Source organism: Crinia signifera, chromosome 2, assembly GCF_055691185.1.
Source record: "Crinia signifera chromosome 2, ASM5569118v1, whole genome shotgun sequence".
Classification (NCBI taxonomy): Eukaryota; Metazoa; Chordata; class Amphibia; order Anura; family Myobatrachidae; genus Crinia; species Crinia signifera.
The window spans coordinates 114,279,762-114,423,940 of NC_139218.1; the positions used below are offsets into that span (position 1 = coordinate 114,279,762).

The 144,179-nt window shown below is 44.4% G+C and overlaps 2 long non-coding RNA genes across 3 annotated transcripts; both read right to left on the reverse strand.

Annotated features, from left to right (window-relative positions):
* Nucleotides 1-57,912: 57,912 nt before the first annotated feature.
* LOC146058825 (uncharacterized) lies at nt 57,913-78,553 on the reverse strand. 2 transcript variants are annotated; one of them, XR_014469978.1, is made up of 3 exons: nt 78,522-78,553; nt 63,745-63,835; nt 57,913-58,081 (listed from the first exon to the last, which is right to left on the reverse strand). It is a non-coding gene; the product is annotated as an uncharacterized LOC146058825 (long non-coding RNA). The 2 variants fall into 2 exon arrangements; XR_014469979.1 differs by lacking the exon at nt 78,522-78,553 and adding an exon at nt 63,993-64,127.
* A 34,666-nt stretch (nt 78,554-113,219) lies between these two features.
* Nucleotides 113,220-115,001, reverse strand: LOC146058826 (uncharacterized). Its single transcript, XR_014469980.1, has 3 exons — nt 114,949-115,001; nt 114,134-114,242; nt 113,220-113,996 (listed from the first exon to the last, which is right to left on the reverse strand). It is a non-coding gene; the product is annotated as an uncharacterized LOC146058826 (long non-coding RNA).
* Between the last annotated feature and the right edge of the window lie 29,178 nt (nt 115,002-144,179).

Sequence of the window (144,179 nt, forward strand, 5' to 3'; positions counted from 1 at the left end):
TAGGATAGTATGGCCGCCATTTTGGTTCGCAGAGTTGCGCAAATAAAGTTTCCATACCCGAGTCTGTGTGACAAAGTGGACCAGAAGCGTAGCCATACTATTACACATAAATTCATAAGAACATACTGACACTAAATAAAATATAGTTAAAGGTTTAGAACGCCACACATAGCTTAGTTAGCATTGCATACATCCGTCTGTATCATGTTTAGTATCGTTACGTTCCGTTTCTTATGCGCAGTATTCCGGTCATTGCGAATATTTCGCAATACATACGGTCCGATAGTTATGGACAAAATCCATAACTCCAAGACAGTTTCTGTTTAAAAGTATATAACAAAAGAATCTAGTTGTAACCGGTTTCTACTGCTATTTACAACCCCTGACGACGATACCAACAAACAAAGGACCCCAAAGTTCACTCCCCTGCACCTATTCAAACCAGGTGCATCATTTTACCCCCAATCACAGAGAACCTGACATACGACCTCCGACCAATAGGAAGGGCCTTTGACCTCCCCCTTCTGACCCTATAAGATAGGTGACCCAGGGCGGCCTTGGGCACTTCGGCACATTTTCCTTTCCCTGACCTTCGACCGGGCTATAGTTCAACCCTGAACGATAGCGAGCTCCGACTGGACTGCGCTGCGCATATTTGATGGGACGGTAAACGGTTGCATTCACGGTACTTATTCTCATTGTATTGTTGGCTGATTGTATCCTGTATCTGTATTTTCTTCCCCTAGTAGAGCCTGTTTATTATACTCATTGTTAGACTATTGTATCACTTGTTATACCTGTATTCCTGTAACCCCCTTTTGTCCGTTAGGGACTTAAATACATCTTTTTACCGAGTTCCTATCTCCTTACTTCTATACTGTGGTTGTGTCTGTTTATTCGCATATAGCGATAAGGTATATTACGGACACTGTCCTTAAAGGCATATTCGCAGATTAGAGTCAGAGTACTGCGAAAGGATCTCTTATTAAGGTATTGGTTCTTTGGTGTGCAATACACAATAAAGGTACGCTACGCTGCGCTACGTTTTGTTCGCACGTAGCTAGGTATAAAGGGTACGCTGGTTACGGACAAAATACGTAACCTGCGCTTTTCACTTATTGTTTCTTTGGTCATATTTAATCGCCATTAACAACTGTGCTGCTGTTTAAGATGATAAAGGTTCTGACAGATCGAGCAGAGAACCAATGTGAGGAGGTTAATCCCCAGGTTCAGATAACAGGCTGTTCCATTCACCTTTATACTTGTAAAAAAAAAAAAAAAATTTTCTTTCTATTTTTTTGCGTTTTTTTTTTTTTTCTGTGCTAGACCCTTCACCAGGGAAACAATTATGTTAGAGGGAGTATCCACATGCTATAGATAGAGGTGGGAAATTATTTCCTGCATCTCCCAAAAGGGTTAGACAGGTAGACTATTTTATCTAGGGAGTTAGGTATTCCTTGGGGAGAGGTTATACAGGGTGGGTTAGGGTGGGCACAAGGGATGATGTACGGGATGTTGTCTATATGTATATGTCTGTTTCATTATTGTTGAGAGAATGAATGGTACTATTAAGAACAAATTGGGTAAAGTTATGGCTGAAACAGGGTTGTTATGGCCAGAGGCACTGCCTATTGTGCTGTATAGCATTAGGACCACTCCCAGGGCTCCGCTCAACTTGTCCCCCTTCGAGATATTGTTTGGTCGGCAGCCACACGTCATGATAGACCCACAGGATGATCTCAAGTGTAACAATGAGCTAACTGTACAGTATATCCTAAAGCTAAACAAACAGCTACGGAAACAACAAAAGGAGCTGAATTTATTAACACCTGATATGCCTATCGAAAATTGTCATAATCTTAAACCAGGAGACTTTGTTATGATCCGAAATTTTTTACGCTCAGGTTGTTTAATAGACCGTTGGGAAGGACCGTACCAAGTTTTGTTGACCAGCACTACATCAATTAAAGTCGCAGAGAGAGAGACTTGGATACATTCGTCCCACTGCAAGAAAGCCAGTAACCCAGAGTTCCAGTGTGCAGAGAGCGAAAGAGAAGAAGTGTCGCTAGAAGCATTGTTCCGGGAAGACTGAAAGGCAGCCAAGGTCAAGCAACCTGAGCGAGCAAAGGTCCAAGAGCAGAGCAAATAAAAGTCCCCTGGTAGAGATGATGGAAGGACTCCAAGCAACAGGTTCACAGTTATATAACTATTTCCTTGTTTTCTTCCTGTTTCCTCTTCCTTATCCAAGGATACTCGTGGCTGCCACATTCTAGAGCGATCGGAGCGGAGTTCTGACAGTGTAATAATGGACCCAGATATGGGTGAAGTAGAATCCCTAAATCAGCTTGATACTTTACCCATAACAGGAGAAGGTAAAAGGTATGAGGAAAACGTAGTTCAAGGGCTATGTGATGGGTTATTGTCTGGTGAGTACTGTGTCTGTAGATATTGTCAACCGAAAATGGAAGAAGAATGCATCCAGCGATGTCAGTCGACAAGTAAGGCAACTACAGGCCGACATCCCTTGAGTGATTACCACTCACTAGTGGGTAAGGTCTTAAACCAAACAGAATGCTGGGTGTGTTCACAAGTGCTACATAAAAGGAGTAGTGTAGGCCTAGTCCCATACCCGCTTAATATTTCAGAGATAAGCGTATTAAATAAAGGGAGGCCACTGGATAAGAGATACCTGTATACCAGGTCCCCTAGTCTTAGATTATACCCATACCAAGTGGATAAGTCCCTGGTTTGTATGAACTTCTCGAGTTCCAGAACGATTGGTACTTGGGAAGTGACATGGCACAACCAGACAATAACTTACTCCCAGCGTCCAGATGGAGAGCCTATTGATAAGGAATTATTGTTAAAGATCCGCACCAGTGGGAGACATTATAAATATGTCTACACGGTGAAGAAAAGTAAAATGATGGCCGGCAGAGTATCAGCCGGCTACTGTAATATGACTTTACAGCCAGAAACCTGTGAGGAACAAGTCAGGGAGCAGGGGACAGGAATGTTCTTATGGATAATGTGTGACAAAATCATGAAATACTCTGTCCCTTATTTCCTCCCTGACGACGTTTATTATATTTGTGGTAGAAGGGCGTACAAATGGCTCTCCATGAACTACGTTGGAATTTGTTATTTAGGTAGAGTGTTACCTGAAGTGATGACCCTCACACATGAGGAGATGGTAAGCATACACAGAGGTATACCTCCTCCTTACACTCATACCCATTATGATCAAATCCATAAAAGGGATTTAACAATCAAGAAAGAACCCCTAGCTTCGGAAATGATACACGAGTCGTTCGGTATCCAACTCCTCATTGCATTAGATATCACCCATACCACCAGAGGAGTCATAAATTTTAAGTATATTCAAGCATTAGCCAGCTTGGTAGATAACATCACTGAGATTTATGATGACACCTTTAGATACACTGGGAAAGAGTTACAAGCGTATAAAAGAGAGCTAGTCCAACATCGGATGGTGTTGAACTATCTGACAGCTATGACAGGAGGATATTGTGTCACCCTCTCTACACAGTTTGGGGTGAAATGTTGTACATACATCACCAACAATACTGAAGACCCAGAAGAAATCATCGATCATCGGATGGATGAGATTCTTCAGCTTAAATGGGAATTTAGAAGGGAACACAATATCAGCCTGGCAGAAATAGGTAACAAAGTCAGCGAATGGACCTCCTGGTTGAATCCAATGCACTGGTCCGGTTTAGGAGAATGGGCGCAACGAATCATAGCTAACATAGGAAAACTCCTTCTCTGTATCGGTGGTGCCATCATAGTCTTTGTGCTACTGTTCAAATGTTTAAAGGTGGTGACCCGGGGAAAGACAAAACGTACCGAAATCATGAGTGTAAGAACGAGAGATGCAGAGGAAGACCAGGGTTTGGTATATGACCCTAGAATCGAAACCACCTCCCTTTAAAGAAACCATATTTGTGAATGTGTATATGTTGTAACCTCCCTTGTTTTTATTTTTATCCCAAAAATTGTACATTATCCTTCGTCACCCTGAGTAGATTGTTCGATAAATGCGGCCCATCGTTTATCCATGATCCTGGATCGGCCAAAGAGCAGATGGTTTACTCCCCTTATATGTTCAATTCACGGATCCAAATTTCTCTGTTAGGATTATGAATTTCTGTATTGTTGTTTAAAATGTTTTGTATTGTAACAGTTTTATATTTACTGTTAAAGGGTGGACTGTTGAAGTCGAGTTGCATACACGCCATTTTAGGATAGTATGGCCGCCATTTTGGTTCGCAGAGTTGCGCAAATAAAGTTTCCATACCCGAGTCTGTGTGACAAAGTGGACCAGAAGCGTAGACATACTGACACTAAATAAAATATAGTTAAAGGTTTAGAACGCCACACATAGCTTAGTTAGCATTGCATACATCCGTCTGTATCATGTTTAGTATCGTTACGTTCCGTTTCTTATGCGCAGTATTCCGGTCATTGCGAATATTTCGCAATACATACGGTCCGATAGTTATGGACAAAATCCATAACTCCAAGACAGTTTCTGTTTAAAAGTATATAACAAAAGAATCTAGTTGTAACCGGTTTCTACTGCTATTTACAACCCCTGACGACGATACCAACAAACAAAGGACCCCAAAGTTCACTCCCCTGCACCTATTCAAACCAGGTGCATCATTTTACCCCCAATCACAGAGAACCTGACATACGACCTCCGACCAATAGGAAGGGCCTTTGACCTCCCCCTTCTGACCCTATAAGATAGGTGACCCAGGGCGGCCTTGGGCACTTCGGCACATTTTCCTTTCCCTGACCTTCGACCGGGCTATAGTTCAACCCTGAACGATAGCGAGCTCCGACCGGACTGCGCTGCGCATATTTGATGGGACGGTAAACGGTTGCATTAACGGTACTTATTCTCATTGTATTGTTGGCTGATTGTATCCTGTATCTGTATTTTCTTCCCCTAGTAGAGCCTGTTTATTATACTCATTGTTAGACTATTGTATCACTTGTTATACCTGTATTCCTGTAACCCCCTTTTGTTCGTTAGGGACTTAAATACATCTTTTTACGGAGTTCCTATCTCCTTACTTCTATACTGTGGTTGTGTCTGTTTATTCGCATATAGCGATAAGGTATATTACGGACACTGTCCTTAAAGGCATATTCGCAGATTAGAGTCAGAGTACTGCGAAAGGATCTCTTATTAAGGTATTGGTTCTTTGGTGTGCAATACACAATAAAGGTACGCTACGCTGCGCTACGTTTTGTTCGCACGTAGCTAGGTATAAAGGGTACGCTGGTTACGGACAAAATACGTAACCTGCGCTTTTCACTTATTGTTTCTTTGGTCATATTTAATCGCCATTAACAACTGTGCTGCTGTTTAAGATGATAAAGGTTCTGACAGATCGAGCAGAGAACCAATGTGAGGAGGTTAATCCCCAGGTTCAGATAACAGGCTGTTCCATTCACCTTTATACTTGTAAAAAAAAAAAAAAAAATTTCTTTCTATTTTTTTTGCGTTTTTTTTTTCTGTGCTAGACCCTTCACCAGGGAAACAATTATGTTAGAGGGAGTATCCACATGCTATAGATAGAGGTGGGAAATTATTTCCTGCATCTCCCAAAAGGGTTAGACAGGTAGACTATTTTATCTAGGGAGTTAGGTATTCCTTGGGGAGAGGTTATACAGGGTGGGTTAGGGTGGGCACAAGGGATGATGTACGGGATGTTGTCTATATGTATATGTCTGTTTCATTATTACTGCTTAGGGACGATGTATGGGATGTATGTATGTAATCTTGGGTCATTGAGAAAAACGTGGCACTTGAAGCACCATAAAGCTAAATGTATAAAAAGGTAGTACTAGGGCACCCGTGTCCAACATTATGCCAACCAACACTGTAATATGACTAAACGAGTACAAGGATTAAATATTATGAGTTGGAATGTTAGGGGCTTAAATAACAGGGTAAAAAGATCCCTAGTGATGTCCCAAATTTGCAAACATTCAGCAGATATAATCTGCCTATCTGAAACGCATCTATACGGTGACAAGGTTAGGGCATTAAAAAAAACCTGGATCGGTCCCACGTTTCATTCAACCTTTACTCAAAACGCAAGAGGTGTAACAGTTTTGGTTAAAAAAAATGTGAATTTTCGTGTTGAAAAGAGTTTGGTAGACACAAAAGGTAGATATGTATTTCTTAAAGCTATTGTAAATTACAAACCCCTATATATAATGGCGGTGTACATCCCGCCCCCATATAACAATGATGTCCTACATGAATTGTTAAAATTCATAGCAGAATACCCGGAAATCCCTCTCTTGTGCATGGGTGATTTTAATAATGTTATGAGTAAAAATGCCGATAGATGGAAGGAGAGTGGAGCAAGGATTCTCTTTCCGAGCAAGGTTGTCCCCACTCTTTTTTCAAAACTAATAGGAGAAATTGGGTTGATAGATATATGGAGACAAAGGAACCAAGAAACACTACAGTTCTCATGCTATTCACCCACGCACAACACCTATTCAAGAATAGATCTTGCCCTAATATCCCCTATATTAGCTCCAGCAATTATCGATGTAAAATATTTACCACAGGATCTCGGATCATTCTCCCGTCCTTCTGATCTAATGTTGGATCGTGGTGAAGTGACCTGGAAATTAAACCCTTTTTGGCTGGAACTAATGGGTACAGATAAAGGTCTGGTACAAGAATGGGAGGGGTACAATATTGATAATAAGCAATATTCGAATATTGATATTAAGCATGATGCTTTAAAAGCAGTGATGAGGAGGACATTTATTAAAAAGATTGCAGAGATAAAAAGAAAGGGTAAGAAAGAGTAAGACGAGATGATAATTAAATATCAACAACTTGAACGGGACTATATTAGCTCTGGGAATGGTAGCGTTAGAACACAGTTAATAGAAGCAAAACAGGAGTGGGTGGAATATTTATACGACAAATCAAAAAGACAGATGATGTTCTCCAGGCACAGGCAGTATTATGAATCAGACGCAGGGGGTAGTCAATTGGCATTTCTGGCCAAAGGTGATAATAGCAATAATATAATATCCAGCGTAAAAAAAAACCATGGGGAAATATGCTACACTGCAGGGGAAATGGTAGAGGTTTTCTCGGGGTACTACTCAGATCTATATGACTCAGCGCAGGTACTCGAGGGAAAACAAGTAGAGGAGTACCTCAGTTCAATAACAATGCCATCCCTCTCCGAGGTAGACGCGCACTCGTTAGAAGCCCCGTTCTCCAGGGAGGAAGCCGGGCAGGCTATATCATCGCTTCCAGCCTCTAAGGCTCCGGGAAGGGATGGAATTCCGGCCGAAGTTTACAAAAAATTCGCAGACTTCTTTGTCCCTTATCTTACAGAGCTGTTGGTACTTATGTAGTATCTGGGCGTCCGATTTAGAAATCGGATCGGATCGCATCGCATCGCATCGCATGCGACCAAATCGTATGCGATGCGATGGTCAAGATTTTTCCATAGGATTCAATGTTAAAATGGTCTGAGTCCAATTTAACATAGAATTCAATGGGAAAAAGGGGTCCTTTTCCTTTCCCCACTATCCAAGTGGGCATGGAGTTGGATATAAACCTGTGGCGAGCGTAGCGAGCCACCGAGCCCGAAGCGTGGCGAGCGTAGCGAGCCCCGCGAGGGCACACAGAATACTTGGTACTTATGTATTATCTGGACTCCCATGTTAAATGCACCCCATTTTTTCATACCCCTACTATCCAACTACGCATGGAGTTGATTTTATATAGTGTGGCGAGCGCAGCGAGCCACCGTGCCCGAAGCGTGGCGAGCGCAGCGAGCCCCGCGAGGGGACGCGGTCTCATAAGAAAAACGGAAGCCCAGATATTACATAAGTACCGAATACTTTTTAAGAAATATGCGTCCCCTCGCGGGGCTCGCTTCGCTCGCCACGCTTCGGGCTCGGTGGCTCGCTGCGCTCGCCACGCTATATAAAATCAACTCTATGCCCACTTGGATAGTGGGGAAATGAAAAGGACCTTCTTAACATTGAATCCTATGCAAAATCGCATCAAATCGCATCGCATCTGATTGTATGCCTTAAGGTAAGGCATACAATCACAAAATCGGCAGCCCAGATACTACATAAGTACCGAGCTGTTTAATAAACTACTAGAATGGGGCTCTCTTCTGGCTACCAAGTCAGAAGCATTGATTATACTAATAATAAAAAAAGATATGGATCCTTTACTCCCGGAATCTTACAGGCCAATATCCCTGTTAAATACGGACGTTAAAATACTGGCCAGAATGCTTGCTACATGGATTAATCGCGTAATAACTACCATTGTACATTCTGATCAATCGGGATTCATTCCTGAGAGAACTGCATCTCAAAATCTGCGGCGTTTATATTACCATTTGCAGAGAGGCCGGAGCCTAAAATCAGAAGCCTTGGTTGTGTCTTTGGACGCAGCCAAGGCTTTTAATACAGTGGATTGGAATTACATGTGGGCTGTGCTGCGGAAATTGGCCTTTGGCCCCCAATTCATTAAGTGGATCCAGCTACTTTACGCAGATCCAGTGGCAAGAGTCTCTGTAAATGGGTATATTTCAAAGTCCTTTTAACTGAAACGGGGTACACAACAGGGTTGTCCCTTGTCCCCGGCCTTATTCTCATTGGTTATAGAACCCCTTGCATGTCAAATACGGGTAGATCCAGAAATAAAGGGTATTAAAGTCGGGGAAATTGAAGTTATAGCGTTATATGCAGATGATGTGCTGCTGTTTCTCCAAGATTCGGGAAAATCCCTACAGCAAACTTTAGACGTAGTGAATAAATTTGGCGACTTTTCAGGTCTACGAATAAATTGGGAGAAATCGAACATAATGCCAATTTCCGGTCATATACCAGAAAATCAGCAGGTCGCATCTTCATTGAAGTGGACTGTGAAAATTAAATACCTAGGGGGGCGTGGCTTGGCAGCCATACGAGCAGGCAGCAACTTCAGCAAGCTCCCATACCGATTTAATATTAATACCCTCCTGGGGTCAATTGTCAGCACCACAAAAAGCCCCCCTTGCTCTACGGTCCCTCCTGCCCCCCCTGGTACCTGTCGCCGGAGGCCGCGGAGTCGGGAAGCCGTTCTGACGGCTTCTGCGGATTGCGGCCTTGAGTTGCTGGCTGAGCCGGGGCCTGGATTTTGAAGTCCCCCCGACCCCTGAGCTCCGTGGCGTCGGAAGACCTCCGTTTTCGCCCGGGGAAGCCTGCCGAAGACAAGAGCAGACCCCTCTCACCCCGCTGCACCGTCCAGCCGCTGGAGACCTGTGGTGAGTCCCCCTGTAGCGCTACACACGCGGCGGGACCCGGGATCGCTGGGGGAGATAGTGCGCCGGCGGCTCCTGAGCGCAGTGCGGTAGCCTCCAGGAGACCTCGGCGCTCGGCTGCCTGGTCTTAGGAGGCAGGGGGCTCTATAACAGTGCAGCAGCCAGAGTGGTATATAGCCCTCTGTGCTGCGGTAGCCTCCCTGCACCCTCTCCTTCTTAAAAAGTTGACGCTGGGCATCTGCCCCCCCTCACCACAAATAATAAAAAGGCTCCATAGACTGGGAGAAAACCACCACGCCGCAGGAGCGCAGCAGAGACTCCCCATCACAGTACCCCCAGAGTGTCAGCAGACCAGCGGCAGTGGGGCCCCGACTGCTGGGGGCGGCGGGGAGCACTGGGGAGCCGCTACAAACCGGGAGCCCTCCTGCACTATAGAAGCGGCGGCCATCTTGGATCGGGGCACTGCAGATCCCAGATGCACGCTGCAGCCCCAAGCACACAGCACCCCAGCTGGGCACACTAAACAGCGGTAGGTGAAGCTGTGGGACACCCTCTAAGTCCCCTGACCTGCACCCCCAGCTACCCCTTAAACCTCTGAGGTTTACTGCACCCCAGCGCTGACACCACCCTAACAACAATCAGTGGATCCCCTGCCCCATAGTGCAAGCCTTGAAGGCACCTAGGGATACAGGGTTAAATAAAACACCTGTACAGTGGGGGGCGTGGCTTGGAGGCCGAAGAGGGCAGACGCACAGGCAGGGGGCTCTCCCGCAGGAACACTAAAAAAAAAAGAGCCGACCCGCGCATATTCCTGACCCGCGCCTATTCCTGATCACCTACATACTATCCTCTATTGGATTCTACCATACTGCTGCCACCCGGTGGTCAGATGTGATACCACTGCTACAACCTGCCTGACAGACAGACATTACCTCCTTCTCCCTCTCCTGCCGTCTGCCTTTACTAACCATGTTCTAATATAGCTCACCCTGCCCGCCTGGAGATCTAATTGCTTTACTGACTTCACCACCCTTACCATCGCTTTTTACCATGAGCAAGACTGCGAATAAAGGGAAAAAAGGCGCCCAGCAGGGGATAATGCAACACTTGTCCCGCTCGGACTCCCGTCCATCTCCTGACTCATCTCCTTCCTCCCCGGCGGACCTCGCTAACACTGCTTCGGCCCCACGTGAATCATACGCTACGAAACACGACATTCAAGATATGATCGCAGAATTAAACCGATCTATAACCTCGAATTTCCAACAACTTTCCGCCGACCTGAGAAAAGAGCTTGCATCACTATCAAGCCGCACCGAAGCAGTGGAAAAGAAAGCGGAATCCAACTCTCGGGGACTACAAGAGGCCTCACATGATCTCAACTTCCTGTTCCGTGAAATCGAGTTCCTTAAAGACAAGAACGAAGATATGGAGAACAGGGAGAGAAGGAATAACCTCAGGATCAGAAATATTCCGGAATCCATCTCTCCACAAGGCCTAGAGGACTACCTAAAACGACTCTTCCTGATGTTAGTCCCAGGACTAGCCGACCACTCCCTCTCAATTGAAAGAGTCCACAGAGCCCTCAGACCGAAACCGAAGGAAGGTGAACCACCAAGAGATGTGATCCTGAGGTTCCTATCCTTCAAAATCAAGGATCGGATTGCTAACGCAAGTAGAATGACTTCTGACATCCTTTTTGAAGGCTCTCACCTCCAAATCTTTCAGGACTTGGCCCCATCCACTATCCTCAAACGCAGGGAAATGCGGGACACTACAAAGGTGTTACGGGACAATGGCTACAAATATAAATGGGGTTTCCCCTTTCGTCTAATAGTGGAGGTGAACGGGCGTCCAACATCTGTGAGGGACCCCAAGGAAGGGAAGGAACTTCTCCACAGGTTGAACCTGGAAGCGGCCGAGACGGGAGCATCCTTCCGAGCCCAAGACGAAACCTCAACCTGATCCAGAGGCGTATGCAGTTACCTATGTGTTATTACTTTGCTCACTACTGCTGTGCTGACACTGTTTTTGGGATATCTGTCCCTGCTCCCTGCCCCGGCATTGATAGGCATTTCGGCTTTTAGGTGGAGGTACTGTATGTAAGGCTATGACCCCCTTCAATGGGGTGGGACGCCTTGGGCGGGGAGCCGGGGCAGAACCTTTAATGTAGATGTCTGCGTTTTATAATATGGCAGTTTTTCATCGTTGAAGGGGTACTGCCTCTTTCTGGGCGCAGCCAACCCTCTTTTATTTTTATTTTTTTGTAGATGATGTTGTTGTTTTTGCACTGCTCTCAGTTCAGTTCTGCATCTATTTTATAGATATGTTATATATGTATACTCTTAATATTTCCAGGCGGACATGGTTACGTCCGCTTCAGTTCATATATTTCCCCCCCATCCTGTGGGACCAGTGGGACGCTTTTTTTTCCCCCCTTTTTTAAGAAGGGAAAGATCTAGCTCTCGCTATTCAATATAGCTTACTAAACTTGTTTCGTTCTCCCAAACATTTAGGGCCCTTTAGGTCTCTCTCCTGTTGGAATTGACCTGTCCCCTTCCCTCCCTACGGGCCCAACTGTAGTGGATTTTGATCTTCCTACCGCGAAGTGATACTATCCACTTCCCTAGTGTTTTATTTTTATTTCTTATTGTTCTTCCTTTCCTTACCCCCCCATTTGGTCCTTTTATATATTTTATTTCTGTTTGATTGTTTGACAACGTAGCTGAGAACAAGTATGCCGGTTAATGTACTCTCTCTGAATGTAAAGGGACTCAATACCCCCCAGAAAAGATCGCTCCTGTACAAAACACTTAATACACACCAGGGAGACATTGTTTTTCTACAAGAGACCCACTTTAAAAAGAGTGCACACCCCTCCCTGACATCTCGTAGATTCCCCACTGTTATCTACTCCTCCCACTCCACAAAAAAGAATGGGGTTGCTATACTGGTGCGGGCTTTGGTTCCCATACAGATCCTTTCCCAAAGAACTGACACAGAAGGGAGATATATTATATTAGTATGTCAATTGGGTCACCAAGTGATAACTTTAGTGAATTTATACGCCCCCAATACCGGCCAGGCTGCATTCTTTCAGAAAGTATTTGGAGAAATTCAAAATATGCGCAGGGGATTGTTACTTGTAGGGGGGGACTTCAACACCATTCTGTCCCAGGACTTAGATAAAAGTGGTCCACGCCATACTTCTTCCTCTCGCAGTCCACCGGGAAACCTCCGTAAGTACATGTCAGGAGCTGGTCTCTTTGACACATGGAGAGCACACAACCCAACATCCCGAGACTATACATTTTATTCAAACCCCCACGGCACATACTCTAGAATAGATATGATTTTGGGATGCAGCGGAGTTCTAAACACTCTGGTAAAAGTAGACATAATTTCAAATGTCTGGTCAGATCATTCTATAGTTCTAACCTCCTTTGACCCATTACAAGCTCACAAGGGCCGCCCTTCGTGGAGACTGAACGAAACGCTCTTACGTATACCTGAGTTTCGGAAGCTTATCAGCTCCCAGATAAAAGAATACTTTGAACTGAACGTTTCCGCAGACGTCCCTCTCCCCACAACATGGGAAGCCCACAAAGCGGTCATCAGGGGGGCGGTAATCAAATATGCATCTCATAGGAAAAAGGAACGAGAAAGGAGATCCATTAATCTCACGATACAGCTAGCACAGCTGGAAAAAGCCCACAAAATCACCCACTCCCTCTCACTTCTTAAACAAATTCAGGGGGTTAGAGGAGAGCTTCAATCCCTTTATGCGGAACAGACTGAAAAATCACTTAGGTGGTTAAACCAGCGGTTCTACGAAAAGGGGAATAGATGTGACTCTATATTAGCATCTAGGTTGAGTGCCAAGAAAACCTCACAGACTATAGTGGCCTTGCGAGACAAAACCAACACCTTAAGTTACGACCCAGTAGCCATTAATAAAACATTTTTTGAATACTACAGCTCTTTATACAATCTCCAAGAACCAGGATCAGTCCCTAATCCCCCCGCTTCAGTTATCCAATCATATCTAGACTCCTGTAAACTACCTAAACTGCCTAGCTCCGCTATCTCTAGGCTTAACTCCCCAATTTCAGCTGAAGAAGTAGACAAGGCTTTGAAATCGCAAAAATCATCAAAAGCACCAGGCCCCGATGGTTTTTCCACAGCTTATTATAAGACATTTGCTGGCCTACTGTCCCCTCATATGGTCTCTTTGTTTAATAGGATCATGCAGGGAGAACGATTCCACACAGATTCCCTGAAATCCGTTATAGTGGTGATCCCAAAACCTCAGAAAGACCCCACATGTAGCACAAATTATAGACCAATATCACTGCTCAATGCAGATATTAAATTATTTGCGAAGGTCCTAGCTAGCAGGCTGAATGTTTATTCATCACAACTTATTGACCCAGACCAGGTGGGCTTTGTCCCTACAAGACAAGCTTTGGATAATACCAGACGCACAGCCAACCTTATTTCTCACATCAACAGACTAAGGCTGCCATCTGTGCTCCTCTCATTGGACGCAGAAAAAGCCTTTGACCGGCTTTCATGGCCGTTCATGTTTCAGACTCTGCGTACCTATGGAATGGATGGAGACTTTTTGTCGGCTATACAAGCCTTGTATAATGGACCGACGACCTCAGTACTGACAAACGGCCTTCTTTCGCCAATATTTCACCTGAGCAATGGCACCCGACAGGGATGCCCCCTCTCGCCCTTGCTCTATGTCCTGAGCATCGAGCCACTGGCCGCCAAGATAAGGAATAACCCTGACATTAAGGGAATCTCAGTACAAGGCACACAGTATAAGTTGTCACTCTTTGCAGACGACGTACTGCTGACCTTGACCTCCCCCTCAACCTCACTCCCCCATCTGAAAGAGGAATTGCAGGCGTATGGCGGATGCTCTGGGCATAAGGTCAACGGAACGAAATCGGAGGCTCTGGCATTGCATCTACCCCCTGAAGTGCGGAGGTTCATAGAAATTAATTTTGACTATATGTGGAGACCACAAAGCATCAAATACTTAGGCATTCAAATTACTAAATCACTAGACCAACTGTACAAGGCCAACTACATCCCCCTTTTGCAAACCATAAAGAATGATCTAAATAGGTGGGCCCCTCTATATATATCCTGGATAGGACGTATTAACACTATTAAAATGAACATTCTGCCTAGGCTGCTCTATCTGTTTCAGACAATACCAATAGTGGTTCCCTACCCTTTCCTTCGCTCAGTTCAGTCTATATGCGGCGCTTTTGTGTGGGCAAATAAAAAACCTAGACTCCGCAGGACATGCTTGGCTAAGACGGCACTTAGCGGAGGCTTAGGCCTCCCTATTTTTGAGCATTATTATCACGCCTCCCAATTGAGCCACATTATGTCATGGCATGCAAAGGAGGGTTCCAAAAAATGGGTGACCCTTGAGAATGATCTGATCGGACTCCAAAAAGCTAGCTTTCTCCCATGGCTCCCCCCAGCTCTGAGACCAGCTACGATACACGATGTCCCATGCGTTAAAGCTATACTCACCACATGGGATAAGCTTAACAAAAAAAGGGGTCTGGCGCCCTATCCATCCCCGATGACTCCCCTTTGGCGACACCCCCACTTTCAACTGGGCTGTATGAGTAGCTATATGCACCCATGGGCCACACGTGGGATCACACGATTCCTACACATATTGGGTGATTTCGCCCCTCAGAATTTCTCAGATTTATGTGAGAAGTACAACTTAGAGACAACACACAGCTTTGAATATATACAACTGAAAAGTTTCATCCAAACTTCCTATAAGACACAAAAGCCGAGACCAATGACAACGTTTGAGCGAATCTGCAACTACAGCCCTGAGCGTGCAGGAGCCATTTCTGTTCTCTACTCTATATTAAACGCCCAACCTGACCAACACAAAGAACCTTTTGAAAGGGCTTGGGAAACTGATTTGGGGATCAATATAGAGGAAGAAGATTGGGCAGATATTAGACGACGGGTAGCTAAAACTTCTATTAACACAAATATCAAGGAAAACTCTTTTAAGATTTACTCGCGCTGGTACCTGGTCCCCGAGAAATTACATTCTATTTTCCCAACAACTCCAGACCTCTGCTGGCGGAACTGTGGAAATAGGGGCACCTTCATGCACATTTGGTGGGAATGCCCTCTGATCTCCACATATTGGGATGAGGTCCTATCTCTGGTCAGCAAAGTGATCAATTTCACGTACCCTAAAGAGCCGATACACATTTTACTGTGCAAGCCACTGAGCGGGCTACCTAAACCCCAGGATAAACTCTGTCTCCATATTTTTAACGCAGCTAAACTCCTCATTGCCACACAGTGGAAACAACCTTCTGCTCCCCCGATGCCAGCTTTAATAAATAAAATCTGGTCCTTAGCATCAATGGAATATATTACCGCTCTTCTCCACGATAGAGTGGCCAAATACCATGATATCTGGGGTCCCTGGTATTCTCATTTCCACAGACAACTCCCTGGTGTGGTATGAGTTCACCACTTCTTTAAGCGCATATCTGTAACCAATGCTATTCTGGTACTATTTCTTCTCTATTTTTCCTCAACTAAACTTGCGACTCAGTAGTTGTCAATCACAATCCCCCCCACCCCCCTTTATTCTTTTTGTATTGTTATTTTTACTGTTTAGACAAAAAAAAAAAAAAAATTGCACCAACGGACATGGTTTCAAATTTGATTTTTATTGTCACGACTATGCATACAGATATTCATCGGTTTTGTATTCTGTTATTGATACAATAACACACTTGCATACTGTACTGTAATGTCCTCAATGTCAACCTTTCCTACGGTGTTTATAAATAAAGAGATTTAAAAAAAAAAAATTAAATACCTAGGCATATGGATTACTCCCTGCCCAAAGAGTTATGTGGAGCTTAATGTTCAACCAGTAACAGATAGATTTAAAGACCGTATGCACACATGGAAAAAATTACCCATGACACTTACTGGGCGGATAAACATGTTCAAAATGGTAATACAGCCAAAATATTTATATATCTGGCAGAATTCATCCATTTATATTCCAAAAAAAGTGTTTAAAGCGATAGAAAAGTTAATAGTCTCCTTTATATGGAACGAAAAGACACCGCGTATTGCAATTAAAACATTATATAACTCCAAAAAACAAGGTGGACTGGCGCTTCCTAATTTAAGAAACTATTATATGGCAGCCCAAGCGGCACATCTCGTGGGCTGGGTCAAAAAGCTAAAGGACCCGTTATTGCAAGCATATCTCAAAGAACAGATAGGCCAATGGGCTTCCCCACTTGCACTACTGCTATCAGGAATCTCTGCATATAGACTCCCTCCCATTCTCCGCCAGGCGGTGCTAATATGGAGATCCCTTCACTCTCCAGCAGAATGGACGGGGATAGATACAGAAACTCCCCTGTGGTTTAATAAAAAATATCCAGAGTTAGAAAAAATGTCTTTCGACAATATATGGTACTTAAATGATATCACAGTTATTAGTCAAATATATATCAATGGGGTACTCAAGACCTTTGGACAACTACAAGGAGAATTTAATTTGCCAAAGGAATACTTTTTCAGATATCTGCAATTACGGCATGCAAATCAGGCCCAATTTGGGGGGCTTGAGCTGGCCATATCTGAATCCCCGATAAAAAAAAACGCTCCAAGGCTTGGGTAACAGAGGTCGGGTATCCTGTTTATATAATAACTTAAATAGATGTCAATCCGTATCCCCACTGGAGAAATTGAAAATGAAATGGGAGACGGACTTGGGCCCAATATTGTTGGAAGACTGGGAAAATGTACTGGGGTCTATTAAGTGGGCAACTTCCTCCGTCAGATACCAGCAAATACATTATTTCTCTCTTCATATAATCTATCGTACTCCAACGGGGATGTATAGGGCTGGATTTAGGGAGGATGATAGATGCCCAAGATGCATGATTACAGAGGCCGATTTTCTTCATATGATCTGGGCTTGCCCAGAAGTTCACTCCTTCTGGGAAAAAGTCTGGAACCTCATTAGAATGACAACAACCTTAACAACCCAACTAGATCCCAGAGCTTGTCTCTTGGGTCTAGGAATCGAGGGGGATTGCACACCAATGCTCTACTCCTATGCTATTAGTTTAATTACAATGGCGAAAGTTGTGATAGCTCGCATATGGTTTTCAACAAAAAGCCCAGCATTGGCAGGGTGGAGAGCACTGGTTACGGAAACTATGAAACATGAAAAACATATGTTCGATACGAGAAACACACAAAAAAAAATATCATGATAAATGGGACAGATGGCGGGAATACCACCTAACCTGGCAAGAGGAGGAGGAGATAATAGTTTGAGTGAAAACCTTGTCAACCACATAGGAATCTGTTTGACCAGTATAAAGTAAAGTATGTATATCACAGATCACTCTAAACACAAATGCCACAAGATGTATACCCATATAAAGGGGAAAGAGAAAGAAAGGGAAAAAATAAATTAATAATAATAATAATAATAATAATAATAATAATAATAAAAAAACACTAACATATTGCCTATTAAATAGTATTGTATTGTGTATTGTACTATGATCAACATAAGTAAAACACGCTGCACACATTAAAGATAGATACACCAAACACATAAATAAATGCACGGCTATAAGCCCTTAAAGGCACGGTAATTAATATATAATTGATTGACAGGTTATTACTTAAAATATTATTATTATACAAGTTGAGTATAGGAAGAGCACGGGGCAGGGAAAGAAAAAATGAAAGGGAAAGAAAAAGAAAAAAAAAGAAAACAAACACGTAAAAAGGGCTTAATCAACACTGAAGCAAGCAGTTGACTCAAAAACATATCTCCAGTGTATACATCTAGACGACGGGGGTGGGGGGGGGGGGGGATTAATGTGTATGGGGTTGTCTGTATTTGTTAAATGTTAGTAATGTATCGTATTGTATTTGTATGTTATAAATGTTATTAATGTATTGTTATTACATGAAAAAATACCAATAAAGAAAGTGAATAAAAAAAAATATATATTGTACACCATTCTTGCAAAAGTTTTAATTGTATGATTATTAGCTATTGGATCAAATGAGCTGCTGGGGTCAACTTTTTATTAATAGATGTCATGTGAGATTGTGGTGTCTCAATCTGGGACATGTCACCTTTACCAAAATGTTTATGTTATCTCAACTTGCATTGTAGTATATAATTATCTACTTTGTGTTGGAATTCTTTGTAATGTGCAGTCGGCACAAATGTCAAGCCTTTCGATAAAACTATGGCTTCTGTTTCTTAAGTGCTGTTAAATTAGGTGTAAAGCAGCCCATACACGCTGCTATGCGGACTGTCCCGATGTGAGCTTTGAGGTGCGCGCTCCCGCGGCACCTCATCGCACAGTACAAAAAGTATGTGCTTGCACATACTTTTTGTACTTTGTTCTCATCACATTGCATCGCATTGCATGCACAACGTGTGCACAGGCAATGCAATGCAATGTGATCCGTGCGAATTAAGCACGGAAAGCACACCCGTATCGGGGCGTGTATGGGCAGCATAAGTGCTGATAAAAATTAGACTCTGTGGATGTGTGATCACATGTGACACCTTGTTTCTTCCACTTTGACCACCGCTTCTGGTGGATTTTCTTTTTCTTTTGGGGTCCTGGGCCCCCTGGACTGGGTCTTGACCCCTAAAGGGAGATTCGCTTGTCTCCTTGATCTTAGGGTAGAAGGCATGGAGTCACTCACACTAAATGATGTACTTGCCAGACCAGTCTGGGCCATATCTCACCATCTGTATCTTTGGTATTTGCATGGACCCTTTTCCGTATTGCAAGTTTCGGTATGCAACCATCGATATATGTGGTGCTGGGTATAGTCTGCCTGGACTTTATGTAGTTTTTCTTTCTTCAATTTTATGAGGTCTTTCCTATAATTTACTATTTTCAATTTGTCTGTTCAGTTCAACAAACCTCCCAACTTTTTGAAAGGAAGAATAGAGACACTGCGCCCGAAAAGGGGGCATGGCATATTCAAATGAGGGTGCGGCATATGCAAATTAGGGCCACGCCCCATTTTCGGTCACTGCACAGCGTCTATTCTGTCAGATGGCGGGGGACTCCCAAATGCCCCCACCCCCCCTGCAGCGGCAGAGCCGGCCTTAGGCATAGGCAAACTAGGCAATTACCCAGGGCATTTGAAATGCCTAGGGGCTCCAGCAGCTTCTGCTGATTAAAATGATATGCAGCATGCCTATATTCTGTGTGTGAGTGAGGCTGTATCTGCATATGAAATAGTGTATTCATCGAAATCATTGTAACATAGCATTCTGTATGCAGGTACAGCCACAGTCGCACACAGAATATATTTATGCTACATATCATTTTAATCATTGGAAGCTCCTTGTGTGTCCTGGTCACATAACAATGCAAATAAGACAAATTTCCAGCAAAAAAGGCACCCAACGTTAGCAGAACTTGCCAGGAGCTGCATGGCCTAATGAGGCAAGATGTATGAGGAAACATCTGTATCCAAGCAGAGGCAGAGGTCACAGTGTTAGCGGCTGTGCAAATGCTGTCTGCGGGTGGGTTGGTTGTGCAATAGTGTTCGGCATATGTGTAAGGAGCATTATGTGTGTCATGTGTTTAAGGGCATTAATAATGTGCAACAAATGTGTAAGGGGCACATTTGTGTGTCATTATGTGTATGAAGGGCATTAATAAAGGTTGGCATAATGTGTAAGGGGCATTATGGTTATAAGGACATTAATAATGTGTGTCATGTGTAAGGGGCAATACTGTGTGGTATTATCAGGGGTGCCGAGAGAAAGGTGTAGGGGGTACAAATTACCCAGGCCAAAGTCTGATGAAAGGGCCCAGTGGGGGCCCCAGGCCCCCTTCCCTTAAGTGACAGCAGCAGCTGCAGCTCTTCTCCTCTGCACAGCACACACTGCTTTGTGCTGGGTTGCAGTGTGGCCATGGAGGGTGCTTAAAATACAATATTTGCTCAGGATTTTTTTATAAGGTTATATTGTGAATAATGTGAGGAGTACTGTACATAAGGTGAAGTGGTACTACTATGAGATGTAACGTGAATAAGGGACACCATCGCATGATATAATGTGAATAAAGTTGCACTACTGTGTGGCATAATTTGAATTGGGGGTACTATTGTCTGGCCATGCCCCTTCCCAGCAAGAACACACCCCTGTTTGGGCTGCGCACCGAATGTGTGCATGGTTTCTATTTAAAATATTGCGGGTAGGAGCACCACAATGATGACTGCTATGATGAGGGTTGATGGTGCTGGGAAAGGGGAGCAGAATCAGAGGCGGAACTAGTGGCGGTGCTAGGGGGCACCAGCCAAAATCTTACCTATGGCATCATTTACGCTAGGGCCGGCTTTGTGCAGCTGGACACCTCCGGCCGCGGGAGGGATGCGGGAATGTCCCCAAAAAACGGGACGTTCCAGTGTTTATCGGGACAGTTGGGAGGTATGGTTCAAGCTGGTATCCATGCTTAATATGGGTAAATGCTGTTTCAAAAGCCGTTTATTTTTTCTCTAAAAGCTGTAAGTTTCTGACCAAGTTAACGACCACCAAAATGAAGTCCATGGAGCATTTATTAAGTATGCTTATCCACTTGGAGCAAAATGCTGCATTATATCAGCCATTGGTGGAAACATTATGCACAATGAATCTCTGTGGTATTTGTTTGTTGCGGTGATACTCTGAAAGAGTAATGCCATGCAGTTAAGCCATTATAATTCTTCATACAATTCCTTTCCCGTGGCATGTGTACTAAGATCAAAAATGTGTTCAGTGTACAGGGTTTGACTTGCTATCAGAATAACTGAAACCCTCCTGATTATCACAGTTAAGCTTGTTAATGGCTCCATTGCTTGATGCTTCCTCCATGATGTATCTCAGCTGCTATGGGCCTGATTCTGGTTCATTCGCTCCCTCGTACATTCGCATGGGAGAGCAATATTTGGTAATGCGCATTGCTAATCACCGGATGTCAGCTGCCTGCCCTGTTCCCATACACTAAAGCACTAGAGTTCAACAGTGCCTACATACTTTACTGGGAGCCGTGCGTGAATGTGTTGCTGGCTGTTCCTGTCAGCTGGTGGGCTGAGTTTTGGGTTGAGTTTATATAAAAAATCCCCTTGTTGAAGGTGCCTTGGAAAACACTCCAGTGTCCGGGATGCGGGTGCTCTGGATTATTTGCAGTTGTGTAGCTAGGTGCCACGGTGCCCGGAGCAATGCCATATTTTTTTTTTTTTTTTTTTTTAAATAAATTTTATTAATGAGATGCCAAGGATACATGAATGAGAAACATATAAAGAATGTAAGATATAAAGACATATTAATGGTCCAAATGAGTACAATCAACGCAATATTGAAAGGTTCGATAACATGGACCAAATATAGAGGCATCTCTTTTGTTTTAAAGGATGATCTCATATAATGCTTATAAACAGATATAAATAGTACAAAATATATACACATACACATATATATGCATATATACATAAGTTACATACATATTCATATACACACACACATACGTCCATACATATGTATTTAAAATTACATACAAATATAAACAGGTATAAATAATACAAAATATATACACATACACACATACATACATGCATACATACATAAATTACATACACATACACATTCACATACACATACACATATATATACATATTTAAAATTACCTAAAAACACTGTTATAAGCTACAGAAACCATAATGAAAAACATTTTTAGAAAGTTAATAGGAAAGAAAAGGTGGGTGAAAAAGAGAAGGAAAGCCAGAAGAAGAAAAGAGGGAGGGGAAGGGGAGGGGGAGATTGGAAAGAAGGGTCTCCAACCCTACTGGTCTTGCCCAATTCATCAGGATTTCTAGCGGAAGGCTGGAGGTATCTTAAAATACGTGGTCCAAGGCTCCCAGATCTCGATAAATTTTGTGGAAGAACAATTCAAGATACTAGTCATGTACTCCATTGAATGAATATGCCAGATCTTAGCAGTCACCTCATCCAGAGATGGTGCAGCTGAAGATCTCCAGTGACTCGCAATACAAGTTCTGGCTGCTAGAACCATGTGGGTGAACAATTTGTTCTTAGCACGAGTTGTTTCTGGGATATCCATAGAGAGGAGGAAATAGCCAGGTTTAAATGGAACTCGCAAAAATAAAATAGAATTAGCTAAGGTTGCTAGTTTCCGCCAAAGAGGAGACAAAACCGGGCAGTCCCACCAGATATGTAAAAAGGTGCCATCCGATTTTTTACATCTCCAGCAAAGGGGGGATATATCTGCATTCATTTTATTAAGTCTAACTGGGACATAATACCATCTATATAGTAATTTATATGCATTTTCTTTCAGTTTTACACATATAGAACTAGAGGCAACGTTAGAATAAATGTCAGACCATTCTTCATCTCCTAGTGTTTCACCCAAATCAGATTCCCAAGCCTTCACATACGAATCATTAATATTAGAAGTCTGAGGTAATAGAGAAGGATATAAAGATGAAATTAGGCCTTTTGCAGGTGCCTTACAAAAAGCTAAATGTTCGATAGGAGAGAGTGGCCTAGCAGTGACTTGAGTATTAACTGCGGAGTGAAAATGTCTGATTTGAAGATATTGAAAGAAATATTTATGAGGGATAGGGTGTTTTGTTTGAATGTCTGCAAATGTGGGGAAGGAGGAAGTTTGAGAAATGTCATTAAGGAATCTAATCCCATTTTTCCACCAGTTTCTAAATGCACTTGGGGTGCAACCTGGGCGAAACTTCGGATTATTAAATAGAGGGATCAGTGGGCTAGGGGAGGGTGCAAGGTTAAATCTTTTATTGGCAGTGTCCCAGATTTCTATAGAGTGAGATATTGTCGGGTGGGTTTTTGTTTTTTTACTGCGGACCGATTTGGGTAACCATAAGAGGGAAGAAATCGAGTGGAGTCCAAGAACCTGAGACTCAATCCCCACCCAAACTCTCTCAGAGCTTGGTCTATTCCACAGAACGCACTGAGCCAATCCCGCTGCCAAGTAATATGAATTCAAATTTGGGACCCCAAGACCACCACAGGAAGAGCATCTTTGAATTATCAAGCGACTCACTCTTGGTTTTTTTTTGGCCCAAATAAAATCCATAATATTTTTTTGAAGAAGTTTAAAGATACATGGGGGAACGCGGATCGGTAGAGTTTGAAAATAATATAGTAGTCGCGGTAATACATTCATTTTAATAGCATTAATTCTACCAAACCAGGAAATATGATATGCTCTCCAATCAGCTAGATCTTTATGCAAACGAGCAATTAGTTTAGGGTAATTAGCCTGATAGAGTTGACGGTAATTTTTAGTAATCGCGATACCCAAATAAGAGAGCTGGCTTCTGTTCCAGCGGAAATCATATGTCGACGTTAGTGCCTCTTTAATGTTTTGTGGGACATAAAGGTCTAGGGCCTCAGTTTTTAATGAGTTGATTTTATATCCCGATAACTCCCCAAAGTCTTTTATCTCACGGAAAAGGTGAGGTAGGGAGTTAGCTGGGTCGGTGATTGTGAGCAGGACGTCGTCAGCATAAAGGGCGATTTTATGTTCCACATCACCTATTCTTATTCCTTTTATGTTGGGATTGGCTCTAATGCGTGCTGCGAGGGGCTCAATGGTTAGAGCAAAAATGAGAGGGGACAGGGGGCATCCCTGCCGAGTTCCATTAGTAATTAAAAACGGAGAAGAGGCTATCCCATTGGCTAAAACTGTCGCACGTGGTTTGTCATAAAGCGACGAGATTCCTTGTAAAAATCTACCAGAAATGCCTATTGTTTGAAGTGTGTGAAACATAAAGGGCCATTTAATTCGGTCAAAGGCCTTTTCAGCGTCCAAACTTAATACCAGGGCCGGAATTTTCTGTTCATGAATGACGTGAATCAGGTCAATTGTACGACGCGTGTTATCAAATGCCTGTCGACCAGATATAAAGCCCACCTGATCAGGGTGGATCAGGTCAGGGAGCAAGGGGCCTAGTCTATTGGCTAAAACCTTTGCATATATCTTGATGTCAACGTTAAGCAAAGATATGGGCCTATAACTTGAGACCAAGAGGGGATCCTTATCTGGTTTAGGAATTACCACTATGTTGGCCAAGGAGGTTAAAGCGTCAAAGGAATCACCTTCAAGTAGGCCATTAAAGAAGCTTTTCAAAAAAGGGATCAGAACTGAGGCAAATTTTTTATAATATTGAGGGGTAAACCCATCTGGGCCAGGTGCAGAGGAAGCTTTTAGACCCCCAATTGCTGAGTGAATTTCCATTTCAGATATTTCTGCATTTAGTTCAGTTATTTTTAGTTCGCTAAGGGAAGGAAGTAGGTCACTAGAAAGGAGGGCGGAAAGGGACAGGGGATCAGTAGTTTTATTTTGGGGACAGGGATTATTCAGATTATATAAATTTTTATAGAATTCATGGAATTCCTCTACTATTTGTGCTGGGTCATATGTGATTTTTCCCGAGTTATGGTTCTTAATCTTGGTTATCAAGCTAGACAATTTCTTCTGTCTAAGTTTATTGGCCAATACCGAATCAGCTTTATCTGCTTTATCATAGTATTTCTGTTGAAGTTTTTTTAGGAGATTGGCAGATCTACGGGATAAAATTGTATTTAGTCTCCCTCTAAGGGAGTGTTATGTTTGTTTGCCTTTTCATGTGTACTACCACTAGGGGGCACCAGGCACCTGTTGGACTTGTCTCTCTTTACTCTGAGGGATCAGGTGCCTGGTGTTGGTGACAATTGCTCATGTGAGACACCTGTTATTGGCCTATATATTCCATCTGAGACCAGCACTCAGGGCTGGTCATTCTCCATTTTTGCCTTGTATGGGAAGGAGCCTACAGCCGTGCCTCTTGTCCTGTGCCTCATGCTCTGTGCCTCGTATCCTGTGCCTCGTGTGTTGTGCCTCAGCCTCCTACAGCCGTTCCCTCGTATCCTGTGCCTCGTGTGTTGTGCCTCAGCCTCCTACAGCCGTTCCCTCGTATCCTGTGCCTCGTGTGTTGTGCCTCAGCCTCCTACAGCCGTTCCCTTGTATCCTGTGCCTCGTGTCCTGTGCCTCGTGCCTCAGCCTAAGCCTCAGCCAAACTGTCGGATCACCTGCATCTGCACCCGGTACCTCTGTTTTTGTTCTGCTCCCCAGCCACTTTGTATTTTTCATTAGCACTAAGTTTGTTCCAGTTTTTTGCATCTGTTCCCGTGTTCCTCTTTTTGTTCTGTTTCATTAAAACACTCCACATTCCCCTGCATCAGTTTGTTGGTTTTGTTTTTCCCTGGAGCACCAAGGGTTAACCTAACAGGGAGTTAATCTGAGTGAGTAACACTGTGGTAGGATTCTGTTTATGTTGTTCAAGAAGTAAAGAGATTTCTTGTTCTAAGTGTGAGATTTCTCTCTGAGCTTGCTTTCGTCGAAAAGCTGCTTTACTAATTAGATTACCTCTAATTGTCGCTTTGTGAGCTTCCCAGATTACTCCTTTTGCAACTTCGTCAGAAAGGTTATGTTCAAAATATTCAGATATAGCAGATTTTATAGCTTGCAGAATAGTGGGATCTAATAATAAATTGTCATCCAATCGCCAGGTTCGAGATTTATGTTGGAATGAGAGAGAGTCTAATAGAATATAGGGGCCTGCGTGGTCTGTCCATGAAAAAGGGGAAATACCCGCCGCCAAAACTGAAGAGGCAATAGAACGGGAAACAAATATCATGTCTATTCTAGAGTACATTTGATGGGGACCAGAAAAATGAGTGAAATCATTGGCCGTCGAGTTTTTGAGACGCCACGAGTCTAGGACCGACAGTTTGGCTAAACCCATGCTAAGATTATGTGATGTGCGCAGTACATCCGCGAAGTGTATAAGAGGGCGTGCAGCTTTTTTATCTATACTAGGATCTATCACGGAATTAAAATCACCGCCTATTATCAGGTGCCCTTGCGAGAGTTTTTCTATTTGTTTAAATAATTTAGAATAGAAAGGGCATTGTTTGGTGTTAGGGGCGTACATGTTGACTAAAGTGATCTGATTTGAGCCAATTAAACCCACCAAAATAAGAAATCTGCCATCTGTATCTGCTATTTTTTTCTCTAAAACAAAAGGGATATTTTTTGAAAATAAAATAGCTACTCCCCTTTTTTTACAGGGCGCCGATGCAAAATAAGTTTGGTGGAAATATCTATTCTTTAATTGGGAATGTTCACCCGTGAGGTGGGTCTCTTGCAATAGGATTATATCTGCCCTTTCACGTCTACAAGCGCTTAAGACCAGGGTACGGCGTCTGGGTGAATTTAGCCCATTAACATTTATAGAGATTAATTTTAACCCCATGGCTTAAAAATAAAGTCTGCTATGAAGATGAATCTGGGATAGCCCTTGAAGAGTAAGAAAGGAGACCAGTCGGGTCGGAGGGTGGGAAAAAGCTGGGAAGGGCGAAAAGGGAAGAGAGATATAGAAAAGGAGATAGTAGAGTAAAGTGAGAAATCGAGAGAAGACCTAAGTAGGTCAAAACCCTGACAAAAGTAGACCCTAATGAAGGGGCTACACATATTAATTTATAACTAAAATCTAAAACAGAAGTAGGGATAGTATATATATATAGTTAAATATATATATACTTTAATAGAGGACGGGTGAAGGTCAGAGAGCGAGGAGTTCCCTCCTAACTAAGCCAGGGACCCTCACATTTACAGTAACCTATTAAAGTAACCTATTATAAAATAAACACATCTATATTGAAGGTGAATTCAATTTACGTAAATACATAAAGAACCTGAAAACAATCAAAGTATTAGTATATAATATTAATTAATTAAAGATAAAGCTCTATATTGGAGAATGTCGATCGCATCAGGAGGGGACCAAATCATCTTTTCTGCTTCGGCGAGTAGACTATTGGGCCTCAGGAGGGCGGGGCTGTTGAGACCTTGGTAAACCTTGGGAGGAAGATGAAGCAGAGGGTTCTGGCAAGATATTCAATTCCTTCAAAACTTTTTGACCCTGTTCCAAGGTTTTAGCCGTTCTATTGACATTGTCTTTAAGCACTTGTAATTGAAACGGAAAGTTCCATCGGTACCGTATATTATGTTGACGTAACACTTTGGTAATGGGTTGAAGATCTCTTCTCTTTTGAATCGTGGATGGAGCAAGATCTTGGAAGATCAGAATGGAAAGATCTTTGAAAGAGATTGACATCAGATCTCTCGATGCTGCCATTAATCTTTCTTTAGTGCGGTAATAATGCAATCTTATAATTATGTCTCTGGGAGGTTGACCAGGGGATGGTTTAGCTCTTAGAGCCCGATGAGCCCTGTCCATGAGGAAGTCAGCAATAGGAAGATCTGGGAGAAGGTGTTTAAAGAGATCCTGAAGGAAAGATGGAATTTCAGATGGAAGGATGGTTTCAGGAACATTTCTAATTCTGAGATTATTCCTTCTCGATCTGTTTTCCATATCTTCCTGTTTTTCCTTGAGGTCATTAATTTCAGAGCGAAGGAGTGAAAGTTCTCTGTCCACAGTGCTCTGATATCTACAGAGATCATCAGTCTTCGACTCAAGGGCATCTGTTCGAGTGCCAAGAGAGGTCAATTCAGATTTAAAATCGTCTACAGCTTTTTTGAGCTCTTGCTGAAAGGTTGTTTTAATACCCTCGACTAGGGTGTGAAGGACAGCGTGAATAGTCGGATCAATGACTGTTTCATGTGAAGAATCCGTAGAAGGGGATCTATGTCTGTCTGACACCCGCAAAGAGTCTTTATTTTTAGGGGTGGACATGTCAGGGTTTGTTGCCAATGGAGTTTTTTTGATCTTATTGGGCATATTAGGATTAGCCCCAAAAGACATAGAATGGGGTATATGAATTCACACGGTACTGTATTATCTGCGAGGGCCCCTAGAAACAACTTCTAATCCATTATGATGTGATTTTTTAAATTATAGGACTTGCAAGTTTCTCTAGGGGTCTTTTTTTGAAGTTTTTATTAAGTACGAGTATTTGTCTCTTAACAGGAGAGGAGATCAAGCGAATTGCAGTCTCCTGAAGTGACAGAAACTATTTTAAGTCTGTCAGCACTTTTTCTTTAATAGAAAAGTTCCCAGTGGAGTAGCGATGTTAGACCACTAGATGGTGCTCTCAGCTTAAATAATCAGACAAAAGTATTGTTATGTTGTTATATTGTTGAGAGTTAAAAAAAACTTTATAAAATACACTGTTATTTTATTTCAGTGTTTGTTGCCACTAGAAGTCTTTTAGATTGATTTTGGGTCTTATTAAGAGTGTAATTAGAGATGTACTTTTGGACTTTGGAATGCGAACCTAAGATGGCCGCTGATAGTGATTTGTCCGTTTGCTTTTATTGAGCCATCTATTTTACATTGATATGTAACCCCGGAGTATATTTAACATTACGACTGGGAAGAGGTGATTCACTGCAGGTTCTCAGCTGATCAAGGATGGGCGGAGAGCAACCCAGATCTCTCTCCACCCACTTAGTGACGGACCTGTTTTATTAGTGACGCCTCCTGTTTGTCATCAAGATGGCGCCTGGAGCCCGCCCCGACAGGCGAGTGATGCCCGGAACACTCCTCCGTTGCCGGCGTCTGATCTCTCGGCGCTGACAACTCGCCGGAATCTGCGGACCGGGATCTAAGAAGCCCCTTGGAGTCCACACTTAGATGAGCCCTCCGTTCTCGGAGGAGGCCGCAGTCTGCGTCGAGGACAGGCCGCAACTCACGGTGATCGCCTGTCAGCTCCGGCACCTCAGCGCTTCCACTCAGCCCCCAGGCAATGGCTGACCGTCTCGACAGCAGGTTGATGTGTGTCTTAATTTTACACAAGTTGATTAGGGGTGAAATAGGAGCAAAATTAGGAGCTTTGGTTTGGGAGCAAAGGAGAGACACGTCCTTCTCCCGTGTAATGGCTGTTATGGGTGCTGGGCTGGTGTCTGCAATGCCATATTTCTTACGCGGCAAAATTTTACATATGGATCTGCACATAAATCTTCATTAATGATGAGGTACCCTTCACGAGGTAATTATTGTTTAGAACAGGGAGCAGGCTAAGTTTTATCATCTGTGCCGTACTGTGCCGGCTACTAGTTCCACTTGCCTAAAGTACGCATTGATCACTGCAATTGGTATTAGCAGCGTTAGATGATCATAAATCTATGGGGGTTCGTGTCATATAGAACACTTTACCCTCTTTTCCTGCTAGGTTATGAGATTTCAAAGTAATTGGCTTTGTAATCTGAAATATGCGCTGTTGCAGCAATTAGACAGGCTCCGGGCTGCGCAGTCAGTATTATCCTGGTTTCATCAAATATGCGCTGTTGCAGCAATTAGACAGGCTCCGGGCTGCGCAGTCAGTATTATCCTGGTTTCATCAAACACACTATATTTGCTGCTTATACACCCTTCAATATGCACTAATGTTTGTACATTTATTGTATTAAGTTCATGATTTCTCTTTCATACATATCATATACGTTTTAAACATAACAGTGTGCAAATGGGATTTCTTGTATATCAGAGCCGTACTGTGTCGGCTCCTTGCTCCGCCAATCTGGCGTGAACAGTGAGTGACTGCAGTAAGTGTTGGATAGTGTTAATAGATAATCCAGCAGACGAGGGGTTCGTGTGGTACACCTTTCCCCTATCGCTGCTAGGTTGCCATGTCTCTCAGGATTTAACTGCGCCGTCTGAGATACACGCTGCCGCTGCTATTCAGTGATAGCCGGGTTACACGGTCAGTGTTCCCCCTGGTTGAACTGCGTACTCGCTCCCTTTTCTTAAATGATCATAGGTAACAGTTCAGACACCATTAATTGTGTCAAATTGTAATTATTGAGGTTAAATAGTACAGAATAAGCATATAGACATTTTCCATGTAACATAATGTAGGCTATCTACACACACATTGTATCCTCTCTATCTACAGCAGTGATTTTCAACCTTTTTACCTTGCGACAAACTAAATAAGATTTTAAAATTGCCAAGGCACACCATGAGATCCCCACAGGGAAAAACACATTGGCCCCCACAGGGAAAAAAAACAAACCTATATAAAAAACATTCATACTGGTCCCCACAGGTAACAAAACTAAATACATTGGCCCTTTTACATGAAAAGAAGAGACCAGTAAATAACAATTGAACTGGTGGTGGCTGTAAACTGGCTTGGGCATCTCTGGGGGCACACTTGAGAGCAGCTCAAGGCACACTAGTGTGCCACGGCACAGTGGTTAAAAAACACTGATCTACAGCCTACGATCGTTTCACACAAGCTTTTTCAAGGCATCAACCCGTTCATTCTCCCAGGCAGGTTTAAATCCCCCGCCCTCCATCCTGATTGGACAGTCATCATCTAGTCACATGTAGCACCCTCCGCTTGTTGGTAATTATGCTGCATCGCTATGTCTTCCTTTGTTTCCAGTGCGTTTTCATCAGATACATCTTCTCATATTTTTATTTTTATTATTTACAAGGCTCTCAGAGATGAAGCTCTTTTCAGTTAACCGGAGAATTATCTAGCCCCATAAATTATATTTAGGTTATTGCTGTTTTATTATAATTTTTTAGATTTTTTAAAAACATTTTTTATTGGACATTATGTCCTACTTAATATTTCTGTGTTAGCCCATTTAAGTAATCCAATGGGCCCTGTGTTCTTGATTTCTTTGATAGTGCTGGATCATGAGGTTTTTGTACCTCAGTCCTGATGTTTCAGAGAGCTTAGATTTTGCCATCTAGAAGTGATACTCTGTCTCTTGAGGCAAATATCAGTACCATTTTTATCCCGGTCCCATCTTTATGTTTGGAGTTATCTTTTACCTCGATGGTTCTCCTATATGGTTGACCCGTGTGTACCCATTATCCTTTAACTTACATCTCTTATCTCTCTCTAGATTCTTTTTTAAGATGACATGTACAAAGCTACTATCTGTCCGAGTCACAGGGGCCCATGTTGGGCTTCAGATGTGTATGGGTATTACCATATGCTTCAATTTTTCTTATTTCATATTGATATTTGTTGTATCCTTGTTTTATTTGTAAAGATATGTGAAAAGGACTATGGAGCTTATTCTGATCGTAGCGGCCAAACGTGCGTACGTTCGCTATTAACGTACGCTAGCCGTACGCGGCCGTTGGGGTTAAGTCCACCCACAAATCAGCCGCTTACGTACGGGCAGTAACAACGTAGAAGGGGAGTGGCGTACAACTGAGCGTACGGCAACGTACGCGGCCGGCCCAGCCCTTACACTCCGACAACTGGCGTACAACTGAGCGTACGGCAACGTACGCGGACGTCTTTCGTCCGTCTTCCCACCGACTTCTTGCGGCTATCTGAGCGTACGCCAGCTTGCACGGACGGGTCCCTATTGTTTTCAATAGAAAAGTCAGCTTATGGCACCGCTCGTGAGAGTGAGCGTACGTCCGTGTACGCTGACATACCCTTCACATATATGGACCAGCATATCTTCCCTTTCAACTATAATTATGAAAATTAATTAATTGATTGAATTAATTAATGTGCAAAATAGTGGCCATGGGATTAAAACATTGCTGAAACATCCTTTGTAGGTGTTAGATGTGGTTTATGTTATTGTATCATAAATACAAAACCTATGTTTGTATTAGAGTGAACACGTTGACACATGTCGACTTGTGTCGATTGAGTGTGCTACTGTGTAAAGTCTATGAAAGCACGTAGTGAATGTGTATAACTGTTTAACAAATACCTACCTTAGCATATATAAGCAGGTCTTACAAAGATTCTTACCTTAAATTAAACAAACCTTTAAATGTAGAGAAGTATAGAAAGATAAGCTTCCAATGTGTTAGAGTGATGTGTGTGGCTTGCAGGTAGTGAAATCATGGTTTGGACTTAATAGACTGCAGCATTGCTTATTACATTCAGGTGTATGTGTTTGGTAGTAATCCGCGTAAATTAGCTAACCCAGGCGCACGCTGGCATGCGGTATCTGTAGGGGTGGTTTGAGATGGCGGTTGGCGGCCGCCTGTTTTGTGTCCGAAATGAACGGTGCTTTAGTCGATCGTGCGGTAGTAGCACCGCTCATTTTTGGTGCACACCCCCGTGTACGCCCATATTTACGCCCATTTTCCCTCATTATTTCGGCCGCTCCCCTCATCACGCCCCTATGCCGCCCCCAATGCCGTACACTCGCGTACAGGTTTTTTCGCACGTAGAGACCCGTCCGTAAGCGTTATGGAGTGTTCGCGCCTGCGCATTAGCGAATGTACGCATGCGCAGACCATAAAAAACCCCGGGACGTGCGCGTACGGCCCGGCCGCTCCAACCAGAATAAGGCCCTATAAACCGTGGGAAGGAAACGGCAGGGGAAGGGACACGAGAAGGAAGAGAGATAAGGATAGGCATAAAATTTAGAGGACAGAAAAAAAAACGAAAATTTTCTTTATAATACATATATACATATATTTATTTGAAGTTTATTGAAGCGAGTTCCCAAAGTGATCTGGGAATACTTGAGATTTTTTCTCACTTTTTTTATGGTTTTCAAAGAAAGCAAGTATATTGGTTCATCTCATTCAGGCCCCAAGGTTCGACACTATTCATGCGGAATATCCATTTTGACTCTTTTTTGAGTAGTTCTTTCATCGCATTCCCTCCTCTTATGCCCAAATGTAGCCTTTCTATTCCGAACATTTGTAGTTTGTCGGGGTTCCCTCCGTGTTGTTTTAGGAAATGTCTTGCGACACTGGTAAGTTTCTTACAGTTGTTCCGATCGCGTTCTGCATTTTTGATGTTTCTAATATGCTCCATCAGTCTGATTCTGAGTTGTCTGCTTGTTAGTCCTATATATTGTAATCCACACGGACAGTTAAGGCAGTAGACCACCCCAGTCGTTTTACAGTTTATGAAATCATAGATTTTAAACTCTTTGCCGTATCTGTCCTTGATTCCTGTTGTTGGTACAATATATTTACATGTATTGCAATCGCCACATTTAAAGGTGCCCATATATTTCTTCTTTTTATGTCTGTTTCTTTCAAAATGGCTATGCACTAGTTCATCTCTCAAATTGGGAGATTTCCTCCAGCTAGTTTGTATCCGGCTTCCCAGAGTGCCGGCCAAATCAGGGTCCGTAACAAGTATTCCCCAATGCTTTTGGAGGATTCCCTGTATCTGTTCCACTGTGTTTTGAGTTCTTTCCTTGGGGTATATGAGGGATTCACGTTTGCTGGTACTTGCCGCTCTATATCCTTTCTTGATAATCCTTTGGCTGTAGCCTGTAACATCCCAATGTTTATTAAGAATTTCTCTTATTTCGTTATCACACAAGTTAAACTTAGTGATAAATGGTAAACAGAATTTTTCGCTTTTTACAGATTCATTTTTATTTTTATTCTCCAATATATCTCGTCTATTCAAACTTCTAGCTTTTTCTTTACAATTACTAATAAGGGAAACAGGATATTTCTTTTCCTCAAATCTAGCATCGAAGATTTTTGATTGTTCATCGAATTTTTCAATAGAGCTACAGTTTTTTCTAATTCGCCTATATTGTGTATATGAGATATTTTGTATCCATTTATGATAATGGCAACTGTCAAAATGTACGTAGCTATTGCTATCAGCACTTTTAAGCCTAAAAATTCGGTACTTGTGTATTATCTCGGCGCCGCCGATATTAAGTCGCACGACTTTTAATCGCATCACATGCCATACACCCGATGCACACTGATGCGATGCGATTTAAAATTGTATAAGCCCCCTATACGATTTAAAATTGTATAAGCACCCTAATGGGTGCTTATAAGCACCCTAATGGGTGCTTACAATGTAAATGCAACCCAAGCCACCCACCAGTATGGCAACCCGAAGTGTGGCGAGCGCCGCGAGCCCGCGAGGGGCGGCGGTATGCGTCCTCCGACCTTTTCATACACCCACTATCCATGTCGGCGTGGAGTTCATTTTATATAGTGTGACGAGCGCAGCGAGCCACCGAGCCCGAAGCGTGGCGAGCGCAGCGAGCCCCGTGAGGGGACGCGTATTACTTTGCATGTATTCCGCGTCCCCTCGCGGGGCACGCTGCGCTCGCCATGCTTTGGGCTCGGTGGCTCGCTGCGCTCGCCACACTATATAAAATCAACTCCATGCCGACGTGGATAGTGGGGGTATGAAAAAGGACGGAGGACGCGTTTAACGTTGTAAGCCCCCATTAGGGTGCTTATACAATTTAAAATCGCATTGTATGGCATTGTATGCCATATACAATGCTATACAATTTTAAAATTGTATGACATCAGGGGAAATCTCATCGCATCGCATACCATCGCATGCCTTATGGTCTGCAATGCGATGGGCGCCGTGATAGTACACAAGTACCAAAAATTCAATTCTAGGCACTTGTTTCCTAGCACGGCCACAACGATATAGATCGGGTCCATCTTTAGCATCGCGTCGCATCGACCCTTGTGATACTCCCGATGGACTTTTTTCGGTCGGCCTTTACATCGGCATATTGTTAATCGCGTCGGGTACCTGTAAATATGTACACGCAATGGACCCGATGTGCCCGATGGTTACGTTTTTAGCTAAAGATTGGCTCAATCGCGTCGGTCGCGTCGCATGTTACTTTTAATGTCCCATTCCCCCTATGTTTTTCCCGCTTCATAGGCCCATCTGTAATAGGCCCAATTAACCCTTCTAGTCCTGCCTCCTATAAATTCTTCCTAATAACATATGTTTTACTGTGTGTTTCTATGTAAACATTAAATCTGCCCTCTGTAATCTGCACAGTTACAGCATAATATCACCTCATCACTGTCAATATTTACTCTAAAAATCCAGCCCCTTCCAAATCCGGCCCCTTCTGCTAGCTTCTCCCCAAGCTCCTTGTGGGTTTTGTCTTGGTTGGAGTGAGACGTGTATTTCTTTGCTGGTGATATTTTGGCTGATTGATCCTTTGCTGGTGATATCTTCCTGATTGATCCTGTGCTTTGAATACTATTTGCTGCTGATCCTGAGTCTTGTGCTGTGGATTGCTGCTGATCCTGAATCCTGTGGTGTGGATTGCTGTGCTGATCCTGAGCCCTGCTGATCCTGAGTCCTGTGCTGTGGATTGCTGTGCTGTGGATTGCTGTGCTGTGGATTTCCTCTCCTCTGATATGGCTGAGGTGAATTTCTTCTCGCTGCCTGCAAGTGAGGAGGAGGCAGTGCCGTTTCTCCAGCGCCATCATCCACTGCCAGCAGAGGCTACGTGTGGGAATGGCCATCCCATGAATCTTAAGGAGACTTTGTGGCCCTGCAATGTGAGGGACTGCCGCCTGAAGAGGAGTCTTCGAGCGGCGATGTTCTTCCCTGGCTGCTGCTTGCCGCTCGTGACGCTGGTCCGGTTCATCTTCTCCTGGGTCGAGGAAATGGCCAGTGTGGAGTATTGTGACAAGCACCTGGGCATCTCCAAGAAAACGGCCATACTGTACAACAAGTACATGCGGGAGGCCAGCCTGCTCGACCTCATGGCGCAGCGGCAGCGCCGGATTGGAGGTCCCGACAAGATAGTCGAGGTCGACGAGACTCTCTTCGTCAAGAGGCAGGCGAATGTGGGCCGCGTGTTACCCCAGCAATGGGTGTTTGGCGGAATATGCCGGGAAACCGGACAGTGCTTTGCCACTAAAGTGGACACTCGGGACGCCAACACCCTCATGGGGGCTATTTTGCAGTTTGTGGAGCCTGGGTCTACAGTTTATACAGACTGTTGGAGGGCCTACAGTATGGACCAGCTCCGAGCGGCAGGATATGACCATGCCCGGGTCAACCACAGATATAATTTCGTGGACCCTACAACAGGGGTTCACACTCAGAATATCGAATGCATGTGGGGGGCGTGTAAATGGAGAAACAAACGTCACCGGGGCACCGCCAGACATATGCTGCAAAGTTATCTCGAAGAGTTCATGTGGCGGAAGAGCCTCGCCCCTTTGGACGCATATTACATACACTAACTTTGTTGCCCAAAGACTGAACTCAGAACACTTCCCCCCTAATGTTCAAAATTGCCCCATTATTGTTGTTGTCATATGTTTATTTTGCAATAAAATGCCTTTATTCTTGCCTTTTTCATTTTTTAGTAAAATTTAAAAACTGCTTTAAAAAACTTGTCTTTCGTATCTCAGCTGAATGATTTTGGAAGGATGAATGGATTGTAGTCACACACCGCCACTATCCACGCCATTCTTGAAGCGTGGCGAGGGGCGGTGTTACTGTATGTGTCCTCCGACCTTTTCCTACCCCCACTATCCACGTCGGCGTGGAGTTGAGAATAGAAAGTGTGGCGAGCGCAGCGAGCCACCGAGCCCGTAGCGTGGCGAGTGCAGCGAGCCCCGCGAGGGGACGTGGATTACTTGCAAAATAATCCGCGTCCCCTCGCGGGGCTCGTGGCCCTCGCCGTGCTTTGGGCTCAGTGGGTTGCTGTGATCAGTACACTAAATATTATCAACTCCATGCTGACATGCATAGTCGACATGTCGACATGGTACACATGTCGACATGTGGAAAAATACGTTGCGTCGGACGCAATGTACTGTAAGCTTTACAGTGCAATGCGTCCGACCGACGCGATATTTCAATGTATAGGCAGTCCACGCTTGCATTGTGCTGTAAGCCTTACAGCTCAATGCGTCCGACCGACGCAATATTTCATTGTATAAGCACTATACAGTGCTTATCATGTCAGTCGCGTCGGGCCCATTGTACAAGGGCTGTGACCGACGCGATGTTTCATTTTAGAAGTACTCCGCCGCACTTATCAGGTAAATCGCGTCGGTCGGGTTTTACTGTGCGGTGTACAGTTTAACGCGACCGACGCGACGTACATGATAAGTGACGTACATGATAAGTGCTGCAGAGTACTTCTACAATGAAATATTTTGCTGAAATATTTTGCTGCCAGGCAAAGGCGCCAAAAGGACCCTGGGGAAGGACAACAGCAGCCATTTTAAAGCTAATTAATCTTGTGGCTGCAGCACCTGAGTCTGGCTCCCTGCCCCTGCTCAAAAAAGTAAGTGGAATTTAAGGATTACTCTGCATAGGTGTGGTCTGGGGTTTGGGAGGGGCATATACAGGGTTGTGGGGGGGTGGGGGGGGTCTGGGGGGGTGGGGGGGGCGCTTTGGGGGGCAATGATATGTATATATGCCTAGTTTTTATTATGTGCAGGGGCCCTGTTATGCAGGGTGGGGTTCATATATTAATGTTCAGGGGGTGGGGGGGCGCTTTGGGGGCAATGATATGTACATATGGCTAGTTTTTATTATGTGCAGGGGCCCTGTTATGCAGGGTGGGGTTCATATATTAATATTCAGGGGGTGGGGGGGGCGCTTTGGGGGCAATGATATGTACATATGGCTAGTTTTTATTATGTGCAGGGGCCCTGTTATGCAGGGTGGGGTACAAGTATTAATGTTCAGGGGGGTGGGGGGCACAGGGGGGAGTGGGGAGATCAAGTAAATATGTGGGGATTTTTGATTATGTAATAGAAGTGATGAGATGCAGGGTGGGGTACAGATACTATTGTGCGTGGATCATGTTTATGTGCAGGGGTACTGGTCATGTATAGGTCAGGGTTGCCGACTTGCATAAAATCCTCTCTGGGAGAAGCCCGGAGAGGAATCTTTCATGACGAGTTTGAGGGGGCGGGGCTTAACGGTGACGTCATTAAGCCCCGCCCCCATTACGACAAATAGCCGAAAAAAATGATCTCCATGGAGGGGGCGGGCCTAAAATGACATGATTGTGCCATTTTAGCTCCGCCCCCTCCTCTGAGACCCGCGGATTGCGGCATTTAAATGCCGCGATCGGGGGGCTCAGTGGGGGTCCCCCTGATTCCGGGAGGGTTGCCCACCCTTCCAGGGGCTGGGAGGGGGGACCCGATTTTCGGGAGACTCCCGCAAATTCCGGGAGGGTCGGCAACCCTGGTATAGGTCCAGAGAGTGATCATGTGAAGGGGGTGATGAGGTACAGGATTTAGGGTGATGTGAATAATGCACATGTGTGTAAAAAGTGTTTATGTGCAGAGGGGATCATGTGCACGGAAATTATGTACTGTGTGGTGTAATACATGCAGAATAGCCTGTCATTTGTGATAGTAATGCAGGGTGACTAGACTGTAATGTTATCTTGGTACAGATATATAGGTATAGCTGTTTGAGGTGTCATGTGGTTGTTATTGGAATGGTGCAGCAGGCAGCATGATGTGTCCTGTTAGTATTAATGTGCAAGTTGGTGTATTTTTTTGGGGGGATAAACTGTTGGAGTAGACTTTGTGTTACTTGAGTCCTATTACAGCGCCCATGGCATCTGAACTCGAAGCGTGGCGAGCGCAGCGATACGCGTCCTACGACCTTTACATACCCCCACTATCCACGTCGGCGTGGAGTTGTGAATAGAAAGTGTGGCGAGCGCAGCGAGCCACCGAGCCCGAAGCGTGGCGAGCGTAGCGCGCCCCGCGAGGGGACGCGGAGACCTTCACAGGTATCCGTGTCTCCTCGCGGGCTTCACAGATATCCGCGTCCATTCGCGGGGCTCGCTGCGCTCGCCACGCTTCGGGCTCAGTGGCTCGCTGCGCTCGCCACACTTTCTATTCTCAACTCCACGCCGACGTGGATAGTGGGGGTATGAAAAGGTCGTAGGACGCGTAACGCCGCCGCTCGCCACGCTTCGGGATGGCGTGGATAGTGGGTGACACATTTCTGTTTAATTTTCTAGCACATGTTACGCTGTGTTCTTGTAGAATGAAATATTGGATTACATTTGGTGGTACATAACCATTTGCTATATGTCCGTGCTTGTATTAGCATGTATTGAAATGTGGTGAATATTGCACTTATTATGTAATATTAAAGTAGCATGTAAGATTTATTTTTCGCTTTTTTTTTCCTTTTTATTCCAGTTGTTGATACAGTATTTGGGACATATTTACCTGTTTTTTGGGATAATCTGCCAAATATCTGAGGTAAATATTAGTGGTCTTAGATTGCATATTAATGAATAACACTACAGTGCATTGTGTTTTGCAGGGATTCTACATTTTTTTTAATTTTTTGTTAAATTTGTATCATGATGTGTCCTGTTAGTATTAATGTGCAAGTTGGTGTCTTTTTTTTTTTGATGAACTGTTGGAGTATAGTTTGTGTTACTTGTGTTCCATTACAGCGCCCATGGCATCGCATACCATTTGGCATGTGATGGTATGTAATGCGATATTGCGCAATGTTAACCAATGCCATACAATTTGATAAGATGTGATGTTAACTTGTACAATCTCCCTAATGACTGGTTATAATGTTAAATGCACCCCTCACGCCACCCCACACTATAAACGTGAACCCGAAGCGTGGTGAGCGGCGGCGGTACGCGTCCTACGACCTTTTTATACCCCCACTATCCACGTCGGCGTGGAGTCATGAATAGAAAGTGTGGCGAGCGTAGCGAGCCACCGAGCACGAAGCGTGGCGAGCGGACGCGGATATCTGTGAAGCCCACGAGGCGACACGGATACCTGTGAAGGTCTCCGCGTCCGCTCGCCACGCTTCGGGCTCGGTGGCTCGCTGCGCTCGCCACACTTTCTATTCTCAACTCCACGCCGACGTGGATAGTGGGGGTATGAAAAGGTCATAGGATGCGTACCGCCGCCGCTCGCCACGGTTCGGGATGGCGTGGATAGTGGGTGACACATTTTTTTAAAATTTTTGTAGCACATGTTACACTGTGTTCTTGTAGAATGAAATATTGGATTGCATTTGGTGGTACATAACCGTTTTCTATATGTCCGTGCTTGTGTTAGCATGTATTGAAATGTGGTGCATATTGCACTTATTATGTAATATTAAAGTAGCATGTAAGATTTATTTTTCCCTTTTTTTTCCCTTTGTATTCCAGTTGTTGATACACTGCAGTGGGCAGCATTCCCCCATTTTTAGATTCACAACTGCCAAATATCTGAGTAAATATTAGTGGACTTAGATTGCATATTAATGAATAACACTACAGTGCATTGTGTTTTGCAGGGGATTCTTCATTTTTTAAAATTTATGGGTTAATTTTTGTGTTTGATATTTTTCAGCATGGACCGTTGTGTGGATCGACCACTTATGGGGAAGTTGATCGACCTTTACAAGGAGAATAGATGCCTGTGGAAGCAGGACCACATGGACTTTCACAATCAAGCGAAGCGGAATGAGTCGTTTGGGAAGATATCGGCTTACTCTAGGAGACGTGTCCCTCATGCGGACGTCACATGGGTCCGGTAGAAGTTTACTAATATGCGGACAGTGTTGGTGAAGGAGCATAACATATCCATAGTTAGTATCGTTCCATGCATGTGAGTCCAATTCACACAAAAAAAGAAAACCAAACTCAAAAATATATATGTGAGCAGAGAAAACAGTCACCCAACCTTACTTATACACAATATGACCACAGAGCTATGATAAATTCAATATATATATATATATATATAAAAAATATAAAAAAAAGGCATATAAAATGTACATGGGTATATCAGGTGATGAACACAAAAATGGAAAGGGAGTGGGATGGGGGGACAGAGGATGAAAGTGGGATAATTTGATGCACAATTTGACATAAACTACCCTGCTCCCCTTGAAGAAGTCCACAGCTGGACAAAACACTTTGGGTCCCTCCACTAATTCTCTATGCTACTAAGCTTTGACTGATACTCTGCTCCCTAGTTCCCAACCGGGGAAAGGACTTTGAGGGAAAAAAACTGTCTTAGGGCCTTATTCTGGTCGATGCGTACTTTCCCGAACTTTTTCGGATGGCGTTTTTTAGCCGTCTGCGCATGCGTGGGCAACGCTATGCGCATGTGCCACGCATGGTCTCCGTACTTGTTTGCACTAATACCGTACAGAAATGTGCACCGCATTCACTCGTGAAATATGGGCGTATTATGGGCGTCATTCGGAACTACACAGGAGCGTATTTTCAAAGTGGGCTAAACTGGGCGTAAACATGGGCGTACACGAGGGAGTGCACTCATTCGGACAGCACACCGAATGCACACGAACAAAAAGGCAGGAAACATGCGGTCTTCAAAAGCAAGTATTGCTTTGCGGACACCACTCGGTCATGCGCTAGGCATTCGGAACGCCCAATCAGTACGGGCGCACCGCAACCAATGTCAGCTGAACACAATACAATCCACTCCTTTACTCATTAATCATTAATTACACTCTTGTCATTGCTTCAATTGGAACCATTGCAGCTTAAATGGACCATTACTAAACAAACAAATATATGCTGCATTTTTGACACACATTTACACTGCAAGCAATGGACAGAACTTCCTATCACTAATATAAATATACATGTCACTTGTACATTTACCAATAAAACCACACATTTGGGGATCAAAATATAAATTTATTACAATAACGTCAAACAGAAAATGGAAAAAGCATGTTTTTGGACACATGCAACAAATTAAAGGTACCATACCAGGAATGTCGAAAAATAAATAAAAATAAAACAATGTATTATTGACATACATAGTGTAGAGTTTGGGGTCTCTCTGATGTGTGTGTGTATATATATATATATTATATCATATCATATGATATAGATTATATTATATATTGATACAACACTTTATGTATTTAATATCTGCCTTTATATTATAATAGGCCTACAAGATAGGTTGATTTGTAACTAGAGGGGCAATATAATCACTAGTCAATCACACAGAGATGTACTTCACATAAACGTTTGGATACATATAAGTGTGATTGACCCACAGGGTAAATACTGCTATATCTACTGTCTGGGAGCTAAACCATTAAAATATACTTCACACATATATTTCATCCCAGCTCATTGACTATGTGAAAATTATGTTACAGAATACAATTGTCAACCAACCTTGCAGTCCCTATACAATATAGTGCAAGACAGAGCCAGATTAAGGTCTAAATGGGCCTGGAGCTGAAAATTATCAAGGGCCTATTATGCGCAATAATAGGGGTTGTGGCCAGCACTTAATAATGTGGGGGGCGTGACCAGTGTTCTGGTTAGGCGGTCTGCTCATGGGTCTCTATTTGTGTAAATACTTTCAACTAATTATATATGCCTGGAAAAAGCAGGAGGCTGGCATAGGAAAAATGCAGGGAGATATATTGGCAGGTGCCCTCCAAAAGGTGCACCCGCAGGATGCCGATGTCCTAAAATCCTAAGATACTTGCGGGGTGAGGCGGCACTCCAGTCATAAAAAGAATACTGAAAGACAAAACTTGATAGACAACATTTCAGCACCTTTAATGTGGTCATCTAAGTTTACCACACCATATACCGGGATGCGGTCAACATGCCGGTGGTCGGAATCCCAGCGGTCAAAATATCGATGCCAGAATCCTGACCACTGCAATGCACTTTGTCCCTTTATGGGTGTCCCCCGCAAGGAGGAGCGATCCACAGCCCCCCTTGTCGGCATTGCGGAGGTCGGGATTCCGGCGTTGGTATTTTGACCGCCGGGATTCCGACCACCAGCATATCATACCGGACCCCATATACCCCTTATACAAATCATGCAACAAAAGAGTAACCCCTTTATATTGTACTTGCCTCTTAGACATTATGCCACATGGAATGAGCAAAAATTCACACCGACTGAGCCAAAATTCACGTTATGCCACACAGATTAAGGCAAAATTTTGCCACATGGATTGAGCCAAAATACACACTATACCAAACAGATTAAGCAATAATGCACAATATGCTTCATAAACGGGCATTGCGCGCCAAAGGTGCGCATTAAAAATTACACCATAATGCCCATTACATGTTAAGACACACACCATAATGTACATTAAGTATTATGCCAAACACCATAATGCCTATTAAAAATTATGCTACATAAGTGCTGCTTACCTATATGCTCATTGCCAGGGGTTACATGCTCATTGCCATGTGGGATTGCATGCTCATTGCCAAGGGGGAATACATGCTTGCGGTAACTGGGGGACAGCCGCCGCTGGGCAGAAATGACAGCCATTGACAGCCAGGCAGAGAGCAGGGGGCTGCCCCACTGTATTCAGAGCAATGCAGGTCCCGGCTATTTGAAATAATACCCCTTTCACACCAGAAAATGCAGGGATTTACCCGGGCTGGCCCCTATTACACCAGCCTAGTTCCTGCATTTTCTGGTGTGAGGAGAGAAAACTACCCTCCCCTTTAAACTTTAGGGGTAGTTAAGCAGCATTATCTTCGGAACCAACTGACCCATTTACATGTGGGCTTCGAATGATTTTCAAATGATTTTGGTCCTGTGAAACTGGGCCATTTGGTTCCAGAGAAATCTGTCCTCAAACAACATGAACAGCCATGAAATGACATTTCAAACATGAAAAAATCGGTTTACCCGCAATATCTCTAGAACCAATGAACCCATATGGACCAACCTGGTATGAGATTGAGTTAGACTGAGATCAACCTCGAGCTTCTGTGATGCCGTTGGAACCAGGTGGGGGTCGGAATTAGCAGGTCTCATGTTATCCTATGGGGAAAACGTTCCAGCTTTGCCTGGCGGTATCTCCGGTTCCCGGGGGGCTAGCAATGCGGGGCCAGGCTTGTTGGAAAGCCCTGACCCTCAGCTATAAAATGGGCCTATTTAGAGAGTGGGCCTGGAGCTGTAGCTCCATAAGCCCCATTGTTAATCCGGCTCTGGTGCAAGATATACATATATAGATCTCTTATGAGATATTTAGAGATCCCCACAAGAGAGTTCGAGACACGGAATGTCAGCTCTATTAAAATGATACTTTATTCTAGATACACAAATAATACAAGATAAGAAACACAATGATAATAAGTCCTATAATATTATACGCTTCCTTATTTATGGTACCTACATAACAAACAAAACACTTATACTAACCTACACAATACACATACTATACACTTGAAAGAATATTTGAGGGTAAATATGAATAACTCACTGACGTCTCAGGGTCCTTCCTTCTCAGCCGTCCCTCTGATCTGAACTACCAAAACCTCTATATCTCCCTTTTAACCCAAAAACGCAGATTGATGTTCCCTGTTCTCATGACGTTATTGAATTTATAGATGCTAATGGTGACAGGGTCTCCTGCTTGTCTAGATGCTAGTGGTAATCTCCATTGCGAGATTTCCTGTTTCTGGGCTCTCCCTGTGCATCAATCTATTTTACACTCCTGTTGTCAAAATACAATTGTGTCCTGTCTGTCCTGCAATGTAACTTGGATGATGTACTAGCAGTCTACATTCTCCAGAAAGGAAACCAGATGGCTGGAGTCTGGCCCATAGTGTATACATTGCTTACTTCATTAATAAAACATGGGATTAATCCGTTTCATTTATACTGTATTAAGCATTTGGCCTTCTGTCTATATTGATTAGCCAATACACCGTCCTATACCCAATGATCCAAACTCTTGCCGCAAAGTACAATTAATCATGATTGAAAACACACATCATAAAACATAATTCAATTCAAAATATTTGTGCTGTTACTAGCATTTTCTGACTTATATCTGTTTGTGCAAAATTGTATATGGCAACAATAGCCACAGCAGAATCATTAGGAACACATCAGGTGGCTTCACAACAAAAGTATAGCACCAACACTTCAAGTACAGCAGACAGTAATGGTAGCCGAAAGAGGCCAACAGGGGAACCAAACAAGACATTTGAACCGAGGGCAAATGTGGGTACCCTCTGCACGGGATTGGACACAGGAAGCTGACACACACAGCTAAATGAAAGATTTGGGAAGACATAAGGGTGGAGATTAATGCGGACACAAGTTAATTTTCTGGCACGTTTGGCATTGGTAGGCTCCTTGCCATGAGCAGCAGCTCCTCGGCCACGGCCACGACCACGTTGGGATGGTGGCCCAGGTGGAGCAGATGCTGGTGAAGGGGGGGATGGTGTTCCCCCTCTGCCAGCAGGGAGTGCTGGTGTTGGAAATGCACCAGAAACAAATGACAATAGGGCCCTATTGGTGGTAACTAGCTCCACCATAAGCTCATTATGGTGGAGGAGGTAATTTTGGCGAAGGGCTTGATCTGCCAGCACCTGCAGGCTGGCAGCTATGGACTGCTGGGTGCCAGCCATGGCCTGCTGGGTGTCAGCAATAGCCTGCTGGCTCCCAGCTATTGCCTGCTGGGTGCTGACAATACCCTGCATGACCTCCTCGGTCCTACGCATCCGCTCTGATGCTAACTCTCCCTGCTGGTGAATCTGCCCAAGCATCTGCACCCACCTGTCATAATCTGTTGTGGCCGTTGGCTGCTGCTGCTGCACATGGCTGCCACTGGTGGCAGGTGGCACTGACTCCTCCACCTCCTCAAGAGATTCTCGACCAAACGGTGGGGATGCTTCTGAAAGAAAGAGAAACGTACAATTACAACACATTCCTGGAAAATTAGTACAAACCACTTATGCCATGCAAACAAATTACCTTCTAAAACAGAAACAAAAACATCCACTGGGGCCTCATTATCCATGGTGCTCACCCCCCGGACCTCCTCAATTGCAATACAGCACTCTGCCATCTCCTCCAGGGGGGTGAGCTTCAGGCGGCCTGGCATGGGGCCAGCCCCAGAGGTGTGGCTATGTTCCCACCGTTTGGTCAGTTTGTTCTTGAGGTTGGTTTTGAAGTCGTGCCACCTGCAATCAAAGGTTACATATTACTACATGTCACTCCTGATGTTTGCTGTAGCAGCCATTGCAATCTGCAACAGATTACAACATGTGCTTCATTACACATAACTTACATTATATTAAACTATAAAACCAACCCTTAGAAGATACATTCACACTCACCCTACAATAACTATCGACTAAGTGACATGGCAATCATGTCTGTTGCTCCTAGCAACGTGACCGACCATTTACCAACTCCATCTAACATCTAATAAAAACATTCCAGGTCTTGTTCTGCTCAAATGTAACACACTTGAACTTGCCTCTTCTTTACATGCTCCGCCTCACGAACTTGTGGAGCTACCGCATTAAACCTCCACAGTTATGTCCTCCCAAATCTTCCATCTCCTTGTGTGTGTCAACCTGTCCTGTGGACACTCTATCCAATCCCGTGCACGGGGTACCAGTATGGCAAGCTCTTGCAGTTCGAATGCCATGTTCCTGCTGCTTGGTTCCTCTGTTGGCCTCTTTCGGCCACGCCCACGGCCACGGCCACCTGTCGCTGTACTTGAAGTGCTGGCCAGGCTACTCTGTTGGGAAGCCACCTGCTGTGTTCCCAATTATTCTGCTGAGGCATAAGATGGCCCAGCTGCAGATTGGGCATCTGTACATTGGCCTGATGTTGCTGGGCCAGCTGCCTGCTCTTCTCCCACTGGCTGGTCTGTGGTGAGGGGCACATAGGAGGTGCTGGAGTCCAGGCGAGCAATGAGTTCCTGGTACTCTTGGTCTCCCTCAGATTGAGATCCAGCCATGTTAGCAACAACATTTTGTTTTTCTAGCACACCTTTATATACTATTTCTGTCATTGGCGTACATCAGCCACACCCTGCGTTCCGTACGGCAGCGTTCCGTACGTACACCGTGCGGCGCTTAGGCCACGCACATACCAGCGGACAAACAAAAGTACAAAACCAGGCATACTTTCTAAGTCAGATTTTGTACTTATTGGCAGATTTAAACACCAATAAACACCTACAACTGTGGTCAGACATGAAATCTATATGTGAATGTTCATTTGTACTGTGCACTTGTTTGGTATGTACAACAAATGACACTAACCCATTCCATATGTTAATCCACTCCACAACTCAGGCAATAGTAATCAGTGCTTGCATCCAAATCACATGTGATAGGTCTCTTAATACTGCCTTGATGCTAGGTACATTTGAATCCACATCTCTAGTGTGGGCCGGTATAAGGTAAGTGTTTACATGGCACCATGGCCTAATATTGGGAAAAGGTCTTGCACTATTTGCTATGTTTCTGGTGTATAGCTTTCACACTAATAAAGCTGTCTATTTTAGTACCTTGTAGAGTTATGTGTAACTGGATAGTGTTGCACACTATTTCACCTGTTGTTTTCAGCCATGTTTGGTGAGTATAATGGTTTCCCAACTTCTTTCACCCTGTCTGTTTTGTAGATACTAAGTAATGCCAAGGTCAGCTCAGCGATGCAAACCTACAGCAAGTGTTGTTTTGCGATGCAATGTTTTAGCCGTCTGTTGTGGCGCATACACGCTGTTAATGTAAAAATGAACAATAAAGTTAATACCAAATATCACTGTGAACAACCAATTACAGGACATGATTGCTTGTATTGCGCCATTGCTAAGATGGCGGCCTATGGGAGAGCAGCCCCATTCTCACCTGCGGAGCTCAGGGCACTGGTCTCCGTTATGGAGACTAGGCTTGGGCGTGCGGGCCCATTCATCAGTAATAGGCAGAAGCGCAGTGCCTATGCTGCGGCCCACCGCCGAATCTACGCCCGCACCCAGGTGCAGAGGACCATCGCTCAGCTGGAGCGGCGATGGTCAGACCTCAGGCGTCGACAGCCAGATTTGCTCCAGCAAATCAGGGCCAGGATTGCGCGATGTGAGTGTTTACACATTAAATAGGCATTTGTACATTATTGCTTACATGAACTTTTTTAAGCCAATAAGGTAAACTGGCTGATCATGAGTTAAACATGGCATACACTATATGTGTGCTACTTCCTGTTTGACATCCTGTAATGTGGATATAATATGTAATTGTCTAGGAGTATTGTTTGTGATGCATACAATGGGCCAAATGTCACATCATAACTGCCATGTTACAGGCTGTGTTTGATAAAAGCCAGTAAGGAGCTGATTGGCTGGACATTTATCTCTACTTATCACCTTTGCATTTATTGTTTTTTAAGGCTTAATACATCTGCCCCAATGACCCCTAATTGGCACTAATGTTTCTTTTCTCCAACACAGCACGGGATCGAGCACGACAGGCCCGGGAGGAGGCAGAGGCGGGGCAGGCCCAGGAGGAGGTGACGGAGGAGATGGCCGAGGAGGTGGTGCTGGAGGAAGGGGAGGCGGAGGAAGTGGAGGCGGAGGAGGTGCCGGAGGAAGGGGAGGAAGTGGAGGAGGAGGTGGTGGCAGTGGAAGAGGAGGTGGTGGCAGTGGAGGAGGCCAGGGAAGAAGAGGAGGAGGTGGAGCTGGAGGAGGAGGCCTGTGGGGTTGTAGGCGCCCAAAAGTGGTATGTATACATAAAGAATCATTATTCCTTTTTTCGTCTACTATTTGCTATGTAGCACTGGTGATTCAATTGTGTTTGAAAATACTATAAAGTCATAAAACAAACTGGGTACCAACAGACACACTTAGGGGTTAGATAGGGTGTCCAAACCATCCCTTTCATCCTGGACACATGTTAATTACACAGGTTGTGGGGATGGCTTTCAGGTCCATTTCAACTGCCTCTGAACCTGTGTAGTTAATCTGTATCCTGGAAGAAAGGGATGACGTGCTCATCTAAGGGTTACATGTCCCTGCTGCAAGCGTACAATCTGTAGCCTTATATAGGTGAATTGATATTTCTAAACTAGATTAAGTATGGCATAAATGGAGTATGGACAGGCGTGGCTTAGAATGGAGTCACAAGTGGTCAGTGCCCCTGGGCCCTCCTCTAGCTAACCACCCCCTGTGGTTTGCATGTATTTTTGCAAACATAATTTTTGGTTTATTTTGTCTTAATAATGATTTTGTGCATGGGAGTGGGTTAGTGCTGCAGCTTCACCTACCTGGCATTATGACAATGATTTGTGGAGCAGACCATCAGCAGCCAAGCCATGCATGATTGCACAAATGTAATGTGCATTCCTGAGAGTTGACTAAGTCCCATGCCACGTTGCATCAGAGAACAGACACTGAGCGCTTTTTGATGAGTTGTTATTGGTGGAGCTCATGACATGCTTCTCATAGCTTAGTCATGGGTGGGTTTGGATTCAGAAGGAGCACTATGACTGTGAGGTGTTCTACAGAGTAAAGGGTAGAGGGAAAAAAACAGGCTTTCCATTTAGTATGTATGCATGTATGTATAGATGTATGTGTCATATATATTTATATATGTCTCTATATACATATATATATATATATATATATATATATATATATATATATATATATATATATATATATATATATATATATATATACACACACACACACCTGTCACCTTGCATTTATTAAATTTATGTATGACTATGTTAAATGTATTCATGAATATCATTACTAATTTTACCCCCTTTAACATACCCACAGATGAGCCTACCCAAGCAGATGAGGGTGTACGTGGGGCCCTCCTGCGACTCAGGGAACACCTCCACCTGGTCCTGGCAGATCTGCAGGACCTAACTGACCTGCTGCTGTGATTTATTTTATTTTTTTACATTTTTACTTTTAAATATTTTGTTGTATAAATAAATAGTTGATTACAGTTAGAAGTTGTCTGTGTGTTTTTTTACATTAAACAGTATATGTGTAAATTGTTTAGAATATTTTTAAGTAGCAAAAGGTACATACTGTATATAGATGTATGTTATTGTAGTGTGCAGATCCTTGCAATACAGAAATGTACTATAATTTTAGAGCAATTAACATTATCCAAACAACAAAATACACACACACACTGTGTTTATAACTGTTGTTAAGTTTCCTTAACCCCTTCCTGACAGAGCTAGTTTTTGCGTTCCTGACAGAGCCATTTTTTTCAAATCTGACATGTCTCACTTAAGTGGGGATAACTTTTTTTTGCTTTTACTTATCCCAGTGATTTTGAGATTGTTTTCTCGTGACACATTGTACTTCAAGTTAGTGGTAAATTTTCGTCGATACAGTCTGTGTTTTTTTGTGAAAAATACCAAAATGTCGGAAAAAAATGGAAAATTTTGCGATTTGCAAAATGTTAAATTTTCTGCTTGTGAGACAAATAATCTTACCACTCAAAATAGTGAATAACTAACATAGACCATATGTCTACTTTATGTTGACATCATTATTTCAACTTCCTTTTAATTTTTTGGGACACTAGGAGGCTTACAATATGAATAGCAAATTCTCAAATTTTCAAGAAAATTTCAAACACTGATTTTTTTAGGGACCAGTTCAGTTCTGATGTGACTTTGAGGGACTTGTATGTGAGACACCCCCATAAATGATGCCATTTCAAAAACTGCACCCCTCACAGTATTCAAAACAGCATTTTGGAAGTTTGTTAACCCTTTAGGTGTTTCACAGGAATTAAAACAAAGTGTAGGTGAAATTTCAAAATTTCTTTTTTTTTGCAGAGTTTCAATTTTAATACATTTTTCTAACGAATACAGTAGATTTTACTAGAGAAATGTGACTAAAAATTGATTCCCCCAATTCTTTTGTTTTCATAAATATCCTATATGTGGCCCTAGTGTGCACGGTGACCAAACCACAGGCTTCATAATAGAAGGAGCACCTACTTGATTTTGGAGCCTCCTTTTTATGAGATTATTTTTTAGGCACCATGTAGGTTTCTAGGCACCATAAGATGCTAAAAGTTAGGAACCCCCCCACAAGTGACCCCATTTTGCAAACTACACCCCTCAGGGAATTCATCTAGGGGTATAGTGTACATTTCAAACCCCCAGGGGTTTCACCAATTTTGATACAACTGGGCTGTGAAAATGAAAAAAATTAATTTTTCATTTTCACAGCTCAGTTGTATCAAAATTGGTTAAACCCCTGGGGGTTTGAAATGTACACTATACCCCCTGATGAATTCCCTGAAGGGTGTAGTTTGCAAAATGGGGTCACTTGTGGGGGGGTTCCACTGTATAGGTGCTTCAGGGGTCATTCAACCAGAATCTGTGCTGCAAAATCCAAAAATCACTCCTTCCCTTCTGAGTCCTGCCATGCACCCAACTGGTATTTTTTGGTCACATGTGAGGCATTGCCGTACTCGGGAGAAATTGGGGCACAGATTTTGGGGTGCTTTTTCTCCTTCATTCCTTGTGAAAATGAAAAATTTTGAGCCAGATCTGCATTTTTGTGTAAAAAATGTAATTTTTAATTTGCACAGCCCAGTTGTATCAAAATTGGTGAAACCCCTGGGGGTTTGAAATGTACACTATACCCCTAGATAAATTCCCTGAGGGGTGTAGTTTGCAAAATGGGGTGACTTGTGGGGGGGTTCCACTGTATTGGTGCTTCGGGGGTCTTGCTAATGCGACATAGCACCCACCATTCATTCCACCAGAATCTGTGCTGCAAAATCCAAATATCGCTCCTTCCCTGCTGAGTCCTGCCATGCACCCAAATGGTATTTTTTGGTCACATGTGAGGCATTGCCGTACTCGGGAGAAATTGGGGCACAGATTTTGGGGTGCTTTGTCTCCTTCATTCCTTGTGAAAATGAAAAATTTTGAGCCAGAACTGCATTTTTGTGTAAAAAAATGTAATTTTTCATTTTCACAGCCCAGTTGTACCACAATTGGTGAAACCCCTGGGGGTTTTAAATGTACGCTATACCCCTAGATGAATTCCCTGAGGGGTGTAGTTTGCAAAATGGGGTCACTTGTGGGGGGGGTTCCACTGTATTGGTGCTTCGGGGGTCTTGCTAAAGCGACATAGCACCCACCAAAATTCCACCAGAATCTGAGCTGCAAAATCCAAATATCACTCCTTCCCTTCTGAGTCCTGCCATTTTTTGGTCACACATGAAGCATTGCCGTACTCGGGAGAAATTGGGGCACAGATTTTGGGGTGCTTTTTCTCCTTCGTACCTTATGAAAATGAAAAATTTGGAGCCAGAACTGCATTTTTGTGTAAAAAAATGTAATTTTTCATTTTCACTGCCCAGTTGTATCAAAGTTGGTGAAACCCCTGGGGGTTTGAAATGTACACTATACCCCCTGATGAATTCCCTGAAGGGTGTAGTTTGCAAAATGGGGTCCCTTGTGGGGGGGTTCCATTGTATAGGTGCTTCAGGGGTCATTCAACCAGAATCTGTGCTGCAAAATCCAAAAATCACTCCTTCCCTTCTGAGTCCTGCCATGCACCCAACTGGTATTTTTTGGTCACATGTGAGGCATTGCCGTACTCGGGAGAAATTGGGGCACAGATTTTGGGGTGCTTTGTCTCCTTCATTCCTTGTGAAAATGAAAAATTTTGAGCCAGATCTGCATTTTTGTGTAAAAAAATTTAATTTTTTACACAAAAATGCAGTTCTGGCTCAAAATTTTTAATTTTCACAAGGAATGAAGGAGACAAAGCACCCCAAAATCTGTGCCCCAATTTCTCCCGGGTACGGCAATGCCTCACATGTGACCAAAAAATACCAGTTGGGTGCATGGCAGGACTCAGAAGGGAAGGAGTGATTTTTGGTGGTGGAATGAATGGCGGGTGCTATGTCGCATTAGCAAGACCCCCGAAGCACCAATACAGTGGAACCCCCCCACAAGTGACCCCATTTTGGTCACCAGCTTTGGGAGGGGGGCTGGCGCTGCGGCTGGCGGGGGGGTGGGAGGGGTGCTGGCGCTGCGGCAGCCGGGTGGGTGGGAGGGAGGGGGGCTGCCGGGTGGGAGGGGGGGGGCTGGCGATCGTTGGTGATCGGTGCGGTATACGCACACACACACACACACACACACACATATATATATATATATATATATATATATATATATGTGTGTATATATATATATATATATATATATATATATATATACATATATATACATATATATACATATATATACACACACATATATATATATATATATATATATATATATGTGTGTGTATATATATATATATATATATATATACACATTTGCACATTATTTTTTATTTTATTTTATTTTTAACTTTTCCAGCAGCAGCATGATGCTGCTGCTGCTGCTGCTGCTGCTGCTGCGGGGGGGAGGGGGGAGGAGGGGAGCGCAGCGTGCGCTCCGGACGTAGCGGTGGAGCCGGGGGAGCTGCTGCTGCTGCCGGGTGAGTGCCCGGCGGGTGGGAGGGGGGTGCTGCCGCTCGGTGGTGATCGGTGCTGCACCGATCACCACCGTTTTCTGTGTTACCGAGCGGCTTAGCCGCCGGTAACACAGGAAACGCTGTGATTGACTGTTCAGATTTGAACAGCCAATCACAGCGATCGCCGACCGGGGGGGGCACCCCTGCCCCCCCTGGGCGGCGAGGGGGGATGTCTGCTGTCAGGGACAGCAGACATCTCTTAACTGTCACCGCGTCTATAGACGCAGTGACAGTTAGAAACCATGACGTACATTTATGCCATGTGTCGGGAAGTACTTCCCGACCATGACGTAAATGTACGTCAAATGTCGGGAAGGGGTTAAGTATGTGTTAGTAATAATTAGCACATTGTAGAATATTGCATTTCACGTGCAATTATGATATAATATGCATACATAAAACCGAGATAAAGGGGTGACAAAGAATAAATAGAACTTCACATGATGTAAGGGTTAATGTCTGTAATGAATGTAGTAGTAATGTGTTTAAGTATGTATTAGGATTTAATTGATTCCAATAGCAAACAAACACTTTTTAATGAGGTTACCTAATTGCATAAGTGTGTCATGTGACCGATTTCGGAGTTCAGATAAGAGTGGTGATTTTTGCGAAAATACACCGCATCGGTGCATACGGCCAGGGTCCCGTCCGTTCTGACGCGGTAAGACCGTGCAAACGCTGTAAGACCGTGCAGAGTATGTGTGTGTCCACCGCACACGCAAGGTTTGGATGTCGTCCGTAAACACGCCCTGTTCTTCTAGTGTGAGTCCGTCCGTATGCGGAGGTACGGTGGGCGTTTCTTCGGACGATGTCCACACAGCGTGGCGTGCGGACCGCTCCGAAAGATTTCGGAAATGTACGCACCAACCAGAATAACCTCCTTAGTGAGCTAAGTACACTAAATGAATTTTTAACATTGAAAGAAAAACTTTTTCATGTCAAATTGTGCATCAATTTATCCCACTTTCATCCTCTGTCCCATTTTTGTGTTCCTCACCTCGTATAACCATGTATATTTTATATGCCTTTTTTTTAATAATTTTTTAATATATATATAAAATTTATCATATATCTGTGGTGATATTGTATATAAGTAAGGTTGGACGCCTGTTTTCTCTTCTCACTTCCTACAAAAATCTACCCAATTAACCAAGTCGGCTTATAAGGGAATTAGGCTGCCACCTGTATATTTAAAAAGTCCTAAGGGTTTTTAATCTAAAAGATAAAGTTTTCTGAGGAAATAAAACTTTCCCAACACTAACCGCTATGCAAACATTTGGGTAGTCTTATGCGCCGGTGTCTTAGAGCTATGTTTTGAAATATATATATATATATATATATATATACACAGTAGATTTAATATGATATATATATATATATATATAAAATATATATATATATATATATATATATATATATATATAGACATATATATATATATATATATATATATATATAGACATATAGATCAGTGTTTTTCAACCAGTGTGCCGTGGCACACTAGTGTGCCTTGAGCTGTTCTCAAGTGTGCCCCCACATCTAGAGATGCCGAAACCAGTTTACAGTCACCATCAGTTCAAATGTTATTTACTGGTCTCTTCTTTTCATGTAAAGGGCCAATGTGTTTTATTTTTGTTACCTGTGGGGACCAGTGGGATTGTTTTTAATGTGGGGGCCAATAGGTTTGTTTTTTTCCTGTGAGGGTCAATGTATTTTGCCCTGTGGGGATCTCATGGTGTGCCTTGGCAATTTTAAAGTCTTATTTAGTGTGCCGCAAGGTAAAAAGGTTGAAAATCACTGATATAGATATAGATATATATATAATATAAAACAAGTTCCTAAATTGTACTCACATCAGGCAGCTGCTGTTTTTCATGGCTCAGCTCAGCCTCAGCCTCCATGAGCTCCTGCCCTTCCTCCTCACTATGTGCATCCGGTCCTGGAGCTGGCTGCTGCAGCTGCAGACACAGAGAGTCATTAGAGGATGTCATTCTCTCGCGTGATTGTCTGCAGAGCTCTGCACTCTGAGTCCGCAGGTGGGTTGACTGACTGCTGGCTGCTCTGATCTCATGCAGCCGGAGCGCCACCGCTGACCCTGCTCTCGACCCAGCGCACTGTCGCCCCCGTGCATCCGCCGCTGGCCAAACTAAAAAAAAGGTGTGTGTGATTGTCCGGACCCAGGCCCCCCTGACAGCCTCAGGCCCTGGTAAACTGTACCCGCTCCCCCCTCTCAGCGGCCCTGACTGTTTGCTCACTGTGATGGACACTGGTTCTTATGGATCAAAGCTTTGAGATAAGTATGGTTCTGGAGATAAGTATAGTTTACCAAATAGTTTATGCTACTTGTAGGTAGTGGTGAAGCATGCTGAAACTGTCAGGAACCAGGTTGAATGGTTGTCTGTTTTGTTTTCTGTTCAGTTTGTGTTTGGCATTTGACTCACTGGGGGCCTCCAGTGGTAGGTCTGTGCCATATCAGCTCAATATTCTGGGAGCTAATTATTCACTAGTCTGCGAGGTAATGAGCTTGTTAAGCACAAGCTTGTGATCTGCCTGGATCTCCATCAGGTGTAATTAATCACTTGAGCTCTTTATAGGGCAGGCTCTCCTGCAATACTCTGCCAATAATAGCTTCCTGTCCCAGTCCTGGCATCAGTGTCTGGCCTTTTGGTTGGTGTGCCATCACACAGTTTTCAGTTCCTGTGCCCGGTCCAGTCTTACTGGTTATTACCATTTTGATTCACGAAAGTGCTCCTGTGGAGCCTGGTTATTTTCCATTTTGTTCTTTTGGAGAGCTGCCAAGCTCTTTTAGTTATTGGGCCATTCAGCCCGTTGTTTAGTTTGTTTGGGATTCAGGACTGCGCCCCGCTGTGGGCCAAGCCCATTTCCTCCCTCTGGTAGTTACCAGTTATTTATCTTCATTTCCTTTTGCTTGCCCTTTCTATGCATTTAATAGGCAGGGCCTCCCCCGTTCAGTTCTGGTTTTGTTTTGGGGATTCGCCTCTAGCATTGTCTCCTTCTTGTGTGGAGATTCCCTGTACTCTGTCTCTTGTGCTTGCGACTGGGTCGCATTCCCGTCATTGGCCAGGTGCCGGCAGATAGGGGCATCTTTCAGTTAGGCCCGTTAGTTAGAATATCCTCTTGAGTTACCCCTGACGATCGCTCACCTTTTGTCCATCCATAATACCTAGCTGCATCGAGGTTGGAGCAGGCCTAACTCGCTCCTTCGGACGCGGCGGCCACAGGTGAAGACTAGTTCCCGCAGAGGTTTGTCATCTGCCCGGGGTACTCAATATAGTCAGTGTAGGGTTCGCTGTGGCAATTCTAACTAGCGGTCCCGGCTATGGGCTCACGCCTGACCTCCAGCTCCCTGCCTCCAGTAGTTTCATCCAGCGCCCAGGCAGCAACCATAACAGAAACAGCTTCATGCAGGTAATCAATGGCAGGGCAGCCAAGAGGTATGCTGGGCCCTGTAACAAAATTTGGGTGTGGCCTAATTGAGGGAGGCATGAGCCCTTCACGCTATTAGGCCATGCCCCCAAAATGTTTAGGGGGTGAAAACACACTTTAAAGTATAGGGGGAGTGTTATTTTGTCTCCCCCCCCCCAGCAGCTGCAGCATATACCTACCTCACTCTGTCAGTGAGACACTCATGCTGAGCCTGCTGTCAGCACAACACATGCTGTACGTGTGTGCTGCTACCGGGGGGGTGACAATAACACTCCCCCTATACTTTAACGTGTGTTTTCACCCCCCTAAACTGCCCCCCCCCCCCCTTCTCGACAGCCCTGATCACTGGGATCTCGCAAGCAGGAGAGATCTGTCTCCTGCTATGTCACTTCCACAAAGTCTCTCAAAACATACCTCCCAGCATGACCCTCTCCAGTAGGGACAGAATGCTCTTTTCCTGGACTTCCATCTTAATTTACGATTGCCATCACCTGTTTTGAACAGGTCCATTGCTAAGAATAGTTTTTGAACACAGGTTATGGTAATCAGAAATTAAGAGGGAAGTCCAGAAAGAGAGCATTCTGTCCCTCCTGGAGAGGGTCGTGTTGGGAGGCATGTGCAAAGTACGCAAATAGGATCTACAGATAGATATAGTCACATGTACATGACAGTACATCAGACTGGATTACAGAGAATTCCCTTGGTCCTAATGACCAGCATGTATGCATCCAGCAAATGAAATAACAGATATCGGTGTAAAAATCGTATAACTTCAAAAGATATGTACCCACTTAATATTTGACTTATTGTTTTTATTCTCACTGTAAAGCTGTATTTTGATGCCTCAATACAATAAAATAAAATAGAAAAAAAGAAAACCACACAATGCTGCGTTAGATATGCTCATGTTTAATAGATCAAATTATCAGACAGAAATTATGTTTCCTGGTATGTTATAGAACAATCATATACAAATGTATGTATATCATTAATAAAAATGGGAGATTTTGTTTAACCAATTTTACTTTTAATACTTTTAAGAAAATTAAAATACTCATTTAATCCCCTCTCATCTCTTATTTCTCCATTGGCAGCAAGGTCCTGCTGTGTCTCCCTTTCTTGAGTCTCATGGTTGCTTTCATCCTCCCTACACCAAGAAGAAAAATGGTAATGTCAGCAACTACAATAACAGTAAATCAAAATGTAAACCATAATTTAGTGAACAGGCACTATATGTTATAACTGAAACTTTCCGACAGTCGGAGCAGCCACGGACTTTTGAAAATGGTCACAAATTGTCAAGAACAGGATTTGACAATCTAGCATCCGTTTTTCACAATGCAGATTCAAATTTTTCAAAAAGTAGAATCTGCATGGCTGCAATGTGGATGGAAATGGCAGCATCTAATAGGTATGTACCAATATTTACAAATATTGGAAATATTGTCACACACTGAATACCCCCTTTTGCCTTTTAAAGTTACAAATTTGATAATAAGCAGTGAGCCATCCTAGTAGAACAGCACGACAGTACATATAGTTACATAGTTACATACAGGTAGTAGTTAAGGCTGAATAAAGACTTGCGTCAATCAAGGTCAACCTTAGTTATTAAAGTGCATAATCTATTTACTTCATCAATTAAATAACTGAAATCTGATTTAATTATATACAGCTTTTAATTGTTATGTGTACCCCATGATGTTTTTGCCCTATAGATAATTGGCTAACATTATTTTAAAAGAATATTTGCCTTTGCTGACATCACTTTCCCAGGAAGAGAGTTCCACAATTTTACTGCCCTGACTGTAAATCTTCTTTCCTCTAGTCTAAACTCATGCCCACATGTCCTAAAGACCTTCCTCAAAACAAAGAGGGTGTCTGACAGTTAATTATATTGGCCCCTGATATATGTGTACATGTTATGCATGTCCCCCCTTAAACATCTTTTTTCTAGGGTAAACAATCCCAAATTGTCCAATCTGTCGTTATAATTCAATTTATCTAACCCTTTCATTAGCTTTGTTACTCATCTTTGGACTTTTTCCAGTTCCATGTCTTTTTTGTGGTAAGGGGACCAAAATTGTACTCAATATTCTAGGCGTGGTCTGACCAATGCTTTATAAAGTGGCATAATTACCTTTGCATCCCTAGACACCATACAGGCTAGTATCCTCTTAGCCGTTTTAGTAGCTACGTGACACTGAGCACCCCAGTTCGTTGTCTATTTGAACTCCTAGATGCTTTTCCGATTCTGATTTACCCAATGCCACTCCATTTAGGTTATAATTAGCACACTGGTTATGTCTTCTGAGATTTATAGCCTTGCATTTATCCACATTGAACCTCATTTTCCACTTTTTTGCCCACTCATCAAGTTTATTTACATCACTCTGAAGCATAGATACATCTATGTCTGTTCTAATTACCCTGCTCAGTTTTGTGTCATCAGTAAAGATTGAAACATTACTGAGTATACCCACCCTAATATCATTAATGAATATGTTAAATAAAAGTGGGCCTAGCACTGAACCCTGTGGCACTCCTCTTAGTACAGGTATCATATCTGAAACCACTATTTACAACCACTCTCTGTTCACTATCCAGCAGCCAGTTTCCTACCCCTCTACAATTTTTTCCCCAAGGCCCAGTCCCTCTAATTTATTTATTAGCCTCTTATGTTATACAGTGTCAAAAGCCTTGGCATAATCCAGGAAGACCACGTCTACAGCATTTCCACTGTCTACATTGTTGCTAACTTTCTCATAGAAGCTAATTACCGTGTTTCCCCGATAATAAGACACTGTCTTATTTTTTTTTTTTCCTCAAAAAAGACCATAGGTCTTATTTTTGGGGGAGGGCTTATTTTAATAGATGCTCCATGTTACATGCCCCACTGTGCCTTTACAAAATGCCCCACTGCGCCTTTACAAAATGCCCCAGGAAGGGGGGCGTGACCACGGCAGAGCAGGTGTAGGGAAGCGTGGTATGGGAGCTCCCTGGAATACATCCTGATAAAAAAAAAGCAAATGCCCTAGCCGGAGAGTGTTGGAGGGAGCCAAAGGCTGAGAATACTTGCCGTTTGATGCTCGGAGAGTGCAGGACTGAGCTGGGCTGTTTTATCGTGTGGCTGGCAGCTTGGCTGGCGGCAGTGCAAGCCGGCTGATGGAGTGAGGACGCGGGGCGCACAGCAGTGACGTGCGGCAGCCACGTGCTGTCCAGATATGGAGAAGCCGGAGAGGCGCTACGGGAGGGGAGCTGAGCGGCTGTACGGGACCTTGAACTTCATCTACCGTGTTTCCCCGATTATTAGACCTACCCCGATAATAAGCCCTACCCCAGATTTTGGACGCTGGTCCAAAATAAGCCCTCCCCCGAAATTAAGCCCTATCATTTTCCCCATGTAATTTGATGTACTCCATATGTGTAGCCCCCGCTCAGCCCCCGCTGACTCCCGCTGACCCCCGCTGACCCCCGCTGCCCTCCGCTGCCCTCCGCTCACCTCCTCTCACTCACAGAGTTTTCTTGTGTAGCCACTCCTCATGCAGCAATCCTTCCAGCCTGCACCTCCCCTCCTGGTTCTTGTAGATGAAGTTCAAGGTCCCGTACAGCCGCTCAGCTCCCCTCCCGTAGCGCCTCTCCGGCTTCTCCACTATCTGGACAGCACGTGGCTGCCGCACGTCACTGCTGTGCGCCCCGCGTCCTCACTCCGTCAGCCGGCTTGCACTGCCGCCAGCCAAGCTGCCAGCCACACGATAAAACAGCCCAGCTCAGTCCTGCACTCTCCGAGCATCAAACGGCAAGTATTCTCAGCCTTTGGCTCCCTCCAACACTCTCCGGCTAGGGCATTTGCTTTTTTTTTATCAGGATGTATTCCAGGGAGCTCCCATACCACGCTTCCCTACACCCGCTCTGCCGTGGTCACGCCCCCCTTCCTGGGGCATTTTGTAAAGGCGCAGTGGGGCATTTTGTAAAGGCACAGTGGGGCATGTAACATGGAGCATCTATTAAAATAAGCCCTCCCCCGAAAATAAGACCTATGGTCTTTTTTGAGGAAAAAAAAAAATAAGACAGTGTCTTATTATCGGGGAAACACGGTACAAGAACCAGGAGGGGAGGTGCAGGCTGGAAGGATTGCTGCATGAGGAGTGGCTACACAAGAAAACTCTGTGAGTGAGAGGAGGTGAGCGGAGGGCAGCGGAGGGCAGCGGGGGTCAGCGGGGGTCAGCGGGAGTCAGCGGGGGCTGAGCGGGGGCTACACATATGGAGTACATCAAATTACATGGGGAAAATGATAGGGCTTAATTTCGGGGGAGGGCTTATTTTGGACCAGCGTCCAAAATCTGGGGTAGGGCTTATTATCGGGGTAGGTCTAATTATCGGGGAAACACGGTAGATATGTTTGGCACAAGCGTTTTTTTACAAACCCATGTTGGGTAATACTGATTATACTGTGCAATTCCAAATGGTTTAGGATACCATCCCTTAATATTCCCTTAATATTCACTTGAATAGTTTGCCCACTATTGATGTTAAGCTCACATGTCTATAATTTGCTGGGTCATCCCTTTTTTGAATAATGGTACTACCTCTGCTATTCTCCAGTCCTTAGGTACCTTACTGGATTTAAATGATTTCACGAAAATGTAATACAGAGGCTTGCTAATTCCTCCCTTAATTCCATTAGAACCCCGTCCGGACATGGGAATTTGTTTGTTTTAATTTTGCTGAGCCTCTTTTTAATCTCATCTGCAGAGGAATTCAATTTTAAGGTCAAGTTGGCTTGTCTCAATTGTTGTACCTAACAGTTCCACTGTAGCCTCCTCCCTATTAAACACTGATGAGAAAAATGTATATATCAGTTCTGCTTTGTCCTTATCCTCAGTAAAGCTATTAACATTAATGTTGGTTAAGGGGCCTATGTTACATAGGTATAGTCATATCCACCCCGAACAAAAAATGAGTTCTTTGTCTTTCTTTAGTCACTTCAAATTCACAGCCATGCCCATTGCCTCTCATTACATCCTCTGTGAATCTGAGGGACATATTCTAATGGTGATTTATGTTCCATTTTTTTTTAACCATTTCACCCAGGTGTAGCCCAAAACGACAACAATGTCTAGGTCAACAATATCTATGTCAACATGAAAAGATAGACATGCACATGATTGACACTGGATAGCAACACAAGAAACATGTGGACATATGTAAATGTCGACATCTGAGTGCATGGACCCCCAATTAGTGTACAACATCACTTATAATGACTCACTTCAGTTGCCATGCTCCAGGACCGATGCTGCTTTTGGCACTCTTTACTGTATCTTACAATAGCCCACATGGATGATGGACTGTGAAAGAATCCTGTAAAACTTTTCATTTATTGACCATTTGGCATTGTTGACTTTTTTGACCATATCACCATATATACAGATGTAACCATGCCCATCTGGTATGTCTAGTTGCAGCCAGGACTCAGCACACCAGGCTGTGGCAGACTGCAGCAAATGTAATGTAAATTGCCATGGTGTGTGAGAAATATACACCTGTATGCTGGTGTGCACACGCATATCAGCATACATGTCACACCTTTGCCATGTTATAACCATAATGAGCATGGCTACATATGTATGTCAACTATATGGTTTGGAACTATTGATTGTCAACCTTGACCTTTTCTATCTGACACCCCCTTTGTCTACCTCCCATATTATTTTTTCTAATCCATACTTGAAATGTTGCCTGACATATTGTCTCAGTGATAATTATGTTTTTCCAGTAACATTTCCTCCATATATTATATTCCTTGTATACTGTTAAAGCCAAATTATGAATGAAAGCTTGCATATTGACTAACACTGAACAGGCCTGGATTTCCCATTAGGTGCCTGCCTAGGACCCAGTGGGTCCCAAGTGGAACTTACAAAATTTGTCCTATCCATGATCCAATGACAGAGGCTGTCTTTTATATAAATGTTTTACAAAGGCTCAGTAATGCGGCTCAGACCAGTATTAATATCACATATACTGGCACTGAGCTCCATTACTGTGCTTCTGCAAAACATCCTCAGAGAAGACCTGTGTATATGCTGGAAATTATGTCGTATGGACCCACCATGCACTGCCAGAGTCCCACTGTCCACATTAGAGGTCTGACAGCCAGCCAGCCCCTATCCCAGTATAGCATACATTTTATCCAGCAGCATGGCAGGACTAAAGGCAATGTAATGTGATGTGTACCTGCTGTTACTGGTGTTATATGGAGATTATCTCAGCAGCTGGTTTAATATAAGTATGTGTGTGTGTGTGTGTGTGTGTGTGTGTGTGTGTGTGTGTGTGTGTGTGTGTTAGTAGCCAATGTGATGTTGGGTGCAACTGTTTTTTTATGTTTTCCTGTGGGGGCCAATGTGCACCTGTTAGGGGCCAATTTTTAATGTACCACTGTGTTTTATTGCTTTTCTGTAACATAAGGCAGTCCTGTCCACTCCTCACCTACCACAAAAATAAATCCTACAGCAGTGAATCTCAAACTGTGTGCCTAGATACCCTGGGATGCTGCAATGCTCTTACAGGGGTGTCTCAAGTTGGTGGTCCGGGACTAAATCAAATTATGTATGGTCAATGGAATAGGGTAAAAAGCAGTTCTAATACTGTTTATGGCTAACATTACTACAGTTGTGTAATAAGTAGTAGTATGATATCCACAAAATGATCTGAGTTTAAATGAAAATAAATTAAATTTTTATAAACAAATATATAAATAAATAATTAAATAAATATGAAATGTGAAATGTAATTTGGATGACTTACTTTTCTGCTTTCCCAAGTTGTACAAGGCAGACAAGCGCCACAGCTGTCACCAGTATTATCAATTTTGGCATCATCTTGAGAGTCTAAGAATCTGTTCAAGAACATAAAGTGCATTGCAGTTACTATTTGTATGCTGACATACTTAACAAGTTATTTTATCATGAATTTAATGATAGAATACTCCTTTGTGGACGTTTCATTTTGGGTTTAAATGTAGAAAATACTACTAGAAACCAAACCTTACATACACTGGGCGAGATGCAGTAAGCAATTTGCTTGTGATACATCCTGCCACCCTCTGCACAGCATTTACTGACACTGTATGCATGAACTAAATCAAAGACATCTCTTGCGTTGAGCGACTTGTGATTATAAGACTTCCGGGTTTAAGTCCTGGAGTCTTACTTGCAAATGCGTCGAGTGCCATGTGCTGCCAGCAGTGCTGGGAACGATCCAAGTTGGATCCCTCTAATAGAGAAAGTCTGATAAAAGCCCTTATGCTTCGTACTGAGTAATGGGCCCCATACATCAGCAATCACAATTAATGGATTTCCAGATCCAGGGATTTTTGGGCCAGATAAATGGATTTTACAATCTATCTGACTTTGCCCACACATTACAGATTTATTTCAGTGATCGGCAGATTTTTCCATCTAAAGATTGCATCTTCATATCTGGAAATTGCCCAATCGATTGTCATTTCAGCTGTTCATAATGTAAATAGATGAAGAAGACGAATTGGGAATGCGGCTGCCCGCACATATAAAAAAGATCCGCAGATAATACCAGATTTTTAAGCATGTTTAAAAATCTGATTAAGCAATCGATTAGCGATTTTGATTGGGATTGCCAAAACGGGGAGCCCACACATCTAAAATAAATTGTGGCAATCATCTCCATATCTGAAAATTGTCACAATTAATTGCTGATGTATGGGGCCCTTAAAGGTGGCCATACATCTACAGATCGATTGTCAGATCGGGCTGGTTGGAACAAAAACCTGGTAATATCTGAATGACAGTTTTTGTCAGTTTTCCAGCATTTCAAAGCAAATGGTCAACTGTCATTTTCTCTCATCCATTGCCAGGATTTGGTTCCAACCAGGCCAATCTGACAATCGAAATCTAGATGTATGGCCAGCTTTACACCATAAATTGTCCATTCAATGCAATCCTCAGAATTTACCACATTCCAGTGCTTGGTGCATGCACTGTAAGTGGCAAAATGTCTTAAAATGTATTTTTTTAAGGTTTGGAAACATATTTTAGGAAGCAAAAGAAGACAAAACAATATTGACAAAAAGCATTATATTGTCAAGTGGAGAAAAGCTAAAAAGGTAATTAGACGTGAACAGGCACAAGGTCATGAGAAAGTCAGAAGGTAAAGAGGGCCAAAAAAATGGCAGTTCTACAAGTGAAAGGAGAAAGCAGATGCTTTGTTAATAATAATAATTAAAATAAAGAATGAGACTGGTCATAGGAGATTAGGAAACTGTACTGTACATCATGTTAATAATTATTTTTTCTCAGTATTCACTTAAAAGAAAAAAAATAGTTAAATACAAGTACATTTAGGGGGTGATTCTGATTAGCAAACTTACCCATGCGTTCGCACAGGGATTTCGATGGTGAAGCTCTGCGCATATTTGATTATGTTCATGTGCAGGGCTTCTATTCAGGCGCCTCCAAAGACTTGCATAGTCTTCATGGGATTTGCAAAGGGGGGCATTTAGGAGGCATGAAGGGGGCATTCGCATATGAATGCCCTGTGTTTCCTGAGCGTACCCACCAAAATGCTGGGTGTTCCCAGGAAAAAGCTGGGCATCCCCTTGCAAAGAGGGTTGGCCACCTGCCTTCCAGGGGCAGGCAGCTAACATCACCAGTTATCAGCTGCCCGCCTTGTTCGTGGAGCAGGTAGCCGCTAATCTAAATCACCAGAGACTAACTTAGATTATTGGACACAATAGAAATCATTCGATGGTCAGCAAACATTGAATGAATTTGGCCAGCACGCAAGCCTGCAAATGGTCATTTTTGCAAAACATCCATTTGCAATGCTGCGGAGACATTTGAAGTGTATTGTCGGTTGGCATTCACACACCCCGGCAGCATTACAAGGCTTGCAAAGCAGTAAACTAACACTTCTTTGCGAGCCAACAAGAATCAGGCCCTTAGTGCAGAGGACACTAATAAAGCTGAAAGGGGCACTTGTAACACCTATAACTGAATTATTCAAGCAGTCACTAGCTATAGGAGTTATTCCGGAGGATTAGAAACTAGTGCAGTTACGTCCCAGTGCACACAGTCCCTAATTCAGGTTGGTTCGGTAAGCTGCAAACATCGTAGCTTACCAAGTGCTTGAGATGCCAACCGCCACACGGCTGAATACTTGCCCCACTAATGCCTAATCCCATCTTTACCATGTGAGGGGATGTGTATGAGAACACATACACTCGCATGCCTCCACTAGCAGGAAAAATCACCAGTAAACTATACAGCAGAGGCAGGCCCCAGCAAAAAGGAGGAGAGACAGTACACAGCAGTCATCTTTGCACTGAGCAGAGAAGAGAGACACAGTACACAGCAGCACACGAGGCCCCAGCAGAGACAGTACACAGCAGCGCACCCTATCCCACCCTGCTCCTAGACTGGAGTGAAGATGGCGGTGCGGGCAGGTGGAATTTGAGGGATTCAGCTCTATATGCAGATGACCTCTTTGCATCTATCTCTAGCCCTACTACATCCCTTCCATTGTTGATGTTGGAATTTCGAGAAATTTGAGCACCTATCTAACTTCAAAATTAATTACACTAAATCTACAGCCCTAAATATACTGTATCTGCTCCAGAAAACTTAGTTGAAGGACTTAAAAAAGGCCTTTCCTTTCCACTGGCACCCAACCCATATTAAATATTTGGGGGTCTTCCTGTCCAAAGATAATGCAAATCTTTTTTAGCTTAACTTTGTGCCTGCACTTGCCAGCCTCAAAGCTTCTATTGCAAAATGGTCTGTTCTCAAATTGTCATGGTTGGGTAGAATCAACACAATAAAGATAAATGTCCTCCCTAAGATACTGTACTTACTCCAAACCCTCCCAATTACAATACCCTCATCCTTTTTTTAAGGAACTACAAAGTACAGTAGATAAATTCGTCTGGGAAAATCGTAGACCCAGGGTTTCCCACAATCTCTTATTCAAAGCCGGTAGAGAGGTGGCCTACAACTTCTCCATTTCCTTAGCTACTACCACTCTGTTCATATTACTAGAATAGTAGAAATGTCCAGACCGGTGCAATCCAAACAGTGGCCAGCTATTGAATGTCACTTGGTGGGTGCACCCGCCCCCCCCCCCCCCGTGTCATTCCATGGCTTAAGAAGACCCCTATGGTACGGCACCCGACCCTGACACCAACACTTCAGTGTTGGAACAAGCACAGACATCTACAGTTTTTTGACCCAGGTGTGACAATTCTCAATCCTATAATCAACAATCCTGAATTTCTCCCAGGGTTTCACTTGCGAAACCTTTGCAGTCTTTACTCAGTGGATGTGTCTTACCTGGCTCAACTGGTGGATAAATCGGGCTTACGTTCCTTTGCAGACTTACACAGAGATATTGGCCTTCAGATGGGTCTTTTTTGGTTCTATCATCAAACCAGACATTATGTTTCTTCTCTCCCTAAACGGGGTCAAGGCTGGGATCCAACCCATTTTGAGTCATTATTTCTCTCCCACGAGCTTCCTAAGCACTTGATTTCTAAATTTTACCAAGTATGTCTGAGTAACCTCCCAAACCTGACACATGCCTTCACTGAGGCTTGGCATAAGGAGTTGGGTCGAGACCTCTCGGAGGACCAATGGAACCAAATATTTAAATTTGTCTTCTTCCTCATCAATTCAGACACTGGAAACCCAGTATAAAATAGTATCCCGCTGGTATAGGGATTTGGGAATTTTGGTTGCTTGGTCTTATGGATATGCCCATCTCCCGATTTAAGAATTCTCTACTTAGGCATTTGTTGAATGCTGCCAGGGCAGTTATTCCCTGTGATTGGAGATCTGTGGCACCCCCTCCCCTCTCACACTGGTTTCGTAGATTGGACCTTTACATGTCTATGTAGGATCTAACGTCCTTTTTGAAAGATTCCGCACAGACCTTTAACGCTATGTGGCTCAATTGGCTCACTTTTAAAGAATCCTCAGATTATTACCGCTATGTTTCGTCAGAACAGGTTCAGGAGTTATAATGGTCTTAAGGCATTACCCTTCCCCACCAACCCTATCCCTCCCCCCCCCCCCCCTCTTTACTTTCTTTTCTTTGATTTCCTCTTTACTGCAATCTCATCAGATGGTTCTTTCTCTTTGCAGGCAATGTGCATTCATTTTGTAAGAGGGATAATTATACAATGCTCATGTTCTATCTGATGAATATAATTACATACAATTGCATCACGTTTCTATAGATAAAAAAAACATACCACTTGGGTAATTAACATTTTTTTGTTCAACTATTACACTGTACTGTCTCATTGTAATGATGGTTTGTGACTTTATTCAATAAAAACAGAGTGCATGGGGGCGTGGCCTGGATGCTGAGCTGAGAGGACGCTGAAACTTGGAGCTCCTCAGCCTCAGCCCTTCTAACTTCATTTACAGCCGCCCGGCTCGCCTCGGGCACCCAGGGAGCTAGGTCCCATCTACAGGCAGCGAGCGGGGCAGAGCTGCGGAGCCGGGGGTCTCTCCGTGAGACCTCGCGGGTTGCGGCCTGCTCAGAAGCCGGAAGCCGGGGCCTCGATTTCGGGCGTTACCGGCGGCGCGACTCTGGGAGAGAGCCCGCGACGGGAGACGGCTGGACGCGGCAGGAGCACAAGCACAGGGGACACAGCCGCTAGTAGTACCCTGCCCAGCACCGCTGAGAAAAGTGAGGCTCATCAGCGGGACGGACGGCGCGCCGGGACCACTCCCCTCAGAAGCGGCGGCCATCTTTAAGCAAGGGATCCGGCGCTGAGACCACAAACTGAATCCTCCCTGTGACAGCCTATAAAAGGGATAAAGGTAAAGACAGCACCTTCTCCTACAGAAGACCCCCTGTCACCCTCATATAGATTGGTCCTGGTACTCCCCTGTCCTGAGCCCTACCCAACTTACTGGGAGACCAGGGTCCTAGTACTTGGGGCACAGCTTCCCTAAAAAGTCCAGGGATAACTCTACACCCCTCATTGCAGTTTGCATCACCCCACAGCCCCCATTCAAAACTGTGAATAAAGCACTGATGCATGAACCAGTCCTGAAGACTCATATTCGCTGCTTCTCTGAAGTCAAGCAATCCTGGAGCCCCCTCTAGTGGCCTAAACAAATAATTGCATCCCCAGAATATATTTCAGTGTCAGGGAAAGGAGACAAAAATTGCCTGAATTACCTTTTAGTTAATCACCTACATTATCCAAAGAAAGGCCGATTATTGTCAGCAAATAGCAGATCGGCCCTCCGGGCCTTTGAGGCCTCATAGGTCTTGACACCCAGACGCGGTCTCATCTGCAAACAAATAACATTCCCCTGGGACCCAGAGGTCTGATCCACATGGGCGATGGAACAAGGAGCATGTGAGTGAGCCCTCTAGCTTCACCCCACGCTCATCTATATAACGTCACTGTGCTTCCTTTCCTGACAGCCGCCACTGATACATCTACCTGATACGTCTCCCATCAAGCCCTCACGCCTTCTTTGCTTTAGAGACTCTGCTACTCTGTTAAGTGGGACGTCCCCAATGCCTCCCAAACGGAACAAAATCCCCAAGTCTGTCTCCCAGGTCCCCTTTTTCAAACCATCCCCAAAAAGCTCTAGCTCCAGGCCAGGGGTTCCACCAGCCTCTACCTCGGACACCTCCTCAGACCCGCTTCCACCTGCCTCGCCTCCCTCTTCCGCCAATATGAAGGAGCTGCCGAGCCAGGCCCAGATCGCAGACGATGCTGCGCTGACAGTAGGAACCCTAAAGCTTCTTCTCACTCAGATGAAGGAAGATGTAACTACTGAAATCCGAACCTCCCTCCAGTCCTGTCAGCATTCCATAGATGACCTAGGAGACCGCACAAACACCCTTGAAACCAAAATGGGGGAAATGGTTGACTCCCATAACAACTTGATTGATTCCCATGCTGCCTTAGAGGAGGAAGTGTCAGCTCTTCGAGACAAACTAGCGGACCTGGAGGACAGGTCGCGCAGAAATAACCTCAAAATTCGCGGCATCCCGGAGAATGTTTCTAACAGCAGCCTCCACGATTTTGTCCTGGACATCTTCAGAAAGTTGCTGCCTTCGGCCTCATCTGCTGACCTTCTACTCGACCGGATACACAGACTCCCCAAGGCAAGGAGCGCCCCTGAAGGGGTACCAAGAGATGTCCTAATGAGGGTGCACTTCTTTCATGTTAAGGAGGCACTGCTGAAAGCGGCTAGGCCCTCGTCTGAGTCTGCATTGGCTCTGGGCTCCTTCCAGCTCTTCGGCGATCTCTCACGAGCAACACTCTCTAAAAGGCGCTCCCTCCAGCCTATCACGGCAGCGTTAAGGAAGGCGAATATCCTCTATCGCTGGGGCTTCCCAACGAGGCTTCTGATTCAACGGGATGGATCTACAATGTCTGTCTCAACAGTAGAGGAAGGTGAGAAACTTTTATCAAAATGGAGGCTGTCAGAGACGTCCCCTGCGACATCGCCTGCTGGTCAGGCACAGCAAGACTGGTCACTGGCGGAGTAATGCCTTTGTACTGACGCGCTCCAGGTCCTGCATGGTCAGTTCAGACGCTTGCTACTATAAATACTGTTTATGTTGTTTTTAAAAGCGAACTACTCACAGATCTCACGAGCAGGCCTGGTCCGCCCATATATATTGTTATTATTGCTTTAAATGTTTAGAGCTATATGCTCACCTCCAGTTGGCCGGTTACACTTATGTTAAGCTAAAGTACAGGTAATTAGTTGATAATGGTATGTTATGTTCTTAGATGAGCGGGGGGTGCCAGTCCACTACCCCCCTAGTATTATGGTTGGGGAACCCTCAGTTAGGTTCCCCACTACGACTCTACGGAGAGTCGCCTTTTTTATTTTCACTTTTTCTTTATCTTTCTGTCTTTCTGTGTTCCTCCCTAGTGTATCTTGTCTCCCCCTGCTTGTGTGCCAAGTAGCTCTACTCTATGTCACCGTGTTTAATTCCATTCGGTTGAGAGCATTATCTAGTGATCCTATATCAGTTTTAATAAACATTGACAATGGTTAACATAATTTCAATGAATGTAAAAGGTTTGAACTCGCCGCAGAAGAGGAAATTAGCGTTAGCCTCCTTCTATAAAATGAAGGCTCACATTGTAGCTATTCAGGAGACACACTTCATCAAGACAGCCCCCCCGAGACTCAGTAACAATAGATACCCGCAATGTTTCACAGCGAATGGCCCCTCCAAGAAGGCAGGAGTAGCGATTCTAATATCAGCAGACTGCGCTTACACACTGTCTCACCAGTATGCCGACCCCGAGGGTAGGTTCCTGATATTAGTTGGAAAATTAGAGGGAGTCGAGACCACCCTAGTGTCATGCTACGCCCCAAATACTAAGCAAATCAGTTACTGTAGGAAACTTCTGCTAACAGTTCAGAAACACGCTTAAGGTGCTATATTAATCCTGGGGGACTTCAACATGGTCTTAGATTCAGTCTTAGATAGATCCCATCCCTCTAAACGGAAGGACCCTCACCTAACAGACCACTCCCGTAGATTTAGACAGGCCATTAATGAATATGACCTTTATGATGCGTGGCGGGCAAAACACCCTGGAAAGCGTGATTATACCTTCTTCTCACATCCCCACCAGTCGTACTCGAGAATTGACCTAGCATTAATTGACAAATGGACTCTGGCTTCCCTGCTGATAGCCGAGATACTGCCTATTACATGGTCGGACCATGCCCCGTTGCGACTGGTGTGGGATCTGGGATCGTTTCGAGCTCCCCCTGGCCCTTGGAAATTGGGGAGATTAGCCCTGTCGCACATAGAGTCAAAGCAGGCCATCCAAGAGTCTCTGTCCTCTTATTTATCTACTAACATACCAGAAGAGACAGGGGTCTTTAACCATTGGTGCGCTCTAAAGGCAGTAGTGAGGGGATCCGCAATTAAGGCAGCGGCTAGATTGAAGAGGTCTGAAGCAAGAAAAGTTAAGGAAGCGGAAGAAGAGCTCTCCAGACTAGAGGCGGCTCATAAGGCCAACCCCTCAGATAAATCCCTCTATAAGACTCTGACCCAAACTAGGGATAGGGTCAACGCGCTAGCATTCCGGGAAATCCAAAAAAACATAGCTAAACTAAATCAACGTTTTTATGTTTTCGGCAACAAGGCGGGCCGTCTTTTAGCCAGGAAATTAAGGGGAAAAAGGGCTAAGGCAAAGGTAAATCTACTGATTAACTCCAGCGGTGCCAGGGTGACAGATCCCTTCCAGATTGCGAACACCTTCGCGGAATACTATAACACGCTCTATAACCTCAATAAGGACCAACACACACCTCAACCTTTGAAGGCTGACATAGATGCGTTTCTCGACGGTATTAATCTGCCTGCGTTGGACTCCGGGGCCTGTCAGTCCCTATGCCCCCCATGGTCGCTGGCTGAGGTTGAAGCTGCAGTTGATGGTCTGCCAAATGACAAAGCCCCTGGCCCGGATGGTTTTCCATCCAACTTTTATAAATGTTTTAAAACAGAGCTGTGCCCAACACTAACCAGAGTCTTCAATGAAGCTTCTAATTCAACAAACTTCCCAAGAGAATTGCTTGAAGCTCGTATAGTCACCATACCGAAGCCTGGGAAGTCTCCCACTTCGGTTCAGAATTACCGCCCTATAGCCCTATTGAATACAGACCTGAAACTTTATGCTAAACTGATAGCGAATAGACTGGCACCTCTGCTCCCCTCTTTAGTCACGGCGGATCAGGTGGGGTTTGTGCCGGGAAGACAGGCCCCGGATAATACACGTAGAGTCTTTGATATTCTAGGAGTATGTGACCACAGAAAGACCCACTACTACTACAGAAAGACCCACTACTACTACTATCATTGGACGCCGAAAAGGCGTTCGATAGATTACATTGGGGGTATCTAAGAGAGGTGTTGTTGCGTTTCGGAATCAAGGGGAGATTTTTAAATTCCATTTTTGCCTTGTACTCCAATCCCTCAGCGAGGGTGTTCGTCAATGGTTGCCTCTCGTCTAGTTTCCCTATATCCAATGGCACCAGACAGGGCTGCCCTCTGTCCCCACTCATATTTGTCTTAGCTATGGAGCCGTTAGCTGAAAAGATTAGGACAGATAGCCTAATAAAAGGCCCAAAGGTAGGAGATATGACCCACAAGATATGTTTGTTTGCCGATGACGTACTCCTCTGCCTAGAGAACCCGGAGAGCTCTCTCCCTGCTTTACACAAAGTGCTAGAGGAGTTTTCCTCGGTTTCATACTACAAGCTAAATACCTCTAAGACGGAGGCTTTCCCAATGAATATTCCAGTTGAGGTGGAAGCCCGTATGAAGGATAGGTATAGATACGCCTGGCAAACGCGATCAATTAAATACTTGGGAGTGTCCGTTACCAGAGACATGCATCTGATTGAATGCAACTTTCTGCCGCTTCTCAAATCTTTTGAGAAACTGATAACAGAATGGTTCACCCACGAAATCTCATGGCTGGGCAGATTGGCGGCCTCTAAAATGATTCTCCTCCCTAAATTAATCTATCTCTTCCGAGCAATTCCCAGAAGACTTCCCAAGTCTTTAATGCATAAAATCAACAAAATATTCACTAAATATATTTGGAAGGGGGCGAGGCCTAGACTAGCCAGGAGTACAACGGTCTTACCGAAGTGCCTTGGGGGACTCGGATACCCTGATATCGAAAAATACAACCAGGCCTGTCTGTTAAGCCAGGCTAGGGACTGGTTTGAACCAAGCGCCCCAAAGCCTTGGGTGGTGTTAGAGCGATCCCTATCCCCGGACATTCCACTGGTGGACCTCTGCTGGCTCCCTGCCCGGGCTGCCCCGCGTAGACCGGAGCGGGGACTAGCAGTTAGGGCAACCCTGGAGGTTTGGAACGAGGTGACCGCTGGGACAAAAGAGATGTCTCTGCCAAGCGCCGAGCTATCCCTTAACTCTATCGCTAAACTAATTCCTGATCTAAATTTAGAGTCTTGGTCCTCGGCGGGCATATCCTCCCTCGGCCATTTAGTTCAGGAGGGATCTCTTGTGCAATTCTCTTCACTCCAGGAGAAATATGGGTTACATAAAAACGATTTCTATAAATATCTACAGATCCGACACTGGCTTTCCGCTACTAGAACAGGCGCCGCAGTAGGTAACCCTGCACCTAAAATACTCACTTCTAAGCTATCTCCCCAATCTCACAAAGGAGGCATCTCTAGGTGGTACAACTTCCTGGTATCCACAGCTAAGCAAGGGAAACTACCTGCCCAATTAAAGTGGGAACTTGACCTCAATACTTCCCTGAGCGAGGAGACATGGGACTCTATCCTATACTCGGGTTTTAAAATGTCCAAATGCTCGCTTCATACAGAAATGTTCTATAAACTTTGCCATAGGACATATTTCACCCCCAAGAGACTCCATGCCATATGGCCGAATGTCTCAGATTTGTGCTGGAGGAACTGTGGCGAGGTGGGCTCGATCTTCCACATCTTCTGGGAATGTCCAAAGATCCGTCCCCTGTGGATAGAAATCTTTGATCTTATTAACGTAGTTATTAAAACCAGTATCCAGCTAGACCCGGTGGTAGCGCTACTTCACCATCATGAACATCTCGGTGGGGGAGACTTATATATTTTAAGACATATCCTAATAGCTACAAAAGCAACTATAGGCCATAAATGGAAATCCACGGATATCCCATCTATCAATCATATTGTAAATAAGGTCCATAACCACTACCTTTTCGAAACTGCAAACGTCCAATACTCACCTGTCGCCTCATCAATCCACCTCAGGTGGCTGAAATGGTGTAAATACAGAGAACCGTAGAACTTTGCTATGCTTGGTGACGACAGGGGCCCCACACACACAGGATATATGCCTCAACCCACTGATAGCTCTTTCCAAAGGCCAATATCTTGCAACGAGCCACTCCTAGTGTGACGTAGATACTAAGCTATTACTATACCTTATACTATGCGGCTGCAATCCTTCCCTTTTGTGTCTGTCTACTTTCCTTTCTTTCTCTCCTCCTCCCCCCCCTTCTTCTTTCTCTTTTATATATATTTGATACTTTTCAAGTTTGTACTTACTAATGGTTATATTAAAATTTGAAAATTGTAGGTCTCTAAGGGGGGTTATAAAAAATGCTTTATATCTCCTTGACATTGCACAACCAGAATAACGGGTGATCACCTTGTGACGCAAACTCTTAATATACCGTCTTGTTTAAGTATCGCTCATACTCGTTTATATGCATTTGTACCTTGTACCTATTTCTGAAGACCTAATAAAAATCTATTATTGAAAAAAAGGTACTTGTTTCCTAGCACGGCCACACCGATTTACATCGGGGTGGTCGTGTCGGAAAAATCGGGTCGATCGCATCGCATGCGATTTGGTCGCATGCGATGCGATCGACGCGACCGACCGATTTTGGACCCGATTTTTTTTTTTTAATGAAATGTAAATCGGGTCCCTGGAACCCGATTTTACATTGGATTCAATGTAAAATATTCCCAACCCCCCCAAATGTCACGGCGTACACCCCACCCCACGATAGACGCCAACCCGAAGCGTGGCGAGCGCAGCGAGCCCGCGAGGGGCGGCGGTGCGCGTCCTCGGACCTTTTCATTCCCCTACTATCCACGTCGGCGTGGAGTTGAGAATAGAATAGTGTGGCGAGCGCAGCGAGCCACCGAGCCCGAAGCGTGGCGAGCGCAGCGAGCCCCGCGAGGGGACGCGGATACCTTCACAGGTAAACGCGTCCCTTCGCGGACTTCACAGGTGTCCGCGTCGCCACGGACACCTGTGAGGTCCGCGAGGGGACGCGTTTACCTGTGAAGCTATCCGCGTCCCCTCGCGGGGCTCGCTGCGCTCGCCACGCTTCGGGCTCGGTGGCTCGCTGCGCTCGCCACACTATTCTATTCTCAACTCCACGCCGACGTGGATAGTAGGGGAATGAAAAGGTCGGAGGACGCGCACCGCCGCCCCTCGCGGGCTCGCTGCGCTCGCCACGCTTCGGGTTGGCGTCTATCGTGGGGTGACGACGGGGACATCTAAAATGTGAAATGGGTCATATTGGCCCATTTCACATTTTTCACATTTTTTCAGGATTTCAATGTTAAAAAATCTTTTAACATTGAAGCCTATGTAAAAATCGGGGGCATCGCGTCGGGACCTATGTTAATGGTCCCGACCGACGCGATGCCCCCGATATTTTACCTTTCCCGACACGATTTCAATGTTAAAATATTTTTTAACATTGAAGCCTATGGGGAAATCGCGGGCATCGCGTCGGTCGCGTCGGGACCATTGTTAACGGTCCCGACCGACGCGATGCCCCCGATATTTTGTCCTAGCCGGCCAAATGGACCTGATTTCAAAGGAAATCGGGTCCATCGTATGGATCGTGTACCTTAACTTAAAGGTACACGATCCATACGATTGTGGCCGTGCTAGGAAACAAGTACCGAAAAAAAAAACAGATTGCATAAAAAAACAACACCTGATCTAACTGAGAAGACAAGTGTTTAATGCCTGCCAAATGACCAGACTCCTACTCTGGAATTGAGAAAGCTGCCCTGTGAGAGGAGAAACGTGTTTTCCTAGGAGTCTGACATCTGGAAGCTAACCACCCATTAATCCAGCACCGCAAGTGACCCCTGTGATTAGCTAACATCAAGGCACGCTTGGAGCTGTGGTAGAGCACACCATTGTGCTGCCACACCGCAAGGGTCCGGTGAAAGAAACAGCATCTAGCAGACAGGACATATTGAAGCCAGGCATCTCAGACGCCAAAGCCAGGGAGCAGTCTATGAGACAAGTGCAGCATCAAGCTGCAGCCGCACCTTCTACAACGAGAGCGGCGTGAGCCCCTGTCTGTAAGGGTTCTTTCCAAGGCCCTCCATCATAACGGCGATCATCTAGCTGATTGGTGACCCTCAAGTACCGGTAATACTGTATACCACCCTACTGCATTATTGACATTATCCACAGCAGCTTGCTGGGCACACTGGTTGTAACTGTTAAGCGCTGGATGCGCTTGTTATTTTAAAGCCAAACATTATATCAGCACTGAGCAGATCCCCTAAGGAATTCCTTATAGCCCAATTTCAACAATTTTCCAATGGACTAATTACTAAAACCCGGACGCGGGTGATTGTACTGAATTCCTATGTATAGCAACATGCCCTTATTATTAAGATCTATTTTTATAGTTCATTGTTCAGTTTATTTATCTATATTTTTTATTTTTATTTATTTTTCATTTTCATATTTTATGTGTATTAATATATTGTCTTGTCTGTGTACTCAATACATTTTATAGATTAATATAGTGTGTTACTTGAGCGCCCCGTGCTATTTGTCTTTTTGTGGTCATTTGTGGAGGTTGGCAACCCTCCAGCATGGATGCGGCAGAAGTTACACAGCCCAGTACACACTAAGCTATTCCCTAGTGCCACAGACACTTGTTTCTATTGAAGTACTGTATTTATTTATATCTGTGAAACTTATTTGGACTCTTGTGATTATTATGAAAACATTTAAACATAATATTCAAGTGAATTTTATTTTATATTGCCAGCATACTTTGTTTTGTATCAGGTCAACAGATCGACGGTGTCTAGATTGACCATGTTATGGTGGGATATGGACATTTAATCTACAGCAAGTTGGTCAACAATCATTAGGTTGGCACCATTAGGTCGGCATGGGGATAGGTCGACAGGGTGCTAGATTGACATGGGTCAAGGTTGACATGGTTCTAGGTCGACATGGCTTTAGGTCAACAGGTCATTAAGTCGACACAAGCATTAGGTTGACATGGTCTAGGTCGACAGTCAAAAACCCAATGTCGACCTTTTGACTGTCTACCTAGACCATGTCAACCTAATGCTTGCGTCGACCTAATGACTTGTCGACCAGGAACCGTGTCAACATTGACCCATGTCCACCTATCCCCATGTCAACCTCATGGTGTCAACCTAATGATTGTCGACCAACTTGCTGTAGACCAAATGATCCCATTCCGTTATGGCCGACCACATTTTGTCTAATGCATCTAGTTAGATGCCTAAAGATAGTCGAAAGGGTCTAGATTGACAGTAATGAAATTTAGACACAAGCGTTAGGTCGAATGGAACGTGATCAACAGACACTTGGTCTGTCAACATAGCCACCCAAAAAAAATTAAAAACTCATCTCGATCTTGTGACTGTCAATATATTTCCTGTAGACCTAACACTTGCATCTAACGTTCACGAACTGTCGATCTAGACGCTGTCGACTACCTTTAGGCATCTAACTAGACAGTTCTACTAAGCATGGTCAACCATAACATGGTTGGTCTAGACACAGTCTATATGTTATACCATAACCCTTTGATTAGAAATGATTATATATTATTTAATTTCTGCATTATTACTGCATTATACTATTACTTAAATCAATAAAGTAGTCTCTACTGTAAAATAAAATAATTATAGAAGAATAAATGATTTCCCAGAATATGAAAAACAAAGTTCAGTAAGAACATGAGCCATACTCACTTGTCCTTGTTGAAGTTAGCACAAGCTTTATTTCCAAGAGTGACCAATATCCATCATTTCAGCTTCTTATATTGTAGAGCAGAGAGTTATTCTACCTTTAGCTATTTGAGATAAACATGGCATACACATCACAAGCAGCTGGTGTGACACCAACAATGTAACATAAGCTTGTGATTAAAGTCATGGTGAGAACCTGAGCCCCATCCGGTTCTCACAGGATATTGTTTAATGCTACATCTATGAAGTTTCAGTTGCCATGAAAAAAGACATACTGTAGAGGGAATTTTACTGTCATGCCGAAATATGGCCGTTCCCGGATACGAATGTATACAACCGGCATCGGTCGTATTTCATGGAAAATATGAATCGTGAATTAATAGGGCAAATTCGCTAATCTGCCTTATTCACATGATTCGTATTTTCTGATGTCATATTCATTCGTATTTGTATTTGGTGGCCATGTTTATGGCCACCAAATACGTGCAAAGTGGCAATGTGGCCGGAGACCCCGGCACATGTGGGTAATGGCTGCATTGGCACTGAAAGGGTTAACCCTCTGTGCCGCGGCGCCATTTTGGACAAGGGCACTTGACATGTTTAAAATGTGTTTTCAACTATATGAGCAGCACTGTGCTGGGACAGGACCCTTGGTGCAGCGCTGCAGTGAGTTGAAGCACAGAGTATGTATAAAATCTGTTATTATATAAGAAGTGTACCACAGATGTATTTTAATTGTAAAATGCATTTTGTAATGACGACTGGAAGGAATCGCTGTGAGGAGGAAATTAGATGCTAATTTTGTCGTTTCCTCCTGAATGTCTGTGAGTGACGACTGCACAGCCGGTAGTGGGCTGGGTATTTGCCATCCTGTGTGCAAAGTGTTGGTAATGCACGGACTTTTGTGTTTCTTTATGTAAACATGTCCAGGAGACAATCAAATGATCTCCACAGTTCCTGGAAGTGAAATATTCCAAGGAAATTGGATTTATCCTTTTGGTGTGTAATCTTGATTTAGTTATGCGTTGCAAGTAATATGGTCTGATTGATATGCAAATCCTAAAGGTATAGAGGGAGGATATGACCATGCCAGTGTGTTTTCTGCCTATGTAAAAAGGGTCTGTGAGCTCTGGTATTTGTACATCTGCCTGTATCTGAAGCTGTAACATCTGTATGCTGACCCTCCTAGAGATTGGAGAAGAGAACGTTTCAGATCTTTGAGCAAAATAAACATCCTTTGCCTAAAGATGACCATTTTCATCTTGCGACTAACAGGAATACGTCAAAACATAGTTCCATTCTCCGGCTGTACTGGGTAAAGCATCCAGCGTCTCCAAGCTCCGCTCTGCCATCTACTGAAGCAGATGCCAGTGGGGAACTAACATACGCCAGTCGGGAGTGTGTCAGCAGCGTGCCGATGCATAAAACCTGGCAGGTAGTACACAGGTGCCAGCGGTTGGGCCTGAGGAGGTATCTGTGGTTCCAGCCACCACATGGTAGGAGTCTGGTGGTGGCATAGATATCCCCACCCACTGCATAGTGGGTGTAGACAGTAAAAGGCAGTTACTGACATTCAGGGCCAGATTAATGTTTGTGGGGGCCCTGGGCAACACAGTTTATGCCCACCCCCCCACACACCACCACCACCACACACACACACACACACACACACTCCCCCCCCCCGGCCTGGCATGGCACAGTCCACACACACACACAGACCCCCCGTCCCCCCGGATGTTACCTTACGGGGATCGGTGCTGCGCTGGGTACCTGCGGCGGATGTGAGGTCAGCAGTGGGGTCCCTGCAGCAGATGGGAACTACTAGTTCCCATCCACCGCAGGGACCCCGCGGCGGACCTCGGCTCACATACACCGCAGGGACAAACTGGCACCCACCCACTGCCCATCCCGCTGCCTGCCACCCACCTGCCACTGCCCCAGCAGTGGGGTGGCGGGGGTGAGGGTCTTAGAATGTGTGGGGGGCCAGGGGTGACAGCCCCGTGTCGCTCTGTGGGTAATCCGCCTATGCTGACATTAACAGGGAATCCCCTTATTGGCCAGGTTCCGTGAGACTAGAAACTGCCATCTGTGATCCCGTAGGGCATAACCAGAGCGTAGGGCAGGCATCCAGTCACAGAAATTGGTGGCAAGCGGTGGGATATCCCAGTCAACTTTTCGGTCACCCGATTGGAGAAGCTGAGTTACTCAGGGAGGAGTAACTGCAGCAAGGCGAACGTGCAAGATGGCGGACTTAAGCATTATGTCAAAAGACGATCTTGAGATCGTGTGTCCGGAAAAGGGTGTGGATGTCCCTTTAAAAGCAACTGTAAGCATAATGAGGACAGCACTCATGAGCTTGGAGGAGTCAAGTCGGGAGGAGGTGGAACACGCTGAGGGTGACCACGTCCAAGAGGACAGCCCTAGAGGACCTTCACCTGGACCCAATGAGACTAACAAGCCCTGCCCCCTCTTGCAGCAGCCATGGTTCCCATCATTCCCTAGCAGGGTCAGGGTCCCCACATCCCAGAGGGAGTAGAATGCGTAGCCTAGCAGATTGACTAGCGGAACTAGGGGAAAGGGCAACATAGCGGGAATGCATGCTCATCATTCAAATGTGGTATGCGGAGCAGGCACCACAGGCCATGGTACCCTGAGGGTCATTGTAAGCTGCTACCCCCAGAGTGGGACGGATTCAGTTTGCCAAGTTTTTGAGAGGACTTGTAAACTCCATGATTTGCTCAAACAAGAGTGGGTAAGACACCTTGTGCCCACCCTGCATAGAGAGGCCTATCGAGGAGTGGTAACTGAGGACTGTGGGGATTACGATGTAGTCACAAAGGCCCTCCTCCAATGTTTTTTCATCACTCCTGAGTCCTAAAGGTAAAAGTTCTGGGACTTGCCTAAGAATCCTGGCAGCACCCAATAGCAGTTTTCCACCCAGATGTGGCACTATGTGGTGAAGTGGGTGAAGGAATCAAAGGATACAACTTTGGACACACTGATTGACCTGATCTGCAAGGAGCAGTTCTACCGAAGGTGTGCCCAAGAAGTGAAGGAGTGGGTGCTAGATCTGGAGCCAACCAGCGTAAAGATGGCTGCTTAGCTAGCAGACAAGTATGTGGCAATTCAGTCACAGGGGCTGAAACGCCCAAGTAGCAGCCCACTGAAAAGGACAGTACCGCCAGGGGGACACCTCTCTTCAGCTCATTGCCCCCCAAAGCAAGCACCGTCCAACCCGGGTGCTCTTGGCCAGCAATCTCTCCGCAGCATCCCTGCAAGTAATCAGGGATCATCAGAGCTCCAACTGGTCAAAAAGTGCTACAGCTGTGGGAAAATTGGACATCTGAGGATGAACTGCCTCACACTGCTGGCCCCTAAGACTCGCACTCCAAATCCGAGTGCATTGTTAGAGGAAAAGTCCTGCCACGCAGACCCCAACATGGTTTAAAATATGATAGATTTGCCGAATCTGGATGGGAATCTCCATAATTTAGTGGAGCTGGGGTCATCGGGAAAGGATATTCTGGAGGCAACCACAGCATGATCAGATAAGAAAATAGGTGAAATGGTAGAAGCAGTCATCAGGGGGAATAGAGTATGAGACAAGAAAATATAATCTCTGCAGGATAGAGAGCCGTGCGTGGCGGAGGGGCAGGTATAATCCCTGTCAGTGGGGTTCGAAGCACACCAAACATCTACCCAGACCCAGCATCTTGGTAAATAGGGGGATACCCACCCTGGGAAGAGAATTGGCTCCAGTGGGAGACTTTGTTCTGTCTAAGATAGTCGAAGAGATAAGATTGAAATCTCCACCCACCACCATACTTTTGGCAATGTATGGAGTGAGCAAAGCTATCAAAGCTATCATTTTTTGTAGAAAAGTCTTGGAGGATGGGGTTGGGGCGTAGACATTGACTAAAGTGAGAGACATCCCAGAACATTGTAACACTGGCTATGCCATATCTGCTCCACTCGTCTGATAACGTGTCAGTTATCTCCAATGGAAGAGCTCTCCTGTATAATATGACCACTCTGCGGGGCTTGGAGTTATAGAAAGATGAAGCTGCAATCGACCATACGAGCATCCCAAGTTTCAAAGTCTCTGGAGCCGTCAGGTGCATTTCCTGTAGAAAGACTAAATCAGCACTTGTTTTGTTGAGATATAGCAAAATTTTCCTCCATTTGGCTGGGGAATGTACAAATATGTAATTCAGGCATTAAGCAATGTACAAATGAAAAAGATAAACTATCCTAGAGCTGACACCCCACCTCTCTTTAAGAGTAGCAGCAAGTAAAGAGTGCAAATAGGTACAAAATACACACACAAAAATAGTATAAAAGCATTAGCAGCCACAGGATACAAGTATCCAGGGCTGGACTTCCTATAGTTTGAAATGACATGTTGCAATAGGGTTGATACCGGACATGTTGCGCCCATCCATCCGGACACCCTCATGGTTATCAACTATGAAAAAAAGGAGAGGGTAAATCCCACAATATAAAATGAATAATATCTATAGCGTAACTTTCTACCCGAGAATCACCCTCAATTCGGAAACATAACTGCAATCCGGTACAGATAGGTAGACAGACAGAAACAGACTCTCAGTCCCACACCGCCATATCCCTATAGGTATATGAACAAAAAGGGTGGAGTACGAATAAGAGGAAAACATATTATAATAACAGTAATACCATTTCAAATGAACCATTTGCGGCCACGTAGGTGTGGCACCTTGTTGATTTTCATTCTTCCAATCTGCTAATTGTCCCGAGTGGGAGGAAGAAGGAATGAATGGGTGAACAAAAGGTGTACAAGTATCTTTTCAGCAGGGGACTTGCCAAGTAGAGGAGCATAGGTTGTAATTTCAATCTCAGGGAGCAATGTCCGAGGAATCTGTATGCGATAGCTCTCTTAGGTAGGCCGAGGAGTCAGATGGAGAGCAGAAGTCTTTTTTTTTTTCTCAATACATTTTTATTAGGTCACAGATTTAGATCACATATTAAGAAATGTGGTGCAATCATACATAGTAGCATGTGCATTGAAATTGAACCATACAGAAAATACAGTTGTATGACTAAATGTTACGGTTAGCAAAACACATGAGTAAACATTGACCTATATTTAAAACGATAGAGGAATATTAATAGAAAGAATAAAAGAAGGAGATACGACCGCCCAAGCCGGCCGGCTGGGAAGGAAAGTTTTGAAGGGAGAAGAAGAGAAGAGAAATAGACACAAGAGGAATACGGGGGGATGAATAGCAATGTTTGGGCAGACAGCCTATCAGTTAAGGGCGCAAGTCTGGCTGTAGCAGTTGTCAGCACTATTGTGGATCATTGCTCCTGCGGTTGAGGGGGGAATTGAGGGTTGAAAGATCCCATGCCTCCTCGCTGGATATCGGGAGACCCTGGGACTCTCGGTATTCACTCCATTTAAACCACCTCAAATGGATTGAGGAAGCCGAGGAGGAGTACCGAGCGTTTGTCGTCTCGAAGAGGAAGTGGCTATGTACCTTATTGATAATTTGTCGAACCGAGGGTATTTCCGTCGACTTCCATAATTGTCCAATAACCGCTTTGGCGGCAATTAAGATATGTCTCATAATATACAGATCCCCCCCTGTAATTAAGTCAGAATGGTGTAATAGTGCAACTACTGGGTCTAACTGGAGTCGAGTTCTGAGTACAGCATTAATAAGGGAAGATATTTCCGCCCAGAATGGGGATAATAATGGACATTGCCAGAATATGTATAGATTCCACACCTCCACACTTCCTCCAGCACAGGTGTGAGACAGTCGGCCAAATAGCATGTAGTCTTTTGGGAGTGAAGTATGTCCTGTGGCACAGTTTAAAAAAAATTTCAGCATGTTGTAGGCATTTGGACATTTTGAAACCAGAGTAAAGGATAGAGTCCCAAACTTCCTCGCTAAAAGACACATTAAGGTCCACTTCCCACTTAAGCTGGGCTGGCAATTTCCCCTGCTTAGTTTCAGAGATTAAATAGTCATACCACCTGGAGATACCTCCTTTATGTGTCCGGTTACACAATTTGGAGGTGAGGGACCCTGGGGCAGGTACAGTAAGAGCCGGGCCCGTCCGGATAGCAGATAACCAATGGCGGGTTTGCAAGTATTTATAAAAATCGTTTTTAGGTAGCCCAAATTTTTCCTGTAGAACAGAGAATTGTAAGAGGGTTCCTGCCTCGAACAGATGTCCCAGGTTGGAGATCCCTGCACCAATCCATGAGTCTAGTTTCAGATTGGGAATAAGTTTAGAAACGGCCACAAGCAAAGTTTCTGCACTAGGCAGGCCTAGTCCCCCCACACCACCAAGTCCCCCGGACCACACCTCCAGTGTCGCTCTTGTAGCTAGGCTAAGTTCCGATCTGCCTGGGATGTCCCGGTGGGGAACCCAAAGCAGATCTGCGAGTGGAATGGTCGTAGACATTGACCGCTCCAGAGCAACCCATGGTTTCGGAGTGCTGGTATCCAACCAGTCCCTAGCCTGGCTTAGTATGCAGGCCATATGGTATTTTTGGATTCAGTATTGAATCCCGGCGGTCGGGATCCCGGCGTTCAGAATCCCGACGCCGGAATCCTGACAGCCGAAATGACGACAAGGGGGGACGTGGATCGCCCCCCCTTGCGGACTCGCTGCGCTCGCCACGCAGCGGGCCCGGTGCCTCGCTACGCTCGGCACGCTATTTTATTCTCCCTCCAGGGGTGTCGTGGACACCCCAGGAGGGAGAAAGTGTCGGCATTTCGGCGGTCGGGATTCCGGCGTCGGGATTCTGAACGCCGGGATCCCGACCGCCGGGATCTTAACTGCATCCCGGTATTTTTCAATATCAGGGTACCCTACTCCCCCCAGGGCTTTTGGGAGTACCATAATCTTTCTGGCTAATTGGGGTTTCGAACCTTTCCAGATATACTTAGTGAAAAGGGTGTTGATTTTATATATTAAGGACTTGGGAGGCCTCCTAGGTATTGCTCGGAAGAGGTAGATAAGTTTAGGGAGAAGGACCATTTTGGAGGCTGCAATTCTACCCAACCAGGAGATTTCATGGATAGACCACTCAGTTATTAGTTTTTGGAAGGAGTGTAGGAGTGGCAGAAAATTGCATTCAATCAGATGTATGTCTCTAGAAACATACACTCCTAGGTATTTAATTGCTCTCCCTTGCCACGCATAACGATACCTGTCCTTCAAGCGAGTCACCTCTACAGTGGGGATATTTAGTGGGAGAGCTTCGGTCTTGGATGTATTGAGCTTATAATATGAAACGGAGGAGTTAACCTCCAAGACCTCATGGAGGGCATGCAGAGATCTTTCCGGCTCTTGTAGGCATAGTAGAACATCGTCTGCAAATAGACATATTTTATGATTTTATGTGAGATATTTCCTATAGTCGGTCCAATTATTCGGCCATTGGATCTAATCTTCTCGGCCAGGGGCTCCATAGCTAACACAAATATGAGCAGGTATAGAGGGCACCCCTGCCTTGTGCCGTTAGTTATCGGGAAACTGGAGGATAAACATCCATTCACGAACACTCTTGCGGACGGGCATGTATATAAAGCGAATATGGAGTCTAAGAACCAGCCACTAAGACCAAAACGCAATAGTACTTCTCTTAAATAACCCCAGTGTAGTCTGTCAAACGCTTTCTCAGCGTCTAATGAAAGCAATAATAGTGGGGATTTAGAACGGTCACACACTTCCACAACGTTGAAGACCCTACGAGTGTTGTCCGGGGCCTGTCTTCCCGGTACAAAGCCCACCTGGTCCCCTCCTACAAGCGATGGAAGTAAGGGAGCTAGCCTATTGGCTATCAATTTAGCATACAGTTTCAAATCTGTATTTAGTAGCGCAATGGGCCTATAGTTCTGGACCGAGGTGGGAGGTTTACCGGGCTTAGGAATGGTTACTATTCAGGCTTCGAGCATTTCTTTAGGAAACCCCTTCGTCAGAGATGCCTCATTAAATACTCTAGTCAGCACCGGGCCCAACTCCGCCTTGAAACATTTGTAAAAATTTGAGGGATATCCATCAGGGCCAGGGGCCTTATCCCGGGGCAGGCCATCAATAGCTGTCTCAACTTCCAGCAGAGACCAGGGGGCACTAAGGGTTTGACAGACCCCAGGGTCCAACATTGGCAGCCTAATGCTGTCCAAGAAAGCGTTTATGTCAGCTCCTGAAGGCTGGGGAGTGTGTGGATCCGTATTGAGATTGTACAATTTAGTATAATACTCTGCGAATGTGTCCGCAACTTGGAAGGGGTCAACAACTCTAGTACCTTTGGAGTTAATCAAAAGTCCGGCCTTATTACCATAAAGGTAAGAGCACTGATTTAATCTAGAGATGTTTTTTTGTACTTCTCGGAGGGAAGAGGCGTTTATCTTATCTCTAACCTGCAACAGTGCTTTATGAGTAGCCCTGTCCGAGGGGTCAGCCTTATGGGCCGCTTCTAGTCTAGAGAGCTCCTCCTCCGCCGCCAACAGATCCCTGGCTTCTGCCCTCTTTACCCTTGCTGCTGCCTGTATTGCAGAACCTCTCACTACAGCTTTCAACGCACACCAATGATTGAATGTCCCCGTGTCCTCTGGTTTATTAGTAGCGATATAGAGAGATAGAGAGTCCTGAATGGACTTCCTTGAGTCCGTATTTGTCAAAGCTGACCCTCCCAACCGCCATGGACCCGGTGGAATCCTGAAGGAGCCCAGATCCCACACCAGTAGTACCGGGGAATGGTCCGACCACGTTATGGACAAAATCTCAACTTTACGGATAGAAGCTAGAGTCCATTTATCAGTCAGGGCGAGATCTATCCTCGAATACGACTGGTGAGGGTGCGAAAAAAAAGTATAATCTCGTTGTCCAGGGTGCTTGGCGCGCCAAGCATACTGGAGGTCGTACTCATTAATAATTTATTTAAACCTCTCGGAATGGTCAGGGGAATTTAGGTCTCTACGACTTGCGAGGCAGGACTTATCCATAACTGAATCCAATACCATATTAAAGTCCCCTAGTATCAAAAGAGCGCCTTTAGTATGTTTCTGCACAATAGAAAGGAGTTTCCTGCTAAATGTAATTTGCCTAGTGTTCGGGGCATAGCAAGTGACAAGTGTAGTCTCAATCCCGTCCAATTGGCCTACTAAGATTAAAAATCTGCCGTCCGGGTCAGCATACTGTGAGTTGATAGTAAAAGAGCAAGAAGCAGACACTAAGATAGCGACACCTGCTTTTTTATGTGGGCCATTTGCAGTGTAACAGTGTGGGTATCTATTATTGGAGAATTTTGGAGGGGCTGTTTTGATGAAATGTGTCTCTTGGACAGCAACGATATGTGCTTTCAATTTATGAAAATATGCCAAAGCCAACTTCCTCTTTTGGGGAGAATTTAAACCTTTGGCATTTAATGTGACAATGTTAACCATAATCAAATTTCAAGGTAGGGAGCGTATGTAACGTTACAAGGTAGCGCCTAGTCACCCAGAGTGAGACCGCTTGAGACATACAAAGGTGGAGACAGGACACATGAGGGAAAAGGAGGGGCAAAGAGGTAGAGAGAAGAAAAAAGAGAATAGAACTGGCGACTCCATAAGGAGTCGTAGTGAGAGACCTGACAGAGGTCATCTCAACTAGGTTGTGTGGGGGTAGTGGTTAATCACCCCACAATTATCCTAAGAAATAAGACATCCTTAACACAGAATATATCACAACATATCTTAATTTGAAGAAGTAATGACGAAATAGAACTTGTGGAGCATACATGTCTGAGTAACATCAAGACACATGCCCAGATAGGGGCTATCTACAAAACAACTTATATGCTACTATCGTCTAGTTATGCACTTTAAACTAAATATGACGAAACAGCACCTATAGCCAAATATCAACAAGACTCTAAATTAGGTGAGTCCAACAGGGCAATCAGGCTAGTCCGGGCTTCATCAACCAGGTAACCTATGCGGTCATAATACCTAATATTGTTGCCTGGATAATCCAGGGCAGCCTAGCCTCACCGAGGCCGGGCCTGATAGTATCTGCAAAATAAGGATACAAATTTCACACAGTCCGTTGCATGCAAAATGACACGGCTACAGGTACTTATTATCAGAGGCTAGACAAATATATTTACTACTACTCCGCCAGCGACCAGTCCTGCTGAAGTCGCCGAGCCGGAGATGCCCCTGCAGGTGTGTCGCTCAACTTCCAAGCGGACAAAAGCTTGAAACCCTCCTCAGCGGAAGTAACAGAAATTGTAGAGCCTTCTCTCTGTATGAGAAGGCAGGTGGGAAATGCCCAACGGTACTGGATGTTCGCCTTCCTGAGGGCCAACGTAACGGGCTGCAGGGAGCGTCTCTTAAGTAGAGTTGCTCTGGAGAAGTCTCCATAGAGTTGCAAGGAGCCTAAAACCGAAGCAGACTCCGCCGTGGGCCTTGCGGCCTTAAGAAGCGCCTCCTTGATGTGGAAGAAATGTACTCTCATCAGGACATCTCTCGGGACGCCCTCAGGAGCCGACCTGGCCTTGGGTAATCTGTGTATCCTATCCAGAAGAAGATCCGCGGAGGAAGCTGACGGGAGCAATTTCCTAAAAAGATCAACGGCAAAGTCGTGTAGACTGCTATTAGAAATGTTCTCAGGGATACCCCGTATCTTAATGTTATTCCTCCGTGATCTGTCCTCCATGTCCACTAGCCTCTCCCTCAGCGCAGCCACTTCCTCCTCCAAGGAGGCATGAGAGTCTATCAGATCGTTATGGGATCCTAACATCTCCCCCATTTTGGTCTCAAGGGCATCGGTATGCTCCCCCAGGTCGTCAATAGAGCGCTGGCAGGACTGAAGTGAGGTGCGGATTTCGGATTTCACCTCATCTTTCATTTGGGTGAGCAGTATCTTCAGGGTGCCCACCGTTAGGGCTGCATCGTCAGGGATCTCCGAGCGTGCCGGGGGTCCCGGCGTGATATCATGGGAGGTAGAAGGGTCACAGGGAGGGGGATTAGGCACAGAGTGCCGGGAGGGCGTGATGTTGGTCTCTGACCCGCCACTTGAGTTCCTGGGGTTCGGTTTGAAAAAGGGAACCTGAGACACTGATTTGGAGATTTTGCTCCTTTTGGAAGGCATATCAGCGGGATAAACACTGTATAAAAAGCCGAAACCAATCAGATATTAATGCGATGAGGGGAAGCAGGTTTGGTCAGACATGCAGCATTACTTCAATTATTAGACATATGGTGTTCCGTTGCAGAGCATTAGGATACGTGGGGTGATCGAGAGGAGAGAATCATATGCGAGCGCCCATCCCTGCTAGCAAAGGATATATACCTTGACACTCCCTGATTGCCAGAGGGTCGCTCCAGGGAGTCCCGGTTGTGGTAAGGAGTGCCAGGGGGGCTACAATAATGGGGGTGTCTGCCGTATTGTGACCTCTAGATCCCAGGGGCATGCAGCAGACCATCAATCGTAAACTGCCAGTTGGTGGGACCAAGGCCCCCTAGTGTCACAGGTCAGCTCTAGCATCAGAGGCCACCACAGTAGTACAGTATGCGATGCCCTCCCCTATGCTCCGGCTCCTCTATTCCTCCCCAGTACCTGACCAGACAGCCACTGATCTCTGTCACCGGCAGACCTCCTGGGTACTCCCGGGCTTTCACAGGCCTCAGTGGTGCAGTTCTCCTCCTCCTTCAGGCCGCTGGGAATGGTGTGCTGCGTCTCTGCAGCCCAGCAGCTGGATGTCGCCCTCCTCCTTATGCCCGGGGACCGGCACAGCTTCAGTGCGCTTCCAGTGCCTCAGCAAGGGTGGGATGCGGTCCCTGCGGCTGATGGCGCCGGGTCTCCGTTTCCAAGATGGCCGCCGCTTCAAGGGTCCTGCCTCTCGTCACCGCTGTGTAGTCGTCGCGGTAACGGTGCAGGTCGGGTCTCTTCGATCCGGCAGCTTCAGCCGGCAGCTGCACTGCCCGAGGGTGAGCTTCTGTGCTGTCCGGCGCCTCCCGGCCGCAGTGTCACCTCCGTCATGGCCCCCTCCGTGCGCCCGACACTCGAGGTCCCGGCTTCACACCGGGAGATAGGCCGCAACCCGCAAGGGCTCACTGAGAGTCCCCCGGCTCCGCAGCTCTACTCCCCTCTTCGCCGAAGGCAGTACCAGGTATCGTGGGGTGTCTGGAGTTAGGTAGGGGGACCCGAGATATGGATATTAGGGTTGATACTGAGGAGCTCTGCTCACTTGCTTCCACTCAGCTCAGCATCCAGGCCACGCCCCCCGAGCAGAAGTCTTTAAATGAAGACCCATTGTAGATGCGAAGTTGCTCTGAATAGAGTAGGCCAAATTTCCAGCCGTCTGTGGCCAATTTAGAACATATAGGAGAGAACACTTTTCTAGCTCTTCACAGCTCAGCAGAGTAGTCTTGGAAAACATGGAGTTTGTGTCCCTCCCATACCAGGTTTTTTATCTTTCCATCTAGTGGAGGTAGTTGAGACAACGAAAAAGGGTAACACAAGATCTTGGTCTGGAAGGGGTGGGAGTCGCACCTCCTTTCACCGATTTGGGCAGGCCAACCAGACGTATGTTATTCCTGCGCAACCTGTTCTCCATCTTCGACTTTGGACCACTAATGATAATTATCTTTAGTGAGCTGCTTTACTTGTGCCTGGATATCAGCGATATTATGATATTACACCTTAAATGTAGATGAGCCCCAAAGCAGTTAGTAAGAGATACTATACTAAAGTAAAGTGCTGGGAAATGATGCTGATGATTCCATGTAAATGTATCTATCTCTCATTCCTTTTTCCTCAATAATGTAACAGTGTAATGTGGTCTAGGTGAAATGAGGGAGATTGTTAGGCTAATGAGGGAGAGAGGAAGATTGCTGTTATTTCAGGGAGTCTTCTGCACAATGCAGGAGGGTAGGCAACTATGCCCTACATGCATACTAAAATTACTAGCTACAGGACTTGGACACTCACATACAGTATACCTAATTTCAATTGACCATTGCTTTAACACATTGGTTTGCATTTGTATACATTATTTTTAGTTATTAATTTATTGGTGTATTTTAGGTGCTGACAGAGAATATTTTTGATAGTGGCTATAAACTTTACTGGTTCCCCCCCCCCCCCCCCTTTTCCCTCCCCCTTTTCCCTCCCCTGGGTGACTGCTGTTTTCACAGAAAAGGAAGCCAGCTAACAGTCAATAAATTGACAGCACAATATGTAAATGAAGGTCTCATACTACATTCCCTTTGGTTAGGAGCAGTACTGTGCTACGAATTTTGCGTGGCAAATGCTAGGACAGTTAGTTATAGTAACAGTTATTTTCCTGTGTGCAGATTTCTAAAACAATAGTGTCAAGAAGAAAAAAAAATTAAAGGGATCGAACCAGGGACTCTAAGAGGGAAATTTACTAAGGCAATTTTGTCATAGTAAAATACTAATTTTTAGGCGTATTCGTATTTATGGCATTTGCTATCTTGAAAAAGTTCCCGTTGCTAGGGAACGAAACACGTCGACGCCTTACTTGTCTGTATGCCAACCCACCTGTGAGGTCACGATCACGTGGTACGGAGCGAACGTCACAGACTGATCCCCGGCTCAGATTGGAGCCTCCCCCAACAAGCACAGCCGCAGAAACCAGCCGGCCGGCCTCACGGCTCAACTGCCGCATCCACCTGGAGTGTACAAGGACGCCAGCAAACATCGTGCTGCGGGTCGAGCCACTTGCCATCGGGCTCCCCACCCCTCCATCTCCCAACATCAAGGAGGGTGAGCATATTCACTAGGAGACTCTGCTTTACCTGGAATCTACCACTTGGCGTTACATGCGCCTATACAGGAAACTTGCATTGAGCTCCTTCCAACAGCATATTAAGTGCTTCTGGCTTTTACTCCCTCTCATTTCTTAACCCATCCATCCCCTGTTACTAACATTCCGGCTGCTGCTAACCATCCATTGACATTGACGGGGCTCCTATACCCACGCTTTCCCAAAACTAACAAGTGACCCACCTGATGCTGGCTATTTTAGCTTATTTGTACTATAGGGCCTCATCCACATATGAGTAGCCCATTTCCTGATTTATGGTATCTGCCTTTTATCTGTGTATATTTTTTATAAGTTCTATATATATGTATGTGTATTTTTATGATATGTTTTTTCCTATATAAAAATTTTATACATCATTTGAAACGTGCCCAGGTGTCCTTTTGTTCAGTGTGGTACACACAAAGACGTAACTACCATTGGTGCAAGGGGTGCAACTGCTATGGGGCCCAGAGCTGAAGGGGGCCCATCTTTACAGTCTAAGGTATATGTGCTATATTCATTTATTACCAACAGTTGCTAAATAGGGGGCCCATACAAACTTTTGCTATGGGGCTTATGAATGTCTAGTTACGCCTCTGGGTACACAGGTTATTAAATCCTGATTTGGCAGCGCAAGGGCAAAACAATTTCTATGGCATTTGCTATGCCAAAAATACACATATTTGTATTCGTAATTATGGCACATTCATATTTGTATTTACAAATACAAATGTATATGCCATTGGGAAATATGAATAGGAATCACCATTCAAAAGAATGGTGATTCTTAATTTACTGTATTAAAATACGGCCGCTAATTATCGTCAATCTGCTGATAATTGCCGGCCAAATACGCCAGGAAAATGGACTTCAATTTCCTGGTGTATTTGGCTTTAGCCTGCATGGGTCGAATAGATCCGTGCAGGCTTCAGTGTAAAAAAAAATAGAAAAATAAATAGATTAAAAAAACGGCGTGGGATCTCCCCCCATGGCCGTAACCAGCACCAGGCTATAAGAGGCTGGTGGTAAAAAATCAGGAAAAATATTGAGTAGGGCTCCGCTGATTTTTTTAAAACCAGCCCCACACTCCAGAGCCAGGTCTGGTTCCCAAAATATGGGGAGACAAAATTAATAGGGGTCCCCCATATTTTAAGAACCAGCCCCAGGCCCAACCAGCCAGCAAGATAATGTCACAGCCGGGGGGCGGGGAGACTTTTTATACAAGTCTCCCCGGTCCAAAGCATTCATCCCTAATGAATGTCAGCCTGGGCAAGGGTCCTGGGGGAGTGGGGACCCCCCCAAAGAAAGGGTTCCCCCCTCCAGAACTTACCTGTCCAGGCTGAAGCCTGGTGCTGTCCCTGGTACCCCTGGGATGTGGGAATTGGGCTGATTAAAGGTGTACAAATAGAGAAAACCATTTAGTTTTGCTGTGGAACTATGAGTCCCAGCAAGCCTGGAATGTATACTGGGACGTGGAGAACCACAAGACCCAGTAGGCGGCCCATTAATGGGCTTGCTGGGATGCTTAGTTCCACAGCAAAACTAAAAGTTAAATAAAAGCACAATGGCACATGAAAAATACATCTTTATTACATACATAGCCCACACATACTGACACTTACCTATCTTGAGCCTGTAGGTAAGTCCCCGGGTCTGGTGTCCTGGGGCTCCGGGGTCGGGTGTCCTGGGGCCAGGGGTCCGGTGTCCTGGGGTCCAGCTCTGGTGTCCAGGGGTCGGGGGTGAATTAGGAGCCGCTAGGCTGCAAGCCAGCCAATAGCGCTAGCATTAGCCACCCAGTGGTGAAGATATGAATTGCATGCTGTGTATATTACCATGCTTCAACGCACCTTAACGCACTTGTCCGTGCACAAATTCAGCCGTGACTAAACCTCTATTTAGGTGGAGAATCTGCAGAGATGATGAAGGCTTCATCTGTAGATACAGTATACAACAATATCCGGTACTTATGTAGTATCTGGGCGCCCGATTTTAAAATCGGGTCGGAAAAATCTAATCGCATGCGATCCGATGCGATTTTCCATAGGATTCAATGTCAACATAGTCCTGTTCATTTCCCCTCTATCCAAGTGGGCATAGAGTTGATTTTATAAAGCGTGGCGAGCGCAGCGAGCCACCGAGCCCAAAGCGCGGGGAGCGGCCGCGGATTACTTAAAAATGTTTTCCGCGTCCCCTCGCGGGGCGCGCTGCACTCACCACGCTTCGGGCTCGGTGGCTCGCTGCGCTCGCCACGCTTTATAAGATCAACTCTATGCCCACTTGGATAGTGGGGAAATGAACAGGACCTTGTTAACATTGAATCCTATGCGAAATCGCATCGAATCACATCGCATCGCATGCAATATTTTGTGGAAAATCGCGTCGAATCGCATCTGATTGTATGCCTTAAGGTAAGGCATACAATCACAAAATCGGGCGCCCAGATACTACATAAGTACCCAATATCCTGTGAGAACCGGATGGAGCTCAGGTTCTCACTGTAACTGTTAAATCACAAGCTTATATTACAATGTTGGTGTCACACCAGCAGCATGTGATGTGTATGCCATGTTTATCTCAAATAGCCAAAGGTTGAATAACTCTCACAATAACTCAACAATATAAAAAGCTGAAAGATGTGTATTTGTCACTCTTGGGGAAAAAAATATTGTGCTAACTTCAATAAAAACAAGTAAGTATGGCTCATATTCTTACAGATATTAGTTTTTTTCAAATACTGAAAAAATCGTTTATTTTTCTATGTTTATTTTATTTTCCAGTAGATATTACTTTCTTTATTAAAGCAAAAAAATAATAATAATAATAATAATAATAATAATAATAATAATAATGTAAAGCCAAGGCCATGAATATCAAAAAGTTAGTGACTGACAAAGTTTGGTAACAACATAGTGATCCCAAGGCTGGGGAAAAATATTGTGCAGTCTCAGGAAGAGTTTCTATAATGCAGCAATAATTCAGAATTTAAAGAACTAATTAACAGTAGATCTCTTTACAAAACAAAGTACTGTATATACTTGAGTATAAGCTGAGGTTTTCAGACCTTTTTTTGTTGAAAAATCCCCATAGGCTTATAATCAAGTCAGGGGCTTTACTAATGTAGCTGCGTCTTCGGGAACATGGTCACGGCTACAGGAACATGGCCACTGGCCGCCTGCATTGAGGACATGTCTAGTGCAGGAGGCCTGGCTGCTACAGAGCAGACAGGGCAGCAGCGGATGCAGGACTCAGAGGAGATCAGTGGCAGCTGCACCGCCCCCTCCCCCCATGGTGCTGGTCAGCGGCGCAAGCCCCCCCCCCCCCCCCCCCTACCTCCATAGAGGATAGGGAAAAAGTGATCTGCTTTTTGAGACAGAACCAGCAATTCTATCTCGGATAAGACCGCATCTAGGACTGCACCAGCGGTCGGAAAACATTGTTGGTGACTGCAAGCTGGATCCCTATTGTTATTCCTGGATATTCACTTAAGTATAAACCACTATAATGTGCAGATAACGTGGGGATTGTGAATTATGAATTGCTACTAACCATTTTAAGAAAGGACAATCCTTTTTAATGCATGCACCTAATAATCAACAATAACATCTTTATGAAGGAGCTGTGGAGCATAAAAAAGCTTCTCTTAATCTGTGTTTGTAAGTCTTGTCTGTCTAAATTGTTGGCCACAATATTTAAATCTTTTTTTAATAAATATTAATGCTATTTAGCACAGTGCTGTTCCACTTTGTTCTTTTGCTTGTTTAGATTTCTAAGGGGTTTTGGTAATCCCCCTATTGGTAACAGCAGCAGTGCAGAATAGTGCACAATCAGCACTCAGTATCAAATAGTTTTTTCTTCTTTTTGCCTCCCATACCTCCATGGAGCAGTTCACCGCCGTGGAGCCGCACAGTGGTGGATATGCACACCCCCTCCCCCTTCCCCCCATAGAGCATGACAGCAGGATGAGGACAGTAAAAGCCTGCGGTGTCCTATGCAGGGGGAGCATCCAGTGGTGTCCTATGCAGGGGGAGCATCCTGTGGTGTCCTATGCAGGGGGAGCATCCTGTGGTGTCCTATGCAGGGGTAGCAGCCTGTGGTGTTCTATGCAGGGGAAGCAGCCTGTAGTGACCTATGCAGGGGAAGCAGCCTGCAGTGTAATATGCAGGGTGAGCAGCCTGTTGTGTTATTTGGTGTCCTATACAGGGAGAGCAGCCTGAAGTGTCCTGTTATTATGTAGGGAAGAAGCCTGTGGTGTACTGTTATTATGCAGGGGGAGCAGTCTTTGGTGTCCTGGTATTATTTATACAGGGAAATATACCAGTATTTCCCACCCTAGGCTTATACTCGAGTCAATACGTTTTTCCAGTTTTTTTGTGGTAAACTTAGGTACCTTGGCTGATATTTGGGTCGACTTACAGTATACTCAAATATATGCGGTATGCTGGCAATATAAAATGCAATGCACAAGCTATTTTTGTTTTTCATAATAATGAGCAGATTCAAGATAAGTTGCACAGATTTAATTAAATACAGGAGTTGCGAATGATCCAGGGTTAGCAATGCATTTTTTGGGGAAAATATAATACACACAAAACAATGCTTTATATTAAACTAAAACACTGATGTAATGTACACTAAACTGGAACAATTAATGATTTAACGGATACTACTGTATATGAGTTTACAGGACAATGATGTGCAACATATTCAAACAATAATATATAAGGTATTCACGGAAGAAGAAAGGATTAAATAAAGGATTGAAGAAAGTGAGAAGAGAAATACTCATTTACTCATGTACAGAACTGAAAACAATGTTTTAAAAAAACCACAGAGATACAAACCCCAAAATGAAAAGTTGCTACACGTTTGATTCAACAACCGTACTTTAGTGCAAAGTCCTTCCAAGATACTTATCAGTTTGATCCAGCCACTCTTCATCACTCTACACACAGACTCAAACAAGCCCTGTGATAGATAGTCTGCTGTCACTTTACTATGCATATTTGCCAGAGTAACCTGTGTAACCCGTCACCAACCACATAGGGGCCATGGCCTTAGGAGGCCTTTGGAGCACCTCTATATTGTGGGAGGATTCTAACCCCCTCCCCCAGAGACCAAGGCACAGAGGTAATTCTTTAGCCGCAGGACCATGTATAAAATGTATCCTCCATGGTATTACTCTGATGGCTGTTAGAGCATGGTGCTAGATTCAAAAATATGGGGGGCCTCAACTCCTTTTTTCACCCATATTGTTGGAACCAGGACTGGTCCAAGAGCCCAGCACTGTCTTAGGTATGCTAAATTTAAAAAAGTGCAGGTAAATCTAAGAACAGCTTGAATAGAAAGTTGGAGATATGAGAGAGCATAGTATAGAGGTGGTCCGGGGAGGAAAGGTAGATTTGCATATCATCAGCATACAGATGATATGAGAAGTTAAATGTGATCATTAATTCACCTAAACAGTATGTATGGAGAGAAAAAAAGACTGGTCCAAGGACCAAATGTTACTTCAAGTGGGGGATAGTCATAGAAACAGAAATTGAAAAGAGAAAAGAACCACTTGGCCCATGAAGTCTGCTCCTTTTTATCTTTTGGTAGCCTCAATACTGTTTGATCCAGAATTTAGTTCTTTATGAGGCTATTCTTTGTATTAAAACAATTATTAAAGCAACTTTAAATTGCTGTTGTTTTAGCCTTACCACCTCTGATGGGAATCTATTCCACCTATCCACTATCCTTTCCGTAAAGTAATGTTTCCTTTGAACCTCCCTCCTTACAGTTTTAGAATGTGTCCTTGTGTTTTAACATTTGTCTTCCAACTTTACTTTTTAAAATCCTTAATACATTTGAAATATTGTATTGTGTGCCACTTTCCCTTCTCTGCTACAAACTATAGATGTTAACATCTTTTCATCTTTCCTGGTAAGTTTTGTGGTGTAGACCTAGTTGCCCTTCTTTTTACATTTGCTGAATATTTATATCCTTCTGAATATATGGCCTACAGAACTGAACACAATATTCTAGATGAGGCCATACCAATGACCTATACAGTGGCATTATCATTTAGTTTTTCCTGGGACTGATTCCTCTTCCTATGATGCCAAGGGGGGAATTTAATAATATTGAGCATATATGGTCGATCCCCATATGAACAGAATTGGCTGTATATGACACAAAATGTCAACCTATGTTTATAATAGTTTATCCCTTGTTGTATAGTATGCTCCGATATTTTAAAGACAGATTATGTTACTTATTCGTACCCGTGGATGTTTTTAACCAATAAATGTTTATCCAACCTTATTTTAAACATATTTATAGTGTCTGCCGACTCCACTTCTCCAGGAAGAGAGTTCCAAAGTTTAACTGTTCTGAGTGTAAAGAAATTTTTTCTTCTAGATACAAAATCTTTTTTCTTCTAATCTAAACTCGTGCCCTCGCATCCTGTCTAGCAGAAAAAAGGGTGTTTGACAGTTCTGTATATTGGCCCGTAATGTATTTATACATATTGAGCATGTCCCCCTTAAACGTCTCTTCTCTAGTGTAAACAGTCCCAGATTGCTTAATCTTTCCTTGTAGCTTAAATTCTCCATTCCCCTAATAAGCTTTGTTGCTCTTCTTTGGATTTTTTAAAATTACATGATGTAATTTACAACTCCCGGGGAGCTACAAGGTGGAGGGAGCAGGGGGGCAAGGGACATCCAGGTGGCGGGTGGAGGACGCTGCGAGGTGGCTGGGGGGCGCTGCTAGTAGCCCAGAGGCAGCGGACGCTGTGGGGGACACAGGCGGCAGTAACGTAGAGGCAGGAAGGGGGAGCCGGGAGCTGTCAGCGCTGGAGAAAAAAAAGCCCATACAATGAATGGGTGGCCTGTGATTGGCTGAGTGCTCTCTCAGCCAATTGCTGACTGGCTGAGAGAGCGCTCAGCCAATCACAGTCTGCCCATTTATTTTATGGGCTTTTTTTTTTCTCCAGCGCTAACAGCTCCCGGCTCCCCCTGTCTGCCTCTACGTTACTGCCGCCTGTGTCCCCCGCAGCGTCCGCTGCCTCTGCGCTACTAGAAGCGTCCCCCGCCCCCCCCCCTGCTCCCTCTACCAGACGGAGCATTGACAGCTCCCTGCTCCGTATCCCCCTGCCCATCTCCCTCGCCAGCATCCGCCGCCTGTGTCCCCTGCCCGGCGGCACATAAGATTTAGCAAATCTTATGTGCAGCCGGTCCGACCTCTCGACTCTGACCCGATGCGCACGGGACCGCGCATTGGGTCGGACCGGGTGTCTATACCTGCGATTTGGCCCGATTTCACTGCCCGATCCATCTGAATCGGGTGAAATCGGGACCAAATCGCATAGTGTATGGGGGCCTTTAAAGACTCATCCAATTAAATCTATCTTTGAACATAGATCATCCCTTAACATGATAAGGTAGTGTTCAAAGTTTGAACACAATTAGTTAAAGTATTCAAGAGTTATCATGGAAAATCCATACACACTCACACATTGTTCAATTATACTTATGTAGATTGTAGTAGAAAAAGTAAATTAGATTTGTTTGTTATGATCTCCCCAAGTAAATTCATGCTTATTGGGTTCCTGTAAATTGCTGGACTTGATCAATTTTAGTTTTCTTACTTTTAATAGTGGTTCTGTCAATTTCCTTACAGCTGATGTAAGGCTGACTGGTTGGTATTTCTTTATTTGCATTTTTGTGCAGTGGGACATACGTACATGCCCTAATATCTAGTCCTCTGGAATCACTCTATTAGCCAGTGATTGATTGAAAAAGTCAGTTAAAGGTGTTAACAGCGCCCTTTCAGCTCTTTTACTATCCTTGGATGTATCCCGTCACTGTCACTGATTTATTCACTTTCAGAGTTCTGTTAGGACACTCTGCACTTTAAATGTACTTATATTTAACTATTTTTTATGACTGTTCTTGCAACTTAACTGTGGTCACTCCAACCTCTTCATTTCTCTTGAATATTGAGCAAAAATTATTATTTTTTAAATGATCTCCAATTGCCTTATCTCATTTGAACGGAATCTCATTCTATGTTTTAATTCCTAATAATAAAACATCTGTTTTTCTATTTTCAGTCATAGAACTGAAATTTTTAGGACCCTCTATAACTCACCTCACCTTGTGCTTTTGCATGTCTATTTCCTTTTTTTTCCGCTTCTATCCACCTGACAATATACTGATTGTCAGTATTGTCTAGAGTCTTCTTAAATTTCATAAAATATGTTTCCAAGCCTTTAAAAAGTGCAGTTTTCAGACAGGGGCGCCGATTTCCTTTTTTCTCGTTGGGTGCTGCCAAACACCCCCCCCCCCCCCAAAAAAAAAAAACAGCCCCCCCTGGACTCACCCGCTGCTCGCTGTCGGGGTCAGGGAGCAGCAGCGGGGTCAGGGAGCAGCGCCGCAGCAGGGTCCCAGCAGCAGCGGATATGCCGTCAGCAGCAGGGTCCCTGTAGAAGATAGGAACTAGCAGCGGTGTTAATACCGCTACTAGTTCCCATCTGCCGCAGGGACCGCCACTGATGACAGCATATCCGCTGCTGGGACCCCGCTGCCATGGGCCGTGGGTGCTCCTCACCTTCCGTGGGTGCTCGGGCCCCAGAGCACCCACGGTTTCGGCGCCTATGTTTTCAGAGATGTCGCCACTCACCGCGTATGCACCCAGAACCGGAAGGATTCCATTAATTATACAACTAAACAGGGACAAGGAAGGACCAGTGGTGTAGCTAGGTTCCAACAGGGTATGTCCCCCCCCCCATTTGTAGTAGGTGCCTTTTATTATTATGGAACTTCCCATGTGCCAACAGAGTAGTGCACTATGTGCTATCTCTATATGAATGAGTGAAATGGCTCCCCTTAATAGTTGCTATGTTAATAAATGGACGGTGCTGGAAAGGTAATAATAAATACTTTAATCTAAATAAATGGTGCACAATGACTAAAATACACAGAAATGTATGCAAGTGTCCATGCAAATGGATGCAGGTGAATGCAGTCTCTGTGGGCAGGGGGTCGTGTTGCAGAGAGCTGGTGTCCCGACTCCCTGCAGTGCACACTCCCTGAAGGTACCTGAAAGAGTCCTGGCTATAGTATCAGAGTGGGGCAGAGATCCCCCGCTGTTGCGTCGGTCCCCCGCCATCTGTTGCCGCTGTGCTGTGCTGCGGGCTTGCTTCTGGCAGCGGTCGTGGTGAGTTCTCCACCAGAGTACACACGCCGCTCAGTCCAGCTGCCCAGCGCGGCCTGGTAATGATGTCACCGGGCGCCGGACTTCTCTGCATGGCTCCGGACTTATAGCTGGAATACACGCCGTGTATGTTGTCAGTAGGGAGAGGTGAGTGTCTCCTGGGGGGGGGGGGGGGGAAGGACAGAGAAAACATATAGTGCTCCTGTGGGGCGCATTGGTGTTCAGCTTAATAAAAAAAAACAATAAATTTCAATCATATAAAAGATTTATTAAAAAGAAATTAATAGGGACACTATGCACTTCAAATTTACTTTAAGGACAAATTGACAAACTACACATAACATACAGAGGCTTAGTAATTGATTTTTCTATTTTGGTAAGAGGCTTGAAATAACTTTTGAATGAGGCATAGGATATCAATTATTAGCAAGGCATTTTTCATAATTACCAGTCCCGCACAGAAAGATAGTCTCTTTAGGCTGTAGTTAGTTATGTATCAGCTCAGGTGTTTTATCCACCTTATGAAGTGAATAGTCCACCCTCTTATAGTAGGAGGAACACTCCAAATTCTGGGGAAAGAGCTTTACCAGCCACAGTAGTCAGATGATTAACTGCTTGGACTATTGTGTATTCAGTGGTAGTACATGTGCGGCCCCTGGGTCAGGCAACAGGATACAGCCACAATACACGTTTCTCTGGCTGTGCAACCATGTCAGCGGCTTCCTCAGTTGTGTTGGAGCCCATGCCTTTCCTGCAGATCAGGTGCAGCCTCAGCCCCACAACAGCAGTAGCAGGTACACCGAGGTGTGCCTCTTGCCAGGACAGGATCCTGCAAGCTTCTCACATGTTCTCATGTCCATTGCCACAAATGTGTGCGCTAGCATCTCACACACATGAATGGTACTTTTACCTGCTTGAATAACATGGTTCCATCTGTACGGTGCTACTCTCTAGAAAACCTATGGGCTTCTATCCCACCACAACTCTTAGGGATACTGTACATACCTGATCCTTCCCAGCACTGCTGAGGGCATGCGGCACTCAACTCATCTGCAAATAAGACTCCAGATCTTATACCAGAAATCCTATCAATACAAAAAACAGCTCTTAATAAAAGAGTCTTTTGTTATTTACTTCATGCATACAGTGTTGGTAAAAGCAAAATACAATGCTTACTGCATTACACACAATGAAGCAGTAATAAGGGAGAAGTGATAAAGTGCCTGTTGCTTTATCACCGGCAATCAGTTCCTAACTGTCACTTTTTAAACCCAGCCTGTAACTTAACAGTCAGGAGCTGATTGGCCAGTGAAAAAAGTCCCAGGCACTTTATCACTTCTCCTCCCTTAATATTGCTTCATACATCTCTCCAGCGTATGTAAGTTTTGGCTTCTTTTCAGATTTTCTACATTTAAAATCAAACTGCAAAGTCCACAAAAGAGTATTCTATCATTAAAGTATATGATGAAATAACTTGTAATGTATGTCTGCAAACACAAAGTAATTGTATTGTATGTTATTGAACAGCTTCTTAGACTCTGAAGATGATGCCCAAATTGGTAATAGTGGTGACAGCTGTGGCCCTTGTCTGCCTTGTACAACTTGGGAAAGCAGAAAAGTAAGTCATAAAATTACTGAACAGTTCTTATTTATTTATAAAAAATGTAACCCCTTCAGTGGTGGGTTTTTTTTGGGGAGCGCTCCCCACTGGGCAAGTTTTTAATGGGGAGCGCTCCCTTAAAAAAAAAAACACCACTACCTCCCTGGGTCCGGGCAGCGCCGCTGCACTGTCAATCAGCGGCTGCCCGTACCTGCGTCCCCGCACTGTGTACCTGTCCCCGGCAGCCGGCTTGTCATAAGCCGGCGCCGGGGACTTCAATAAGAAACCCGGAGGGGAGGGAGGAGGAGGGGGAGGTGGTGCCGCAGAGGGGAGGGAGCCGGGCAGCGCGAAGCTGCCTGAGTTCAGTGATTGAACTTAGCAACACTGCCCGGTTGTAAACAGTGGCAATCCCAATAATTTTCTGGGCTTGCCATACTGGGCACTGAGGCACAGCTTGGAAAATTCTCGGGATTGCCACTGAAGGGGTTAAGCTCAGATAATTTTGTTGACATCATGCTACTACTTCTTACACAACTATTGTGTATTTAGTCATACACAGTAATAGCAATGAGTTTTCCTATGACTTTGACCATAAACAAATTGATTTGGTCCTGGACCACCATCCTGAGGCACCCCTGCAATAGCATTGCAGCACCCCAGCGTGCCTAGGAACACAGTTTGAGATTCACTGGGTAGTATTCAATGTGGCCGGCTAGGGGGTTAAACAGCGAAGATTGCAGAAAACAAGCGATCCTCGCGGTTTAACCCCCTCGCCAGCCGATCGCCCTATTCAACATTCTAGTGAAATCCTCGTTCTGGGGAAATCCGTGAGACCCGCGGCTAATGCAGAAAACCCGCTGTATTTCGCCACGAGTCTCGCTGCTTCTGGAGCCGCATACGCCATTTCCCCCTCGCTCAAATAACGGAGCGAGGGGGAATTGGCGTATGAGGGGGGTGCGTTGAATACTGACAGGGTGAGTGGTGACAGCGAGCAGGAAGCCCTGCTCGCTGTCGCCTCTCACCCACGGCATTGAATACACCCCACTACTGTATGATTTATTTCTGTGGTAGGTGGGGAGCGCACATGACTGCCTTATATTACAGAAAAGCAAAGAAACACAATGGTAAATAAAAAATTGTCCCCAACAGGTTCACATTGGTCCCCACAGGAATATATAGAAAAAATGTGCCCAATAGGAAAAAATGCTAACAGGAATAAAAACACATTTACCGGACAGAGAAAGCATAATATATATTACACCAGCTGCTGATATATGTGATATTCTACTTCAGTATATGTTGACATAGATATTGTTGACCTAGACCTTGTCAACCTAATGAGCCAAACCTGGGTGAAATGGGTAATAAATAAGTTGGAATATAAATTACCATTAGATTCACAGAGGATGTAATGAGTGGCAATGGGTCTGATTGTGAGTTCTGAGTGAATAATGACAAATAGCTCATTTCTGTTGAGGATGGATATGACTGTGCCTATGGGTCAGATGTATCAAGCTTCAAAAAGTGATAAAGCGGTGAGTGATAAACAGCCAGCCAATCAGCTCCTACCTGTCAATTTCAAACCCAGTCTGTAACATGGCAGGTAGAAGCTGATTGGCTGGCTGTTTATCACTCTCTATTTTATCTCTTTTTGAAGCTTGATACATTTGGCCCTATGTACTGTAGTGCTGTGCTAGTAGGATGGTTATTGTGGCTCACTGCTTTTCATCAAATTTGTAACTTTAAAAGCCTAAGGGGGTATTCAGTGTGTTGTGATACAAGAGCCACTTCCCTATAAAATAATTTCTCTCTGAAATCACTAATCATGGATTACTTTTTGATTTACTATTATTGTATTTGCTGACATTAACATTTTTCTCTTTGGTGTAGGGCGGATGAAAGCAACCATGAGAATCAAGAAAGGGAGATACAGCAGGACCTCGCTGCCAATGGAGAAATGAGGGATGAGAGGGGACTAGGTGACATTTTTAATAAAATTATGTCTTTCGTTAAGCACGTATTCCCAGGTTAAATTAAATCGGCCACTTTTAATAATTATATACATACATTTCTATATGATTGTTCTGTAACATTTTTTGGAAATGTTTTGATTCTGATAATTTGATCTATAAAACATGAACATAACTAACACAGCATTGTGTGGTTTTCATTTGTTTGATGCACACACGCTGGTCATTAGGACCAAGGGAAGTCTGTCATCCTGTCTGATGTACTGTCTGGTATCATGTTATTTATTTACTTTCTTATATAGCGGAGCGAATTATATTGCGCTTTACAATAGGAAACAGAGATAAAACAACTTGGTAGTAATAAGCCGACATAGAGGTAGGAGGGTCCTGCTCACAAACTTACAATCTATAAGAATAATAGGAGGTCTACATAAGGATATAATTCCATAGCATGGCAGCCCCACCAGATTTCAAGACATTCCTGATGGGATTAGATATGACTGCTTATTGAGGTTATGTGGGGGGTTTGGAATATGATAGCCTTGCTTTAAGAGGTGAGTTCAGGGCCGGTACAAACCCTGTGAGCACCCCAGGCAACTGATCCCCAAACCGCCCCCCCCTCCCCGCTCCCCTCTGGGGGGGATTTCAGCGGGCACTATGCTCCAGAGGGGGTGCGGCACTAGATAGCCGCTGATGAACAGCAGCGAGGGTGGGATCACTGACGGGATCCAAGTGCAGGGAGATTGTGGGGGACTGGGGGAACGGGCTGGGGGGCTCCCTGTTGAAGGCGGGCACAGCCTCCAGCCGACTTGCCTCACAGATATAACGTCTGCTGGGACCCCCCTCTGGAAGTCAAAGTCCCACCTGCGGCTGCTCTCCTCCCACATATCCCGCAGCCAGCTGCGCAGCTCTCCGCTCAGCTCTGCGTAATCCACCAGCCGAAGAGGTTCCTGCACACCATGGGGCCCCCGCCGCCTGTACATTGCACATGTCCGCTCTGGCCAGCTCTCCCGTTCCCGCTCCTGACTCTCATGTTCCCGCTACCTAGTACAGCGGCAGCCGCGGAAGCTCCGGATAATCTGTGTAGCATGGGATGGGGGGCACAGATGTACCTGTGATTGGAGCTTCGGGCTGGGATTCTGGACCTCTTCTTATATTGGTAGCGTACTTGGCTCTCCTCGGCGGCTCATTACCGCCCTCCGGTGGCCGGCGCCCTAGGCAAATGCCTAGAGCTGCCTAGTGGTGGCGCCGGCCCTGGGTGAGTTATACGGAGAACGCTTGAAAGATTAGAGGTTAAAGGTAAGTCCTAATTTGTGAGGAAGGGCATTCCATAGGCTTGGTGCTTGCCAACAAATATCCTGCAATTATGAATGGGATCTAGTAATGAGTGTGGATGACATCTGCAGATCTTGCGCAGAGCGGAGAGGTCTGGTGGGGATATATTTTGATATAAGCGAAGAGATGTTGTAGTTAGGTTAATGGCCTTGAATGTGAGTAGAAGCGTTTTATAATAAATATGATAAAATACAAGCAACCAATGGAGGGACTGACAGAGTGGATCAGCAGACATTGAACATCTAGATAAGATCAGCCACACAGCTGCATTTAAAATGGATATAGTGGTGAGAGTCTTTTCTTAGGAATACCGCTAATAAGGCTATTGCATTATTCAATGCATGTCATGTGATTGTAGTTATCTGTAGATCCTTTTTGCATACTTTTAGCATACCTCCAATATGACCCTCTCCGGGAGGGACAGATTGCTATATTCCTGACTTCCCTTTAATTTATGATTTCCATCACATGTGTTAAACTACTGTACCTTTAATATCAATTAACCTGTTCAAAACAGGTGATGGCAATCAAAAATTAAGAGGGAAGCCCAGGAATAGAGCAATCTGTCCCTCCTGGAATGGGTCATGTTGGGAGGTTTGATTTAAGAGACTTTGTGGAGGTGACATGGCAGGAGACTGATCCCACCTGCTTAGAGAGACCCCAGTCATTACCTGCATGAAGCTGTTCAGCATCCTGCACCACTACCTACTGTACAAGTAACATGGTGTACACTCACTGTTTGGTGCTCTATATAGAACCATACTTCTCTCAAAGCTTTGATCCACAAGAACCACTGTCGGTCACAGTGAACATAGCTGCCGCAGGGTGAGTGCATCATTGTGATAGAGCGCAGGGTGTGGGAGTGCGTCAGTGTGATAGAGTGCAGGACACGGGGTGAGTGAGTTTGGCATTTTCAACTGTATCCACTGGGAGCCAAATAGTCTAGAAATGGCATGGCCTGGTAGAATTCTTTTTTCACAGAGAAAGAGGTTGATGTGAATGTAAATGAAGGGCAGGTACAGCATTAGATGGTGTGTTTGATGGAAGCCACTATAGAGAAAGCATGAGTACTGCACAGTACATTAAAGAGTTCAGTACCACAGTAAGTTGAGTAATGTGTATTGAAATGCTCAGAAAGTTATGACATTTTTTTTTTGTGTGTGTGTATACTTATATTAACCAATTCTCCCCGTACTTGCTTGGGTTTCCTCCGGGTACTCTGGTTTCTCCACATACATGAAATCATAGTTTGAATCCACTATGGCCATCATCACTATGCTGAAATAACCCTTATAATTGAAGTACATGGATCCAGAATTTGCAGGTGGAATGATCCTGACATGCTTCCCATCGATCGCGCCACCACAGTTTGGGAAATTCCACCGTGTCTCAAAATCAGCTGCAATAGCAAGCCACTCCTCCAAAGATGAGGGTAACTAGAATGAAAAATAGAATACAAATGATGAATACTGTGGTTCCCTATAAAATTTGTAATAGACACCCTAGAGCAGTGGTCATGGAACAGGAGTAAATTACCCCAATTGGTTTAAAAATTAAATTCCTTCAGGACGATTGCGCTGCCGAGACACAATCGGCCATGTATATAAAGGTATATGGATGCCCGGCTGTTTCTTGGCAGTGCGACCGTCCATTAACCCCAGGAATTTAATTTTACTGCATATAGACTCTGTATATAGGCTCCACTCAAGGTATACCCATCTCTAACAGGCCGTTAATATATCATCTTGTAATACTGACATAATAGTTGCCTGGACGTCACATAATCAATGGCTATACCACATACAGCCTGGCAGCCATTGAGATTGATGTTTACCATGTATGGCTGTGTGTGGTATAAATTTTGTACCACACACAGCCATACACAGTAATCATCATTTGCTGCCAGGCTATGTACGGTACTAACAAGATATATCATCAGTTTCTGTGGATAAAGTATGTATTACAATTATATGATTTCCTTCAATTCAAATAAAGGGGGTAACATTGTCGTATCTAAATTTATTTTGGGGCAGAAGGTGAAAAAGATCCCTGACCCCTGCCCTAGAGTAGCAGAAACTGATTATGGCATCCGTCGGCCTCAAGTATGATAAAATCATAAAACAGATATAAAATTAATCAAATTAGATTTATATGTTATCATTAGGTTCAGCTATGTCATGAGGTAAAGTATTTACAACTACATATGTTATATTGGCAGAAATCAGAGCAAGGTTTGCCTATAAAAATAACCATCAAAAAATTCAAATGGTCCTGGGCCATCAAACCAGGGCACCCCCTGCAAGTTCTCACAGCACCTAGGGTGCCACGGCACACAATTTGGGCATAATACGTGCTTTTAATCAAATGACACTTGGGGCCATAAATAGGGTCTAAAGCAACACACCATTAGGGAGATAGAAATTTTATATGAGTGGGCATACAGTGGAGAGCAGCAGCATATAGCAATGTGAAACTTCAAAAAGGTTCTTACCTTGAAGTACTGCTGCCTGAGTACAGAATAAATTGCTTTGCAGGTCTCGGGTATAATAAGCCCCAAAGCCTGTGGTGAGATAACAGACCCGAACTTCAAGTCCTGCAAAGATCGGCCAGTGGCTAGGAATCGCAGGGTTACAATCAGCCTCTCCTCAGCAGGTATGGCCCTCCGCAGCCTAGTATCCTGCCTCTGGATGCGAGACCTCACTAGACCCAACAACTCACTGAGAATGGCGTCGTCCATGCGAAGAAAATTCCTGTCGTCATGTGGGTTCTTTTCATGCAGCTCAGAAAGCAGCACCATGTGAGACAGAGAATCCCTCTGCAAGAGCCACTCCTTCGTCCAGCAAGACCGAATCCTTCTCCGCTTCTCTGACCTGTCCTGATCATGTATCAGTGCAACTCCAGCATATGCTGTCATCAGTTGGTAATGATAATGATCCATCACAAAATCCAGAAATTAGCTGTGCAACAGTGTTTGGGAGGTATTATCCAAACCAAACTGGCCACAGAGCATAAATGGAAAGAGTTAAAATGGCCGACACTATTTATCCCCTCTAGAAGCTGTGCCCACCCCCCCTGTAAGCCGGCCCAGTATTTAAATTAGCCTGCTTGGTTATCTTTCATAAAAATCTTTCATCTTTCAAGAAAATCTGTCATCTGTCGAAAAAATCTTTCGTGTACATGTACCAGCTGTTTTGTAAACTACTCTGGGAAGTTCAAGGGAAATCTGTCACCAATATCTTTCATGCACAGTTTCTACGAGTGTGTATGCACCTTTACTGTATGCTGTATTGGCTTTGGGAAATGCAGTATGCTATGATTATGTAACGCTGTCTGGTTCCATCTGTCAGAATATATGATGGTTCAGTGCCTCCACCCCAAGCAATTAATGAAATAACGGATTAGAATTTAATATTTATAGCTGATGAGAGCCATATGGGTGAGCTTGGGGAATCACCCGTAATGATATTCATTAAACATACACTCTTGAACAATATATTTTTATCTAAGTAGATAATAATCACAGTATATTTCACACTACAATGTCAAGGTTGGTCATGACGGGTATACTTATGCCTTTAAAAGTAATACCACCTTACAGTATATGGATGCAACCAATAACCATAGTATACATTAAATTCAACTCAACTTAAACTCCTCACTTTTTTATCATACATCAACATATAGACCCACCAAAAGGAAGGGGTTCTTTTCAGAATTATTATTGCGCAATAATATATACATTAACCTTGTGCACAATATGTCTAAAGTTGACTAGTCAAGGTAAAGCACTTGTATGTGTGTCTTGTTCTTTAGGATTCCTGTTAGTGCCACTATGTAATGCTCCTTGCCAACAGCAGTTCAGACCTGAGTCCTGTAAGGTAAGTGTGCTGGGGAGCACAGTGACTCTTTATATAAAATGTCAGGATAAAGTACAGGTAGAGTATCCCGTATCCGAATATCCGTTATCCGAATTATTCCGAAAACCATACATTCCAGAAAGTGAAATTTTTTTTTTTTTTGCTAAAAACTCACTGGGGACATTTGTAACAGCATCACTGGGGACATGATATGTAACTGGCACTATATATGTGCAAGATAATGATTGCTTGGCATTCAAATTCAGTGCTGAGATAGTACACACATTTTGTTTCACGTTTTGAAACCTTGTTTTTTGAACAATTAAAATATATTTGTGTGTATTTTATGTGGTAATAAAATATATTTGTGTGTATATTATGTGTTTATACAGCATAAATGCAAGATACTTCAAAATACATCATTGAAATATTAAAATATTCCGAAATACGGAATAATCCGTTATCCAAAATTCTCCTGGTCCCGAGCATTTTGGATAAGGGATACTCAACCTGTATTTGTAATCCGCTCCAATATGGTAAAGAAGATTTTAGTGTACAACTCCTGCCGATGATGCTCACAGAGGATTAATAGTCTATTTCCCTAGCCCTACACTTGGTAGTGAATAAATCTGCTGCAGGTTACTCCAGGCTACTTATTCTTTCAGATGAATATACAATCTTGCCGGTGGCTGCAGCAGGGATACTCAATCTGCTACAGTCTACCACAGGTTATAGAGATTTCCTCTCATGCAGGGAGGAAAGTGAATTTCTGCCCACAGCAATACCATCCACAGTCTTTTGGTACTGATTAATATGGTAACCCTGGTATCTTGACAGAGAAAATAATAATTTCTACTCTCAGGGGGTATAACTGGTGCTCTTCCCCTAGATAACCTTTCCTCAAAGGGTATAGGGAGAGTTGTTGGGTTGGCTACTATATGATACCGGATTAATGAGGGTTATATAATTTGTGTCCTTTTAGCCAATCTGTCCACCTGTTACAAATTGTTTCTGTAGTATCTGCAATCTCTGTAGTGTAAATACCAGAACTCCTGCAGTATTTACTCCTTACTATAGTTCCTCAGCCAATGAGCTTTTATAGATATAAATAGTCTCTGAGGTATGCTATACACTGTCTGGTAGGCTGCACGGACTATAGCCTTGTTAATCTACTACTCCAGACTGTGAGGATTCTGCCTGTCACTCCTGGTCATAGCCGCTCCAGTCAGTAACTGCTTCTTTGTATAACACTGGGATGCTAACTATATATACATATATTTTCTCCTTTGTACAAGAAGTCTGTCATTGAATTCATCAAACTCACAAGCGCTAGCTTTGGAGTCTTTATGTTTTCCAGCAATCACAGTCTGTTCCTTTACCTCCTTGTAATCCCCTCCAGTCACTCCCTGCTGTCTTATTTACACAGATAGTGTCACTAGCTGGACTTGTACTCTGTCACAGAATGGGTGATCTGCAGTCCCACATAGGCCCTCTCCCCCAGCTGCTAGCTGTCACCTGAACTGCTTCTCTGTGGCTTCTGTGGAAATGGGGGAAGGCTTCCTGCTGTGATCAGTGTCACTTCCTCTCCTGCACAGGTAATACTGATGGGACTCAATCCATTTACCAGCACCCACTATTTGGGGGAACTCTGGAGCCGATGGTGTGGGCTCCAGCCTTGCTGACAGTTACCTCAGACTCTCCCCTCAGGGAAAACTGGCTGCTCCGTTTCCAAGGGGATACAAAGCTTTATTAGTCCCAACTGTATGAACACTATACAACATTCTGGGCTGTTACATCTGATAGAGACCCCCCTGGGGTCTGCATATTCATATAGGTAATAGATAAGAATTATTACAAAGCACATATGAGCTAATAAGTTAAACAATGTGATATGTAAGCTGATATTTGGCTTTTGCAGTGTTTGCTAAAACATTAGGAGTTACACCCAGGTTTGAGGAAGTACTGTATTTCCAGACAGTGGTCAACGATCTGTAAAGAACCACAAGAGGCAGTTAGAACCAGATTTCTGCCTATGTAAGGCATTAGGTACTTTCCAGACAAACAGCATTAGGGGGCAGGAATATGGGAGGTCTAGGATAATCCAGTTTACTGGAAGACCACTCCTTTGTTACAAAATGGAATTGCACGTCTGCTACGCAGATCACGTCCGAACCAATATTCTGGTTGAAGCCCAACCCCATTGAGGAGGGTCATAATGAATATGTATGAATTTCCTGTAAGACCCTACCCCTGAAGGGAGGTACATGCTTTTGTTACTGTGTACAAATATGTGTCCATGCAAATAAACGATAGAATACTTGAAATTATGAACCTGTGTGGTTTCTTATTCTGGTATTCTCCTGATCAGATCAGTAAAGGTAAGGTAAACCAGAGGTGACTGAATATATCGAAGGTAATTATTTCACGCTATTATATGGGGGCTGCAAGTCCGGGATGGCAAACAAAGGGGGACATCTAATGGTCTCAGTTCTATGCTGGGTATCGCAGGGAGACTCTGACAACCCCGGGTAAGCAAACAGAAGATTGGTTGCTTTACGATCACTGTTGCTTAGTCAGACCCTCTCTGTGCATCAGTCTAGCCATGTTTATATAGAACAAATTATACATTTATGTCACCCTTTTTACGTCATTTTTAGAAACCCGAAATATTCAGTTCACACATTTAACAATGCATTGTATTTTGAAATAGTTTTTTGTGACAGTAGAAATGTTTCTTATACTGTTCTGTCTAAAGTAAATGTTGAATGAATGATGGACCACTATGGTTACCTTCACGGAACCAGCATGAAAGATTACACCCTGTGGTATCACTTCGGTAAAGTAAATCTGTAAACATGTTTTGTGTTGTCTGACTGTCTGATAAATATTAAGGTGAATAAGGTTCAGTGTCATCTAAAAATTTCATGCTAAATTGTGCTGTGTGTACACAGTGTTATATTGAACCAATTAGGACACAGCCCTTATGGAATAGTGGTCTCTATGACCTATGTCACTACGTGGAACTTGTGTAAAGTGTAAAAATAGTATAGTCCTATGTTATAAGATAAAAGATTATTATAGAGAATCACAATTGCGGTAACAAGACCAACAGATTTTAAAACTACAGTTAATGTACAAAATTATGTGATCAGACAAACTGTCCTAGTATTGAGTTGTCATATTTGAAACAGAGGTTTTTGAAATTAATATTATGAGTTTTTTTTAATAGTAAATAAAGAAAGGAGACTTGCAAACTCACATTGTCACATTGTTCCATGTCACACCTTGTTCAGATTGTAAATGTACAAAAATAACGGCTGGCATTAAAGAACCAGTATAAATTCAGTTAACTGTTCAGGTCACTAATGAAAACAAAGTAGTAGAATTTGTTATTATGGTTGGTTGCCATTTAGAGACAGAATTTGTGAAAAAGGTTGTAGGTCGCGTTTATTCTTGGTGTTTAAATGCATTCAAAATAGCAGCACTCTCACAGGTACTATTGGTCAAGGTCTCATTCATAGAGATAGATTGAGATGGTGGAAGGGGTTTGTTGATTTTTCATACAGCAGCCTTAGACAGATCCATAACAAATCCGAAGCCAGTAATACACAGTTATACTTCCTTGCACAACATCACATCCTGCCTCGCCGCAAGTGGATAAGGCCACACTCATTGGATTTGATCGATCCATTGTAGAGGGAGCAGGAGCTTGAATGGAGCGTTCCGATTGTCAGGTTGTTGCAGATAAAGAAAGGAAGGGGAGCCAGGTTATACACGGTTATTGGTTACAGGATTATTTGGGTATTTGAGACTTACAGTATCACAACAAGTAAATAAGTACTTACAGTATTGTGATAAATGAACCCACCAGAGCACAATATTACTCAGTGTAGCGCAATCAGAACTCATACCACATACAAAAGACAGAGATGTATTTCACAGTCCAGATGCTTCCTGTGACACAAAATAAAAAAGGGGAACTAATTCCAAGACCTGAATGAAATGCTGAATATTGTTAAGTCCTCTAGAATTTAGTTATAATAAGCTATTGTTATGTGTATGTATATGTATATATATATGTGTATGTGTAGATTTTAGTTGAATAGATTTAGAGCAAATTGTCAGAAGCAGACCATTTAAAATGGTACAGTAGAACACTATAATGACAAATGCTGCTAACTATAGATTGTTAGATGTTATGTGCCAGGGTTTTTTTTTTTTTTTTGAATCACGGCACCCTAAAGCATTAAAATGTTTTCAAGGCACCCCTAGGCCAAATGTTTCTTATTCAGAAAATATATAAAATTATGTACATTGTGTTTATGTGTCACAGTTATCTGGTGAGGGACAGGATTTGCTCCTGTTTGTCCACATATATTATAATTAGCAGCCACCAGCACTGTTTTGCCTGTTACATTGCACATAACTAATATGAATTGATCCTGGTCCATCAACCCAAGGCACCCCTGCAAGTGTCCTGAGGCACCCCAGGGTGCCTGGGCACATAGTTTGAGAATCACGGCTTTATGCCCTGAATTAAATTAGTTCATATGTAATTATAAGTGTAATTACAGATTTTTAAAGATTTAGAGGAAGTTGGAAAAAAAAAAAATATATAGAAAAGAGGAAAATATGTATATATTAGAACATCTTGACTAACCTCGTGGGAAGGTATGAAGACGCAGTACTCCATGTTGATGGAGCAGGTGTGTTTCCACAAGGTATGATCTTCACACAGGGCAGAAACTACAGTCTCTTAGTAATACAATTATGTGTAATGTCTGTGTGTGAAATAGAAGTAGCAAAATTAACTAAATGAGGAAGTACATTACAAGGTACTTGGGTGGGCGGACAGACACTCCTACTCCAGAAGAGTAAGCCAACCCCTTTACCTATCAATGATAAATGAACGCCCATACAAAGTTTAATTCCTCACATCATGTGACATCACGTCACAACATGTTGAAAGAAACCTATTAGGAGCTGATATTCTGCAATTTATGAACTCATCAAGGACAGGCATGAAATAAAAGTAATAGAAGTTGCTGTATTCTGTGCTCTTTTAGTTTTTTTCCTGCAGACTTTGCTGATACCATGCTGCCCGATTTGGAAGGAAAGGAAAAAAATGAATATTGGATGTCAGCATGCAACTGCAATGTCCACTCACCACAGAACAAACAGCAGCCAGCAGCCATCAGCAAATAAGTCCAAGCCTTCCTGTGGTCTGGTGTCCTTGTGCAGTGCAGATCTCAACAGCAATACACCTGTTCTGTCCAGAAATATGATGTCACCGGTTCTGGTGAAGTTCAATACAGACTGGTACAAGAGAAGTCATTAAAAGACTGCTAATAAACTGTCCCATTGTGCCTAAAATCGACACACCTTGCTGGATCAGATCCCACCATCAGGGGCCTGGTTTACGGTGAATGATTGGCCAATGCACTCTGCTCTATGCTTATCATCAAAGACTCACAAGAACTGTTAGCAAACAATACTGTTGTACATGATTAACTGAAGTGACTACACTGAGGCCATGTCACTGGTTCTCCAGGCTTGGAGACCCCTCTACACAGAAGACACCCAGCTTGTGATGATAACCTCCTGTTAAGCACAACAACTCAAGCCAAAATGCAATAAGGAAACAGTGTCCCTACTCAAGTTCCTGGAAGAGCAAGACTGCAGGGCATCGAAAGACAAATTACAGCTCTGCAAACACAAAGTCATATTCTTGGGCCACTGCATTTCTCAAGGCATCAGATACCTGACAGAAGAGAGGAATAAGCTCATACTGCAAGCCAAGGTACCAAAGACTGTTAAACAAATAAGGTCATTCCTAGGCCTGGTTGGCTATTGCAGGGACTAGATCCCTCTTGCATCCGTTTATATGCAAACCTTGTACGATGCTACAAAGAAGTCCATGCCCATCAGATGAAGAAATGTCTCAAGCGATTCAGCAACTAAAGGCAGCCATAGCTTCTTCACTGGCTCTAGGCTTTACAGACTATTCAAAATCCTTTTCCCTCTACTGTCATGAGGAAAAGGAACACGCACTGGGAGTCCTTACGCCGCTACATGGGACAAAACAAAGACCTCTTGCTTAAAACTCCAGCAAGCCTGAAAATATTATCCAAGAAGCACCTGCGGCTGTATTAAAAGACATTGTTCTCAATCATGAACTGACTATACAAGTACCACATGTGGTAACTGAAATTCTGCAATAAGCCAGAACTAAGCACCTATCAGCAGCCAGACTCACCAAGTATGAAGTTCCATATTGAGTGCAACCGATGCGACAATAAAGAGATGCATCTTAATCCGCCAACAATTCTCGTGTGAACATCAAATGTTCAAAATGGGGGAGAATATTGGAACAAGCACCTTCTACAAGCACACCTTTATCTACAGCAGCCCAGAGAATGGAAGTAGATTCGGAAGAAGGTGGAGGTGAGAAGCGAATATTCATGTCATAAATTTTTCCCATGATTGACTTGCTTTGATGAAACAAGAGACTCAGACATTCCCATACGTCCATGACACCCCCATACCCAATGCTCATTATGAACTGTATGTTGATGGGTCCAGATATTATGAAGATGGCACACCCTACACTGACTATGATGTCACCACAGAGATTGAGGTGGTGATTTCTAGAGCCTTACCAGTACAGCTGTCAGCATAAGCAGCAGAACTTGTGGCCCTCACTAAAGCATTGAAACATGCGAAGAACACAACAGCAAACCTTTATACAGATTCCAGATACAGCACGCTGACCTCATAAAAAAACTTTTCCAAGCATTGATGAAGTCATACAAAGTAACTATCATAAAGATACAAGCACACACAGGGAACCAGACCAAAGAAAGCAATCTAGCAGATGCTGAAGCAAAGCAAGCTGCAATGACAAGTCCACAGAAAGAAGCAGTTACAGTACCAAAGAGCACAGAACTGCAGTATATGCCTGAACTACAAGTCCAAACTGACTACTCCAACATCTGCAAAGCTCAAAAGCTGAAAGTTAAGTTCAACGATGCAGTTTGCTAAAATGTAATTAAGGCCCAAACCTGATAAGGGTCTGAGGCTGTATTTTGTGCCTAGCAGCTACGATAAGTGACAGTAATATGGTTTATGGTAGTGATAATGAAGATACCTGATTACGTTTCTGATAAAAAAGAGAAGCCTCAGACATGGGCTGACTCAAATAGTACAGGCCCATTACCAAGTAGCAAAAATGAAAATTAAGAGATTGCTGGGTCTGTTCACTTTCCCCTTTTAATTCAAGATCCATGCATTACCACAGAAAAGGACCTTGGTATGTTTCTGAGTGCTGAAACTCTAAATCAAATGGTCTTTCGGGTCCAAACGGTCCTCCCACATGGGGTACCAAAAAAGGAAACAAATTATACCCAACAATAGTGATATACTGTTTAAACAATAATTATTATCAATTAAAAGGAATGTTGTCAGAACCCGTACCGGTAAAGTTGTCTACATAAAGCAGACAAATAGCGCATAGGGAGGGACAGTGAAGTAACCATAGGCACTCCGGATCCTCAGTATGAGGTCCAAATTCACTGTCCAAATGTATTATTATTATGCATAAGAAAAGACAAATAGGATGGTCTACAAAGAATTGCAGACAAAAATAGCATGGGTGGTTAAACAAAACAGGCCCTGATAAGTTCTCCTTCCCTTTGGATGGAATCCACTGCGCTGGTCCCCTTCTGGCCAACCGGTTTCGATAGACTAGCTATCTTTGTCAAGGCATGGGATCCAAGCGTTGGATAGGAGTCCCATTAACTACTATAGAGTTGATAAATATTCGCATCACTGGGTATTTTTGTAACTCCTCACTAGCTAATAGACTAGGTAGACATTCTGATAAGCAGAATGACCAAAAAGGATTATTTTTATGTCAGTGCCACAGATCAAAATTATTTGTAAATATTCAGATGGTACTGTGCAGCTAAACAGATATGTGTTTGGCTGTACCAAGAGCATGTTATAATTACCAGTCTGATGTAAATTAAAGATACTATAGAGCAGCGGTTCTAAAAAAGTGGGTCCCGACTTTCTCAGCATGGGGTCATAACTCCCTATTGCTGCCCATCAGGCTGATTATTTTTCTAATCTCAGTCAGTGATTCAGGGAGTCTGGAACATCTGTTGAATTGTCTGTTATTCTAGACTCCTCCAATCACTCTGTGCCTCCACAAATGCTGCCATGCATGTGCTGTCTGCTGACTACACATGTGATGTTATGACCTTCTGCAGTAACTTGCTGGGGTCCAGTCATTATTTTTATTTCCTGATGGGATCCCAGAGAAAGATAGTGTGAGGAGCCCTGTTATAGAGGAACACAGCTAGAGTCAAGGATTTGAAGAAGCAGATCATTAAAGGGAATTCAGGATGGTTAATTTAGCTTAATCCAGCAACATGGTTCTCAGGAATCAGTAGATGGGTTATAGGAATTCTCATGTTCGCCCTGAAAATTATAGGATTAGGTATATTTGCTTATATTGCCCTCAGAATACTAATGTGTGCTTTTTCTGTCTGTCAGAAAAGATGTCAGTCTGCTGTAACTTCAGCCAGGTTCAAGGAACTCACAACTGCTAGGATACAGAAAGCAGAAAATCAGTCTGTTCCGATGGATGTGCGAAAATGGTGAAAAAACCTCCGAAGCTGGACGCAAGAAGTGCAGATGGCTTCAGGAAAATATCCACTAGAACCATCCGATTAGACTGATACTTTGCATATTATAGGTAGTCTGTATTGTAAGATGTCCGACCAGTGTGAGCTTTCTGTCCAATAGCATATATACAGCTTTCTGCATATTCATATCCATAATATATATATATTGGTAATTGTAAAGGATTATTAAATTGATTGTGATATCATTTACAAAATGGGGGAATGATAGAGACCCCCCTGGGGTCTGCATATTCATATAGGTAATAGATAAGAATTATTACAAAGCACATATGAGCTAATAAGTTAAACAATGTGATATGTAATATGATATTTGGCTTTTGCAGCGTTTGCTAAAACATTAGGAGTTACACCCAGGTTTGAGGAAGTACTGTATTTCCAGACAGTGGTCAACGGTCTGTAAAGAACCACAAGAGGCAGTTAGAACCAGATTTCTGCCTATGTAAGGCATTAGGTACTTTCCAGACAAACAGCATTAGGGGGCAGGAATATGGGAGGTCTAGGATAATCCAGTTTACTGGAAGACCACTCCTTTGTTACAAAATGGAAGTGCACGTCTGCTACGCAGATCACGTCCGAACCAATATTCTGGTTGAAGCCCAACCCCATTGAGGAGGGTCATAATGAATATGTATGAATTTCCTGTAAGACCCTACCCCTGAAGGGAGGTACATGCTTTTGTTACTGTGTACAAATATGTGTCCGTGCAAATAAACGATAGAATACTTGAAATTATGAACCTGTGTGGTTTCTTATTCTGGTATTCTCCTGATCAGATCAGTAAAGGTAAGGTAAACCAGAGGTGACTGAATATATCGAAGGTAATTATTTCACGCTATTACATCCTCTTATTCTCAGCCTTCTCCTTTCCATGAGCCCTTCCATATATGAATGAATCCATAAACATATACCATAGCATTAACAGAGAATACAGGCAATAAGCATTGCCATGTGAGACAGAGAATCCCTCTGCAAGAGCCACTCATTTGTCCAGCAAGACCGAATCCTTCTCCGCTTCTCTGACCTGTCCTGATCATGTATCAGTGCAACTCCAGCATATGCTGTCATCAGTTGGTAATGATAATGATCCATCACAAAATCCAGAAATTAGCTGTGCAACAGTGTTTGGGAGGTATTATCCAAACCAAACTGGCCACAGAGCATAAATGGAAAGAGTTAAAATGGCCGACACTATTTATCCCCTCTAGAAGCTGTGCCCACCCCCCCTGTAAGCCGGCCCAGTATTTAAATTAGCCAGCTTGGTTATCTTTCATAAAAATCTTTCATCTTTCAAGAAAATCTGTCATCTGTCGAAAAAATCTTTCGTGTACATGTACCAGCTGTTTTGTAAACTACTCTGGGAAGTTCAAGGGAAATCTGTCACCAATATCTTTCATGCACAGTTTCTACGAGTGTGTATGCACCTTTACTGTATGCTGTATTGGCTTTAGGAAATGCAGTATGCTATGATTATGAAATGATTTGCCTAGGGGACCCAGACACTCCACCTGACCACTGCACATTACACAGCCCATTTGCAGAGCTTGTATTGTAGTCTACTGTACAGATGAAGCCGCAGCACCGTTAACCCAGGAATGAGATGCAAGAGCGTCCCATTCTCGATTTGTGTGCACAGTATACAGAGCAGTAAAAGTACAATTGTCAAGGCATACTATACTGTTTGGAGACTTGGACGCACACATTACAGTCCAGTAAGCCCAATTGAAGACAGCAGGGGAAATTTACTAAGCCTAATTCGTATAAAATAGGCGTATTCGTATTAAAAAATACGCCTATTTTATACGTATTCATATTTTCGGGATTTACTATACCGAAAATACATCCATTCGTAATCGTATTTATGGCACATTCGTATTTGTAGTTAGAAATAAGAATGTATACGCCATTGACAGAATCGGCAATTAGCGGGATATGTCCGCTAATTGCCGGCCAAATATGCCTGGAAAATACACTTTCCAGGCATATTTGGCTTCAGCGTGCATGGATCAATCAGATCCGTGCAGGCTTCAGTGTAAAAAAAAAAGGATAAATAAATAAATAAAAAACGCCGTATCCGTCCCCCCCCCCCACGGGCATAACCAGCACCAGGTTGAAAGAGTCGGGCTGGTTTAAAAAAAAAAAATCAGAAAACCGGCCAAATAGAGGTTCCCAATATTTTTTAAAACCAGCCCAAAATGAATAGGGGTCCCCCGTATTTTAAGAACCAGCCCCAGGCCCAACCAGCCAGCAGGGTAATGCCACAGCTGGGGGGAGACTTTTTATACCCTCGGCCAAAGCATTAACCCTACTGACTAGTCTGGTCAGGGGGTCCCCCCCTTCAGGACTTACCTGGCCAGGCTAAAGCCTGGTGCTGTCCTCGGTACCCCTGGGCTGTGGGTACCGGGCTGATAAAGTGTAAAAAAATAGAAGAAACCATTGGGTTTTGTTGTGGAACTAAGAGTCCCAGCAAGCCTGGAACACATACTGGAACTTGGAGAACCACAAGTCCCGGCATGCAGCCCACGACAAAACCAATAGTTAAATAAATGCACACTGACACATAATAAAAATAAAACTTTAATACACACATACTGTAGCCCATACATACTGATACTTACTTATCTTGAGCCTGTAGGTAGCCCTCAGTCAACATCAGGTTCAGAGGAAGGCAGGAAATATCTAAAATCAGAGCGCCACATACAAACTTTATTTAAAGGTATATACACAGCAAAAAAAAAACATAGTGCTATAAAGGTGACCATGTGACCACCTCCACCTGAGCCTTGATAAAGACCTCAAGTAGATTGAAACGTGTTGGCCAGCAGGTGGACGTGGTCACCAACTTTTTTTGTTTTTACAATATGGAGCAGCCCTAAGGATACCCACGCCACAACATATGCTTGCCCTGTTCACTCCTTCTGGCAAATTTCTTCTTAGATGGACAAAACCATGTGCACTGCAGGTGGGGCAGATGTAAAATGTGCAGAGAGAATTAGATTTGGTGTGTTATTTTGTTTCTGTGCAGGGAAAATACTGCCTGCTTTATTTTTACACTGCAATATAGATCTCACTTTGAAATACACACCCCACCCAAATCTAATTCTCTCTGCACAAGAAACATCTACCCCACCTGCAGTGCACATGGTTTTGTCCATTTGAGAAGGAATTTGCCAGAAGGAGTGAACCAGAATAACCCCCTTGTGAGGTGGACATTTATTTGTGCACTGGAAGCCGGTTCCACGGCTGCAGCGACAAGGAGACTACCCCCACGTGGTACAGCTGTGACAGATTGTATGCAGCACCTAAGTGGAGGATTCAGAGATGGGAGTAGATGTATTTTATAACATTTACTTATCCCTGCCCCGCTCTCTTAGTGTGAAGTGTCTGTTCGAGCATATAAACTGACGTTGGGATTATAATCCTCTTTTTATTTTTTATTTTTTACTGAATATTGCCGCAAATCGATTTTATGGAAATTGCTGTATCTGGATGAATAAAGTGTTTGCGCATTTTTATCTATAAGAAAAGGACTTTCATTTGACATCCACCCGAGCGCCTATTATTCTAGACTCCTAATTCTTTTCTGTATCACTATATTTTTGACTGGCTGATTGAACCAGTAAGGCAGTTCTGAAGCCTGGCTGCTGGGAGGGGCGCTTTTGAAAAAATCACACACCATTCATTTTGACCATACTGTGTGAGTCCCTAGGAGTGCTACATGTTCCTGCTGTTTGTACACGGTAACCAGATATCTCTGTACCTGTATATTACCACAAGATGTCACTGTTGTGTTACCTTGTGGAAAAATAAGTGAGAAATTAGTGAAGTTTTTACAGAGATAGCCTTACCAAATTGTGCATATCTAAGAACTGATAGATCTTGGAGTGTTTACTATATAGTCAAAAGAGGAAGGAGTAAGTATGCACTCTGCTTATTGTTTCTTTAGTGTTTTGGAAATAGATCCATCTGATTATTATTAGTTGGTGGGGGTGCTATCTTGGGCAACCATGATATGTACAAAAAATTGGAAGAGAGGTGGAATGGGGTTGCAACGATAGATGCACACCTAAATGTACATACAATGTACCATAACAATTTTATTAAAGTTTATTTTTACTTAAAATGACCCTTGCATTTTTCTTTTATTCAATGAAACTTTGGTTCATAGGGCGTTTTAGACACGGCGAAATAAAGAGGTTAAAAGTACGAACAATTACTGACAACATGCATCAGTGTATAGGGGGTTAGATATATGTGCAAAAATAGAGTATTAAAATGTGGAGTCCTGCTTAGCCGTACCAGGAATTTGTCTGTATGAGGCACACTCTGGTTATTTATATATCTCTGGCTAAATTGTGATCATATACAGTCAGGGCCGGCGCTACCTGCTCAGCACAGCCTGCAAAGCAGGTAGGCGCCGGCCCTTAAGCTGGGCGTACATCAACCCGATTTGGACCGATTTCGGCCGATTGCGATCAATCGGCCCGATAAATCGGCCCAAATCGGTTCTTTATGACATGGGGTCGGGACCGATGCGCGGTCCCGTGCGTATCGGACCCGGCCCCAGGGGTCGGACCGGCGGAACATGCGATGTAGGTCAGTCGGGGCGGTGAGGAGCAGTGGGGGTGGGCGGCTGGGGAGGAAGAAGCAGTGGGGCAGCAGCGCGTTACCAGATTGGGGCGGGCGGCGGTGACCATCAGTGACAGTGTCACTCTCCACTGTCTAGCGCTAGCGGGCGGGCAGCCGCGGCTATTACATCTTTAAAATAACGTGTCAAATGACTGCCCGGCTAATGATTGGCTGAGATAGAGCACTCTCAGCCAATCAGTGGCCTCCCTTCGCGGCCGCTGATTGGCTGAGAGTGCTCTATCTCAGCCAATCAAAAGCTGGAGAGTCATTTGACACATTATTTTAAAGATGTAATAGCCGCCAGTGGAGAGTGACACTGATGGTCACCGCCACCCGCCCCAATCTGGTAACGCGCTGCTGCCCCACTGCTTCTTCCTCCCCAGCCGCCCGCCCCCACTGCTCCTCACCGCCCTGCAGCTCCCTGATGTTTTTTTTACATGTGATAAATTGCATGCGATTTATCACATGTAAAAAATGGCACATCAAAGTCCTCATCGTAGGCGAGCCTCCCGGGGAGCTGCCGGGCGGCTCGGAGGAGAATAGGGTCCAACTTGTCCTTAGGACAAGTCGGCTCTATGTATGGGGACCTTTAGAGGCTCTTCTTCCCCTCCTCTAACACTGTAGCTGCAGGCTGCTGATAGGCAGCAGCGCCGGCAGCAGGCTTAGCGTATCAGACAGGCAGCCGGGCAGAAGCTGTTCCAGCAGGGCCGGCGCTGCTGAGTGTTGCTGCCCGCCTGCTGTCCGGCGGACCTTTTTGGGTTAGTGCTGTGGGGGGGGGGACCTTTGGATTCCTTTCCTCCTGTAAAGCCGGGCCGGTGACATGACGCTCTCTCGTCAGTGCCATGACGCACACTTGACTGCTGGGGGGGAAGAGCCCGCGGGCAATTTTGTGTGGACCTCCTGGATTTTACCCGAGCCTCCCGCTGCCTTGCTAAACCAGCTCACCCTCCCGGTTTTTGGTGGTCGATAAACAAAAATCCGGAGCTTCGATGGGCGGGGCCTATAGGTGATGCGTCACTACATCATGACGCGAGACGTTGCATTACTTCAAAGAGCCGGCCACCGCAGGGTTATGAGGCTGAGAAGCGCTTGCCGCCCGTTCTGCTGCAGTACAGACAGTGCTGGGAGAGGCATCCAGACAGAGCCTGCTCAATGTACTGAGCAGCTCTGCACAGCAAGGTGGCAGCAGACCTCCGTTCTGCCTCTTCAGTGTCTGCTGCTGCACCATCTGTCCCACTGACAGGCAGTAGAAAAGAAGCAGTGTGACAGTGACCACGGAGGTTCCCAGTGTTGTTGAAGTTCTTCTGCTGCAGCAGAAGACATGGCCCTGCCCCTCCAGCAGGCTCCGCCCCTCTAGCAGCCCTCGGAGCACAGAATGGGTAAGTTAAGGAGAGTTTACCATCCTTATTAAAAGCTTATTTCCCCCTTCTCCAGTCCTTGTGCCTTTCTCCTAATGTGGGTATTATGTGTTCAAGGTGCAATAATATTTATTTGTTGTAATAGGTAATACTATTGTATGTGGGCATTATGCATAGTGTCACTTGTCCAGTGGGCATTGTGCATGTAAGTGCCGCTATCCATGTGGGCGTAAGAGGCGCCATTCATGTGGGCATTGTGTGCGTAAGCAGCCGTAGTCCTGTGGGCATTGTGTGGTTGGCGGTGCTATTCATGTGAGCATTGTGTGCTTAAGTGGGGCTATTCCTGTGGGCATTGTGTGCATAGGCAGCGCTAGTCCTGTGGGCATAGGCGGCACTAGTTCTGTGGGCATAGGTGACGCTAGTCCTGTGGGTGTAGGCGACGCTAGTCCTGTGGGTGTAGGTGGCACTAGTCCTGTGGGTGTAGGCGATGCTAGTCCTGTGCCCTTTGCCAAATTCTTCATGTATACGGCATTATTAGATGCCGTAGTGCAGGGGTTCTCAAACTATTTGCTCTGGGACCTCATCAGACAATAAATATTATTACAGGAACCCAGCAAGTTACCACAGAATGGCCGCCACATGTGTGTGTTATTGTGACAGGGAGGCAATGGGTAATTTGGGGATGGAAAAGGGTGATAGAAGAGGGAAGCAGTGGGTGTTAACTTAATGAGTTATCCCCTGTCCCCCCTCAATAAACACATTGGTCTGATGGCCAGCAACATGGAGTCGTGACCCCATGCTGAGGTGGTCGTGACCAACTTTGGGGTCAGGACCCGCAGTTTGAGAGCTGCTGCCGTAGTGCATGCGGAGACTGGTGGCAAGCATCTTAAGTTGCTTTCTGCATGCTGCCCACTGTCACTGATGATGCGTGTGTCATCGGCGACATCCTCCATCGTCTTCGTCTGTACATGCAGGACAACGGAGTATATTGCTAGCGAGATACATGCTCGGAATGCAGCATGGCCCCCGCCCATTCCGCTGCTGACCATCGCGTTCGGCACCAGCACGTGTGTACGCACTATATCATTAATGATGCACGCTGCTGCGGGTTGTTAGTGATGTCCTTTGTTTGTACATGACGGACGATAGAGGATATTGCTAGAGAGCCATGCTGCAGAATGCAGCATTGCCCACATTCTCTCACCCTCTCAGTTTGGGAGTCCCCCCCCGCCATCGCCCATGAATCGACGCTGTGTGCATGTGCATAGCGTCTATTCATGCCCCACAGTGGTGAAAATGGGGTGTGGCATAGCATTAGCCTCCCCCTTTAGCTAGGCCATACCCCAAATTTCCAGCGCTTGCCAGCTACCCTCCTCTGCCTGCCTTAAGGTTGGGAGATATGTATACCTTTCACTACCACACACAAACGAGTGGAAATATCTAGATAGAGCTAGACACACGCCCATTGGGCAGGGTACGACCAGAGGCGTAGCGAGCCCGGAGCTCGCCCGCCTCCGCCGTTGCCCTGCCCACTCCCCCTTGAGAGACGTGCTGCTGCTGCTGCGGCTGCTGCGGCTATGTAAAATTCACAACACGTCTCCCGCACGCTGGACCGCTAGCCAATGGGCGCTTGCGGTCCAGAAGCCAGTCAACTGGTGGCTGCTGGACCGCGAGCGCCTATTGGCTAGCGGTCCAGCGGGAGACATGAATTTTACATAGCAGCACTTCAGTTTCTCCCGGACACAGCGGGGAGCAAGGAGGAGGGGAGGGAGGGGTGGAAGCGACGCAGCACAGCACAGCACAGCAGGGGGAGGGGTGAGGTAAGGTGCACCCTCCTACCCTGCTGCATCCACCCTGCATCACCCGTGCACCCACCCACCCTGCTGCACAAAACCACCCACCCTGCTGCAAGCAGCCACCCACCCACCCTGCTGCACAAACCCAAATGCTGCACAAACCCACCCACCCACCCAGCTGCACAAACCCACCCACCTTGCTGCAACCACCCACCCACCCAGCTGCAGAACCCCACCCTGCTGCACAAACTCACCCACCCTGCTGCAAGCAGCCACCCATCCACCCTGCTGCTCAAACCCAACCACCCACCCACCCACCCACCCTGCTGCACAAACCCTGCTGCAAGCACACACCCACCCACCCTGCTGCACAAACCCTGCTGCAAGCACACACCCACCCACCCTGCTGCACAAACCCACCCACCCACCCACCATGCTGCACAAACCCACCCACCCTGCTGCAAGCACACACCCACCCACCAACCGTCCCACCCTGCTGCACCCACCCACCCTACGGCAACAACCCACCAACCCGCCCACCCTGCTGCACCCACCCACCCTGTTGCACCCACCCACCCTGCTGCACTAACCCACCCACCCTGCTGCAAGCACACACCCACCCACCCTGCTGCACCCACCAACCATCCCACTCTGCTGCAAGCACTCACCCTGCAGCACCAACCAACCCTCCTAGCCTGCTGCACCCACCCACCGACCCTACCACCCTGCTGCACCCATCCTCCCACCTTGCTGCACAGCGGCCGGCAGCGGGCCGCTGCACAGTTCTGCACCCCTGGGCAATGAGCAAATTCAGTCCCCCTTGGCATCGAGCATGAAGCCCCTTGGCATTGAGCATGAAGCCCCTGGCATTGAGCATCTAGGTAAGTGGCACTTATGTGTCAAATGTGTAATGGGCATTACGGTGTGTTATATAGTATGTAATGGGCATTGCAGAGTGTTATATAGTATGTTATGGGCATTGCAGAGTGTTATATAGTATGTCATGGGCATTGCGGAGTGTTATATAGTATGTCATGGGCATTGCGGTGTGTTATATAGTATGTCATGGGCATTGCGGTGTGTTATATAGTATGTCATGGGCATTGCAGTGTGTTATATAGTATGACATGGGCATTTCGTAGTGTTATATAGTATGTCATGGGCATTGCAGTGTGTTATATAGTATGTCATGGGCATTGCGGAGTGTTATATAGTATGTCATGGGCATTGCGGTGTGTTATATAGTATGTCATGGGCATTGCGGTGTGTTATATAGTATGTCATGGGCATTGCGGTGTGTTATATAGTATGTCATGGGCATTGCGTAGTGTTATTTAGTATGTCATGGACATTGCGGAGTGTTATATAGTATGTCATGGGCATTGTGGTGTGTTATATAGTATGTCATGGGCATTGCGGAGTGTTATATAGTATGTCATGGGCATTGCGGAGTGTTATATAGTATGTCATGGGCATCATGTGTGGGCTTATGTGTAATTGGAATTACAAAGTTCACTAAAATGTGCAATGGGCATTACGGTGTGTGGTATAATATTGGTCCGTGCCAACTTTTCACTGCTCAGGAGCCTCACCTATGACATATTGGGGGGCGCAAAACATGCCCTTGCTCCGGGCGCCGTGGCACCTAACTACACCACTGGGTACGACACATACCCTCAATGGCATGCTTTGCACGCCAAATTCTGGTGACCTCTATAATCTCCCTGAAACTACTTTTCAAAAGTAGGCAAGTATGGTCTGGAGCAAGAATCAGGATGACTTGGAGAGGCACAGAACACATAGCAGGAGCCACGCTGGCAGGCACTGTTTGTGTGACAGTGTGTATAACAAAGGTATGTGCCACTGTAAATAAAAGGGGCAATTACCCAGGGCCAGAATGGGGGGCCACTATAAAAGACACAGGGCCTTCCCCCTTCATGAGGTGAGAGGCACTGTCTGTATTAACACAGACTTGGCAGTGGCACTCTCAAAATTAAGTATATGAAGAGACACTTACATATTATAGGGATGGAAGGGGGGCATTGTGTGGGCACAACTCTGAACATTATATGCAAACAACACTACAGTATGATTGACATTTTGGCTAAGTGGTGCTACTCTGGGCATTATACATAACTGTCACTACTCTGAGCATTATGCATAACTGTCACTACTCTGGGCATTATGCATAAACAGTGCTACCTTGTACATTTTATATAAGCGGGGCTGCTCTGGGCATTATATGTTTACGCATCTTTACTGCGGGCATTATGCATAATTGTTGCTACTCTGGGCTTTACACGTAAGTGCCACTGCTGTGTGCATTTTAGTGTCGCTAGTCTGGTCATTGTGCGTAACCAGTGCTTATCTGGGATACTGTGGGCATTATTTGTAATCGCACTTTTGTTGGCATTATGTTTATGCGGCGCTTCTCTTGACATTATGTAAAAGGGTACTATTCTGGGCATTATGTGTAAGCAGCACTAGCCTGGGCATTATGTGTAAGAACCATTCTTGTGCATTATGTGTAGGCGGCACTACTGTGGGCATTCGGTGTAACCTGCATTACTCTGGAAATTATGCATAAGGGGCACTACTGTGTGTGTAAAGGGTACAAATGTTTGACGTAGCATAAATAATGGACTCTACTGTGTTTCGTAATGGGAATAAGGGAAACTGATGTGTAATATAATCGTGAATCAGTGGCACTACATGTGGTATAATATGAATAAGATTGTGCTACAGTGTGGTGTAATTTGAGAACACATTCCTTGTGAGAAAACAACTCCTTTTTTATGGCACATGCCTCTAGTGTTCACTCTTTTATAAGGTATGGGAGGGCGCAATTTTAGAGTTTGCAGGTAGGCGCCAAACACACTAGCACCGGCCCTGTATACAGTAACTCTGTTTATCTGCACAGAGCCCAGGTTGCTCTCTGTGGGGGATGTAAGCTTGTGTATTTTGATTATTGTAACAGTAATTTATTGATACAAAAATAGCTTTTTGGTCCTCTAGGCTGGGAGATTAGCCGTTCCTAGAGGAATGTGTTGGGTCGCCTTTTCTTATACGATGGGACGTGCATTTATTGCTACAATGTAGCTGGGCTCATATACTGTGTGACTTGGCTCAAAAATAGAAAGCGTTTTGCATAATATGCTTTTATTGCTAATTATGCTTCTAATTGTACCACAGTAATAGCCCACAACATGTTCCTATATGATAATTAGCTACAAGCAATGTGAGGTAATTATTCGGTGATAGTTTGTAGCATTAAGTGTTCTAGTGTTGTTTCACCAGCAATCAGGGGGTTAAGCCTGGTGCTGACAGCACTATTCCTCTGTGTCCCTTCTAGGGGATACAAGTACTTAAGCCCCGTACACACGGGGGAGATATATTGCTCAGCCATATATGGCTGAGCAATATATGGCTTAGCAATATATTGCTCAGTTTCTCCTTTTCATTAGCGACCAGAGATGGTCGCTGATGAAAAAGAAACTGCCGGGGGAGCCCGGCAGTGGTAATCAGATGGTCGCAGGAGCATGTTCCTGCGACCAGCGATCACTACAGAGGTAAAAACGGGAGCGCGCACCCAGCGATATATCGCCGGTGCACACTCCCATCGTGGGCAATATGGTCGCTTAGCGACCATATTTCCTGCAATATTATACAAAATCGCCCCCGTGTGTACGCACCTTTAGAGTAAGAAATCTGCTGCCGGCTAAATCTCCAAGTCCCAAGGACGCGCTTCTTAACTTGTCAGTCAGACATACATTGAAATCAAATTGTTATACATTTAAGTTATGGTGCGGCATTAGTCAGGACTCCACAGAGTCTGACACGTGTTTCTCCTGTCAAACGCAGGCTTTATCAAGGCCTGATAAATATTAAATATTGCTTCTTGCCTAATAAATATTATTTAATCTATCTTATTAAAAAGGCTTTATCTAATGTATTTATTATTGCTTTGATGAAATCGATATCTTATATTGTTGCATACATAAATAATTAATATTGTTTGTTATGAAATATAAATAGTACCTTTTTAAATTGAGTGACTCGTTGAGTCCTCCTGGGTTCACTGTATTTAACAAAAAAAAAACATTTGCTTTGAGCTCACAACAATTTTTTTATACCTGTCACCTTCGTGGATGAAGAAATCAATAATTCGATACCTTAATGTGACCATGCTGTGACGTGCCTCAGCAAACTGCCTGGTCACTGCTTGTTCGCTAGTGTCCACTAATGGCTGCTCTGTTCTCCACCATTCTCTCCTTGAATTGGAGTGTTGTCTTGCCCTTTTGCCTTGCCACATTGGCAAAACAACAGGTATACCACATACCTAGTGTCAGGGCTCGGGTCCCTAGTGTTCCCAGCTGTGGCAGCAGTGGGCCAGTGGTGGGAACTGGAACACAGCAGGATTTAGATATGGACAGTTCATATGAGTAATACTGACACTGCGGGCACAGCTAGGTGAGGGGAGTTGACAGTGGCTTGGAAGCCGATGAGTAGTCAACGGCCTGGGAGCCTACTTGGAGGGCTGATGACCCCTGTGTTGGGTACTGTAGATGGCCCGGGAGATGGAGGGAATTCGACGGCCTGGGAGCCAGAGGGGTCTTGACAAACTGGGAGTTGACAGGAGCTCCTAGATGACCTGGGAGTCGACACATGAGTTGACGGCCTGGGAGGCGACATGGCTATCGACAACCTGGGAGTCAACATGGGAGTTGGCGGCTTGGGAACCGACACTGGGAATACAGGAACTGCAGAGTTTACACCTGTGTCAACTTGGGAGTCGCAGATGGTATGGCCCTCTAAGGGCAGCAGCAAACTCTGCTGAGGGATGCTGTAATGCTCTATCCTCTTCCCTTGGGAGCTGGAGATGGTATACAGCGAGGAAGGTAACCTGGCATGTGCGGAGAGCCAGGGAGCTTGATTATCAGCAGCAGATTGCACAGTGTAATCACAGGGACTCTGAACAGGATCCTGGAGCCTCGGAACGCTGAGGACTGGATATACACAGGGATCAGACAAGTTGTTCAAAGTAGGAAAAATGGGCCAGAGGCCTCAGCTATATCCCCCCTGCTGGCCTGTGATTGGCTGCAAGCCTCAGCAGCAATTAAGTCCAGGAAGTACCTGTGCACACCTTTGGTCACTTGGGTCAGTGCACAGGTCAGAGCATCAAGGTCACAGGGAAATCATTGGACAACAGAGTCATCTGATTGAAGGTGTCATGGCGGTGCCCATGTGGCATGGGCCCTGCCTGGGACCAAAGCAAAACAGAATCTTGAAATTAAATCTTGAGAAAAACAAGGATCAAGGGGACTGGCAGGGATTGAGACACTGTGCTATCTGAATGTACAAGAGGTTCTTGTGGTCAGTGTAGATTGTAACAGGATGCTTGGCTCCTTCCAGAAGGTAATGCCACTCCTCCAGAGCCAACTTAATCGCTAACAATTCTTGGCCACTGATTGCAGAATTCTTTTCTGCCGGTAGGAACTTGTGAGAAAAGAATCCACAGGGATGCATCTTTCCATCTTTGGCGGACTGTGAGAGAACTGCCCCTACGCCAACATTGGAGGCGTCAACCTCCAGCATGAAGGATCTGTTAAGATATGGCTGCTGAAGGATTGGGGCAGTCACGAAGGCCTGTTTTAGGAGCTGGAAAGTCTTGGAAGCTTCTTAAGGCCAGTGAGCCAGGTTGCATCTTTCCCGGGTTAACGCTGTAATGGGAACAATAAGCATAGATTGGGAACCCAATGAAGCGCTGGATAGACCTGAGGGTGGAGTCCATCCTGTAATGGCCTCTAACTTTTCTGGGTCCATGCGGATTTCTGTGCCAGAGAAGATATACCCTAGTAAAAGGGATAAACGGGACCTCAAAGGTACACTTGGAGATTTTGGCATACAATTTATTTTGATGGAGGCACAATAGGACCTCTTTCACATGAACATGGTGGGACTGGAGACTTTGGGAAAATATGAGGATATCATCCAGGTAGATTACTAGGTACTCATATAACACATCACAGAAAATTTCATTCACAAATTTCTGGAATACCGCAGGAGCATTACTGAGACTGAAGGGCATTACCAGATACTCAAAATGCCCATCCCTGGTGTCTTTCACTCATCTCTCTTCCGGATCCTGATGAGGTCCAGCTTGGTGAAGAATCTGGCACCTCTGACCCGGTCAAAGAGTTCCATTATGAGTGGAAGCAGGTAATTGTTTTTTACCATGATCTCGTTTAACCCTCTGTAGTCTATGCAAGGCCGTAGACCGCCATCCTTCTTTTTGATGAAGAAGAATCCAGCGCCTGCTGGGGATGTAGAAGGGCATATGAACCCCTTCTTGAGGTTATTCTGGATGTACTTGGATATGACCTGAGTCTCAGGAACAGCCAGTGGATATGTACGGTCCCTGGTAGAGGTCTTACCTGAAAGTATGTCTATGGGACAGTTCCACTGACAATGAGGGGGTAACTGATTGGCAGCTTTCTCACTGAAGACACCTTGAAAGTCTTTATATTGCTGGGGTACCCTGGTAGGGTTGGTACTTAAGAAGAACGTAGTGGGACCACCTTGGTCTTCCACAATGGTATTGGCAATAGTCACTCCATTCCTCAATCTGGAGCGTCACCCAGTTGATCCTTGGATTGTGTACAAAGAGCCAAGGCATACCCAATACATTGGTGTAAAAAGTCTTGGGCACAACCAGGAACTCCAAAAGTTCATTGTGAAGAACCCCAACATAAAGGGACAGGGGACAGGTATGGTGAGTTACATCACTGCCGATAATTTTACTTCCATCCACCGCTGTTAAGTAGAAATGAGAGTCCAGGGGAACCACGGGTAATCTGCATAGGTTCTTCCAAGATAATTTTACTGACTGTCATTATCCAGGTTTCGGTAATAAGTTCAAATATATTTACAGCTATATTGAATATTAAGCACTTCAATGCGATCTACTTTTGTTTTTATTTATATTCGTGTTTCTAAATATATTTAACAAATGTTAAATCCACCGCTAACCTCCCTTTAATTATAATGTATCACATTATACATATAAAGACATATTATCAGCGGTGGCTGAATGAGCCAATCTGGGAAGCCACACAAGTACTATAGCTTCACTCTGTCTCCTAGCAACTATTCACATGAACTCTAACATGAATGAACAATAATAACTGCAGGGGATGACGCGGGACACGTGACTGCGCCCCTGTCAGCACGGGACACGTGACCGCGCCCCTGTCAGCGCATCTGAGCCAAAGGATACGGACACTGTACGTATCCACATCACCATGTGCGCCCACTTTCTGAAACGGCGCGCGGATGACGCGTGATGCGTGTGGCGGCATCACGTGTTTATACTGCTCGCGCCAAGCGGAAGTGGGGCAGCATTATTAGATGCACCTTCCATCAAGTGCGATGTAATTGGCCCTCCTCCTGATCAAGTGATCGGGTCTGGTCAGATGACTCAACTCAACACGTAAGACATTGTTTTATTTTGAATATGACCCTTAATTATATTGATTTATCAAGGTAATTATATATGTGTATTTATTTCATTGCCTCCTCTTCAAACTGAGTATAATATTATGTGTTTTTAACGAGATTGGATGATCTGTGCACCCAGGTGCAACTCATTGTACTAATCATTAGGATATATAAGTCAGTCTGCCTGATCATGAAACTATCCTTGATAAAGCTGCATTGTGGGAAAGCAGCGAAACGCGTTGGTGACCCCACCAGCACTTTGGACTCTGCCTTGCTGTACACTGTCCCATCATCTGGACCGATCTTTTATTTCATTTTGTGTGGCCTGCTTTGAAACAGCAGGAACCATCTCCTCCTTCAGGGACCGTGGACCTCATTCCAACTGTCCGATACGGTCACCCATCAGTGAGGACTCATTTCCCCCAGCAATTGGGAGCCATCCATCTCCCCAGCCCAGTAGGGCTCTGCATTGCCTCCAGTGGCCACGGAACTCACACCATCCTTCCAGGCCGCACACTAGAGAGGATCCACTACAAATCGGCTGAGTGCTCCACTTTTTCCAACAGCCCATTAGGGCCCAGCATTGCCCCCCCCAAAACTTGGGAGAAATTTCCCGTTTTACTGGATACCGCACACTCCAACTTACCTACGGTAGGACGACAACTGAGCTCATTGCCGTCTACCAACATCTAAGGAGTGGAAACTATACCATATATTCAATTGACACAAAAACAAAAAGAAGAAAGAAACTCGGGTGGGGTGCACTCTTAGTCCCCAGACTCAAAGTTGCTCAATAAAGATGCTTTTTAAATTCTAAAGATTTTTATTGTGATTTTTTTATACTTGCTTTAGTTTTAAGACTTTAAAATCTTTAGAATTTAAAAAGCATCTTTATTGAGCAACTTTGAGTCTGGGGACTAAGAGTGCACCCCACCCGAGTGTCTTTCTTCTTTTTGTTTTTGTGTTAAACGTATTATAACTCGGGGTGCACCACTGACCATCACATATACCATAGCCAATGCCAAAGGCAAAGGCTAGTTTGTGATGTTAAATTTAAATAAACTTTTCATTCATAGTCAGTTCTTTCCCCAACCCATCTATCTACAATATCTAATTTTTCGTTATCAAATCTTCCTCTCCCACACCTTGTGCAGGCTTCCCTCACCAACTTTCTTCCTTTAGCATATATTCAATTGCTCAGTACTTTTCGATCCAGAGCTACCACATAAGATCCAGCAGGCAGAGTGTTTAATTACATATATTTTATTGTTTATGTACTAGCTATTTTGCATCATAATTTTAATAGAACAAAGTATCATTTAATAAAATTGTCTGTAAAGATCATCCAATTTTTTAAAATATTTTCATAACCACCCCAATCCAGCGCTGCCACAGAACTTTTGTTCTGACCCCCCTTGTTGCAGAGAGAGTTAAGCTGGCCATACATCTAAAAATCTTTTGTCAGATTGGGCTGGTTGGAACAAAATCCTAGTAATGGATGAGAGCAAATTACAGTTGACCATTTGCTTTGAAATGATGGAAAACTGCCAAAAACTGTCATTCAGATATTACCAGGTATTTGTTCCAACCGGCCCAATCTGACAATCGATCTGTAGATGTATGGCCACCTTTAGATTTATGTGAGTTATTTTGTTTCCATGCAGGGTAAATACTGGCTGCATTATTTTTACACTGCAATTTAGATTTCAGTTTCAACACACCCCATTTAAATTTAACTCTCTCTGCATGTTACATCTGCCCCACCTGCAGTGCAGCATTTTTTTTGCCCATTTTGAGAACAAATTTGTACTGCGATCAGGTCTGATTAAGGGCCATTATGCAGTGCTATATTACACACAGTGTCCCTGAAATATTTAGAGTATATGTGCTTCTTCTATTATAAACACATTCAGGAGAAAACACAATATTCACCATGAAAATGGGTCAATTATAAGGTAATTTTTCTCCCGCCTAAGTCAGTCACTTTGCACAAGGACAAGCTCGTACTGTTTTTTTACTATGCTAAAGTATATTAATGAACCACTCTAAGACATCCTAAAATTATTTTAGGTTTTGTTATTTTCACCTAAAAAGTGAAACTTTAGTCCTCTTGCCAGAACAGAAGATGTTGACTCAGATCAAAAAGCTTTTGCACATTTCTTATTCAGGTCAAGTCACAACTTTTCCAAACTAGCCGATTTTGAATTTCTCAATTTCAGTTTTTTCACTCCGCCCTAATAGACAGTTCATATGAGAAACACTGACACGGCAGGCACAGCTAGGTTGGGGGAGTTGACAGTGGCTTTGGAGCCTATGAGTAGTCAATAGCCTGGGAGCTGACACGGAGGGTTGAAGGCCTGGGAGCTGGAGGAAATGTTGATGACCTGGGAGTTGACATGGTACTGTAGATGGCCTGGGAGCCGGAGTGAAGTTGATGGCCTGGGAGTCGATGGCCTGGGGTCTTGACAACCTGGGAGTCGACACATGAGTTGATGGCCTGGGAGCTGACATGGCTGTTAACGACCTGGGAGTCGATACAGGAGATGATTTTTGGGGAACTAATACTGGGAATATAAGAACTGCAGAGTTGACACTTGTGTCAACTTGGGAATTGCAGATGGTATAGCCTTTTAAGGGCAGCAGCAAACTCTGCTGAGGGATGCTGTAATGCTCTATCCTCTTCCCTTGGGAGCTGGAGATGGTATACAGCAAGGAAGGTAACCTGGCAGGTGAGGAGAGCCAGGGAGCTTGATCATCAGCAGCAGATGACAGCACCAGTTTGCAAAGGGTTTTGCACAGTGTAACCACAAGGACTCTGAACAGGATCCTGGAGCCTTGGAATGTTGAGGACTGGATACACACAGGGATCAGACAAGGCAGGGAAAATGGGCCAGAGGCCTCAGCTATATCCCCCTGCTGGCCTGTGATTGGCTGCAAGCCGCAGCAGTTATTAATTCCAGGAAGTACCTGTGCACACCTTTGGTCACATGCATAGGCGTGCGCAGCCCATTTTATTAGGGGGTGCACCATTGGAGGGGCGTGTTCATCACTACCTACTGTGTGTGTCCATTACCGCCTACTGGGCGTGTCCATCACCTCCTATTGGGTGTCAATGCAAACTAAATAGAAGGTGACTTATTTATTTATATGCACTTCAGAATTAATCATTTCCCCCACACATATACCAGAAACAGGGACAGTGTGTGATGAAGGTGCGCTTCAAAAATTTACACTGTAATGCCCATTACACATAAATTTACACATATTGCCACCCAATGTAATGCCCATTACACATAATGACAGTATGACACACACCATAATGCCCATCAAACATAATGCAACACACCGTAATGCCCATTATACATAATGCCACCCATTGTAATACCCATTACACATCATGCCACCGCACGTAATGCCTACTACTAATTATACAACACACCGTAATGCCTACTACACATTACACTACACACCGTAATGCCTATTACATATTATGCCACATACAGTAAGTGAAGCTTACCTACATGCTTCTTGCCAGGGGTTTCATTCTATTAGGGATTACATGCTTGTTGCTAGAGGGAGCTACATGCTCATTGCTAGGAGAAATTACATGCTCATTTCTAGGGAGTTACATGCTCATTGCCAAGGGGGGTGGTCACATGCTAGTTGCCTGGGGGGAGTTATATGCTTGTTGTCAGGGGGAGGGGGGGTTGCATGCTCATTGCCAAGGGGATTATATGTTCATTGCTTCTTGTGCCTCCTCCCTGGCACCAATGCGTGGTGTCCATTACCCTACACACAGCCCTGATGCGGGATCGGGGTATATTTAGGGGGCTGCAGCCAGGGCCCCAGTGCAACTTCCCAGGACCCCTCTAGAAGCGTGCAACTTCACAGGACCCCCCTAGAAGCATTGAAACCTTATATATATATATATATATATATATATATATATCTATATACACACAAACACACATCTCAACAATGGTGCAAACAAAGGCAGTGGTACTCCTCTAGGTTTTCATTACATTTTAGTTGCAAAGTTGTGAATTGCAATGTTTCGTGGTCATAGAACCCCTTTATCAAGGTGTAAAAGGATTCTATGACCCCGAACATCAGAATTCACATCTTTGCTACTAAAATGTATTGAAAAGGCTGTGGAGTGCCTGGCTTTATACATAAGATACCATGATTGATGTGTGTGTGTGTGTGTGTGTGTGTGTGTGTGTGTGTGTGTGTGTGTATGTATACTGTATATACTATATATATATATATATATATATATATATATATATATATATAGTATATATACATACATACATTCATAGTATCTTATGTATGAAGCCAGGCACTCCACAGCCTTTTCAATACATTTTAGTAGCCAGGCAGAGAATTGTACTTACAGAACAGCCACATTTTTTGTGCAGTGTCGGCTCGAGCACAGCCTCCCTGCCTGAGCTCCTCCATAGCCATGCATAAGCTCCTGCATGTCCCGCACGGTGCACCATCATTACAGTCCAAGCGGCTGCTGCAGACACAGACAGATTCGCAAGATGATGAAATCATCATCTCGCGAGAGTGTCTGCAGAGCTCCGCTGCAGCGGGGGACTACTGCTGCCGCTGTCATTACACTGACAGCGGCCTCTGACCTCTACTCCTCTCTTCATACTCGCCGCCCGGCCGCCCACGCTCCCGATATATATAGAGGTGACCGCTGTCAAACTGTGTTTGTCTTGACCCAGACGGCCAGACCCTACTTACAGACTGCGGCTGCTGGGCATTAGGAGGTGCCTGTGCACCCCCGGCACCCCCCGTGCGCACGCCTATGGTCACATGGGTCAGTGCACAGGTCAGAGAATCAAGGTCACAGGGAAATCATTGGACAACAGAGTCATGTGATTGCAGGTGTCATATCGGCGCCCATGTGGTATGGGCTCGGCCCGGGACCACCGTGGGATGCTGGCAAGAGTTCAGGGTAATGCCACTAAGATCCTGCCATGGAGAGTACCCAGGAATGGCACAGTACAGGGGCCTGCGCCGCAACACAACCAGCGAGCAGGTAAGGAATGCGGATGCGTGCACAGATGCCAACGTGCACCACGATTTCTGACACCTAGACATACAGGTTAATGGATGTTTTATAGTATATATTTTGCCTAAGTAAGGATGTGAAAAGTTGCAGGTTGCACATCCCACACACCTGTAGCATCCCGGTTTCCTGGACAGAAAATGTATGCCCTTCTGTTTGTCCCAACCAGTTTTATCTGTCTTTATCACCAGGTCTTTTATGTTGGGTCCACGTACATAACTGGGCATTAAACGGGTATCTTTAAGAACTTTTAAGTCTGGATCACTGGTTTTCATGGGCAACAAAGCTTTAACTTTGGATGTGATTTGGGGAATTTTACTGTTGTAATGTGTCACCCAAGTGAGTGTGTCACCCATGTTTTTAGATTTTTCTCTGTTTTAGAAGCTGAGTCGGCCCTAGCCTAAATGACGCCCTAGGCAAGATTTTGGCTGGTGCCCCCTAGCACCGCCACTAGTTCCGCCTCTGACCCTGCTCCCCTTTCCTAGCACCATCAACCCTTATCATAGCAGTCATCATTTTGGTGCTCCTACCCGCAATATTTTAAATAGAAACAGTGCACACATTTAGTATGCAGCCCAAACAGGGGTGTGTTCTTGCTGGGAAGGGGCATGGCCACACAATATTACCCCCAATTCAAATTATGCCACACAGTAGTGCAACTTTATTCACATTATATCATGCAATGGTGTCCCTTATTCACGTTACATCACACTGTTGTACCACTTTACCTTGTATACATTACTCCTCACATTATTCACATTATACCCTTAGAAAAAAAATCCTGAGAAAATATTGTATTTTAACCACCTCCATGGCCACACTGCAACCCAGCACAAAGCAGTGTGTGTTGGGCAGAGGAGAAGAGCTGCAGCTGCTGCTGTCACTTAAGGGAAGGGGGCCCAGGGCCGACACTGGGCCCTTCCATCAGACTTTGGCCTGGGTAATTTGTACCCCCTACCCCTTTCTCTTGGCACCCCTGATAATACCACACAGTAATGCCCCTTACACATGACACACATTATTAATGTCCTTATAACCATAATGCCCCTTACACATTATGCCAAACCTTTATTAATGCCCTTCATACACATAATGACACACATAATGCCCCTTACACATATGTTGCACATTATTAATGCCCTTATACACATGACACATATAATGCCCATTACACATATGTTGAACATTATTAATGCCCTTATACACATGACACACACAATGCCTGTTACACATATGTCACACATTATTAATGCATTTATACATGACACAAATAAAGCCCCTTACACATATGCCAAACACTGTAGTACCACTTTACCTTATAAACAACCAACCCACCCGCAGACAGCACTCGCACAGCCGCTAACACTGTGACCTCTACCTCTGCTTGGATACAGATTTCCTCATACATCTTGTTTCAATAGGCCATGCAGCTCCTGGTCAGTTCTACTAAAGTTGGGTGCCGTTTTTGCTAAAAATTAGTCTTATTTGCATTGTTATGTGATCAGGACACACAAGGAGCTTCCAATGATTAAAATGATATGTAGCATGAATATATTCTGTGTGCGACTGTGGCTGTAATTGCATACGGAATGCTATGTTACAGTGATTTCCATGAATACACTATTTCATATGCAGATACAGCCTCACTCACACACAAAATATAGGCATGCTGCATATCATTTTAATCAGCAGAAGCTGCTGATGCCCCCAGGCATTCAAAATGCCATAGGCAATTGCCTAGTTTGCCTATGCCTAAGGCCGGCCCTGTTTAGAAGATCCTTTCTATTCTTTTTTAAGGCTGACATTTTAGCTGTTACTAGTAATTTCCTGGGGTATCCTCTCTGTACAAATTTGTCTACCATTTTCTCCAGTTGGGATTTCCTGGTGTCTATATCACTGTTAATGTGACAAATGCACAAAAATTGTAAAAAAGGCAGACTTGCAGTGGTAGCTTTGGGGTGCTACTAAGCTACTATGGTAGAGCATTGTATTTCAATAAGTGGGTTTCTCATATAACTAAGTATCTAATTTACCATTTTAGTTCTGATTTTCACATCCAAAAAGTTAATTGTTTGTGAACACATAGTACAGGTGGAGTATCCCTTATCCAAAATCCTCGGTACCAGAAGATTTTTGGATAACAGATTATTCCGTATTTCAGAATATTTTTTATAATTCCATGGTGTATGTTGAGGTATCTTGCATTTATGTTGTACAAACACATGACACACATGAAATACACACAAATATATTTTATTTGTGCATAAAACATAGTTTCAAAATATGAAACAATGTTTGTGTACTATCTCAGAAACAATCATTTTCTCGCACATATTTAGTTTCAGTTACATATCATGTAGTAGTAGTGCTGTTACAGATGTCCCCAGTAGTGCTGTTACAGATGTCCCCAGTAGTGCTGTTACATATTTCCCCAGTAAGGATATTCAACCTATAAATGTCACTTTTACCAGACTGGTGAACAAATTGTGATTATCCAACACTGTCTACAACTGTGCAGCAGTGCCTGTGTAGATCATGAGGATGTCATCAATATATATAAGCTATAGGGACATGTAATGCCCTATATCTGGATACAAGAAAAATGTCCTGTTCGCATTTGTGCATGAAAGCATTTGCATACACAGGTGTAACGCCTGAACCCATCGCACACCATGTGTTATGGTTGTAAAACCTTCCATCATATTGAAAGCAGATATGTGTTAAAGTGAAATTTAACAATTGTAAAAAGAACCCAATATCTGGGCCCACACATGCTTCATTGTTTTGTATCAATTATTTCACTGCTCCTAATCCTAGAGCGTGAGGGATGCATGTAGGTTTCAAACTTCTATACATACCAATAATGCATTATCAGGAATATTTTCAAATTGCTATAATTTATTTAACTACATGGTGGTAGTCTGTAGATAGGTACATGTGCAAGCTGCAAAAAATGGTAAATAAGGATGGCTAGGGGCCCACACAGAGACCCACGGGCTGATATAATAGGTCTGCCCAGGGGTCTCTGTGTATCCTTGTGGATATTGGGTATTTTTTTAAAAAGGGGGACCCTCGGATGCACCTTTGTTGACCATTTTTAAAGTCAATGCTGATTGTGTTCCTTGCAGTATTGTACAGTGGGGTAAGTGTCTAGTAGAAAGTAATTGTTGGAGTCTGACAACAAACTGTCACATTCCATTTGTACATTGTGCTAGTTTTAGGGATGGATTTGGGGCATGGCTCCCCTTGGGTTGGCGTGGCTAGGTTGCCTTTGGGGTGGCACACCATAACATTTAGCACTATTTATTTTTCCACTAATTATACTTTCTAGTATTTTCACTTAAGTAACACTTTTAAACCCCTAGCTATGGCTTCTTTCCTATTAACTCACTAATACCTTATCTATTCACTTGTGTGCTGCCCTGAGGTCGCTGGCTTCAGCTGACCTTTTTTGGGGTGCTGCGCACCAGGTTCAAACTAAGTATTAGGGACCCACCAAAAAATTTGAGGTTACCTTGACGCGGTTGGTGGGCTAGTATTTCTTGGCCAATAAAAATTCCAAGAACCTCAATTAATTGCTCTATATGAGATAGCAGAGCTTATTATTATAGAGTGTGCATCAGGCACCACATGTCTTTCTCTGTAGAACTACAGGTCCCAGCGTGATGGCACCTCATGATATATGTATATTATTAGGGTGTGCATTTCAAGATCCCCCCCCCCATACATTCCATTTGGTGCAAGGAGAGATCCTGAGTTACTACGGATCCCCCTTTGTATGCCCACCTTATTATGATGTCACGTCGTTCCGCTAGATTTTTAAGTGCTTCTCTCTCAGCCTGTGTTATGTTTTGATGGACCTGGGGTCTTGTCCAATATTGTACACCATTCCTGAGAAATCCGCACTACTATGCTATAATTCTCCCTGGTGCTATAGTATGCTATAATTCTCCTACTATGCTATAATTCTCCCTGGTGAAGTATCAAAATCCTGTAAAGAACCCCAAGTAAGCCTGCTATTGTGGAGGAAAAAACAGCATGATTAATATCCTACCCGCTTGGAGCCCGTGACGGCTGGAAAGTGCTGGCTGCGGGCACCACACGCGCTGAAAAAGAACCGAGTGTCCAGGGCTGAGTTGCGGTCCGGTTCCTAGGAGGATGCACGGCAAGCGTGTGTAGTCGGCGTGAGCGGATGTGAGTGGCCGGCGACGCTGTAGGTGAGATACAGCTGCAGAGGAATCTGCCTCCCACTCCCCCTGTCTGTGCTGGGAGCCGAGTGGTGGTGTCACAGATGACCGGACGGCTGCCCATAATACCTGCCGGCGCTGAGTACCAGGCAGAAGTGCCGATAATTATACAGGCTGCATAGCGGAGTCTTGCTCCCAGCTCCCTGCTCCTCCATCCGTGCTGAGGACCGAGCACTGCCGCAGCATTACAGATGGCAGGTCTGTCACACTGACCATTGGTGCCAACGCTGAGGATCAAGCAGCGCAGCTATTAGCAGCGTGGTGACTGCAAAGGGAAACTGTGCTATGGGGCAACACCAGGTGGGACGGCTGCAGAGAACTCCTCATGTTTTCCTAGGGAGCAGACTGAACGCTGAGGCACCGCACCGGCCCACACAGGAAAGGTGGGCTACTAATGTGCTGGATATCCATCTCCCATTTTGTCGACATACTGTGTTACACCAAGCTGCGACAACTCATTTGCGACGCCTGATACAGTTACCCTTTGGATCCCTAGAGGTTTACCAGTTGGCAGAGGGCATTGCCCAGAAAGGTGGGCTTACCACTAAAGGTACTTTTTTTTTTTTTAAAGTGCAT